The sequence below is a fragment of the Chlamydotis macqueenii genome, chromosome 2 (genome assembly GCF_036417535.1).
Source record: "Chlamydotis macqueenii isolate bChlMac1 chromosome 2, bChlMac1.mat, whole genome shotgun sequence".
Taxonomy (NCBI): Eukaryota; Metazoa; Chordata; class Aves; order Otidiformes; family Otididae; genus Chlamydotis; species Chlamydotis macqueenii.
The window spans coordinates 133,166,791-133,304,538 of record NC_141557.1 but is presented as its reverse complement, the minus strand read 5'-3'; the positions used below and the strand labels follow the sequence as shown (position 1 = coordinate 133,304,538).

The following is a 137,748-nucleotide window of genomic DNA, read 5'->3' as shown; positions in this document are numbered from 1 at the left end:
AATTTTCATACTGCAGGCAGAAGACAGCTGCAGCACTGAAAGCCCGGAAAGTCAAATAGTGCCATTTGAAGTGCAGTTAATTAATTATGAAGTTAATTCACCTGTAAAGTACATTTTCAACAGAGGAAAAAGAATGAGAATACTATCACATCACAAGGGGTTCTTGCTACTGCTACACTTATTCTTCACAGCCAAAGAGGACTTTCAGTTAGGTGAAACTACAGGAATTCTCTTCAGACAGACTTTCCCTACATCTGCTTGGCTTTTATTTTATTTTTAAGTATTTATACAACATACATCCACTTGTAATAGCAGCTGCTAGTGAACAACTTCTAGCCTTGCCCATTTTATTGTGAGCATATTTGTGCTGCAAGGGATGTACCCCTTACTCCACTGAGCACAAAAGAAAACAAAAGTCCCAGAGACAATTCTGGGCCAGCATGGCCATCCAGGGAGATTGCCAAGTCTCCTGTTCCTAACAGGAACAAGATGGGTACTGCAGGGTACAAGAAACTCTATTGTTTGTGCCTGATGGGGTGGAAGAGCCGGGAGGGGAGGGCAAAGGACGGGAGACAGAACATGGTTAGCACTGATTTTCACTTCTAAGATTCCAAAGCTGAATCTACAATTAAAATTTCAGTCTTGGATTCTGGTTGATACGCAGGGCAGCAAGCACGCTCCATACAGATGTCTCAGAGTTTTGTGAGGTTTTAAGTTCAAAACACTGACTTCAGTATTCAATAGCCCTGGCAAGTGCTAAGAGGAAGCTTTGGCATGTGTTAAGGATCTCAAAAACAGGGGGGAGGGAGACTGCTGCCAAAACCTCTCCATTTCAAACTCAGTTTCTCTCAGAAACTCAGTTTCTACTGCTGTTCATTAAAGCTGCTATTCCTACACCTGAAGAGCAGAGAGACAAAGGGCAGGGTCTTTAATATGAACGACTGATCACTTCCAGCATTCCCACTCTTAGGTTTTTGGCTGTGCATTCACAAGTGAAATAATTATGGACTATGCTTCCCAACTTGAGTTTGGTTTAGGCAGCTACAAAGGCTTTTTTGGCAATTGGGCTTAATCTAGAAACTGAAAACAATGCTCAGTGTTTCTTAAAACCAAACAATGTTCTTACTGTTTGTTATGTTTTGGGTTGTTTGGGTTTTTTTTGTCCTCTGGTGCTATTTTGAGTTCTAGCACATCTATTGTACACAGGCTGGAGCGCTCACTCTGGTTGTTTACAACAATTTCCCTCATGTTGCCAGGCTTTTCTTCTATGAAGCATAATTTTGTAGGCAACGTACAAAACAAGCTGCAGTTTAAATAAACTGAATAAGTGTGAAAAGGGTTGGCTCAACACCCGTCAAAACTGTCTCTAGCCCTAAAACCGTCATAAGAGCAGGAAACACTCGTGACAAGTCAAAAGCACAGCAGGTACCTACTTGGATTCAATGTTAAAGGATTGTTTTATTTGTGTAAATCTGGAATTAAAAAAATTTCTCTAATTTCAGTGTCTTTAAGATAGACTCTGGTGGTTACCCAGATTTCACTCTGGCTCTGCTGAGCTCACTGTGGTCACAGCTGTTGTTGCCACTGACATGACTGAGACCACTGATTTCAGGGCTGGAAGAGACTTTTTTTGGCTGCAGTAGCTGGAAACCGGGTCTGTGAGTCAGCCATGCCTGGCGGGCCACATCTGGGAAGCTAACAGGGGACAGAAGTGCTTTGTGCCATTGTGCTTTCATGTTCTTCACAAAAGGCCTATCTAGGTTGCTTGATGTACACCTGGGAGTACCTTATGGTCATAGGACAAATCCAGTAGTTTGCTGACTTTTTTATTAAAATTTCCTGGGAGAGGGTTAAGCAATACACCATCTCACTGTGATGTGTGCTTTCTGGAGAAACAACCAAAGAGCAAACCAATGGGGAGTGCTCTTATCAGTTCCCTCACTCTCAAAGATGGCTTGATAGGTGCCAGCGTTGCTGTTTCCTCATTGGGTTTGCCCGTCATGTAACACGCATTGGCACACGCTGGAGGTCACAGATCATTCTCACCTCTTCACCACCCACTCGTGCCTATGGCTTGTAGCCTAATCCTCCAACCAGGTGAGCCACTCAGCCACTGCTGAGCAGACAAACAAATCCAAGGGGAAGCAAACCTAGCAGTTTACTACAAGTACCACTAGCACTGCTAGTGGAAAACTCCAGCTAGGATATTGCTGAGGGATGCACATGTACTAAGGGCATCACACTACCAGAAGAGCATTGTAGTGACTCTAAGCTGAACACTGGAAAGTCAGGAAAAGCCTGAGGTAAGGTCGCCTGTGCAACTTAATTTGGCCTCCTTGTGTGCCTATGTCACATAGAAGTCTTTAATTATAGTCACACGCTGGTTTTAACCATAGCCCTTTGTTTCACCCAGTGCAGAGAACGGACAATACTCACTTAATGAGCAGCTAGTCACTATTATATTTTTTGCTTGCTGCTTAGCATGTGGCCCATCCTTTGTTTACCACATGCTTCTCAAACCCTGCTAGGAAAACCTAATGATTAAATCCCTTGTTGGCTGCTTCTGTCCTGCCCATCACTAGAGCATTTGATTGTTTCATGAACATTCATGACATTTATTTTCCTAACTCTACTGCATACTTATTATTTGGTGAGAGTGTTTACGGTACAACAAAGCTGACTACAGTAATACTGAAAAAGATGAAAACAAGCATGCAAGGAAAAATTGTCCATGAGAAGACCACACATGAACTGCTGAATATCTTCAAGTTAGAAGAGTGTGGTCTAGAAGACATCTTCAACTAGTCCACACGAAAAGGGCTCCTACTTAACAGATGCATTATCCTTACCGGTTACAGCTCTTATTCTTCTTATCTAGTGGGTATCTCAACAAAAAATTTGGTGTGTGCAGGCAAGTGTATATGTATAACACAGGGGAGATTTCAGAAAAAAAATATATTGCACAAAATAACATTTTAAAAAATCCTTAGAGCATTGAAGCATACAGTTATACTGTAAATTCTCCATAGTAGCTTCATGACTAAAATCAGGGGCCAGCAGACAGGAGCTTGGGTCCTTCTCCTGTGTGCTCCTTTTCACAGTTGGAGTTGTCACATGCTCGTCCCTGCAAACTCGGGGACAGCCACTGAAATCCTCACTGATGGCTACTACGCAGACACATCTTCATTTGTTGTCATAACCACCCTGGTGTAAAAGTCACCCAAGAAACACAGCTTTTTTGAATGGGTGTCTCATCTTCTCCACATGCTAACACGTGCACCTTCTTCTCAGCATCAGAGAAAAATCCGACTCGGATATGCCACTACCAACAGACAGGCACACTGTCACATATTTAAGAGCTAGGAAACTTGTTACAAGTCACAGAATGGCACAGGAAGGCATTAACAAGCCTTGTTAATGTCTCATTGGGATGGATGCCACTATCCCCAAGGTAAAAGCTGCCCCAACTTGAACGCACACTCAGACTTCTTTAAGAGCAGTTTCTGAATGTCCAGAAGTAATCATTGCTGGAATTCCTTCCCCCTGAATCTGAAACAATTAGGCCAGCCCCCAAAATGCTTAAGTAACTCAGAAATGGTGGTTTGGTAGACTGTGTGGTCAAGCAAACTATCACAAAAAGGAAGATCCCTTTCTACTTACCAATTGCTTAAGAGATAGTTAATAACACTGTCCAGTTTTGTGATGAGCTGGTGAAAAAAATGTGTGCAGAACCTCTTAAGAACTGGCAGTTGCAGAGCATCTGAGATTACTGCAAGAAAGAGGTCAGCTGCACAGTGACACTGAACATTACAAAGAATTAGGGCTGCTGCCCCTAGGATTTCCCAAATAGAATATGTACATATGTTACGGGGAACATAGGCAAGATAAATTCAAAACTTCATGGACATCTCCAAATTTTCTGGAACGCTGCAGCAGATCCTGTGTTTCCTAGAGGTGTCAGAGGCATTACGTGTACTGCATTGCTGATCTGCCCGCGTGCAGGATATATCTGGCTTTGACCACAAGAAGAGATGTTTTGTTTAGCTCCAGTCAGTGCATGTTTGCTCACGGTAGTCCAGTTTCCTAACCATAATTCTACTCATTTCTCCAACTGCATGCTGTAATTTACTTTCAATATGCACTTTTCTGCTTCTGCGGAAAGCTAGGGAGGATGCCTTGCTTCTAGAGAGGAGGAAGCTTTCCAGGAAGGAATTGCAGTGAATTGCTCAAGGAAGCCACTGCCTTGCCAACTGGCTTGTCAACAAGAGGATTTCAAAAGGGAAAGAGAAATGGATTCCTCCTCCTTTTTCTTTACTACTACGTCTACTCCGTGAAACATTCGATTGTAAGCCTATCACTGAATCATTCCCCATTTTTTCAGTTGTAAGAGCTACCTAACTAGCAGTGACACAGTAAAAGAATTTTATTTCTCCAGGTAGGAGAACCACTTGGTGTGGTTGAAGAACACAGTAAAATTGAGACTAATTTGCTGTGAATGCTGGTGCACTAGACCATGAGGTTGTGTGTCAGTAGAAAGCTGCATGTGACACGCAGATTACAGGCTATTTGTTATTGTCAAACTCAATCCTTCATTCAAATGAATACATTGTCAGAACCCTAATTACTTCTGTTAGAAATGCTGCTGCTTGTTAAAAAGGGGGCATAAAGTCCTTCTCTGTAAATTCTTTATCATTGCATGACAATTCCAAGCCATTTGTGAAATATTCCATCATTGAATTTACAGCCTCTTTCTCTCTATGTGGGCTCTGATTACAGAATCATCAATCATTGCAAAGTATTAGCCCTGTGATGAACCATGCGCTGGCTTTTTAGCTCTGGCCCCAAAATAATGCCGTTAGTTTCTTCCTCATTATCTCCTGCTCCTCATAATTGCTGACAGGCAAACTGGAAAATCTTGCCTTTTATTCAATCATCTTGCTCTTTTTCAGCAGTGGGAATTTTTGGCAGATTCAGTAACAATCCTTCTGGCTTCATCTAGTGCTACCAAGTTTCACGGACAGGTTTGAAAATTCTTCATTACCAAGCAAATGTTCTGTGCATGCATTGGCAGCCGCTCCCCTGGTTGTAACTCTGAATGGAATTCAAGTTTGATCAACAGGGAAAATTTCAACAGGCCCAGCCCCAGTTGGTACATGTCTACGTGCAAAACTTGCAGCTTAATTACGCTTTGAGGGAACAAATGCACTAAAATAACATCTCTTGCCACTGCAGGTATCTTCAGTCCGGGTCAGTGTACCAGAATCAAGGTGGCTGGAGCCTAATCAGAGCTCAAGGACTAAAGGTGTGTATTTTTTTTACCTCAGATGGAATTGCTGACAGTTGAAAGATGTTTTAGCTACAACGTGACTTGTGCTGCACGCTACGTAAATCTGTGAAGGTGATGTGTTCCCAGGAGACTGCAGCCCAAAACAAGTATGTGGAAACGCTGGGTCTGGTAAGAAGATGTCTATTTGAGTCCAAAACCAAAAGCCATTTTTTTTTACCACTTTGTAATGATATAAATCCCACTGTGCAAGATTTACTACATCCCTGGGCAAGTAACGATGCAGGGGAGACCTCGCATTGCTGGGTGACAGTTCAGACACTGCCTTTAGTGAAACCTTGCCTTAGATTTAACAGCCCGAGGCTACGGCATCTTTCCCACCCAACATCATGAGCACCAGCTGGAAGTGATCACTGGCTCACAGCTCAGGCTCCTCTGGCACTTGGGGTGACACAGAAGTGACAGCAGTTCTCCTGGGCCGGCCGCTACTGGTGAACATGTTCTGTGTGGCTTATTGCTGTGAGCGTAGCACAGTGCTGATCCTGGCTGATCCACTTGGATTCATCCGTGGGAAACTACATCAGAGGACAGTACAGGCCTTTGAAATGCAGGTAAAAATACTGACTAGGACAGATCTTCAAAGATGGGCCTAGAAGAAGCCTCTGAAATACCATGAATGAATTACACCCTTTGCTGCGCATGGATAGGGAGTACAACAGCCAAATCTCGAAATGGGAGCAACCTCCCTGTAAAGTAACTACCATCAAGGTCTATTTGGGTTATTTTTCAGCATTACTTAGTACTTTCCACTTCTCTTACCTATTTTACGTCTGTGTTGGTGGATCTGGATTTTCTGTGAACCAAAAGCTTGGAACAGCTTTTTCTTTTGTTCTTTTGAGAAAGTCAGTTTAGTGAATTTCTTTAGTTTAATAAGGAATTCACTGTGCTCATCCATTTTCTGAAACGAAACTCTGCTTTTGAGAGTAATTGCTGTTCTCCTGGAGCAATTAAAAGGGAAGTCTACAGTTTGATCTGGCAGCAACACAAAGCTTTTGGGATCTGTTTGCTTCCAAAAATTTAACCTGGTATTTTTGAAGGGTTTGTAAGTTTCTGTCTAATACATCAAGATAAAATAATACTCCTTGTCTTAAGAAATTTTTGGGATGGAAAAGAGGCTGATTACCTCTCTTTGAGAAAATTTAGAATTTGTCGTTCTGGGATCCTACTTTATTATACAATGTTGTGTTCAATGCATTGACAGAAGTAATGTGGTAAACATCATTATAAGATACTGTTTAGCCACGTGGTGTTTCTTACTAACAAGAATGAAAATAAACCCCAAATTGCAAATAGTCATTCTTCAAAACTCCTGGTTTTACTTCTCTGTTACTGCCTAGTTCTAGTCATTGAAATAAATGAGCAACGCAAGGCCCTGTTTCCATGAGGGATTTCTCTAAATGAACACATTTTCATTATTTAGGTGATGATAATGGTGATGCCTTGCTCCAGCTGGATTAAGAGAAATACACAACTGGAAGATCTTCTCACACCTAGAGCACCATACCGTACCATCATTACCCATTAGAAAAATCTTACCTGTGTGACAGTTTTGCAATAAGTAGTATAAAACAGGGATGAGTTTGCTAATAATTGTTTTATTTTCAAATGTAAGCTATTCAGAACCACTGAGCTCTGACTACACAAAACCATTTTACCTGTGAAGTATCTTAATTTCAGAAAATAAATATGTCTTAAAACTTGGGGCAAGAAGAACTTCAAAATCCAAATGTTCTAGTGGTCAGGAGTCCCTAGAGAAGACTAGGGACTACAAGTTTAAAAGAAAGCCTCTGGAAGCGGCAACATACAATGTGGCTCATATGCATAGCCTCAATTGGAAAATCAGAAATTAGGATGATAGATGTCTCTAATGTGTCTAGATTGCACTGCATGTATTTTGTGATTACATAATAAAAAAAATAAATACCCATCTATTTCTAATATCTCTCTTTCTCAGTAACGCAGACAAAGTTGAGGCATGTGTCTGGTGCAGGAAGAAGATTATTTTGTTACATTGCAGTGGAATTAAGAGGAACCTTTACAAGAAAACAATACTGAACAGATGATTTGAAGATAAATGATCCAAGTTGAAAAAGCATGCTTGGCACAAATACTCCAGTCAGACTTAACAGCTATACGAGTTCTGTATGTGTTACCTGCTAACAGGTTAAGAGAGAGGTTAATGGAGACATTGACATGAAAAAAATAAAAGGGGCTGCTCATCTGATGTCACTTAAGGTTTTACTGTTGCCCATTCTCTAATTATTGGGGCCAAACAAGACACACGGCCACATCAGGGCACGTAACTGGGACCCTCCCACACTTTAAAACCACAAGCCTCTTCTTGCTTAATTGAAGAACAATTTCTGTTAATCCTGCCTTCAGAGAAAAAGTTTTATTTGTTTATATCATGAAGTGGGAATTAATACATAGATATTTGCAATGTATTCACCCAAAATAAAATCAAAGAGGGGGGGTTGCATTCAAGGATTAACAACACCAACAGATGTGTTTACGTATCTCAAAGCAGCAATGTAAGAAGAAAGAGAATTTTTTAATTTAAAGCCTTTTGAATGTGATGGAGAACCAAACAGCAATGGAAAGCAGAACTACTACGGTATTATCCATTCAAAGGCAAGAACACGCATGAAAATGACTACTAAATCCATTGTCACAAATGTCTTTGAGATCAGTGAAGCGGAGACATTTAGTGAGTTGGCATTGCTCAAAACCCACTAATCTCCATGAGTAGACTGAGATTCAAAGCAGACCGGAGAGCAACCCTTTGTTAATCATAATAAAGAATTTGCTGTATTCAAATGAAGTCACAGCAAAGTGGATGCGTGCCAGTGCAGCACCAGTGTTCCAAGAGAAAGGCAAGCTAGGAAATTATAGACCCTTCATCTCAATGTCTGCAATTTGCAAAATAAACAGTACAACTGAGGAGTAAGTTTGCAAAACGCATGTGCAAATGGAGTATCATTCTCCGTAATCTAGTTGTAGATAACTAGTAGGGATAGACGGTGTCAGTTAACTAATATCCTTTTTGAAAGGGCCACGCTACGCTTTAGTTATTAAACTTAAAATACTCAAAATAGTAATTCATGTGACAGGCTGCTCACCTAATGCTCTGTGGCAGAAGAGGTTAATTTTCCTCTAAAATCAGTGTCTGTTATGCTGTAAGAACTTCGTACTACCATAGGAAAGTGGTAATCTAGGTCCCAAGTCTCCTAAACCTGAGTTTTGCAGACAGTTGAACTTGTGAGCAGCATGAGAGGCAATGTGACCACAGACATAGAGACACTGAAAGAAAATTATCCACATTTTTCACAAGAGCTGTATCAGGTGTCTTCAGGACACTTACCTGTGTCATGCATAATTACCCCAAGCCTCTTTCACAAGGGTGTAAGGTCAGTTTGATTACCAACTTCCCTTCTGCCCAGTCCCAGTAAACTGCCTACGAAGAAGAGTTGTGTTCAAGGGAAAATTGTGAGGAAATAAATACCAGAAACAAAATTCTTGGTTTCTTTAACATCTCTGCTACCATTCACTGCCCCAGTCTCCTATTCCTACTGCTTGATCCCCCTGCCTCTCCACTCTTTTGCTGTCCTTCCCCTGTGACTATAGCCATCTTCTGCCGTTCCCGTTGCTCCTTCTCTGTTTCCCCCAGCTGCTTCGCTCTGCCAGTTTTCTGCTTTGAGACTGTGTTTATCTAAGCGACATGTTCCAAATGACTAACTCAGACAAGGCAGTAGATGCTTCATTAAGCTGCAGCTCAAGTGAAACTCATTATGTTGCCATCTACACCAAACTTCTGTATTGTGTTAGCACCTTTTGACCAAGAATCTTTAGCACCAAGAGGAGGGAAAGCCTGCAGGAGGACTCGAGTTGGCTTCTCCCCTGTGCTTCTCTCTTTCCTCCTGCTCCATTCCTCCCACAACAAAGCCTGGCTTAGCAGTTCATTCATATTAAAAAAAAAAAATGTTTACACACTACTAAGTTTGTGCTATAAACACTGGAAAAGAACCCTTTGTATTTTGTAACACTTTCAGTGCCCCCGAGGTTTTGTTTTTGCTTACACAAACCATAGACTAAAATATAACACACTGCTACCAAAGAAGCCAGCAAAACAGAAGAGCTCTAGCATTTCTAAACAAACCCAACCATTTAGAAACCAAAAATTAATTGGAAGAACTTAGAAATTCAAGCCAAAACACTGCATTTTTAAGAAATCACAAGAAAACACTCAAAACATTGCCACTTCAAAATTCAGTTTTACAGTTTTACCAAGTCTTCTGTCTCAAAACCAAACCAAAGCCCTAACGACCAGCCAGAGAAATTAATGAGATCTAGGACGTGAAATTCAAGAGCTTTTTCTAGTTGCTGGCGGGGGGGGGGTGCTGCAGTTGAAAAACTGCACTTGCCACAGCCATTAGTTGCAACCTTGACTGCCTTTTATGCTAAGGGTGTTCTACCCCCAACTCACAACGTGTTTAATATTACATGCTTACCTCTGTATTATGTCTGTAAAACCGGTAACGGCTGGGGTACAAATTGCCCCAACCTAATTCAAGCCATAGGCCCCCAGCTAATTTGAGCTCAATGATCCTGAAGCGCGATTGAGCAAAGTTGGGGTCATTTTGTGTGCTTGCTGATTTCTGGGCGGTTTACTTCTATCAAGTTTCCAAGCTTTTTTTTTTTTTTTTTTTTTTCCTTCCTTCACAGAGAAAGATTACAAAGGTTTTATTTGTGGGTTTGTTTTTTTTTTTTTTTAAGAAAGCTGAAAGTGTTGCACAATCCTCCGGTTTCAGGAATGGGGGCTCTAAGGTGTTTATTTGTAACCAACTGTAAAATCCATTTTTGCGGAGACCGTACCTCACAAGCCAAACGGAGCGCGGCTAACGGGAGGCGGTTTGCAGAGCAGGGCAGGGCCGGGCCACGGCCCGGGCCGGGACCAGAGCCCCGCCGCCTGCGAAGTACGCAGCTACCCACAACCCGCGGCCGCCAGCGCCTCCCCACCTCCCCTTCCCAAAGACGGGGCGGGCGCCGGGGGCCCCGCCACCGCCTGCGGCCGGGCGCTGCCCGCCGTCCCTTCCCCTCAGCGCCCCCCCCGCCGCGCTCCCCCGCTCCTTCCCGCCCCCGCGGTTGCTGCGCAACGAGCGCCCCGCGCCCCGCCGGCGGCAGGCGGGCCGGCATGGCGGAGCTCGCTGACAGGGCCGCACATGTTTACGGGCCGCGCTCTGCCGGCGGGAGGAGGAGGAGGAGGAGGAGGAGAGATCCGAGGCAAAAGCTGAACAGGATCGCGGGCGGGAGCACGGAGCCAGGGCTGCGGGAGCTCGGCGGGCCCTCACGCACCCGAGGGCCGGCGGTGCGAGCGGTTTGCGGGCGGTGCGGTGCGGAGCAGAAAGAGCGGCCTGTCGACCCGGGCTCCTCTTCAGTATCACAGCAAAGGGCTGGAGGGGGAACGTCCATTCTCCGAGAGAGTCCGCTTTGTCTCTGCCTTTCCGGCTCCGTGAGGGGCTTTTTTGTTTGTTTGTTTGTTTGGGGTTTTTAATGGAGGAGAGCAGGGTGGGAGAGGCAGGAAGAGAGCAACCGGATTTCCCCCTGGAGAACGGGACAGCTCGTTCCCGAAAGGGGTCGGAGGAGAAAAGCAGAACAAACGGTCTGGTGTTGTCTCTTTCAGCCTTTTTTATTAGGGAAAAACGGGCCGTCAAAACTTAGTTTCCCTGAAGGCTCCTAAGGAGAGCTTCCCTGGAAAAAAAAACAAACAAACAAACAAAAAAAACCACCCAAAAAAAAACCCACAAAAAATCAACAAACAAAAAAACCCCAAACCACAAAAATTAGCTTTAATAAACCCTCTGTGCTCAGTAGAAAATAGGAACATATACAACAGGGAAAATGCCTCCTGGATCTCGAGCTAGTGAGCTGGCTGGCTTTCAGCTGATTAATGAAAAAAAAGTGTGGGTGATACCTGGCGGTCCATTGTTTCCCGTAAATTTTAGTTACAGTGCTATTTATTAAAGAGCCTTTAGAGTTAATGTCAGTGTGGCATGCAAGCAAAAAAAAAAAAAAAAAAAAGTTGAGTGCCGTTTTCAAAGTAGAGCATTCATGTCCAGCATTAAGAATTTATGCAAATAAAACTATACTATCTTATTATAGATAGCAAGGTGATCAAAATAAAATTGTACCCATTGCTTAATTTATTAGAGTAAATATTTTTATTGCTGGTGTCAACTGACAGCTATATAGTTTTTTTTCTCAGTTCCACGAGATTTACAGTGAAGTTGCCATGTAAAAAGTGAGTCTGTAAGTACTGTTTTATGTGGTCTTGTAATATTTATGTTTTCCTGAGTGCCTGATTTAATTTGTTCATTTTGAAAGGAACAGCTAGTTATTTTCTTTGTAATTGCTACCTCTGCAGATTTAGCCTTGACTCTAAGTGTCAAGCTGAGTTCTTTGACATTTCACTGAGAAAGAGGAAGTTGACATGTCAATCTTACAGTTTTCTTAATATATGTTTAATCTAACTCACATGGGAAGTTCCACCTAAATTAAGACAATTAATGAATACACTTACTTAAAATAGTATTTCAATTATCATCTTTCCTTTTCTATATCCTTCCTTTAATTCCGGTGTCATTTTAGGGGTTGTTATTCACACACGTTGCTGTTACCATACATGAGTGAGCACAAACAACTTCAAAACTCCCCTCAAATAGTTTTTTGCATTAAAAAAAAACCCGTGTGTATATATATACAGTTATTTCTGTTATGTGCTCAAATGTTTGCATTACAGAGGCCTATGTTTTCTGTGTTCCTGCCCTCAGTGTAGACTGTTTTGTGTTTTTTTTTTCCCTGTGCTACATTTGTTAAGAAAAAGTGTTTCTCTCGCTCTCTTTTTTTTTCCTTGGTGGTGAGCCTAGGCTAATTAAGTAAAATAAAAAAGTTGCTCTTATTTTTTTTCAATTTCATCCCTTTGTCTTTCTCAGACTCTTGAATTTTTAAAAAAAGCAGAACTGTAATTATTGTATAAGTACTAGCATGAAACTGATGAGCTGGCCTGTTTTTCTGGGAAACAACACTTTTTAAGAGACATAAAGGTGCAAATTGTGTGAAATGCTCACCCACAATAGCAAAAACTTCAGAGAGGGGTTTTAAAAAAGCTGTACAGTTCTGGTTGATGCTCATTCTCTCACAGTCCAAGGATGGACTATCTGGAATTCCCTTCCAGATTATTCAGTAAGAATATTCAGAACTAGCAAATATTTCAGAGCAGTAACTGAACAGAGTGATGCATAATGGCTGATGAGTTTTGCCGCTTCATTCCGATACATGGCTGGCGCTGGAACCTCCATCGAGCAGAAGGCGTAGCCTTCTCAGCAGGGTGGCATTTCACTGCACAACAGCCAGACGCAGAAGTGACCTTGTGCTCCCCGCTCCGTTGATGAGTGGGGCAGGGGCATGTCACAGAAGCGACAATTTTGCTTACTGAGAAAGGGGTCAGAAGGTTGCCACCTCTCCTTTTGAGCAGCATCTGGTAGACAATTTTCTGCCTAATAATGTCAATCATTCCCTTGTTCTTGAAGGTGCCTGACTGTCCGCCCAGCTGGAGTGAGAACTTCAATGATCACTATAAAGCAAAACAAATGCAAAGTTTACAAAGGGGGTGTGGAGAAGGCAGGTCCCCAGATAAAGAAGTTGGCAGGGGCTCAGATGCCTGGGATTACGAGAGAAGTGGAACACACACATGGTTAGCACACATGCTGGTTTGAATACTAAAGCTCAAACAAATACATTTGTTGTGCACTAAAAAGTGAAAAGTGAATGATTACTTGAGCAGGTTATGTTTAAAAAAAAAAGTGGTGATTAAATATGTGGAAAATTGGGAGTTTCTTTGCTGCTAGACTTTTTTTAAAGGTAAGGAACTGAAGCATAGCATCAGTCTAGGAGCAAAGAGGATCTTGCCTCTAGTAATAAAAAGCTGGCATTTATGGACAAGGGGAAAAATATTCAGAGACTAAAGAAAATAAATCAAGAAATGTTTTCTTTCCTTGTAGGCACATCAGAAAAAAAAAAAAGAATTAAAAAAAAAAAAAAAGGTGGAGATAGCTGAGGCAGGATTCTGGGTGGTCCAGCAAAACGCTCGCTGCAATGTATCTGCCTGCTCCCACAAGGCAAGCTAAAGCACACTGGTACTAGCACTTGTAAGCCGTGGCTAGTGCTCGTTGCTGCTGGCAGCTGCATTTCTGACCAGTTGTCCCTGATGGAAGCAGTTCAGTAATTAATTATATTTAAAATGAGAGATGGACTCTCTCATGGGAAAAGTATGTGTCCTAAGAAAACCCATCAGACATAATCAGTATAGATTAGTTAAGGCAGTGCCAGGGAAAGCTAGATTTTTTTCTGTGGTTGGTGCAAAGAACTGCCCAGTGGATTTACTGAAAGAAGTTAGACAATAATTATTCAGGATGAACTGCAAAGCTGTCTCTGTAATTCATTTTCACAGACTGTTCTAGAACTTCTGGAGGGAGATATATAGGCTTATATATACTTATCATTGGAATTGTCTCATATGTCTTCAGAGAGAAAGAAACATTTATCTTTTGGAAATATGAACTGATTGCTAAGGTTAGAGGCGAAGAAGCATCTGAAACGCTTCTGCTGTGTTGGAAAGCTGTATACACAAAGGGAGTGTGAACGTGCACATTAACTTTTAATAAGCTTGGAAATCATTGACATGTAAGCAGTTATTGTTACAGCCAGAGCCCGTACTTTCATTAGCAGCATATTATGCTGTAATACAATCATGAGCTATCTCTGTTTAGCTAAGTGTTACCATATTACCCCGTGTATCGTGAGAATTAACTCGATGTCAGGACGTGGCTACGGGCCAGAATTGTTCAGCAGTTCACCCCAAGAGTGCTAAGACTGAGTCTCAGGGGAAAAAAAAATGTTGATGGGTGATAGTGGATTATGGCTTCTGTTTGACTCTTAACTATTTGTTAGGAGGAGGACTGTATCCAGGACTCCCTGACTGTCCTTAGAAAACTTTCTCCATAATTTAACTCCCCTGGGAAGCACTGAAAGGGCAATATGGGTTCAGCTTCAGCTCCATTCATACAGCAAGTCAGACAGACTGGAAGAAATGGAGCAAACAGTCATTTCTATCTTTTGTTTGTATCAAATATTGTGAGAGAAGTTATTCTTACTACAGCTCCAATCTGGCTCGCCTGGGAAGTGCTAGAAATCTTTAACCAATCTGTTGCAGAGTTGTCAACACTGGCTTCTCATTACATTTGATAACCCAGCAGGAGTAAAAAGCATTAGCAGCTCAGATTACTAATGAAAAGTCAGTATTCTCTAAACCCCTCCCCGGGATTGCCCTGCTCAGAGAACTCTGGACTGCCCTTCCTTTTGCCTCCTGACCCCAAAACTATTTTGCCTCCTCTCCCTCCACCAGAATTTGGTTACACTCTTCCTCGGTGACCCTGCCTAGCTTTTGCAGGGCTTTCCCACTCTGCTTGGAGAGCTGAGCGGCCATGGCCCACCTGAGTCCTGGGGGAGAAGAGGCAGTGTTCTGGAGGATGGACCAACCTCCCAGGCGGACCTGGGATCTTTTCTGCATCCCTAAGAACCTGTCTGAGCTTCCCTTTTCTCCCTCCTGCCACGGTGCTCCCAAACTGGAGAACCCAGCTAGTAATTTTGGAGACCATTGATGCTGAACGAACAACTAAAAGCCTGGCGATTGGTTAACAAGCTCTGCTTTTATGTTCACTCACCAAAACCTCAGGGCAGGAGGCATCAAGGCAGCTGTGTCTACAGGGGGTCAGGATTAACCTGGCAAAAGGGCCGAATACAGGGTTCAAAGGGATGGCTGAAGTGTGAGGTGCCATGGAAGTTAGCAGACATCTGAGCAAGCCCAACAATCCTTTATCATCACTATTTTCTACAAGACATTCTTTGGTCCCCACTCTGTTATTTGCCGTGTTCATGCTAGCACATATAATCTGATTCAGTGGTAACACATTCGGTGTATATCATTTCTAATTTTGACTCTGTTCTTGCTACAATTAAAACATACAGACCTTTGAAAAACTCAAGGAAGTCTCTCAACATCTATCCCAGTATGCAGCAGATAGGAATGGGACCTGCAGTGACGTCCTTATGGTTCAGATAACTGTGAACACAGGCCACTACGGAAGATCACTATTAGATTTAGGTGGTACTCAAATGATACAAAATATTTTAAATAATTTTAATACTAGGAGGTATTGGAATGATTCTATTTCCATGCCTCTGAGGTATGAATATCTTCAGTATATCCTTCAATATATCCTTCAGTATGAAGGAACTGAGAATACCATTCAAATTCATGTTTTTAGCAAAACTTAAGCGTAACTTTTTTTTTTTTGTCAAATCTAAACCTTAATTCTGAAAATACAATGTAGCAATAGAACTTGAAAGCATTTATCCTTGTTTTCTTCTTCCACAAATCTATCCTTCATGCAACATCAGCTTCAAAAACCCATAACTGATCCACTAACCAGGTATCAAGAAGCTACATGCTCATGCAATGGAAGGAAAAAAGACGGGACACCTCGTGGCAGCACGTACCAGGGGCTTTGGCTGCTGTTCCGCTGTGCGATGGGGCTGCGCCGACATTGCAGTGCAACTGATCAAAGCCGTGGTAAAACATCTGCAAACGTCACTTTGAGATGGGTGGGGAAATACTGCTGGAAGACCTGATATGCCAGAATTTGCTAGCAGTTCTGGTGCGGGTCTTGTCCAGAGGCACATTCTCTGGACACCTTGAAAGAATGAATGAAGACAACTGGGGCTGGGTTGAGAAAATTGAAACAACTTAAGTTTATTATTTCTTGAAGAATGGGTACTGTATTATCTATAATTTCTTGCATAGAAAGCACTGCATGCTATGTTCCAAAATGAATATTATTATTCAATTATTTTTTGACAGGAGCAAATTAACCTACCCTTAGAGGTGAAGCTTGGCCCCATGCTGACATGTTATGTGTCCGCTAGGCCTGTTGGCATGTCTCTAAACCAGAATGCATGGGGAGAAAGGTACTGAACACTAAAAAGGAAATTATGTAATTACCTTGCAAATGCAAAATAATATATATATAGCTCAAAAATAATATGTAAATGCAGGCTTAAAACTTACTTGGAGAGGAAGAGGTTAGGAAAAGCATGTGACAACCTTAATTGTAACTAAATAAATCTCAGGAGGCTTTAATAAATGGTATAGAAGCCTATAATAAATTTAAATAGTGACTGGAATAACGTCAAACTCTGTTTTGAAATAAAGTAAATTAATTAAAAAAAAACTTTTTAGAAAGGTATTTTAAAGCTTAAAGCACAGATGTACTACAAATTAAACTGGAAGTTATTTCCCTGTCCATCCTGGATGGTTTTCTCCTCAACAGGCTATAGATAGCTCTCCTTTGGTTTTTTGTCTCTAAAAACCCTGGTCTCTTCTCAGCTTCCCCCCCCCCCATTTCAGATGTTTTCGGGGAGAGGTAAATTAATTTTATTTCCCCAGGCCCAGGACATCTGGCAGCCGGTCCCGCCTGCGGAGGCTGCCGGGCACCCTGGCCCCACACACCAGCCTAAAGGCCGGCGGGGGGGTGCGGCGGCGAGGAGGGGTCGCACCCCGCTTCCCTGGCGCAGCGTGAGCGGAGCAGGTCGGCGGCGGGGGCCGCCACTGCCCCGCAGAGACACCGGCCGGCGGCTGCGGGGGGCAGGCAGCGCCTGGCGGAGCCGCGCTCGGCGGGAATCCAGTCCGGGTTTTGGTGCCGGGGACCGGCGGCGGCGAGGAAGGGCGAGCGGGAGCGGACCCCGCGCCGGGCCGGGCGGGCAGGGCAGGCCGGTAGCGGAGGAGGAGAGGCAGGGAAGAGGGCGGTGGGAGCAGGTGGGTGAGCGGCGGGGCGGCCGCGCCGGCACCGGGCCCGCGTCGCCGCGCCCGCGGGCCCCCATGGCCGCGGCGCGCCCGCCGCACACACCCACCGCCGCCCCCCGGTGAGCGCCGCCGCCGCCGCCCCTTGGGCTCGGCGCTGCCGCTGCCCGCAGCCGGGGCTGAGCGCGGGGGGAGGCGGGCCGGGCCGGGCCGGCGGGCGGAGGCACCATGCAGGCGCGGCGCCTGGCCAAGCGCTCCAGCATGGGCAGCCGGCGGCTGAGCGCGGGGTCGGCGGCCGCGCAGGCGGATGGGGTCCGGCCCCCCAAACCCGACAGCGCCTGGAGGCCGCCCCGGCGGGAGGGCTCCGCCGCGGCGCTGGAAGAGGAGGACGAGGACGAGGACGTAGTGGTGGAGGTGGAGGAGGAAGAGGAGGAGGAGGAGGGCGGCCTGGGGAGCCCCCCCCCGGCGCTGACCGGCCACGGCAAGGGCCCCCTCCGGGGCAGCCTGAAGGTGCGTCCCGCCGGGGTGAGGGCGGTGGCGGCGGCAGGCTGGGCCGGGCCGGCCGCTGCCCCGGGCCGGGTTGGGGGGAGCGGTGGTGGCGGCCACTGTGCCTCGCCCCGGGCGGGCGGCCTGCGGCTGGCGGCGGGGCTGGGGTTCCGCGGGGGGGGCCGGGGCCGGACGGGCCCGCACTCAACAAGTCCCAGAGGAGGCTGGTGCCCGCTGCGGCCCGCCGGTCCCGGGTAGGGGGGTGGCTGCGGGGCCCCGAGGGCGGCCGGTGCGGGTGGCTAAAAAGGGGGCGTGTGTGGGGAGCCTGCAGTAGTTTGAGTATGGGGAATAAAGACTTTCCTGGGCGAAGTGCGCGGCAGCAGGGCTGAGGGGGTGAAGGGTGTTCATCCCGACCGGTTGCAGAGTTGTTTTCCAGCGGGGACCGGCGCCTGACGGGGCTGTGGGGTGGCCGGGTGGCGGGCAGGGCGCTGGAGGGCTCCTGCGGGGGCGGGGGGCCGTGGCGAAGGGGACACGGGTGGGCGGCTCGTGGAAAGTTCCTGCGTGCGGCGGTACCGAGCGGAGGCCGGATTGACAGCCCGTGGAAGTGTGTGCTCGGGCAGTCCTGGCAGCTCGGAGGGGTTTGGAGCAACCCGCTGAAGGCGGGCAGGCTGAGGTCCCGCAGAGTTTGGCTTAATTATTTTATCGTGGGGGCGTTTCTGTAATTATTTTTCTCTTGGGATAATCCGGGTAGTAGGGTTAGTCTGCGTGTAGGTCTGCAGAGGATTAATGTGATAGGTGTGCACCGGTTATGGAAACTAAATGTGTGTGAAAGTTTAAAGCGTATCCATTTGCATTCTTTGTTTGTTTGTTTGTTTTAAATCTAGATAATGATTTTTACTTAACAAGAGATCAGAGTTGGCCTAGTAGTAGTGCCACATTACCACTGGGGTCTTCCTGTATCCATAGAAGGGGAAAAAAAGAAGAGAACAAAACCAAACCAAACAAGTTCCCCCAAAAAATCCCCAAAGGAGCGGCTGAAATACAAGTTATCCCTATATCGTATCAGAGCAAATTTGATATAGCAGTGACAGCGTAAATCTGGCCCAGTTGGGTCATTGGACCCTGTCTGTGTAGCTCTTCAGTGAGTCTGTTGAAGGCCAGGAGGTGTAGTTGTGATCTGACTGGGTCAGACCATCCATACTACTGAGGCCTGACAAGCTGGGACAACTTGGTTGCTTACAAAACCTTTTGACACGTGACTGATAGCCTGAGGATGAAGGGGACCATAAAGGACTTCTGGTCCCATCAGTCTCCCCATTGCACTGATACTTCAAGTGGTAGAGGAAGCTTAGAGAAACTTCCCCTGTGTACCAAAAAGGAAAAAAGCATGAAATTCTCAAATGAAACACAATAATCTGAAATACCAACTGTGTTACATAGGTATAATCTGCATGTAATGTGGGTTGTCGGAGTGTTCTGTTCTCTTTGTCAGCCCTCGACATGCTTTCAAATAGTAGGTGTGTTAATGTAAGTACAGGTTGCTGGTATTTCTGCCTTGCATTTAAGGCTGTATGTGCACATAAGAACATCGTACTTGCATGACTTTTACTTCCCTGGACAGTAAATCTGCCTCATAGATGAGATGAGTGCAGTAATGCATATTAGGCTACTTTTAGTGTGTGTAATAAACTCTCAAGTCATCTTTGGTAACCAGGTGCAGATATTTACCCACTTTGGAAGAACATTTTTGACTGTCATGACCTGCTTGGTTTTTGCTTTCACTGTTTACTTTTGAGTTCTATAAACTAAGAGAACTGTTATAATTGAACATTTTAAAGAAATTGTCTTTCATTTCTGTAGGGATTGTTACTGTAGGAGTACATAAAGCTTGATCTAAGGATTCTTCCAAGTAATTTTAAACCAACAGATTACACGTGAGAGAAGTGGGCATAAAATGAATGCAGAAGTCCAACTGCAAAACCACGGAAGGGTAGTAGGGCTGGCACGATCTGGCTGTGGTTTGTCAGATGGGATTCCTGCAAAACGGAGAACTGGCGTGGGGTCAGCAGCATTTGACTCCTGGACCTGGCCTTCCGAGTTGGGGTCTGGAAGCAAAGGTAATTGAAGAGGTGTCCGCTCCTGAGAGAGGACATAAATTGTTGCAGCATCCAATACCCTTCAGAACAAGAGACGTCCTGAAGAGCTTCAGAATTTAATCAGACTTGAAAGCAAAGTGGTCCGGGTGCTGGTTTTGCAGTGTATGCTATCCAGATAATGCAATTAAAAAGCAGCACACAATGTTTTTGTGTGTGGTATAGATACAGATGATGCAGACGTACACTAGATGTCTGTGCCCTTGGGTGGAATGGCGTTTTAAAGCTAGAGGTTTCATGGGCTCTTCACAAAGTCACTTCCATGGAGCACCTGTGGTATATGGATGATTGCATCATAGCATCTGCAATTGAATTAGAATTTTTAAAAGTACCTGAGAATTTGGTGAAGCTGAAAAAAGTACTGGCATCATACGGTCTTACAACCATGTTGTCTCCACCAGAAGGAAGTCCACTGTGTGGCTGCACCACTGGTGGTCTGTTCTTGACTCTCACTCTTTAGTGTGGGGGTAGACAGAGAGGAGGAAGTACTTTAGAAATTAGAGAAGTAAGATGTCTTTATAAAGTCTTGGAAGGAGAAGAGATTGACTAAAAAAAGAGAATGAGAGAGACATAGGGAAGATAAAAAAATTACTTGTTTATATTGCTGTAGCCATATAGATGTCCAGCTGGAGAACACTGAAGAACACTTTTGTTGCCCTGTTTTCCCCCCTGCTATTCTAACACGATGCTGGAAGAGGCATGAGCCTGCTGTGTGTAGCTGGTGGGTAGTGGCAGGATAGCCAGAGAGACTTTTAGAGCTTGTAAAGCTTTGTTGAGAAGCGCTGGGGTTCTTTGTCAGAACTAGTTCATTCATCTGTACAGGAAAACAAATAGCACCAAGGTGCTGATTATACAGACTCATTTTGCATGTGAAAGTCTTTCTGTGCAACCCATACTTGCTGCTTTGGCTGAATCTAGATTTCCAGCCATTTGAAATTAGACGAAAAAGAAGAAATAGTGTAATTACCGGTACTTTGTCTTGAAACGTGCTTTAATTTGCAGTCCTGTTTGTTTTGTCTTTTGTATGGAGGTTGGTTCAGATTCCACAAGTAGCCATGTTAGTACCACACTGGGCTTAATTTGGTCTGTGGAAACCGTTCTTTTTGGTTATATGAAGAGAAGATTATGAAGTAGGGTTCATGAGCCATCTGCGATGCTGAGTTCGTCTGGTATTTGGTAAGCAAGCCCCCCTGCAAGTCACAGAGGTATGCTAATTTGCCTGTACACCACTAAAGCACTGTGATTGAGGATTTGGGCTGGTGATGAACATGGGCTTGTGATAACTTGCCAGCATGTTGCAATATTTTCTCTGCTGTTATAATAGTAAAGGGATTAGTGGTTTCTTTTGTTTAGCCCAGTTGAACTGCCATTTCATCTCCAGCCTGACTTCCGTCTCCAGGCTCAGCCTATGGACACAGGACATTTCTAACCCAGCTAACTATGGGGGCTGCTCCTGTTCCTCAAGTGTTTTGTTGCCGTGATCTCTGCCCTTTACCTTGCCGTAAGCACCCATGAAATTATCCGTTCCAGACGCTAGTTTGTGTGTAAGCACTTCTTGCTAGTTCAGAAGGATGAGTTTCCCGCAAATGTGTTCTTGCAAATATACAGGTCCCAAAATCATGAGAAATGAGTAGATGAAGAGTCTGAAAACTAAACACCCAGAGAGCTGTGCTGTGACACTGGAGGAATATGAAGGCCCAAGCTGCGTAAGCAAGATTTCAATTTCATGCCCGTTGGGCTCTGTTTTGCCCACCTTGCAAAGTGGAAGTTGCAACAAGTACAAAGTCTGGAGCACGCGCGAGTCTGTGCTAAAGGTTTCGGAGCAGGGATGGCGGATATTGGTGGGAGTCTAGGTTAATCCAGTAAAAAGAATGCTTTTGCGGGGGGAGGGGGGGCGTGTTTGTTTTACTATAGAGACATCTGTGTGATATATAGGATGTAGAAGAATCTTCAGAATTTGTCTGGAAGAAATCAGTTGCCTGTTACATGCATTGTTTGGCTAGGCTGATTCTCTCTCTGTTCCTTTGCTCCTTTTCTCTGCCTTCTCTCAAAAGCCAGGTGTGAATTTATTGTCATCCTTTAAATCAATCAGCTTTACTGTCTGAGTGGATTATAGGCCCATCTTGAGGAAAACAAACTTATTTTTTGCTTCATTAGCAAAGTGCTATTTAATTTGGCTTTCATACGTGCATGCAAGTATATTTTAACAGGCAATTTGCAAAATGCAAACTTCAAATACCAGATTCGCTTAGCCGTGGAGAGATCTCAAAGACACATTAGGAACTTGCATGCTAACCGCAGAGTAAACTGAAATGTTCCCTCTCAGATTAATAATGATAAAGACATTTTTTTGAATACTAGTAGTTATTATAACACCAGAACTCATGTTGTGATCTTGGAGCCAGATCCTTTTAGTCTAGGCTGTGTGCAGACCCAGAACAAGCCTAACCCTGCTTCACCCTCTTCTGTGAAGTTGAAGAGCAACACAAGAGATAACAAATGGATGCTGATGGTTGTGGAGAACAACCAAAGGGTGAGACAAGAGAGGCAAATTAACACCAACAGCTTAGCTGTGTTTTTGTAAGTAGATAAAGTTTATTAGTTTTTAAATTTCAAACTTCATTCAGTGTCTCATAGTCCTTGAGTGAAAACCTGGCTAGTGAAGTTAGTGTGAAAACTGCACAACTAGACTTGGGATTTTTTTCATCATTATTAAAATTTTTTTTAAAGTTTAGACATAGTATGGATCAGTGGAGGCACAGCTAAGGGTGGTGAGATTGTAACACTCTCCCATAATACAGACTGAATGGGAGTAACTTGCTGAGGATTTTTGGTGTAATTTTGTTGTTGTTTGTTGAACGCAGACCAAGAATAACCACTTTACCCTTAAAAGGAATTGTATTAGAAAACTGTAACTATGTGAGAATAAAGAGGTGCGGTGGAGTTGCTAACAGTTTTGATCCTTATGTGCTAGAATGTTTTCAGTCTAGAATGAGTTAAACTGAGAATGATCAGTTGGCTTCCTTCAGGTATGCAAGTGTGCACCACTAATAGAGATGTGCTGCTTGCTCTTTATCACAGAACTACAGGATAGTTGAGGTTGGAAGGGACCTCTGGAGCTCATCTGGTCCAATTTCCCTGCTCAAGCAGGGCCACCTAGAGCCAGTTCCCTAGAGCCACATCCAGACAGCTTTATGAATATCTTGAAGGAGGGAGACTCCATAACCTTCCTGGGCAACCTGTGCCAGTGCTCTGTCACCCTCACAGTGAGAAAGTGGTTTCTGGATGTTCAGAGGGAGCCTCTTGTGTTTCAGTGTGTGCCCATTGCCCCTTGTCCACTGGGCACCACTGAGAAGAGCCTGGCTCTGTCCTCTTTGCACCCTCCCTTCAGGTATTTATAGACATTGATGAGATCCTCCCTGAGCCTTCTCTTCTCCAGGCTGACCAGCCCTAGCTCTCTCAGCTTTTCCTCATAGGAGAGATGCTCCAGTGCCTTAATCATCTTTGTGGCCCTTCGTTAGACTCTCCCCAGTATGTCCATGTCTCTCCTGTACTGGAGAGCCCAGAACTGGACCCAGCACTCCAGGTGTGGCCTCATCAGTGCTGAGCAGATGGACAGGATCACCTCCTTCCACGTTCTGGTAATACTTTGTCTCATGCAGCCCAGGACACCACTTGCCACCTTTGCTGTGCAAGGTCACATTGCCAGCTCATGTAGAACTTGGTGTCCACCGGGATGTCCAGGGCCTTTTCTGCAAAGCTGTTTTCCAGCTGGGTGGTGCCCAGCATGTACTGGTGCCTGGGGCTTTTGCACTTCCCCTTGGTGAACTTCATGAGGTTCCTGTTGGATCATTTCTCCAGTCTGTCGAGGTCCCTCTGAATGGCAGCATGACCCTCTGGCGTACCTGTCACTCCTCCTGGTTTTGTGTCATCTGCAAACTTGCTGGGGCTGCATTCTGCCCCATCATCCAGATCATTAATAAAGATGCTGAACAGGACTAGATCCGGTATTGACCCCTGGGGTACACCACCATTTACTGGCTTCCGACTAGGCTTTCCTGAAGTCTAGATAGAGCATATCCACTGCTCTCCCCTGATCTACCAGGCTAGTAATTTCATTCTCAAAGTTCATCAGGCTGGCCAAGCATGACTTCGCCTTGGTGAAGCCACGCTGACTACTCCTGATAATTTCTTTGTCCTTCATATGCCTGGAAATAGTTTCCAGGATTAGCTGCTCTGTCGCCTTCCTGGGGTTCAAGGTGAAACTGACCAGCCTGTAGTTCTCTGGGTCTTCCGTCTTGAAGATAGAATTGACTTTTTTTTTTTTTTTTATCTGAAAACTAAATATTGAGAAATTGTTTTTCATGGTCTGGTAACTAACATTTGTAATGCGTCCTGCAACAACTGCAGACACACAGACCATCTGTGCCTTTCCTGACCCTGTGCTCTTCCAGCCTTGCTTCTGGTCCAAGGCTACGGAGAAGCCTAACGGTCCTGTAGATCAGCTTGGAACCCTTGAGTCCTGCTCTGTGTTTTCCCAGCTGCTAGATTAGAAATTTCAGTGATACGAGAGCACCAGAGAGATCTTAGCAGATTGGGATAAATCTGTGCCTCAAAACTGTGCCACTTGTCCATCTCAAAGATGAGAGCTTTGCTGCTTGTAGGGAACATGCTGGTCCTGGCTGGTGTCTGCGTGGTAAATACTGCTGTGGATTGAGCAATGATGCTTCCCCCTCGCCACCCCTGATGAGAGTGCCCATGGGCTTTGTAATACATTCAAGTGATTTGTTGAATTGCTTGTTTCTAAAAATAGTGAGCAGCTTGACCATTCCTGCTGCTTGAGGCCAGCCAAAAGACTACAGGAGAACGGTAGGCGGGGAGAGAAACTCTTATTAGTGCTTTTGCTTATTTGCAGAAATTGAACAGGAACTATAAAGCGAATAAAAAGAGCGTGCGTTACCTCCTGTGGTGATCAACTTCGATTGCGCAGACTTGTGTTGATGTTTTTCGCTGTAGCATGTTGCCGAACAGAGCGCGTAGGAATTGAATGTTGTTGCTGCTGCAGAACAATCTGTGATGGGATCACTTTCACCACTCTGGCACCCTGCCAAACTTTCCAATCCCAAACGATGATTGCGGTGACATTTGTCTCATTGTATTAGAACATACATGTGTGGGTGGTGTTTGTTGTTTGACAACAGAACTAATGAAGACAGGAAACGGAACAACTTCTGTTGCTTGAACTTTGGATAAAAATACAGATCTTTTTGTTGGTGTTTTTGAAAAAAAATAATCAAATTTCCATAAAATCCTTACCCAGCTGAAGTTGGTGGAAAAGTCCTGCTAGTTTAAGCAGATTTGGGATTTCAGCCCAATTACATAACCACGAGGGTGAATCCATTAGTCTCCTAAAACCTTTCCACACTGGTCCTAATAATTTTTAAGTATTGCTTCAGACTGTAGTAGACCATTATGATCACTGGACACAGAATCAGAGGGAAAATAAAATGCCTCAATGATTAGATATTGAAGTGTGAAATTATATAGCTCATAATTTCACCATCTTTAATGTATTTTCTTAACGTAGTGGATAAAAGGTTACTTGAACTTTAGATAAGGCAGCACAATTATGTCAAGCAGTCATAAGACTGGATAGTTACTTAATTATTTTTTTTTCTCCTTCACCAGATAAAGTGGCTAATGCCTGCATCATCCTGACACAGAGAACAAATTGTACAATTACCTTCTATAAACTGGGCTTTGTAAAGCTGGCAAGCTAAACATTTGAACCAACCTGATCTTTTATGTATATATGCATGTCCCTTTGAAATGGGGGAAAGAACTCTCTCTGGATCAAAAATGCTTTTGACCTCATATTTCTCAACAAGTCTCTTTTTTTAAATATAATTATGACAAATTTAAGTACTGCCAAAGGGAAGAAATCTGATTTTTCTGCTTTAAAATACTTATAAAGAGAACACTGATGCAGTTCGTACTGCTCTTAGGTCTAAGTTAGTGGTGGTTCCTCTGTAGCTTGTGGTTCACTGATGCTTCATAAGGCCACGGAAAGTGGTCCTCATCTGGCTTACAGAGCTATATGGAAAAAGCAGGAAAGTAAATAAGGGTGAACTGGTGGTTGCGAAGGTTTTACGGTGATATTTTGCTTCAGCATACATGGCCACCACTGTTCTAGACAATTGTCTTTACTTTCTCAAGGCAGGAGAGAAGCGGTTGGTCTTGCAGGTGTTTCTCTTTCCGTGCTGGTAGGTCCCTCTGCTGGAGCAGCAGCCTCTGCAGCACAGCATGCTTTGTGTCAAGGCATTGGGAAAACCGAATGGTGTTTATGGAGCCGTGGTGAGATGATTTAATGTTTTATCAGTTTCAAAAGGGGTAGAGCATTCCCCTCTCCATCCTTCTGTCCTCCCTCCAGCTCCCTGCCATGCACTGGCTCCTTTGGGCTTGCGCAGAATTTGTTGTGTGCCTTTGTGGGCTGCTGAAACAGCAGGAAACACGTGCTGCGGAGAGTCTGTACACTCTGTAACTTCAGTAAATTAAGGTGACTCAGGGAAGGGCTTGTCAAGCGTCTTGATAGTGCAGAGGAAAAGATGGGATATCACAGGCTAGGGCATATGTAGGGAGGACAAGGAAGGCAAGAAAGGGAGCAAGCCTTCCTCCTTTAGAGAACAGCAGCCATTTGACTGGTTGGGCTTGATTGTTTTTCAGGTTTTTTGTGAAGCCTCTTCTCTCATGAGACATCATTGCATCCCTCTAGTTCACATGTGGTTTGATAGGGGGTTGGTTTCCAGAGTGGCTGAGAAAGAGGAGGTCACATTTGGCCTCCATAGGTTTCTACTAGTGTTATTCTATTGTTTCCAGGGATAATGAGATGAAACTCTGTGATACTACTTCTCTGCATAGTCAGACCCAGAAGTAACTCCTTTTTTGGCACCTCTCCTACTCTGAACAGGAAAACCGGTAAACGTTTTTGCCTGGAGCCAAACATAGCTTTGGGAGAATCTCTTAACTGGGGGCAACACATCTCACTTGTTCATCTCCTCTGAAGGATTATGCTTTCTACTTCCAGGCTTGAGATCAGTTATAGGAGATGAGGATGTGCACTTAATTCTGATCTTGAAATATCTCCTCCAGGCTCTCAGCTTCAAGGATCAACACTGGCCCTTGAAGCTTTCATTCACAGTGCCTGCTTCATTCAGAAGTTACAACAGTTGGATACATCTGTGAACTACCTGGTTTAATTTCACTGAAATCCCATCATTTAAACAACAAAAAAAAAAAAAAGAAAAAGAAAAAAAAACAAAAAGAGACAGCAAAGTCTCTTTATTCCCAAGATGTTAAGGCAAATGGATTACATTTCCATAGCCTTTTAAGTGATCCAGGATCTGCAACATCTCATCTCAGCTGGCTGCATCAGAAGTCAGACAGTTGCTTCTAACCTTAGAAATCTCACACCTCTCTGTACCTTGTTTGCAAGAAATCTTGACAATAAAGCTAATCTGTTTTTCTTTCCGGTAGACATTCTATTCTGTATTTCTGTCCAGACAGAGGAGAGCTTTCAAATGCCAATGAACCAAACATGGTTTCTTATTGAGGAGCAGTGAGGCAGCATTTCCAAAATCTTCTACAAAGTGTGGGGAGTCGCCTACTGCCTCTTGTATGTTCTCATTTTTTGGGAGCTCTGCTTGCTTGATCCTGAATGAGATGATAGAACTGATGATATTTCTCCCTTCTGCTTTGAACCGCAGCCATCCTTACTGATCCCAAACCACCAGCAAGTGAAAAGACAAACAAGTGGAGCTTCTCATAAATCTTCAGCAATGGTCTTTAAATAGTTGAAATTAAAAGTATTTTATTTGCACATGAAATTTGGGAAAAATACAGGCCAGATCGTTATTTCTGTCAGTCCATAAACAAGGCTGCATTAAATTACTTGAAACTTAAGCTGTTGTGTACAACTTCTTAATGTAGACAGAACCAAAATTGGGGGCAGCAAAAACTGCTCCACTTTGCCTCTCCTAGAGTAGCAAAAATTGCTATTTCAGAGAAAATAGATGTTCATAGGCGTATCATAGAAAGTACCTTGATGTGAGGTTTCAGGGCTTCAGCCAGTGCAGTAAGAACACCTGATTTGATGGTGTTCGCTAATTACAGCTTGTAATTACAACCAGTAACATCATAGAAATAAGAACAAAAAGTTTGAACTTCCCTGCTACCCCGAGTTAGCATGCTCATTTTTATCTCCAATTCCAGGTTTTTTTAACTTCCACGTAGGTGGCCAGCAAGACCCAGGTGTATCCTTCCCTTCTGTCCCTCAGTGCTCTTTGGCCAGCCCAGGGCACACGTTTCCAGTCCCTCTCCTGTCCTCTGCGTGGCCCCAGCTTGCCCCAGTGGCACTGGGCACTACTCACGCTGCTTTCGCCACCAGAGACGTGAGGGGAACGTGCTGCCTGGCAGGCACCCTTCCTGCGTGCATGGCCAGGCACGTACGTCGCTGCGAGAAAATGTGATAATTGGTTTAGCTCATCTTAAACTCACCATTTGTGAAACCAGTAATTGGGAGAGCAGTTATGTCTGCCCATTCTTGGCCAACCAAGCCCTTTTTAGCCTGGTGTAGTACCCAAGCGCTGAACGGTGAGCGTGTTTAGCAAAGCTTTACGTGCAGCAACGGGATTGCTAAATGGAAAATTAATCTGTTCTGTGCGAATATTCTACTTTCCTTCTGTTTAAGGCTTTCCAAGCTAGCTTCTTAGTTGTCAGATGTTCAGAGGCAATGTGTTCCTGAGGGCTAGCTGGGTTTGCAGAGCAGTGACTGCAAGTCATTCACTTGCGTGTGCAGCATCCAGAATACAGAGCATGGGTTATTCCTTTGAGACTTAAATGTTGCAAGCAAATTTTGAAGGTGTATGTGTTCAGCAGTTACTATTAATATTTGGTAACTGTTACTAATTGGTGTCTGATTATCTTAGAGATTATGTTGTTTGTGTTTTTGTAAGGAACTTACTGTGGCTGCATATGGGATGGGAAAGGAAGCTACCATACTTTTCACATCTTCATCTGTTTGCTCATGTGGTGGAGAGAAAAAGGCTCAAATATCTCTGAATCATTTTTGTTTAGACCTGATAATGGTGTATGGGGCTGTGGATTCCCAGTGTTCCTCGCTGTCTCCCCCTGCAATCTTAGTAACACCTCTCTGTCCAGTTTTAATAACATCTGTGCTTCTTGTGCCAGTTAGTGCAGAATTTTGGATGTCACAAATTGGTCGTTCTTCTGTTTGGGATGCAACAGATACCTGGATGGGTACTGAATTTCAAATGTCAAAGTGAAAGTTTCTGTTATTCTTCTGGACAGATATGTGATCCTGTATAGCTGTATAATTCAGAAACACTTTGGCTGGTGCTAGGGTACACGCTTTTTGTAGATGAGTAATAGTGAAAGGGTAGCAACTTCTTGCTGACTCCAGTTCTTGCTGCCTAACACCGTATTGTGAATCCAGGCAACATAAATTTTTAGGTTTGTATTTTAGCATCTGGAAAATAAATACTCTGGACGGTTTTGTATATTCAGTCAAATGGTGAAGACAGAGACTTTGTCCTTGCCTGGTTGAAAATGAGTACTGCATTACTAGACATTAATGCATACTATGTATTGTAAAGAACACTTACAGTGACCTTAAAATGCGTTATCTTCCATATTGTTAGAGCGTACCAGTTCACAAATGCTTAGATTGATTAGATTGACATGGTTTATGTGTAATGAGCAACCGCAGGTGAAGCAAGTAATTAAATGCAAAGTATACTCGAAAATGTGATAATATATTGAAATTCAGGGCAGATCATTTCCAAGCATCATTGCAAGAATCTGTCTTATCTCTTTGTATTCCAGTATGAATAGAGATTTCTGTTGAAATGGAAATTCAGTGTATTCTTTCCTTCCAGTGAGGATGCTGTTTTGGGATGGTAAAAATTAGAGCCTTTTTACATAAAAAACAACTCTGTTACAGGAACTTGAACTGGAAATACTTTACGAAGTAGTAAGAATGCAGCAAAATGTTTGTCCTTCCAGAGATTTAATTTAAATATTTTTTACTTACATGATGTTATCTTGGTAAGAAGTTTGGTGTTTCTCATTGCTGCTTGTTATATTTTGCTGTGAACTTTGCTCCTGATTCCTTTCTTGTTCAGAAAACTGGCTTATTTGTGTCCCTAGAGCATAGGCTAGCTGTTCAGGCTGGCCTGGGAAGAGTCTTGCAGTTACTGAGCTCTTATTTTGGCTGAAATTGTTAAATGTGTATAATGTTGAATATATACATTTAATTATTATTTTCCATTAATACGTTAGGCTGAAATACATTTATTCCTTCCTTTGCTTTCCCAAATATATTTGTTCTGTAGTGGATCAAAAACGTTCCTAAAGCCTTGTTTAAAAAAAAAAATATACCCTGTGACTTTTGTTTTCTTGCCAGATGGAAGTTTTATTGGCAGTCCCTAACACTTAGCGTGCTTGCATCTATTTCAGAAAACTGAAAGAGATGGTCACAAGTCAGAATGGAAAAATGGTGTATAAAAAATGACTGAGTTATATGGCAGGTTGGCTGTACATCTTGTAGCTATTTGTGTTTGTTTAATTGGTGTTTAATCAAAAGAGTTATTTGATGGAATTAGACCAACTGATTACATAGCAAATCAGATGGCAATTAAAAATCCTCATCCTGAACTGTGTCTTCTTTAACAGCTGTATAGTGTTGATGTAGTAGATAGGCGTAGGACTCACAATTAAGTTTGAACTATGTCTATTGACACTACATATTTATCCAGAATTGGAGCAGTGTGTTGGGTGACTGTTGTTGGGGTGAGGTTTTCTTGTATCCTTTTTTTTAATTAGCGTGTTGCGCCGCCTCCTGCCTCCCCGCGCCACCCGGTCTGGAAAGCAGCCAGCGTGGCTTGTGAGGGATCTTGTTAGTTTTGGAATGAAGGGGCGCTGGAATTGAGTCCAGTTATGCAGTTATGGTGGCCTGTAGCTGAAGTAAAGGAAGTATAACTTTAGGGATTGAGGGAGAAAAGGAAGTTTGTACAAGATGGAAACATGACAATGGCATCATGTTTAAGATAAGGTGTCGTTTTTTTAGCAGCTAATTTCCCAAAGCATATTCCCACTAGCCTGGGTTTTTTTTTTTTTAATGGGGAGTTTTGGATGCAATCAGCTTTTGTACAGACAGTTCCCTCTACCCTCGTAAAATATTTTTAATGGTTTTTAGAGGTACTTTTTTTTTGTTGTAAAATGAGCTCTTTTATTTGTATGAACAAAACATAGTGGCACAAAATAGGCCGTAGTTGCAGGATTATTTAATTTACCCAGGCCTCTAGGATTTAGACTGTGCACAGAGGGGACTTTCTGAGATGTCTTAGTCCTTCCAGAATCCCAGCAGACACATGAGGAGAAACAGGAGTTGGCTGGTGTCTCCCCAGAAGATCAGGGGAGCTGGCTGGTCTTTCGCTACTGTCCTGCTGCCTGACAGCGTGACATAAGCCTCACATCGCCCAGCCTCTGTTTGCTGGGCTGCTTCATGGCAGGCAGATGCAATCACATGTGTGGCCAGATCTTCCTCAGCAGGCGTAAAACGGCGTAGCTTCGTTGAAGATGCTGCATCGAGTCACAGGGTTGGAGGCAGTGCCGCTTGGGTGAGTGGTGCTCTGCATTGGACAGCTGCTTTCTACTTCTGCGCTTCCGTCACATCCAGTGCTCTCTCAGCGACTCCTCGTCAATAAATCAGCTGCTGAGTTGTTTATAAAACTGTCAGCAAAGCAGGCATGGTATGTGGCACAGCAGTTATTTCAATAGTTTTTTCTATTGCCATCTGTCTGTGTAGACCATTACAAAGCCTGTTGAAAATGAAGCCTGTGCTCCTGGTGTGCCCACCTGGATTCACAGGTACTGCACAAAAAAAATTAGGAAATTTGAAAGAACATAGGTGGAAGTAAATTTTTACATTTGAAGGGGTATTTCTGTATGTTTGGATCACATACAAGTAAATGATGCGAATATTCTTGGGAGTTTAATACTTCCCATTTTATAGGAAACACAGACATCTTAATGCCTGTTAAATGCTAGCGAACTATTTGAAAATAAATAACTTCAGTTTTTAAGCAGCAATGTGCCAGAGGCAAGGGAAGATGCTAAAGCCCAGTCAGGTTGTGCTCAAGAGATGACATATATAGTCTGTAAAATTAGGTCTCTGCATATAAATGTGATAGGTCTACTTATTCTAGTGTCCGCTGATGCTTTGACTAGGTGGTTCAATACTTGAGCTTTCTGATCAATAATTTTTTTACTATTCAGGGCAAAATCTAAGCTGAAATTTAACTGAAATTGGAGAAGACTGAAGTTTGACTGCAACATGAGCGTCTTACCAGGATGTGCTTTTGGGCATAACAAAAATTTAACTGCAGATAATTTAAGGCCTAAACTATTGAAAAGTTGCCTTCTGCACATCCTCTGTAAAGAATAAATAAAAATTTCTCTAGAAATTGTTCAAAATTTGTATCGATGTTAAGCTTTAATTTGGGCAAGACTTCTGTTGCAATGCATGGTCTTGATTGGGGCATGTGGAAGTCAGGACTACTAACTTGGTTATGACAAGATACCACCAAATACAAGTTTCTATAGGCAGGTTAAGGTGGCTTTTGCAATGAAAAATTATTAATATATTGCTGAAAATATTAACTATGGCAATAATTTAGCTGTCATGTGGGGTATTAAACTTTGCCACTTAAATAGTAATAATAATGAATCAAGCAAGGACTGTAACTTAAAACCCTCAGCCTAAATATATACCATCGTCTTGACAACTTCAAAACAGAAACTAAAACACCAAAGCAAGAAATGACTTTCAGTTCTGGCAGGAAGATTACCAAACTCTCTGGCTGAAGTGGCGCCCGTCTCCATCTGCCAGAGTGGGTCTGCTGCAGCACGGTGCTGCTGTGCTTGGTGACTGAGAGGATTTCAAAATGAGCAAGGGAGGACCGCTCTGTGACCCAGCTTGTGCCTTTGAAGAAGTTTGTGGACATGATTGTGCTATTAGGTGTTGAAAACACAGGGGAGAGTGAGTGGGAAGACCAGTGCTTGCTGAGAAGCAGTGGAAGGAGTGAGGCCAGATGAGACCTCAAGCATGGGGCAGTGTCAGAGCTGAGCTCCAGGGGAGAAGGTGCAGGTATACTGAGCTGTTGTTTCCAAGCAGCAGCGTGTCAAAAGTTTCCCTTGCCCAATGGTGATGGGAGGGAGGTTGTCAAAGGCAAGTGAGGGTAACTAGAGACAGAAACAAAGCGAGTTTTTAAAATTTGCAGATGGTCTGTAACTCCTGTTTCTGTGTCTGAACTTCCAGGCAATGTTGGTTGCCTGAGGCCAGGTTGCAAAGGACTCGGTTGAAAGTAAGCTGAAGGTTGCTAATGGCTTCAGGGTGAAAATGTACAATGAATTGCATAGAAAAATGGTTAGCCTATTATAAAATGGCTTGTATGAGAGAGGATTAATCAAGTATGGAAAAAACTGTGTAAGTTTTTATCAGCAGTTGATACTGGAGGCAATAAGGTGGCAAATACAGAGGTATGACAAGACAAGCGAAACCATTAGGGAAAAATGTATCCCTGGAGTTTGAGAACAACAAAGGAGAGAGAAATGCAAAGCATTGGAAGCAAGCTGAAATAAATTGATGTTACAGTGCTAACATCTGGCTGTCTGCAAGACAGGCTGTGTCTACTTGGGCTAGACCTTCCACAAAATTTTTGCTAAAACATGTTATGGACTTAGAGGACCACTGCAAGCCTCAAAGTGGTTAAAAGAATATGAAAGATCTGTGGAAAAAAAAAAAGTTCCTGATAAGATATGACAGAACAGTTAACTTATCTGGAAAGATATACTGGAAATTTTCCATGTGAAAATTTGTAGTTGAACTGTGGGTGATGCTAAAGCAGACCTTGAAAGCAGAGGGGTCCTGGTGTTAATCAGTGTGTTTGCCACACAGCGAGGAACCTGATCAGTCACGTAACAGTGGCCTCGGGTGCTCCTCACATCCACAGCTGCTTCTGTAGGTGGTTAGATTTCCAGCAAAAGACCCCATACCCTTCCAGTCACAGCAGGTATCTCAAGTGGAAATGGCTCCTGTAGACATGGATGAATTAAAGTAGAAAAACTGCGTATGGAGCAGGGGAAAGCTACCGGAGAGCGGCCACTGAGGGAAACTCTTGGCTTTCTCTCATGATCATCTGCTTTTAAAGCAGAAAAGATTCTTTATCTGCAGTCACTGTCAAGGCAAAGTTTAGAAAGAGGTTAGTCTTTCCAAACATCTGTTGAAAACTGAAGGAGAGGAAAGAGAGGTAGTATAAGCATTGGATTTGGTCTTCTGCTGTTTCTGAACATTCAGACAAAGAACCTGAACTGCTTGGCAGTAGCTCTGCAACCTGAGCTCTTGCTTCTGTGGTTTTTGTCGTTTCTCACTTCCATATGCTTGCATGTGGCCGGCTGTAAATGATGTTGTGTTGACATGAAAACCAAGCTGTTATTTGAATATATTTGAACTGGATGTAAATAAATTTGATATATATCAGTAGATTATCTGGTATCAAAATACAAGTATTTTGCTCTTTATGTTTGGGGATTTATTTGTACAGCTGTAGTCTGAGTCTGCAACCTCTTGTCGTCACTATTTAGGTCTGTAAAGAAAAATTAATAATGTAAGGCACAATATGTTTGCTGAAACTGAGTAAAATATTACAGTTTCATAAATTAGGGAAAACTTTGTTTTTGTAAAATAATGGATTTCTTGGATTAGGAAAATCGAAATCATCCTGGTGAATACCATGTTCAGTCTGGCATTGGAGAGTAGGGAAGGAGGGAGGTTGCCCCTCTCCCGTGCTCTCGGTGCTTTTTCTGCTAAGGGCTGTGCAGAGCAAGGAGGAAACTGCTGGGTTCTGCCTCGTACGTGTGCACACCAGCACCCTGCCATGCACAGCCGGTGCAGCTGCTCTCGCCCTGTGCAGCACTGTCCTTTGCACTGGATAACATGGAAATCCTGGGGAGGGAGGAAAAGATAAGTGGTTGTGCAATGGAAGACCATATGGTAATGGAGGGAGCGGAATTAGTCTTACACGTACCTTTGTTTGGCATTATATAATTTTTAGGGGCTGGATACTGGATCTTGGCTGTTTTCAGGCTTTTTTATTTTTTTTTTTGCTTTAGTGCATCACTTCTAAATCAATTTTGATGAAAATCGAAGGCAACTTAATGTCTGTTAAGATCCTCAGACCCTCAGAAAAGGGCTTACTGTAAATGTATGGGGTTTTTTTTAAAAAAAATAATTAAATCAGAATAAAATTTACACTGTTTATATGTCTTCTCCTAATTCTATGTGATCACATGCTGACTATTTTGTCTTCCATGCAGATTTTGTTGGTAGTGCGTCATCTGTTTGTGTATGAAGAAGTGTAAAATGACTAATTCTTCCTACTATTTACATTCATAAAATAACAATTCCAGTTTTGTTCTTGAAGCAACTGCAGAAAGCCCTTCCCTGGAAACACTAGAATGAGACAATTAAATCATGGGTCCTAAGACATTATGCATTAACAATGACATGTACTTTACAGAACAAAACAAAATTACCTTGGCAAAATTGTCTTTCCTGTGAACTTAAAATAGATTGCAGCATTTTTATGCCTGCCAAGGTTTGCAAGCTAGAAACAGGGAGACTGGGGAGATGAATGTATTTTTATTTATTTTTATACATAAGTATATGCACATATAAATTTCTTAATATTTTTGGATAATGAGAAGGAGTAAGCTGGAAGAGGTCACATAGGAATTTCAGCTTATTAGTGCTGTTACTATCTGAGGGTGACACCTCCCTGATTTCTCCACTCTAAAGATCAGCAATAATTTACAGGTATCAAAAAATTCAGTTTGCAAGTCCTAGAAGGCTTCTGGATTTCTCCAAGGTGGTGCGTGTGGTGTGGAAGTACCTCTGCTCGAGGCAGGACAAGCAGCCATTTTGTTGGGATGTATTTTCTTGGCTGTTTGGGTTGGGTGGAGGGGTTGCTGCCCTACTGCATCTCTTGGACTTTTTCTCTTTCACACGTGTTCGCAGGGATGTGAGGAAGCTAGCGGGCTTCTGGAGGGTCTGGAGGAGCTCGGACGATGTACGGCAGGATGAGAGGCGTGTGACAGCCTGTGAGATAGGTCAGCCCTTGTGAAGCTGAGGAAGCCTAGCTGGCCAGGGAATGGTATTTCAGAGGAAAATCTAGATCCTGGGCTTTGTTTTGCTTCCTGGGAAGGCAGAGTGGCTTGGTTCTCTTGGCTTTCCATGCTCTTCACTGCAACCCTGCAATAGTTTGCTATACCAACACATTGTATTCCATAGGGGTAACATATTTGTTAAGGTGCTTATTTGCTTGGGAAGTCTTTGCTTATGGGAAGCAGCAGGCCTGAAGATCTGGGGAGCGCTGGCAGCCAAAGAGACAACCTTAAGCAGCTCCTGTGCAGGCTGTTCAGCCTGGAGAAGAGAAAGCTCCGGGGAGACCTGATAGCGGTCTTCCAGTACCTCAAGGGGGCCTGCAAGAAAGATGGGGAAAGGCTGTTTAGTAGGGCCTGTTGCAATAGGATGAGAGGTAATGGTTTTAAAATAGAGGGGGGTAGATTTAGATTAGAAATTAGGAAAAAAAATTTTACGATGCGAGTTATAGAACACTGGAACAGGTTGTCCAGAGAGGTGGTGGAGGCCCCATCCCTGGAAACGTTCAAGGCCAGGCTGGATGAGGCTCTGAGCAACCTGACCTAGTCAGGGATGTCCCTGCTCCTTACAGGGGGGTTGGACTAGATGACCTTTGGAGGTCCCTTCCAACCCTAACCATTCTATGATTCTATGATTCTATGTGTGTCCGTGCTCCTCATCGCTGGCCATCAGTGGTGGAGCTGGCTGGCTCCTCACGGAGATCCTGCCAGCGTCACTTGCTCCCCTTTGCCTTCTGGCAGCTGAGGTGGATCGGAGCAAAATATTTTTCTGTTCCTGGAGAAATCCTCATTTACAATTACAGCTATTAAAGAATCCAGTAAGTGGCTGTCAGAAGTGCTTTAATTTCTTGGTTGTCTTTTATCTGGATGAATTCTGCCTTTTTTTCCTGGAATTTTAGGAGAAGGGCATCCTCCATAGTTATGCAGCAGAGATGTATGTACATTAAATATATATTATATATACTGTGGTTTCTGATATTCCAATTCAAATAGCTTTTTGATTTAGCATTAAGAGATGACTGATTGCTTTATCAAATGAACAAGAATTGTTTTCTTTCCTGGATAGTCTTCAACTGTTGAGAAATTAATGGCAGTTTCGGAATTTATGAAGGGCAAAGAAATGATATTCTCTGAGTCAAAGAGCTAATTAGAAGTAAATGCCTGTGGGTATTGGATTGTGTGTCCCCCCTACATTTTAGGAGAATTAGAGGAAAATTTAATAGTTGCTTTCAATTTTACAGGCAGCCAGCATCAAGCGTGAAATGACCTTCCCTGCATTTCAGCAGGAGGATGTAAAAAGTGACATCAGTCAAAAACTGCCAGACCAACAGTTTCTCCTGTTCACCACAAAGGAGGAAGATTTAAAAACAGCAGAGACCAAAAAACCAAACAGAGCTCATGAGTATGAAAAGGAAAACACTCGTTCTGTTTGTCTTCTGGAACAGAAGCGCAAGGTTGTTTCTTCAAATATTGATGTGCCTCCAGCAAGGTAAGGAGAGTTGGGGTTTTTTGTGGTTTTGTTTTAAGCTCTTTTTTTTTTTTCCTTTTTTTTTTTTTTTTTTTTTTTTTAATGTGGGATATTAGAGGCAAGTTTGGTAAGCTGTGTGATGCACTGATAAGACTAATGTTCGTGTCCAGGCAGTCAAAAGTCAATCAAAGCTCCACTGCTTGAGAGATCTGATAGAAAATTGAAAACACTAGTAGCAGAAACTGAGACCGTCTGCTGTGTAGGACTGTGTATTGCTTTTGCAATGTTTTTGCTTTTATAACATGCTGCACCTGAGGTAGTCACAGAAGAGGATGTTTCTTAGCAGGAAGAGATTGTTAACCATGAGAAGTCATCATCTAAATGAGTCACAGAAGCACCTTACCTGCTAGCAATTTTTTTTTATTATTCTTTTTTTTACTGTCATACCTGCAGCCACTTTATATTCATGAGGATATGCAGTTGCTTATGCTGCATAGTGAGGATGTAGTATCTTATGTTCTGTTATATCCTTGTATAGGTATACAACTGGGTCATAGCCTGGTGTATTAAATGACTTAATAGAAAAAAGTGGTGAAATGCAAGGAAAGGGCAATGCAAGGAAATAACATTTGTATAAAATGGGGATTTGGTGATTTTGGTATTGCTCTTTAATTTGTTATTCCTTGAGGATCTGTTGTAAATATACAAATAAATGTTTGTGTCTTTAGCATTCACATCTGGGCAGTTACACTTTTTTAATTATAAACTATTTATAGGGATTTTTTTGAGAAAAATAATTGTTCTTTAATCTGAGACTTGGCGTATATCACAGCAACAAATTCAAGGTTTATTTGTCTGGTTTTTTTTTTCCTTCCTGATATTTAAATGGAATAATAGTAAAGGAAGGAGAAGCTGAGAATTTCAGTGAATTAAAAAGAAGAGGCTCAAAAATACAGAGTCTAGAACCTTGAGCTTTGAGGAAGCACTTGACTGCTTTGAGAGAGAGAGAATTACTCCTCTAGGAAATGCTGAACATTAGTATAAAAGAAACATATCCAGTAATGCTAAGCAGACTCACTTATCTCAATGGTGAAAAACTGACAACAAATTGGGTATTCTGTGTTGCAAGGTGACAAGCGCTTTTTCTTCTTGTTTTTGTTTTTTGTGATTTTGTGTTGGCATCAGCATATCTGCAAAGATTTTTTTTTTTTTTCTCTTATCCTGCCTGGTAAATTTATTTGCTCATAATATTCAGTGAAATACTTTCAGAGTTTACAGTGCCACTAAAAAATATGTAGTCAAACCAGATGTTTTGTTGTTTTTTGGTTTGTTTGCTTTCTAAAAATGAACGTAAATGAGCAGGTTCTGCCACATCTTCGAGAACAGGATGACCGTCATTTTCCTCGTAGACGATACATCTGAAAACCAGAAAGTTCATGAGCATTTTGATAAGATTTCTTTTCCCCCCCTATACCTAGTAAAAAGCTATTCATTAAAAGCTTGAAAATGTTAGAATACTTATTTGAGATTTTCACCAATAATCAACCACATGTTGGCTGAGTACCCTTCTCATTCATACTTGTATGTATGCAAATAGGATCATCAGAAAATTCAGGTCAGCAGGGACCTCAGGAAGTCACCTAGTCCAGGCTCCTGCTCAAACCCTATGTTAGCATTTCCATTTTACAATTCATGCAGCCAAGGTACAGGCACAAAAAGTACCTTTTTTTGTGGCTTCATGCGGATAACTCACCTGAAGGAGGAGTCGAGGTCTCTTTTTCTGTAACTGTAAGATCATCCTTCCTTGGAGGGATGGATATTTTTTCCCCAATGAGGTGGAAAAGAGAATGAATAAACATCTTTAATACCTTCCTAAGACTAATTGTGGCACCAGTTGTGAGCACAGGATACTTAAGAGGATAGGAAATAAGTTCATTTGCAAAGATGTCTTCTAAAATTCTTCTTTGTTTCTGCATTTTGTTGAGAACAAATAAATAGTCATATTATGTTGTTGCATGTTTTCAGAATGCAGGTTGAGCTGCTGCATTAGCAGAATTAGAGAATGAAGCAGAAAACAAACCTGGAGTCTAAATTCGTTAGCATGATAAACATCACGGTCACTCTTGCTATGGTTTTGCAGACAAGCTTAAATTTCACTTTTAATCTGAGATGATTCTTGGGCCATTTGTCCACAACGGACAGGAAAAATGTGAAAACCTTTGCTTGGAGATCTTGCTATAAATATTGTTGTTGTTATGAGGGGAATGTCCGATTTCTCTTCCTCTTCAGCACAGTTTAATCTCTTAAGTCATATTCTCTGAGAAGTGAGAGTCCAGGCATTTGACGTTCTCCTGCCTCTTTATGAGCCCCTTCCAATCTTCTGTCTAGGACTGCACTGATGGAGTTGTGTGTTCCCAGCGGTGAATTCCTCCTGTGTTCTCCTGGCAGGACTTGTTGGGTTGACTGTCCTCTCCTCTGATGAGAACATCCATCTGCCTTCACAGATTATTTGTTGCATCCAATTGTGAAAGGTCGTCTTGAAGAATCAGATGATGTTTACAAAAGCGTGGGAGAAATAAGGAGCTTAATGTGATCTTCAGTTTCTTATTGCTCCATACACCCTTTTTACAAAAAAACTTTCAGCTGTTGAAGTAGAAAAACGCTGGCCATTTGTTTTGTTTTAAAACCGTAGTGGAGTTGAGAAGGTTACCCATTTCATTTCGGATGCCAAAGTAAAGAGTAACATTACATTTTGCAGCATCCCACTAAACCCTAGACAATATGTAAGTGATTTTGAGACAGAAGTTCATCATTCTGCAGAATCCTTGTTAACAGGGGCATAGGAGTATCTGTCTTCATAAGAGCTATGAAAAAGTGTCTGCGAAAGAGCTGGTAACATGGGTACGTGTACTTCACCTTGTCCACAAAATGAAACAAAGCCCATTCTATCTTATCTGGTTTTAAGGATCTCAATGAATAAGAATTAAAGTCTTTGTGAGACATTGTATCGAGAGTAACTAACAGTTGAGAAAACACTGGCGTAATAAATGTTGCTTCCGAGGCATTCAGCCACAGGGCTTTTGTTGTTGCTTACAGACTCTGAAATTTTAGAAATGTGAAAATACCTTAACGAAGTGCCTGGTGTTCAGGCTGATTGGTAGTCAGGTTCACTGAAGTTACAGTAGCTGGAACTGTAGAACAGGGACAGGCTGGTGGCTAACGCACGTGCACGTGCAGGAAAAGGGGGAAACTGGTGGAAAACATGGACACTTCAGAGTTTTATTTTTCAATGATACCTAGAGAGAAGGGGTAAAACCATACTAATTAATAGCCCAACAGTTACACACTTGCCTGGAGTGTGGAAGGTGTGGATTCAGCTGCTTCTGTTGTTGCATTTGGAGCAAGAACCTGACCTGGCCTCTCTGGTGTACAAAGAAGGTGTCCTAACCATCAAAGTCCTGACATGTTCAAGGTACTTCATAGGGCAGCTCTTTAAAGTAACAGTATTATGCTAAATGTAACAGACCTGATTTAAGTATTTTATTACATGCAGGATAATTTTAATAATGAAATTAAATTAAATTTTAAAGTTGATTGTTTACATTTTTTATTTTGTCTTGCATAAATACTGCGGACCTTTCTCTGTTATGTGCTGTATTGAAAGTGTCTTTTGGATTAAAATAGGAGAAGATCATGACTATTTTTTACTGATTTTTATGTTTTGAAATGCAAAAATGAAATGGGAGGTTAACAGCGTTAAGTCTTTCCCTTTTGAGATTTTTTCATTTGGTCATTTTGAGCAAAACTTACATGAATTAAATAACTTTCCTACTTCTGAAGCTCAGATGAGCATTGTTCTGGCTGAACTACGACAAGCATAAATGAAACTGTTCAGCTTGAGTAGATGAATTATATAATATAATAAGAACATTCTAATTCCTTCATTTCGAAAGGTCATTTTCTGAAAAGAACGTGGTGTCACTGAGGTTCTTATTGCCTTGCCTTGTGGGCAGAAGCAAGCACAGGTCTACCAGTGTTTCGGTTAGCTACATCTGCAGAGGTCAGATGCAATCAAAGATGATGTTCCCAGTAGGCAGCGATGTGGAAGTTGGCAAAACCTTTTTGCCCATTTGTACTTTCATGAGTTACTTATTGGAATCCGCACTTCCTCGTGAAGCAAGTCGACAAGAAAGACGAGAAAAAGCCTGGGCTGCTGGTAGGGTGGGTTTGAGGGTGTGAGTTGTAGTCTAGAGACCCAATGCAGATCAGGCACGCAGGGAACGGCTTCTGCCTCTCGGAGGATGAGGATGGAAGGGTGGGCGATGGACAGCAAGGGATGAAATTTCCTTTTTTTTTGTGTAAAATATGAGAATCAATGTCTGAAAATGGTGATGGGGTTAAAGGTCTTTTCAGACAGAAGTGTTTTGAGCAGCTATATCTGGAAACCCTTAAAACTTGCATGTATTAGTGGCAGAACTAATGTGGCAGACACCTTTCTGGTGTCCCAGAAAGGAGCAACTGGAAACATCTGAAAGGTTAAGAGAATTAAAGAAGGAATAGGCAAGCATCGCTTGTACCCCTCTAATAGCTGAGAGTGTTTGAATAGTTTTGTCTTTGTTAACCTTTTGCTGGATGACCTCAAAATATTGTGAAATTTGTATTATCCCCTTGCTGTATCATCCCCCTTTTCTCCAGTCTTCCTGTACCCTATCTTCTCTGAAAAAAAAAGAAAGAAATACAAACTTTTTAACTGCCTGATTTTTTCTACGTTAAGTTTGTGCTCTTAAAGGACAAGCCAAAGCTAAACCTCAGCTGGTTAAGCACTTCTTATAGTGTGAAAATAGCTGTTGTGCAATAAAACCTAGGTCCTGTGCTCTTCTGGTTCATTGCTATTGATCAGTGACGTTTGACACGACAATAATGTAATGGATTTTGCTATCCTCGGTTTCCTTTATATAAAAAAGTTGCTCAATTACTGCAAAACTAGTTTTTATTCCTGTACCTATACTTTGTCTACTAATTAGTTTATAATTTAATGACAGAATATGTGAAATAATTGAAATGAAGTAAATGAAATGTCTCTAGGAGTTCTCTCCCCTGTTGCCTATTTAGGTCCTTCTAGAATAGCTACAGACAACTGGGGCAAAATGAATTGCAGCTGTGTTTTCTGACCATCATTTTAAAGAAACAATTTAGGCAGGGCTGCATTTTCATCCCGAAATTATTTTCTTGCCTGGTCTCTCCAGCAACGTAGCTCTGCGCAGCCTTCTGATCAGAGTGTGGTGTTGATCTGTAAGGCCTACTGGGTGTGATTGATTATGCACCATGAATTTCAATGGAAGTATTTGCATATTTTCATAGCCAAAACTCTCCAGGAGCCTGACTCCAGGATCAAAAGCAGTATCTGCTTAACTTTGATATCCTCACTAGGAGGACTTCCCAGTCTACTCACAGAGGGAAGAACCTGATGGTCAAGTTGTGCTTTTCTGTTTATCCAGAGATGTTGTTTATTCATAGGTTGTCTTTTGTGATTATTCTCCATCTGTTTTAGATAGCTCCTCTGTTCTCCTTGGGGGAGCTCCTTTCCTGTGTCCCTCATGATTTCAGCAGAGTGGATCGATGGGGCAACCTCAGAGGGTATCAACTGTTTGTTCGCTTTTCAGTCAAATGGGTGAAAACAAAAGGCCAAGAAACCAGGCTGTGCTTCAGATTCACTGACTGTAGCTCTGCAAGCTTCTGAGCTCTCTAGCTTTCCTTCTAGCCCAAAAGCACTTCCTTGGGGTGTGAGTTTCTCTCCAAGTTTTTTCATCACCCTATAGGTTGAGTGCTCCTGTTTCTTGAGTTTTATTTTCTGTACATCCATGATAGTTAGAAACTTCAAAACTGGTTATTTTTCATGTAATGAGAATTACTCCCAGAGTCATTTCCATATTTCAGGGCTTCTGTAAAAATGTTGGTAGTTGGCAATACCATGTGTTTAAAAGCAGCTTCTCCAGATATCTGCACTGGCTAATCACTGAAGTAGTAAGTCATTGCTTTGTTTTGCTAGTCTTCTGTAGTTAAATTTGTGTGCAGCTTGATTGGATTTAACCCAAGCAGTCATTAGAGCTTGATTATGTTTAATATTGATGGTAAGCTGCCCGTCATGGTCTGCTGCAAAAAGATGTGGGGCCTTCTAGGATCTGTTGATGGGAAAGGGAGGATTATCCAAAGAGCAATCAGAGAATCGATCTGTTAGCACATTTTGAAGTTAAAAAATATATATATTTATTGATGCTGTTTTCTAATACTAAATTTTCTGTGCGTTCTAGAAGGACTGCATCTGTGCCTTAAGCTGTGGATGCCTTTGATCTGCCTGCAGCATGCTAAAGTAGTGTAGCAGAATCTTCTTTGAAAAATGTAGATTAAATTGCAAATAAAAACTCCACAGCTAGCTACCACAGAGCCAAACTAGAACTCTCAAAGTCACCTTGGTCATGTAACTAGAATGTCGTCTCCCAGATTGCTTGCCCTGATAGCTGAACCAGCTTCTCAAATTGCTGATCATAGAATCATGGAATGGTTAGGGTTGGAAGGGACCTTTAAAGGTCATCTGGTCCAATCCCCCTGCAAGGAGCAGGGACATCTCCAACCAGATCAGGTTTCTCAGAGCCAGGTCCAGCCTGGCCTTGAATGTTTCTAGGGATTGGGGCATCCACCACCTCTCTGGGCAACCTGTTCCAGTGTTCCACCACCCTCATTGTAAAAAATTTTTTCCTAATATCTAATCTGAATCTATCTCCCTCTCTTTTAAAACCATTACCCCTTGTCCTATCAATGACAAGCATTTGTGACAGCTTGCTAACTGTTGGAAACTCACCTTTCAAGTAGTGAGATGGAGTGCTGGGGAACAGAGGACACACTCAGGAGGACTGTCCCATTCAAAGAGTGGCTGAACATAGGGATGGTTGAGCTTGTTATAAATAGGATTGGATTTCATAGCCAGGTGGTGCAGACTCAGACATTAGCATTCAGAAGTCCCTGCTGCCGGAGAGCCACAGCGACATGTTGGATAGGATCCTTTGTTGAAAAAGGTGTAACGTCCCCTGCCCTAGAAAAATTTACTCTGAAAGGGTGCGTAAGGTATCTTTATTTTTCAGTGGACTTTTGTCAGTCCCCCCATTTCTCTCCTTTGTGTTATACTGTGTGCATATCTGAGAGTTTCGAGATGACTTGTACTTGACTGTGTTACTGGCATCCCTATGATCATCATGTTCAATCAGTTGCAGCTTGTAGAGGAGCCAGTTATGTGACTTAGCACAGTTTATTCTTTCATCATTAGTCTTAGATACACTGGCTTGACCTGTCCAGCAGGATTTTGCCAACATAATATTCTTGATAAAGGGTGAATTTTGGGTGAGTTAACATTACTTTTGAGATTTTTTTTTCCCCAGTAATGTTCAAAGCATAGGGAATATTAATCTCATGAATAAAGCAAAGTGCTTTTTCTGTTCTTTACTCTGAATGTTTTGCTTTGATAGTGATTTTCACACCATTTGGTATAATGGCAACTAGTGGTTGTGGTCTTTGAGCCTGGTTTACTATACTTGATCCTGTGAGAGCAGGATGTGATTTAAGAGTGATGAAGTTAGCAAGAATATAGAAGAAGTTTAATTCTCATGAATAAGTGACTTTCTGTTTGGTGAGGCTTTTTGTAGCAACTGATCGTCACACAGACCTCTTAGTTCGTTGTTCCTGTGTTTCCGTAATTTTCAGCTTTCGCTCTGTCTTCTGATGTGTGCAGTAGCATTAATATTAGAAGAGGGCACTTCTAAAATCACCTGGTGACTTTAGCCATCTGGATTTTTGGGCAATGTTATTGTCCTTTTTTTTTAACAGTGGACTTGCAATGGTGTTCCCAGGAAATTAAATTCAAGTGAAAAGTAAAAGTGTGAGAATTTGATTGTGCAATTAATTGCGGTGATGCTAAGTTGTCCTACTGCCTGACATTGGAGTCTGTATTATTTTGGGTAATTATTTTATTTAAAAGAAGATGTTGCTTGTGCATGTGGGTATATATGTACACACAAACATAGATATGTATATATACACATATAAATACGTTTCCCATTTCTCTAGAAGATCCCTTATTCAAAGCACTGCTGAGAAAGATTTGTCTTCATCTCTAGAAGTATAACTACTTCTCTTTAAAACCACCCTCTGCTGGTAGCAAGACAAATGGCTGCATAATTTTATCTGTGTGATGGAAGCTGCCAATGGACAGTGGTCTCATTACCAAGCAAATTTCAATGAATTCCTCTAATGTGGCGCAGAGGAAAAATGTGTCCTTAATCTGCAGCGACCATTAGGCGCTGGTTCTTGAAGAGCTGCATTCAGTCAGCGTCGCTGCTTTGTCCGTTAGCCATTGCTGTGAATGCTCGGCTTGTTCTCAGCTCTTCAGTTCCCTTAAAAAATGGAGTGTAATTTCAAAACACTCTTCAACAGCAGGCAATATTCAGTAAGAGTAATTTCTTTGTGGTTTGTGCTAGCTGTGGCACAAAAAAAAAAATCCTCTTGAAATGCCATCTGTGCTGAGAAAAAGAAGAAAGTCAATGGATACATGATTTGTAACTTGTGTATCTGTGAAATAAGCAAGAATGGGCTACCATGTATATGGTTACGTAGATTCGTACATCATGGCTATGTTCACAGCTACAATTTTATTTAAATGCTGTAAAATTAAAATACTCTAGTTAGTGCGGTGGTATTTGACATGTATCTTTGAGGTCAGGAAAGACTAGAGCTTGCCTTTCTGAGATAAGTTGTATCACTGTTGTTTATAAAATGTTTTTAGACATTTCTGTCTTAACTTCTTTAGCATCACCTCCATGAAAACATTAATTTTATACATTTTTAGAAAAGGACATAGAAAGTGTGACTTTTCTCCATTTATAGTAATATGCCTGCAATATTTGTACAAGTGTTTTCCAGTGTTTTGTTTGTATCCCCAAGACAACTACACTACAGTGAAACTCATCTAACCCTACTGATTTCATGAAGTGCGCAAAGTGTATAATTGGTTTGTACAGATTAAAGGTTGTTTTTAAGGTGCCTTTTATTAATTTCTATAAGTATTATTTTCTAATATGTGTTATATGATGGTTTATATGCATCAGATACCTGCTTTGCCCATTATTAGTTCAGGTTTTGGGACAACGGGAGTGTTGTTGAAGGATGGAGCACTTAATCACTTTGAAATATCAAGATCTAGGTTAGGATATGTACATATGTACTCTTCTAAAGAGTTATTTTTATCTCAAGCCTAATCACATCTTCTTGTGGTTTTAGCAATCTACATGGTTTAATATAAGCTCCAGCTCTTCCCTTTTTACTCCCTGATGGTTCTGGGAAAATGGTGGAACAGAAGGGTTGCTACATACACAAGGTCTGCATGAAGCAGCTACAATTTTTTATAAGTTGCTAATCTTTCCAAATAAAATATTGTTTGACTTTGTTACCGAAGCAGCACTCAGACATTGTGTTGCACCGAACATGTACTGCACGTGACTTGCAGTGAGGCTTTTGATCCCTATGGAAAGCATAGTTCCGTACCCCGGTGAATGGCTACTTTTTGGAAGCTTGCAAGTGTTAACCTGTTGTGTTCCATGATTTTTTTTGATAAATACTGAATGACTAGTTTGCAATTTTCTTGAGTCCACAATAAAAAATAGTTTTTGTTCTTCAAGTATGCTAGTCAAGTTCGCTATGCAATGAGTTTTGTGATTTTGCGTGGGTCTATATTTTTAATTCTGCCACAGGAATTCCCGCAAGTGATCTGATACCCTGTCTGCTAAGTAACCTCAGGCCATCTGTACTTAGAATCATAGAATCATAGAATCATAGAATGGTTAGGGTTGGAAGGCACCTTCAAAGGTCATCTAGTCCAACCCCCCTGCAAGGAGCAGGGACATCCCTGACTAGATCAGGTTGCTCAGAGCCTCATCCAGCTTGGCCTTGAACGTTTCCAGGGATGGGGCCTCCACCACCTTTCTGGGCAACCTGTTCCAGTGTTCTATAACTCGCATCGTAAAAAATTTTTTCCTAATTTCTAATCTAAATCTACCCCCCTCTATTTTAAAACCATTACCTCTCGTCCTGTCACAACAGACCCTACTAAACAGCCTTTCCCCATCTTTCTTGTAGGCCCCCTTGAGGTACTGGAAGACCGCTATCAGGTCTCCCCGGAGCCTCCTCTTCTCCAGGCTGAACAGCCCCAACTCTCTCAGCCTGTCCTCATAAGAGAGGTGCTCCAGCCCTTTTATCATCTTTGTGGCCCTCCTCTGGACCTTCTCCAACTGGTCCATGTCCTTCTTGTGTTGGGGGCTCCAGAACTGGACACAGTACTCCAGGTGGGGTCTCACCAGGGCAGAGTAGAGGGGGAGAATCACCTCCCTCGACCTGCTGGCCATGCTTCTCTTGATGCAGCCCAGGATGCGGTTGGCCTTCTGGGCCGCAAGGGCGCATTGCCTGCTCGTGTTAAGCTTCTCATCCACCAGCACTCCCAAGTCCTTCTCCTCAGGGCTGCTCTCAATCCATTCCCCGCCCAGCCTGTATTTGTGCCTGGGATTGCCATGACCCAGGTGCAGGACCTTGCACTTGGCCTGGTTGAACTTCATGAGGTCTGCACGGGCCCACCTCTCCAGCCTGTCCAGGTCCCTCTGGATGGCATCCCTCCCTTCCGGCGTGTCGACGGCACCACACAACTTGGTGTCATTGGCAAACTTGCTGAGGGTGCACTCTATCCCACTGTCCATGTCGCCGACAAAGATGTTGAGCAGGGCCGGGCCCAACACGGACCCCTGAGGGATACCACTCGTGACCGGTCTCCACATGGACATTGAGCTGTTGACCACCACTCTCTGAGTGCGGCCATCCAGCCAACTCCTTATCCACCGAGTGGTCTGTCCATCAAACCCATGTCTCTCTAGTTTAGAGAGAAGGATGTCGTGCGGGACAGTGTCAAAAGCTTTGTACAAGTCCAGGTAGATGACGTCAGTTGCTCGTCCCTTGTCCACCGATGCCGTCACTCCGTCATAGAAGGCCACCAAATTGGTCAGGCACGATCTGCCCTTGGTGAAGCCATGTTGGCTGTCACCAACCACCTCCTTGCTCTCCATGTGCCTTAGCATGGTTTCCAGGAGAATCTGCTCCATGACCTTGCCAGGCACAGAGGTGAGGCTGACTGGCCTGTAGTTACCTGGGTCTTCCTTATTCCCCTTTTTAAAAATGGGGGTTATGTTCCCTCTCTTCCAGTCATCGGGGACCTCACCAGACCGCCACGACTTCTCAAATACGATAGCCAGTGGCTTGGCAACTTCATCCGCCAGTTCCCTCAGAACCCGTGGATGGTTCTCATCAGGTCCCATGGACTTGTGCACCTTCAGGTTCCTTAGATGATCCCAAACCTGCTCTTCGAGTACAATGGGCAGTTCTTCGTTCTCGCAGTCCCTGCTTGCACCTTCTACAGCTTGGGCGGTGGGACAGGAACTCTTGTCGGTGAAGACTGAGGCAAAAAAGTCATTGAGAACCTCAGCCTTCTCCATGTCCTGGGTAACCAGGACACCAGTTCCCTTCCGGAGGGGGCCTACATTTACCCTGGACTTTCTTTTGTCCCCTACGTACCTATAAAAGCTCTTCTTGTTGCATTTTATATCCCTGGCCAGATTCAGTTCTGCCAGGGCTTTGGCCTTCCTTACGTCATCCCTGGCCACTCGCACAGCCTCTTTGTAGTCTTCCCAGGCTACCTGTCCCCCCTTCCACCCTCTATAGGCTTCCTTTTTTACTTTCAGTTGGTCCAGGAGCTCCTTGCTCATCCACGCCGGCCTCCTGGCCTTTTTGCCCGACTTGTTTTTCATCGGGATGCACCTCTGCTGAGCTTGGAGGAGGTGCTCCTTGAATATGGACCAACTTTCGTGGGCCCCTCTTCCCTCCAGGGCCGCCTCCCATGGCACTTGGCCCATCAGGTCCCTGAAGAGGCCGAAGTCCGCCTTCCTGAAGTCTAGGGCAGAGAGCTTGCCAAGTATTTTCCTTGCTGCCCCGTGGATCTTGAACTCCACCTTGTCATGGTCGCTGCAGCCAAGGCTGTCCTTTAGTTTCACATCCCCGACCAGTCCCTCCCTGTTGGTGAGCACAAGGTCGAGCATGGCACCCCTCCTCGTCGGCTCCTCTATCGCCTGCAGGAGGAAGTTGTCATCCACGCATTCCAGGAACCTCCTGGACTGCCTGTGCCCTGCTGTGTTGTCTCTCCAACAGATGTCAGGGTGGTTGAAGTCCCCCATGAGGACCAGGGCCTGTGACCGTGAGGCTGCTCCTATCTGCCTGTAGAGCACTTTGTCTGCTCTATCCTCCTGGCCAGGCGGCCTGTAACAGACCCCCACCGTGACACCTCCTGTCTGTCCCCATCCTCTAATCTTGACCCATAAGCTCTCTGTCAGCTCCTCCTCCATCCCCAGGCGGAGCTCCACACACTCCAGCTGGTTGCTGACGTAGAGAGCGACACCCCCTCCTCGTCTCCCCTTCCTGTCTTTTCTAAAAAGCCTATACCCCTCCATGTTGACGCTCCAGTCGTATGTGTCATACTTGGTACCCAGTGAACGGAACACAGGTGCGTCTTCAGTGGACCAGGAGAAAGCTGTGCACGAAACGTTAACTTTTGCTATTAGTGGTCCCAGCAGAGCAAGTACATCCCAAAGTACCTTACTCTTCCATTCATAGAGTAAAAGATGAAATGAGATGAGACTTTTATTTAACATTCCAAGCAAATGTGTATTTACACTTCGTGTAGAACCAACATTTAGAAACACAACTTCATTTTCATTTTGGAATAAAACATTCACTGTTAGTGGCTGTGTATGTGAAGTGGTTTGTTTGATAACCACATCTTCAAAATAGCCTCCCTGGGAGGAACTGTGGGAAAAGTCTAGAATAACATTGCCAGAATATAGTACCAGAGTGTTTTTTTTTTCTTCTTTAATTATACATTATACTAAACTCTGTCTGACAAACTTCGGTATCTCCGTCCTTTCTTCTCTTCAAGAGCGTACCAGAAGCCTACGAGTGGCTGGACACCTGAGCTGTGTCGTCCTATGGCAATAGTTGTCCTCTGCAGCATCAACACTGGCATACTGCATTGAGGCTGCTACTGCCATTTAGTAATAGCAGTATTCCAGATGGTAAATGGATTAGCCAACTAATGCTTTTAATAAATTACTCTTATATTGGAATACTGTTGCTCCTCGTTTGATTTGGTTTGTTACCCAAACATTAAAATGTCTTGGCTGTTTCTTTGAGGAGAGGCAAAGGGTGACATTTCCACCAGCAGCAAATGTACGGTTGTTATGGTCAACTTTATAATGAGGTAAAGCCTGTGTTCAGGTAATACTTTCCCTAGGAAAAACCCCATTAGGATATTTTGTAGTCTTTTATTTAATTTTGTAAATGAAGGACATTCTTCATTCCATACTGTGCTTCCAGACTTAAGCTCCCTGCTGCGTCTGTCTGCTTTTCCCCTTTATCTTAATTCGGATCATCTCTTATTTTCATTGTGAGCGTCTGATTCGTTCCTCCCTTGAAGCTGAGGCAGTGAAGTAAGGTTTACGATAAGGCATTTAGGACTTTCCCATGCACACACACAGAGACAGTGCCACTGACTGCGTGGAGCGGGAAGCACTGTGTGCCTGACAGCTTGGTGCGAGACGATTCCTCACCTGGGAGGAGGGAAAAGACGACAAAGAGGATGTGCTCGGCCTCTTTCAATACTACTTTCTAGTGAAAAGTGTTTGTGGAAAAAAAAAAGATTTGATGCCAGTCTGTGCAGATGATTTAGAAAAAACATTTTGACTGCTTTTTCCTAGCTTGTTAACTCCTGAGAACTGCATACTGTAGTCACGGACCCTTGTTTTATTAGTGTCGTCTTGGATTGAATGATTTGGCCTTCTCTTTTCTGTCTCCTCTTTAAACCGGTGATAGCAAGGCTATTAATATGGGGCAGGCTCATGCTATCTCTTGCTTCTCAGTGTTGCTTAGTTTATTTTACATAATGGTGGTTGCTTTTATAGGGTTCACCGGGCCCTTGACTTCAAGCTTACAAATGTCTCATTCTCATAGTAAGTGCAGAGTAGCTATTAAATATTATTTTTGTGTATACATATACATACATAAATATAATCAGAGGGTAAGCATGTGTTTGTGTGACATACTTGTGCACTCATCTCTGATATCCTGAGAAATATCTTGCTGATATTTAACCTTTCTAAAGTAGTGTTTCTACTTCTGATACCTAGCTGTAGTACTTTTAGATCACAGGAATAATAACAGCAGTAGTAAAAATCTAGCCCTTGAAAACATGTCACGTAAAAAGGCTTGTGGTTACATTTCTTAATATTTTGTGGTATATATTTTATGATGATGTTGACAGAAATTCAAGGTATTACAAAGAAAAATACATTACTATCTCTTGCTAATTTCTGATGCAAATATATGCAGGGGAATGCAGCAATTTTTTCATTTTATTATGTTTTGAGCTGAGTAAGAGGCTTGTAGAGAAAACATACATGGAATGTATAATACGAGTCTTAGCAAAATAAACTAGATATGTACTACACTTATAAGAAATAATTGACATTAAAGCTGTACAAAACCAAGCTTTCGCATCCTAAATTAGGACATAATTTGTAACATTAATAAACATGACTTGTATTGGTCCTACAGATAGAAGCTTTGAATTACATTACACAGCAAATGTTCTTAGTTATCTTTGTTGGTTTTTTTTTTTCCTTTTTTCTTGGGATTTTTTGGCAACCTGTTGTGCAGACACCCAAACTGTTCACAGTATTAATTGAGTTTGCCTGTCATTATTACAGCAAAGGAACTGGAGAGGCAGCATATCTTTGGTGGGGAGTTGGATTTATGTGCCAGGGAAAAATTTAGTTGCTGTGAAAGAAACTGTGAGTCAGTAGATGTCCCATGGACCAGTGTGGCTTCGTTCTGCGGGACAAGGATTGAGGTCTCGGCAGCTGCCGCCCTTCCGCATTGTGGTTGCAGCTGAGCTTCCACAGTGGTAGATGCTGTCTTCATTTCACCTCTGAAATCCCCCCACACCTGAGATAGAAAAGACTGCCTAGGTACAGCTGAGGAGACCTTGGCTCTCAGCTAGTTTTTATTATATGTGCCTGGTAAAATACAGCCCTCATAAAGGAGCTGCGATTCATCACAGTCCTTCGGTGCTGTCTGTGCCTTTTTAAGTACTGTTGGTTCTATTGTTATTTGCCTCTCTGTGGTCCTAGAAGTATGGCTTAGTTACCTGCTATCAAATATGTAAAAAACCAAGAAATACAGAAGATAAAATCTTTAATCAGACTTCAAAACTGAAAGCAACCTGTCCTGTCCATCTCTACGTTGAGGGGCAAATATTAAGCCATAATACGTGTTTCTGCATTTTTTACCTACTTTTTAAGTTAAAGCTTATTTAATTAAATTAATCTGAGTTGAATGTATCCCTTGGTATCATGGGAACTTACAAAGCATGTGGCCTAGATTGCCCTCCTTCTTTGTAAAATCTCCTGTTGACTCACTGTGCTATACAGCCTCCCACCTACTGATCTATTGCTGCATATTCTCTTCCTCCCACTTGTTTTCCCCATGCTGTTCCTTCTGTGGATATGCCTTTGCTCCAGACATCCCTTAAAAACACCAGTAACTCTTCAAACCTCACCTTGTTTCAAATACTTTACATTTTTCACAGTTGGACTTATAAAGCCTTCCCTTCAGTTCCAATGAGGAATACAGTTTTCTTCCTCTTGGAAAGGTATACTTCCATTTACTCTGAAATGACTCTCCTCATGCTTCTATAATGTAAACAATCTTTGGGATAAATTGTATTGTGCTGAATTAAGGAATTGCATGGTTAAAAGCTCCTATTCTCATATTATGCACTGGGTGTATTTGTGTGCCTGGAAAGTATCCAGGTAACCTTTGCCTGCCCTACCACATTGGGAAGGAAGGCTCCTGAGAGCACTGCAAGCTCATGGAGGGAAGGAAGTGACTGGAAGAAAGCAAATTTTCCTAACTAAATGCGTGAACCCAGTTTTCATTTTTTCACTACTATTTTTGTGAAGTTATCAACATTTGTTGTGTAAGCTGATTATATCCAGTTTTTGTTTGGAGGGGGAACAGTGAATAACAGACTGAAGTTCAAAATATGCTTTACTTGGTGGTGTCTTCATTTCTGTGATCTAGCCAAAAGTAACAATTGTTGATAAGCAAGGGCAGATGTGTATACGTGCTAGGATATGTTTCTGTACAACACTAAATCATCAACAGGATAATTAAAATGCCTGTGGTGAGGCCACGAATAACATGCACATTATTTTCTTTATATAAGTACTGACAGACAAGTTGTTACCAATCTCTGTAAACAGTACCATTTAAAACACTAGACTTTGAAGAAGCTTATATTTCTAGTTTAAGAAAAAAAAACAAACAGACAGGACAAAAAAAAAAATCTAAAAAAACACAAACAAAACCAACCAAACAAAAAACTCCAAACCAAAAACTCACAAGTCAAGTGAAAGGTGGACAACAAAAGCCCAGAAAACAACCATTATGAACAGATAGCTAATTTCTTCTGGTCCTAAACCAGTTTTGTCAATATATATTACTAAGTCTAATGAGCTGTTTTCTGTTTATGTGATACTTGAGCCCAAAAAGTGCATAGTTCTCTTTCGACCATTACAGGAGCCCATTCATGGGAGTATGGGAACACCATTGTGACAGTTCTGCACAACCGTGAGTGGGTATGTGTTATGGAAATTACATTTTACGGGGCTGAGGGCATCTTGGTTCCTCCCTGCATATAAAACCAGGCCCTTCTTAGGCTATGAGAAAGCTTTGTTTGTTATTCATTAGGGCAGCCACCTCTAGGGGACAAGAACTGCAGATGGAGTGAGCAATGCCAAGCTGCACACGTAACAGGCTGCTCTTGCAACTAGTGTAGCTGTGCTGAAACAAATTTTCCCTGCTATCATACATCTTCCCTAATTGATCTCAATGAAAACAGGGTCTTGACTGTCATCTGCAGTACCCAAAATTAGGAGATTTATAAAAGGCATTACGGAAAGCTACACTGTGATTGGTAAAGATTTATTTATTTCCTTGAAACATGTGTATGTATGTACATAGAGTAAATTCTTATTTTATGTTAGAGTTTTTCTTGATGGGAAAACTGGATATGCTCTCATTGCCTCAGAGCCTCTTGTTGATAGAGAGAATTGCTGTTGTTTTAAAAGAAAATGCTTGAACAGATTTTAACAACCTTAAACTCGTACCATATTCTGTTTAAAAAATATGCTGAATACTTTCCCAAACTCTATCTTAGGAGACACATGACTGCATGTTTTATTTCTGGTGTATTGCCAGATTTCCTGTATCATCATCTATGCCAAATAATTGCTCACTTATTATACTGGTAGCTTAAATACTATTGCCTCAGAGATGTGTTTAGAAGATGTGATATATTGGCATATTTTGATTTATAGTATTGGAACAGCAAAAATACAGGTGGAAGGTCCTCCATGGATCATACAGGTCTTCACTTGCCCCCGAGCAAGATCAGTTGTCTTTATCCCTTTTGATAATTGTTTGTCTAATCTGTTTTTAAAAGTTGATACCTATTGACAGGTCATCCTTCAGAAGGGCAGTCAGTTCCAGGGTTTAAATATTTTTACTGCTAGAATTTTTTCAGATTACAGCAAAAACCTCCCCCATTGCTTTTTACATCCATTGCTTCTTCCTCGTACCCCAATGAGCATAGAGGACAATATACCCCCTTCCATTTTTATTATTTTGCTCTCCATCATTTTACACAGTAGATGACAGTCTGGTTTTGGTGAGTGGACACCTTTTATCCAAATGCTATTTAGTACAGGTTGCATGAGTAAAGTTGAAAATGAACATGCCATGGGTGAAGATCCCGTGTCATGGTGGCACAGATGTTCAGGCTCTGGCCTTTTGCAAAGGGCAGGGGACTGAGGCACTCTCCAAGGAACTGGAGGGTCAGGTTGGGGATGAGATGGGATGGGAAGGGGACTGACACCATTCAGCAGAGATGCAGGGTGGCAGAAAGCCTTGAGCGCATTGCAAGCAGGAACTGAAGATGCCTGTGGCTTCTGAGTTGCTCATGAGGAATTTGTGGATTATGCCCTTTAAGCATCAGTATTTTCTGTAGCTTTATTATTTCCACCACCCCCCCCGGCCCCGCCTCTATACTCTGTTTTTAACATAGAAGGTAAAATAGTGGTGAAGAAGCTTAGAGGGGTTCCACAGCTGGTCAAGCTGAGTACTTCTGTGAGGTTAATGAGAATAACTGGGTGAGACTGCTGGTGTTTTCATGTGATAATAGAAGTAACAGGTTCTGCAAACCGAATCCAGCATTTGTTTTCTGGGAAAGGGAGTGTAATATTTTCCACATTAATACATTGTATGGGCTCAGCGTTGGACTCGACCCAATCTGTTGTAGTTCATGCATGGCTGGAAGCCCAGAAATGCCACTTTTGTCCACTGAAGGATGGCACTGAAACTAGTTTAGAGAAGGCATATCTGTTGTTCACTTGTAAAAGCAATAGTCTTACTGCTGCTACTAGCTCTGCAATTTAAACTTGAGTCATCTCTTTTTTAAAACGCTGAATATAGTTCAGCTGCTCCTTCTGCCCGTGTCTTCTTCCCTCTGTGCTCCCCAAAATGTATGTAGGCTCCCGACAGCAGCGTGCCGCTGGAGGTAGGGAGGCTTGGTTTGAGGTTTCAGTGTTTTGAGTGTGGTTTGTTTACAGCAGGTATAAAGCAGATGCATTGTTTTTCGCTGTGAAGGAAGGAGGAGGGTTGGCAGCTGTCCATCTGTGCGGCTTTGAAACTTGATTACTGTTTGTTTGAACAGTGGTGCACTAGATAGGTTTTGACAAACTCCAGGTTGCAAAACAGTGGTGATGAAGCATTCATTTTGTCTAAGTATATATATAATATATATAAAATATATATGCATATCTGTAGAGCCTTGCGAGCATGAATTTAGAAAGTCTGTGGTTTAGATGAATCTCAGAGGTCATTTATATTTTCCCTTCCCCTCCCAAGGATACTGTAATTGTTTTCTGTGGGAATTGGGTTGAAGTTAGACCTGGGGATGGTTGAACAGATGACCTTCTGTTAAAAATGAAGGACTATTTCAGGTGCATCATCTAGTTGAAATGCATTGCATGCAAAATTTAATCACTCTGAGAGTGGTGGCTTATGCTAACTACGTTTGGTATGAATGGTTTCCCATGTTCTTTCCCTGTCCATGTGCGCACGTACTTGGGTAGTGCAGTGCATCTTAGTAGTGTTCTGTATAATTTGGAAGAGATGGTGCTTTCTGCTTTGTAACTGAACCTCATGTGTGCACAGGGAGATGGCAATTTATTTTTTTGGGAAAAAAAAAAAGAATTACTCAAATGGTGATACCTTCAAAATTTATCAAGTCTACTTCAATGTGTGCAGCACAGCAACTGCTGCCAATAAAAATAATAATGCTTACTACAGCATTTTTATGATTCAGTGCTGTACAGACATGAAAATGTTCTAAAATAACAGAGAACAGTAAGCAAAACAGCTTTAAAGGTGTTCAAGAAGTGACAGAGCAGGAGGAAGTGGCTGCCCAGCAAGGCAGAGGCTGTACCAGTATTCGAAGGGGAGACTTCCTGACTGACAGCCCTACCCTCCTTCTTCTTCTGACTCCGAACAGCCACCTTCTAACTTTTATGTCCCATTTATACTTCCCATCTGAGGTCCCTCGTTCAAAATCCTTCCTCAAAGTTGAGTTGAAAAATAGGGAAAAACCTCTGAGGTAAACCAAAACAAAATATCACCTACTCCATATAAAAGCTTACGCTCCATCTTGTGAAAAAACCTGTATATTTCCTGTCTTATATACTTAATGACATTAAAAAAAAAAAAAACATGATTTTTCTTAGATGTTAAAATGCTTTTTCTATTCTCATATTTGGATTCAAGGATAGTCAAAGGCATGCATTCTTAAAATGTCATTTATTTATTTAAAACCTTTTATCTTTGGGTGATTAACTCAAGTTATGTGACTAAAGATGCTGAGCACCCAGACTTGCAGTTGTCCGGGGTGTTTTGGGGTGGGACCTGTGCATGAGTTTGTCAAACTGAGAGTCATCCACTTCTGGAAAACGTTGAGGTTAGTGAATTGTCTAGATGGACACAACAGAGTTGTTAGCCTTGGTAGTGGATTCCAACTATCTGTCCTGCTGTATATGGCAATTTTAGGTTATTGCCAGTCTCTGATCAGTCCAGATAAGGTGTTAAACAGCAAATTTTAATAGTGATCCAGGATGAAGAACTGAGATTTTTATCTTTTCATCTGGTTTAAAGCCAATTTTGCAGTCAGGTTGGTTCAAACAGAAGAGTATGTTTAACAGCAGTAGAGATTTAAAAGAAGAATAAAAGCATCAGCCATTCTTTTTTTTTTTTTTTGTAGCTTACTTTATGAAGAGCTTAGGATCTGTGATACCAACCCTTATACCTCACTTAATCCAAATATAAAAGTGAATAGCAGAAGGAGGATACATTTTTTGGGTAAGAAAACACATATTCCTGAGTTTGACGTTCTGTAGAGCTCAGGCCACAGAAATGGGCTGGGTGACTCCTCTGCTGCTAGGAGGTGGCGGGCTTCAAAGCACCCATACTGTGTTTTCAGCAGGTACATGCTCATCAACCTAAGCCTTCTGAAGAGTTACTAAAAGTGGGACATAGGCTCCCTAGTCACTCTGGCTTCTGAGGAAAATCTCAAAGGAAGCAGACTCCACATAATCTCTTAGCTCCAGTGATTAATTGCATCTAGTTTGTTTGCTTTCATTTAAATAAAAAATAACAAAGGAAACACCTGTGGACATTGATAATCTTTGGAGTCTGATGATACTCGTAGCAGAGATTACAGCTGCCAGAGACTATTTCAGCTAAATTAGCACTGCATGTTGTAACTGGAATGCATTACAGAAATGAGGTGCAAGCAGCCCTGCTGGAGGAAGATGCAGCCGGCTGCCTCTGAGGGGCGCGAGGCTGGCCACTTTCTACAGCTGACACTCTGCAACCTGTGAAAATCCTTCTTACATGCTCGTAGGAGGAAGGTGGGAACTCATATTTCACTAGTTTCTTTCAAACACATTTATTTTCAATGAGGTCTTTAAGATAGAGTAAGTCACATTTACTCATTGCAGATTTTAGATGCACATAATTTGTTTCAGTATAATATATGGCAAAAAGTGGTTTGTTTTTATAGATGTAGAGCTCAAACTGCCAAACAGATCTAGCTAAAATACTCCAAATAAACAACCTACCTGTCCTTCTGGGTCAGCCCTGAAGTCACAAATGTTTGGGCCGAAGTGAATTTGTTTGAGAGAGTTTTTAGAGGGGCTTAAAAAGACGGGATACTTTTTAAACTTTGAGATTAGTTTATGATTCACAAATAATTGTTACCAATGGCCTGTTAAGTAAATTGTGGTTCTAGGAGTGTTGTTGCTGAGGGGTGGGTGATACCTGAGGAGGAGGCAGTGCCTGCAGTGAGCAGTCTGGCTTAGCCATTAGTCATGCAGCCAGTATGCCCAGCTGGACAAAAGCCTGAAAGCTGCGGAGGTACTAACTCGCCACTCACAGATCTTCTTTAAAAATCAGCGTAACTAATTTGGAAGCAGGAATTGATTTGGAAGCATTTTTGGAAGGTGATTGCAAGAGCTTGCTGTGCGGCCCCACGCAGGCCGCTCTGCCCTGCCAGCTGTAGCCTGAGGTGTACGAGTGCGCTGGAGGTCTGAGGTGGCTGGGTAGTTCAAGCTAAATGAAAGGCTAGGTAATTGAGATCCACTGCATTACATCATGTATATTTTTTCTCTTACTGTGCGCCGTTATCTCAAAGCTAGAGAAGTAAGAGAGAAGGTGAAGAAGAATTTCTTCTCAAAGCTATATAGGCAATGCAACTTTTTGTGCATCAGGCCATTTCTCAACTGTGTAATAATTTCAAAACCCATGTTCTAATTTTCCCATCTTTCCCATCCCATAAGATCTGGCTTATTGAGATCTTCCTTTGTTTGCTGCTTTTCCAGTTGTGCTGCAAATCTGGTTGTGCTTTTAATGCTCATCAAAGAAGCATCTAAGAGAATGCTTTGTTGATAGTGTTTTTTTAGGTTAATCTGCTGAAAAATAGCTTCTGGGAGACTTAAAATGGACTATACAGCATATGTGCATATTCTATAAGTATATATAAATAAATGAAACAGTACTACAGAAAATACATATCAGTCACAGTGGTAAAAGTGGCTCAGTACAGCATCAGCAGTTCCTGTGCCTTACGTTGACAGTCTCTCACAGTGCTACGCTTCTGTTCCGCAAGACTCTCCAAAGCATATCCCATCACAAGGATTGAATAGCGTGGAATACTTAAAAGACTCTAATCTCAGCCTGATAAACTCCTCTTTCTTGTTCCACATAGTGGAAACCTCTAAGTCCAAAGAAAACAAAATTGTACATGAAATGTAATGGTCTGCTGTTAGTAAAAGGAAGCAGAGCTCAATAAATGATTACTTAAGTGCATGGTTCAGCAGAAGAAAATGTCATGTTTAATGACCGATGTGATGATCTGAAGTAGTGCATTGGTGTCCTGCTGTTCTTGGCTATTGTTTATCTAGCAGCAAATAGCAGATGAAGTTTAGAGTAATGGAGCTCCCCAAAATACAGTATTGCTTTATCTTATTGAAACTGGAAAAGCTTTATTTGAGTAAAGTAAACCTCTGTTTTTACAGCAGATGTTAGGGACACGACGAGCTTAGAAGTGCAGAGTTAGCATTCTGATTTTGCTGCTGCTATTTATCTTTAACTGGAGAATAAGCATTTTTAGAACAGACAGTAACTTGGCTCTATTTTAAAATCCCTTTTTAAAAAATATTGACTAGAACTGTGCTTTGGTGAATTGGCGATTTTTCGTTGTTGAACTAGGCCTGCATAAGACCTGGGCTGATTTTCTTTGTCCTCTTTTATTAGTAATATTTTATAATGCTTCACTAGCACATTGAAGAGAAACTGTACAGAGCAGAGAAATGAAATAGCTGATGAGAAAACCCAATTTTGTCTTCTCTATTGGTTTCTGGAATCCTGCCCTAGCCAGGGAGCCCTTCCACTCTGCCCACTGGCATTTCAGTACATCTGCTGGTGCCTCCGCGAGTCTCCCAGCTTTGTCCTACAGATTGCCCGTTTTGATCCTTGGGGATCTGTTCCCTCCTGTTTCCACCTGTGGATATGTTTTCTGGTCCGCTGGGACCTACAGCAGTGGTGAGGGCTCTGTTCTCTGCTGTGATTTTACTTTCACATCTCACCTGGCATGTAGTCCTCTCTTTGCCAGTTATCCATCTGTGTTGTCCGACTCTGATTCCTTCTGACCATCTTAGCTCTTGAAATCTTTCTGTTTATTTCATGCAGAAGTCCCTTTATTGCTTATTCTCCTTATACTTTCCTTGTGCTGAGCTGCACGTTTCCCATGGCTTGCACAACCTGATTTGTTCCACAGGTCTTTAGATCTTCCTTAAAGTGCCACTTCTGCCCGATGAGACACAACATACTGACCACCTCTGTCCATTTTTGGGTGTGCATCTTCTTTTGCAGCTGGTGATGGTGCACCTGCCCATCTTGCATCTTACAATTTAGATCCCTGCCTGTGAGAAACTGACAGTGGTCCTTGGCTCTGATCTCCTGTTATGCAGATCGAAGAAATGTAAATTAATACATACAGTTATGAAAAAGCCACATAGGCAAGTCTTACATGCAATTATGGCACTTCTATGACATTTTTTAAACCATCCTTTAAAAAGTTGTAAAGAAGTTAAGCTTGCTGTCTATGTATATATATTGTAGTATATATATGCAGTACAATATAAATATAATAGTATAGGTATGATACAATATCATATGTGTGTATATATACACAATATTGTATCATTGAAACAATCTCCAGAAAGGATGTGTTTTATATTCCATAGATTTTCAGAATAACCTTAATAGAATTAGATTATTTTAAAAAAACATGAATAATAAGTAGTCAAAGTGCACCTATCGCTTTGGCTATCCAAGTGGGAATCATTCTGTGCATCTTTTGAAAGCAGCAGAAATAGAAATCCTCTATGTCAATAGAGTTCTTCCATATTGTAACTCTTCATTTACGTATTTTCCGCTCGGAGAGACTTATCAAACATTAAAGACCAAAATTGTGTGCTATTAGTCACTAAATTGCATTAAATCTTTCTGTTGCTGTGTGCAGATGGAAAAAAGATGGGGAAGAGCTTAGGTAAAAAGCTTTTTTTTTTTTCATAAATTACAAATCTAAAACTACTGTTTTAAAGCAGAAGCATTACTGACACATTTGTTAACATCTTCTGGGGCAAAGTGATAGTGTAGAGAGATGAAACAATCTGTTGTTTCATCTAAACTTTCTCTTTCTGCTTAGCCTTTGTCCAAAGCATCCCATTTTGGGGGAGGGTGGGAAGAGACAGGGTCAAGCGAGTTGACATTATAAGAAGAATAAATATTGAAAGAAAAGTATGTGTCTTCAAACTGTGGCAGAATGAAGTCACAGAATTTGGATCTGAGGGCTAATTGCCAAAGTCTTTGGTGCTAAGATGGGAGATTTCCAAACAGTTCTTCATAGTACAAAGTCTGTTTACAACATTCAAAATCTGCAGTTGGATTAGAAGGGGTGTTTTGGCTTGTTTTCGTCTTATTTTCTGAAATCCAGAGCATATCACCATGCAAATGTTTACGTGAGAAGGCTAGGCAGGATTCCTCAGAGTAAAGGATTTTTGCAGGCATTGCTTTACTGCATCCTGTATTTGTACAAGTCCCACAGAAATTTCCCCTCTGAGGGGGTCATGCCTTGCCTAACTATGCTCTCCTAGGGTATGAACCTCTACTGGTTCACTTGCCACAGAGACTTTGAACTGCTCGACTGGATACCCCAGGGGGAGACGCCTGCAGTCCTTTGCTTTTGACTTTGTGTTTTGTAGTAGTGTTTGCCTGTGCAATCCTATTGCTAAAGTATGGTTTTGTTAGTGTATTTATTCTTCTCTGGGCATGTGTGTTTTAGTTTTCTTGATCTCATATCTGAAAATGTATTTGGGACTTGTATTAGTTTTGAAATAATGAGGCTTCCTACTGGTTCATGGAAAAATTACTCTGCAGTTCAGTGAGCAATTAAACTCTTCTGTTTTGTTTTTATGTTAGTATCTGAAAAAGGTTCTAGTCCAGGAATGACACCACTGTACTAAACACTAAAAACGCTATGCAAAGTCATGGTCCTAAAGTCCTCTACCCTAAGAGATGGGCTTTTCCTCTTCTGCTTCTGCACCAGGCAGTTCGTGTCAGGCTGTAATGGTCCTTCCCCCCTCTGCACCCGCTTTCCTTGTGTCCTCTGACCCATTCCTTTCTTCTGTTTTTTTTCAAATGCTTCTCAGACATTTCTAACACAGTTATGTTCCCCTTCGAGGTGAGCAGCCATGCCTCCTTGATGGCTGGAAGACCCCTCATGCTGTGGGGCACCTTTTATCTTGGCTTAGGCCATGTGGTACTGACTTCTGAATGCATCCTTCTGCCCCACATCCTTCATCACTGTCAAATGGACTGCTTCTGTATCTTGTCTGTGTTGGTTTCTTCTCATGTTCTATTTTTCCTGTGCATCTAAAGTGCTATAATCTTTTTTTTTTTTCAAAGATCTGTTTTAATTCTCTTATATGTTGCTGTCTTCAGACGTTACAGAGAATCCACTCTGTGCCTTTTTTTCCTCCAAACTGTGGATTTTTAGGTAGCATAGTTCAACAGGCAACAAGAAGTGTAGAAAATTGAGCAATTTGGAATTACCACTGGCAAGCCTGTAAACCTCCTGCAGCCATATTCTGTAACTCTCACACAGAGCAGAAACCTGGTTCTTTGGTTTTGAGCTGGACTACAAGGGAAGAGGTGATACTGCAGATTAAAACTACATTATTTGGCTTTGGGTATGTTAACTTAGGTTGTTTTTTATAAATAATTTTACAAGTGAACAGAAAAAAATTATCTAAAATTTCAGAATTGCAGAAAATATTTTTTTTGTGTTTATGGGGAATACATAGTGATAAGTTTAAAAACTTCTCTTAGATTATATTTCTTCTCCATTAGATTCTGCTGTGGGAGTTTATATAGTATGCCCTCATTCAATATGAAGAAAGAAACCTGATCTTTGTGTGGGCTGTTTACCGGACCAGTAGATGCTATGAGACTGAGAGGTGTTTCCAATTTTGTTTTACTGAGCGGTATGCTGACTGCATTGGACAACTGAGCTATGCTTTCTACTGCCATCAGTAATTTTATAAACTTCTCCAGTAAAATAATAACTTTAATTGTTGAAGACTATGAAACAGACCTAAATGGGCTTGTTAATATTAATGCTTACTGTACTTGCTGAAGTTACTAAGCTTGTTATGGACCTGGGATAGCATATTCTTAAGAGTAAACAAATGCAACTGCCCTTTCTGTTCATGGACAATTAGGAAAACACCTTGGATTTCTGCAGGTTAGTATCAAAATTATTCTCTGAGCATTTCATTCCCATATATTATTTCTGTCTGTAGGCTTTTTATTAACTGTTAAGTTTGTCTGTTAAGTTAGCCATTATTAATAGGTTCTGACTATTCACTTATGTTGCATATTTTTGTATCTGCACCTTGAATGTCTGATGGCTGACTGAAACAGGGTTAGAGAAGTGAGGTGTTCCAACAGCATGGCTATCTGAACATTTTCTTTTCCAAGCACATCTGTTTGAGACCTGGTTTTGAGAGTGTTTTTACGAGCTGAAGGTCATTATGTTGCATGCAAGTAGAGGCATTGAGCAGTAGTCCTTTGAAAAGTACTTGTGGATCTTATTCAAAGGCATGTCTCTAATAATTTTTTTAAGTATTTTTTTTGGTTGATAAATATGCAGTTTTACTCTTCCCCAGATATAAAGATGTATCTTTTGTGTCTGTGCTGGACCTGTGACAGGTTTAACAGGACAAAACCCATGTTTAGTGGCAGGTCCTGCAGCTTCTGTTCCTTCTACCTAGGTCTGTCTGTATATCATGATCTTTTCTGGAAAAAAGCTATGTGAAAAAGTAGCAGAAATCCTGTATGGGGAGGAGGAGACAGAGCGAGTGTGAGCGCGTGCCTGCAGCTTTGCAAACATGATGTCATTCTAATTTGTACTGCTAGGGGATGAGCTCATCGGGGAGGGGCCTTGCAGATCTACAGCTGTGCCAGATCATCTCTGGTTTGATTAACATTCTCCAAGCTCTCTCCTTGAACTAAACAACAGGCACTGTGTTATGAATTATTTAAAGACCTAGAAGAGCTTCTACTAAATAAAATCAAGCATCAGCCCCAAACAAAAAAGAGTGAATTCTCTCTTTTTCTTGTTGTTAGAATGTGGCATGTCTACCATTCACAAAAGGATAAGCAGGTTTTTTTTTTCTCCCTCCATTCCTACTCTTTAACGTTTTTGACAACTGAGTTGCCTTTTTGTGGAAGGTGGGTATGTAGACCTAATATGTCTAAGTATGTATGTTTCTTGTATAGATACAGTGTAGCATTGACTACTCTATAACTTGGTTTTCATTTCTAATAGGAATTTAAATATTAAAACTTGGAGCATTAGAAAAAAGCAAGCATATTCTAATATTTCTAGAGGCCACATTTAGACTCATTATATATTATTTTTTGAAGAATAATCCATGAGAAAATATCTGAGAACTAAATAGGTTTGCCCTTCACTGTTTTCAGGAATTTGACTGCATTTAGCATAACATAGTTAGAATTTTCCTCACACAAATTGAAAAAAAAAGAATTCAAAAATTCTGCTTCCACTGTGAAAGAAGTTGACCTCCTAAAACTTCTGAAGATCCAGTCTAGGTTTTGTTCACAGAAATCAAGCCATTTTGCAAATGGGTCAGAGCAGCCGTTTGAAAGTCAGATAAATACCTGGGAACTGCTGCTGCTGTATTCTGCTTCCTGTGTAGCTGTGGGCTACAGGTGTTGGTGGATTTCTATACATACATTCAGTGAAATTCTCCTCAGAAACATGTTTAACAGATTTTTCCAAAGATTACAATACTAGATTGAGATATTGGGTGCAAATGGTGAGAGCAGAATTGTGCCTAGCATCTGGAAAATACTTTGGGACCTCTCTAAGGAGCATAATGCAAGATAAATGGTCAGCGGTGGTCATCTAGCTGGACTTGTGCAAAGCATTTGACACTGTCCCGCACGACGTCCTTGTCTGTAAACTGGAGAGACAAAAGATTTGATGGATGGACCACTCAGTGGAAAAGGAATTGGCTGGATGACTACACTCAAAAGCGTTGTGATCAATAGTTCGATGTCCAAGTGGAGACTGGTGATGAGTAATGCTACTCCCTTAGGGGTCCATGTTGGGCCCGGCCCTGTTCAACATTTTTGTCAGCGACATGGACAGTGGGACAGAGTGCAACCTCAGCAAGTTCGCCGATGACACGACAGTACCAAGCTGTGTGGTGCTGTCGACACACTGGAGGGAAGGGATGCCATCCAGAGGGACCTGGACAGGCTGGAGAGGTGGGCCCGTGCAGACCTCATGAAGTTCAGCAAGGCCAAGTGCAAGGTCTTGTACATGAATTGTGGCAATCCCAAGCACAAATACAGGCCAGGTGGAGAATGGATTGAGAGCAGCCCTGAGGAGAAGGACTTGGGAGTGCTGGTGGATGAGAAGCTCAGCATGTGCCGGCAATTCACCCTTGCAGCCTGAAAGCCAACCGCATTCTGAGCTGCATCAAGAGGAGCGTGGCCAGCAGGTCGAGGGAGGTGATTCTCCCCCTCTACTCTGCCCTGGTGAGACCCCACCTGGAGTACTGTGTCCAGTTCTGGAGTCCCCAACATAAGAAGGACATGAACCTGTTGGAGAAGGTCCAGAGGAGGGCCACGAAGTTGATAAAAGGGCTGGAGCAGCTCTCCTAACAGTACAGGCTGAGTTGGGGCTGTTCAGCCTGGAGAAGAGAAGGCTCTGGGGAGACCTTATATCGACCTCCCAGTACCTCAAGGGAGCCTACAGGAAAGACAGGGAGAAACTCATTAGGAGGGCTTGTTGTGATAGGACGAGGGGTAATGGTTTTAAAATAGAGGGACGTAGATTCAGACTAGATAGAAGGAAGGCATTTTTTACAATGAGAGTGGTGGAACACTGGAACAGGTTGCCCAGAAAGGTGGTGGATGCCCCATCCCTCAAAACATTCAAGGCCAGGTTGGACAGGGCTCTGAACAGCCTGATCTGGTTGGAGATGTCCCTGCTCCTTGCAGGGGGGTTGGACTAGATGATCTTTAAAGGTCCCTTCCAACCCAAACTCTTCTATGGTTCTATGAACATTATTTTGGTTTCTCATAGGTACCTGGTACCTTCAGTGCAACACCCACCTTCTGAGATGAGGATTGGACAAACTTCTGTGTTTCTAAAGCCCTAATTATTGCTACTTTCTGTAACAGCTTTATAGCATTATTCACTCCTCACGTAAGGTACTTTAACCACTTTAGATGCATCTGTCTTAATAACCATACTACAGCAAGTGATACAAATACACCCTTATAACCACAGGCAAATCTGAAATTAGGTAGAGACTGGGTTTGAAGTATGACATCCAGTTACTCTGATATCACTGTGACCCCCTTTCAGATTTGGTTTTGGGGTCTGGGGAGAGTCTGACTGAATACCCCAAAAGTGAACAAACAGCTGAATATTTTGCTGGGGAATAATACTAAAAAAGCTTTTGGCTAGAGGAAGTAACAGAATCCAAAGGCCAAGCTGGTTTTATCAGAAAGTTCACCAAAAAGTAACCCAGTTAGAAAATAATAATTTTCTAAAAATCACTGCAGCCAGAGTATGGTGATGCTGAACTTCTCTTCTCTGAAGGCAAAAGAATGTTATTCTGTGTATACAGCACTACAAGTAGGTTTTTAATAAAAAAAAACCTGCTGCTGCTACTGAAGGTGTGGAAGGACTTAGTATAGTTCTTACAGTGTCTGTGACTCAAACAGATGAAGAAGCAGGTTTTTTTTATCTTCATGAAAATATTCTGGAATCGTGGGCAGCAGGTAGCAGCTCTTCAGTGCCTATGAAATGCTTCAGCTGAAAGCCTGCTAGTGCTCCCTGTCCTTCTCCCACTCCTGGAGCATTAGGAAAATCTGGAGAAAAGCAAATAGACTTGCAGTTTAAACACCCCCTTCCTTATAATCAGCTTTGTCTGCAACAGGCAAATTGTGTACCATGCTAGCTTGTATACTTTCAAAATAGTAACCTTTTAATTTCACACTGTGAATGGCAGCAGTGCCAAAATACGCTTATTCAGAGGTGATCTCAAAATACCTTCAGCGTTAACAACTCAGCATGCCCCTCTGAACAAAACCCATGGTGTTGAATAAACACTGTTTAGTTTCCAGTATTTTACAGCTCTTTATGTACAGCTGTGCTCAAGAATAAACTTAATCTTCCGGATGGCAAGCAGTTCTCATTCAGAGACAAAAGCAAAAATAAGCCTGCTACCCAAATTTGGAAGTGTTGAGACAAACCCACACCTTGATTTTGTTGAGGTAAAGGTTAATTCATTGTTTTGGCAAGTTGCTTTGAAATGCTGTTGGGGATGCTGCTGGTTCCAGGAGTAATGATGGAGGGGGATCTGCTCTGGGTTTCACGGCTGAATTGGTAACACCAGCTGATAGTGATGGTGTAGCTCATGCTGGGCAAACTCCTTCCCTCTTATGCTGATGTCTTTCCATATGTAAAATTAGGACTATTTTACTGTAATTCTGAGTGGTGTACTGGAAAGAACTAAATATTACAGGATAGTAGAAGAGAGTATCTTAATTTTAGGAATGTAGTTATGATTAAGCTTGTCAGTCAACAGCAAGTACCTTGATGAAAGTTGTGAACTAAATGCAGGACGTTTCTTATTCTGAAAAACGTAGTAAGAATGGGATTTTCCTTTCAGATGGTGGAACTTAAGTATCTCATGTATGGTATCATTGTGATCAGGAGATTTCCTCAATATAGAGGCCATTTGACCTAGAGGTCCGTTCAGCTTGCCCCGAAGGAAGCACCGAGTAGGAGATGGAGTTGGCCAGACATAAGAATCCAGTGCTGTGCTACATGCCATCTGGTATTTAAGATGCCTGCACGAAGCTCTGGATATGACCAGGGAACTGTCTGAGACCTTGGTCTGGGAGCAGCAGCTGACAGCCAGGGGGGATAGACTAGGGCATCTCGAAGATGCTGGGTACCTAAATTTAGGTGAGCCCAGTCTTAACCCTGCCGGTCATGGCTGGTGTCTGTGCTCTGCTAAGCATTGAGACCAGGTTTCTGTTGACAGTGGTGGGACTGCAGGCACATAGTCTACTTGTGTACGTATGTGTAGATATCCTAAACTGGGGCTGGATCCCACCCTGTGTCAGCCAGCTTTGCATGTATTTCTGACCATTCTCTTAACTGAAGCTCAGAGTCATATATCCCAAATTTTTTGTTTAAAAATCCTTGAAAGGAGCATTTAAAAAATGTGTTTATTGCTTATGACAGTAGTTTGTAAAAGTTACTGATGCTTTAAAGACAATTTTTTTTAAAATGAAAAAAGGGCTTCTGTGAGAGTAATGCATCTTGACAGAAACCAGTACTTCCCCTTGCAGATCCTACAGAAGGAGCAGCACTGGGGGTTGCACTGAAATGCACAGTTTTGGGCATTGAGGTTAAAATGGAGGTATTTGAGCACAGGGACTTGGAGGGAGATGTAGTGCTGCTTTCCTGCTAGTCCTGAAAAGGATACAAAATTGGTTTCAGAGCTGCAACCAAAAAGTACCCCTCAATTATGGCAGTTAAGGAAGTGTCTGGAAACTACACATCCAATATGATTGCAAATGGCTTGTGGGAGAGTGAGAATAATCAGTGCTCTCAGCTATACCCTTTTTGTTCCCAGGAAACTGAATTAATCTAGCTGGAGGCAATATTTTACTACATTTGAAAACTTAAATACAGGCATGGGTGTCCTAGATTTCTTACCAAAGCCTTCTGAATATTTTTTGTTTTCTTTTGTTTCTTTTTTTTTTTTTTTTTTTTTTTTAGGATGCTGCTGACTATAGGTATGGTGGGAAGAGATAGGTCTGAGGGTGCAAGGAGGAAAACTACCACTTGGTTTTATATATTATCAAACTCAACAGGTGCTATTTTAAAATTCTGAGCTGAGTTTTGATTTCCCGAGGTACAGCTGAGATTTTCAGGTTTCTGTGGATGTAAGAGCTTACCTGGGAGACAGGCAATGCAGGTTTGAACTTCCTCTGCTGGCATCACGCCGGATAATCCGTTGCCTGAGCCTAAGCCTGAGCCGTCGCACAAACGGTGAGCAGCAGCACTGTTCTGCTGCCTTCTACCTAGCACTGACCATCCTACCTGTTGGGACCTGTGCTAGCTGATTTGGAGCTAATTTGGTACTATGTATGTATGTATACACATATACATATTTATAATATATGTATGTATATTGTATGTAATATAACTCTGTTGTGTTGTGCTGTACAGATATTTTTTAACATGTGCTCCTATTTAGTTATTGAGTACTTCAGGAGCTCTTATTTTGAAAACTATAATTTAGAAGTGACCCAACACCTACATTTTCATGTGATAGTTTCTAGCACACAGTTTCCAGAACTGAGTTTTAAATAAATGGGAGCATTTCTTTGGAAATGTAAGACAACTTATCCACTTAACTTTTGCTTACTCTCGCATTTCATTCTAAAATAGGATTAATTTGTCACACTTCCTTTTACAGGGCTAAAGTCATAATACAGATACATTTTAATCCTGTGATACATGCCAAAAAGGCATTTTCTGAGTAGATGGAGGTTCTGTTCCTGAGGAAAAAAACAAGATATTTTGGTAAGATTCTTGGCACGAACTGAATTTTACAGGATTAGACCCTTGATATTTGTGGCAAGTGTGATAAAAAGTAAAATATTTGGAAAAAATACATAGCTTTCCTTAGTTGACCATTTGATTTTTCTAATCTGAGACTTAAAGCATTTCATGCAGTGCACTGGTGGTCCCCCTGCTTTTGGGTTGTTTCCACAAGGCTTGGAATAGCCAGTCATGCACAAACCCATTGATTTTAACAGATGTGGCTTAAAAAGCGCAGGGAAAAGAATCACTTGGCTAAAGGAGCCAAGTATTTGCAGAAACCTCTTGTTGAGTCTTTTGTATTCCCTGCTGGCAATTTCTCCAGTGGAAAATTAATGGAAATTAAATCAAGTAGCAGCTCACCAGGGCTGTCAGCTGATTTCTGGGTAGAGCAGGTATTTATTTTCTCTTTCCACCAATAACTATATTCTTGTCACCATTGTAAATGAATTTTAAGAAGTGTTACATAATCAATTGCTATTGCACATGAGCAAGCTGTGGTTCAACTTGTTAAACTTCCCTTGTCAAGTTATATCTTAACTAAGAGAAGAAAAAGGCAGCATATACGTTCATAAAATATTTCTGAAGTGCAAATACAGGGAGGGAAAAGGGTACCCCTTTTATCATGTCTGCTTTTTGTTTACTACAGAGAACTGTGGGCTACTGAAACAAAATTTTGGTTAACAAACTCTCCCAGCAGTCTAACATGGAAAAATGCAATCTATAAGCATCCCGATATTCTCCGGTCTATACATACAGCTTTGCTATGTCTTGTTCTAAGCTTGAAGATGCATAATTTTCATCTGATAAAGAAGTTGTAAAAATCACAACTTTCATAGGAAAAAAAAGTGAAAAATGGAGACTCACTTTAAAGCTTGATTTAATAATACAGTTAAAATTCTGACTGCAAAAAAGCTTCTTGAAATGTTTGGTTTTTATAAACTTCTGTTCATGGAAGTTGGAGCTGAAGTGAGACTCGAGTTAACCAAGACAGATATTGACTCCACAGATTTTGTCCCTGTGATTTAGTTTTGGGAACAGACCTTACTCAGATCACTGCCAGAAATCATTAGAGAAAGTCTCTCTCTTTAATAGCTGTCTCTCTTCCGCCAGTTTTTGAAGTAAATACCCTTTTTCAAAACTGACATTGTAATAAGCCCCAACCCACTCATAATGACTCAGAAATATTGGCTATTGCTACTGCAAACATTTTGCAGTGTTAGAGAACGTATTACATATGTTATAGAAATATTGTTCCATGTTGTATTTGGTAAGAACAGAGCCCTTGCTTGCTGGATTATACTCAAAACTGTAAGTTACTTGTGAAGATTTTTGTGAAGGCAACTTTTAAAACAAAACGTGTTTCTCTGACTCTAGTGAGTCTTCTGTGATTTTTTCAGTAATGGTAGTTTAAAAAAAAAGCAACTGAGAAAGAAACTGTTCTTGAATAAAAAATGAGACCATTAATCAAAAAACAAAGACTATACTTACTGTTTTTGTGATCTCATTTGGATTGTCCAAAGTCTTGACTGTTCACCATCGCAATAATACCACAGCAAAGTTGTGCTAGACATTTAAGCGTCCTCTTATAACTCAGATGCCCTCTAGGCTGAAATGTGAAATCATTTTTACCTCTGTGCATCTCTGATTCAAGAGTGATGTGTCAGGCTGTGTTGATCATGTTGTCTGATTGCAACAACTGATTCCAACGACTTTTTTTGGAAAGTTGCCACTTCAACATTTTCTGAAAAACTGGTCTTTCCAAGTTGCTAGGTCATGTGCCCAAACTTGCTGGTGGTTCCAGAAAAAGTGTGACTGAACACATGCAACAGCATGGTTTTATTGTGCTTTAGATTTTCATGAGATGTTTTGTAAAGATTGTATTTTTGACTCATCTTCCACCATCAAGTGATTTGGGTGGTTCAGATATGCTCCTCTGAGTCTGGATACCAAAATAACTTCTGTCTACTGGAGCTGACAGCACATGAATATGTTTAAGCAGGGCTAACAAATGTTGTGGTATAGCTAAGTGCTACAATTGTCTTTTCTCATATCAGCAGACAAACATTTAAATTTGTCTGAAATTCATTCCTTGGGAGTGAGGTATGCTGGAGCAGGATGTGAGTTACAGAAATTAGACATCTTTTTTCTTTTCTTCTTTTTTTATTTTTTTTAAATACATTTTACTGTGTGTTTGTACCTAGCACTACACCAGTTGAAAATGTGTGTTTTCTAATTATTCTTCTTTGGCTAAGGCATAGGTGTTTCTGAGATGTGTTTATCTAAATGCCATTAAATTGGGGACAAACCCTCCTGATTGCCAACAGTTCCATTATCCAGGCATGTAACCTGTTTGTAGGATTCCTATGCACAAAGATCACTCAGCATATGATATTTAAAAGCACAACAGTATTTATTACTCTATTATAGCCTTGCACAAGCAGTTACCAGCATAAGCAGTTACAGTTCCTAGCATGAGCAGTTACCAGCGTATTGTTTTCCCTTTGTGAGAGTCTTGCCAACCCCACTAAGCCAGAGACACCGCCGAGCAGGAGGATGGTGATCAGCGGGGTCAGAGCAGAGAAGGGAGGTAGGCGCAGCACCCTCAGGGCGTCCCCTGTTGTTCATAGAGTGAGCTCTGGGTCCTTTCTCTCTCCTCCGCTCCCAGCCGCCTCTGTTTATACCCTCAGCAGATTCAGTGGAAGAGGACTGACCAGGTGTTGACGTACGCGTGGCCAGCGCATGCAGCAAGGCCTGCCAAGTACGTGCCCTGCTGGCTAACAGCGGTTCCCGGATAGCAGCAACATCCTGCTCAATAACAACCTTCCTAGCTCCCCTCTCTGAGATAACAACCCTCCTAGCTCCCCTCTCCAAGGTCGCGTTCTTGCAGCTGTGTGCAGCTTGTAATCTCCCACAGTGGCCCTACACGGACCATCACTGAAATCCCTCACACATGCCACCGCGTGGTCCGTAGTTGGGACACTGTGGTACTCCACAGCCTGCACTCTTAAGCTTGTAATTTCCCACAGTGGCCCTACATGGACTGTCACTGAAATCCCTCACACAAGGCAGAAGCACAGAAACCAGACCAGTTCAATCCAGTGAGTGTCTGATGCATCCCAGTGCTGGAGTGCTTGGGCCACTGATGAACGTGTGGGAGCAGAAGGGAGCAGCTTTCTCCTTCTCTTCCTGGGCTGGAGTCTCTGCTCTGTAGCTCAACCACAAACATGTTTGGTCATCAGATGTCAGCCTGGATGGAGAGTCAGGTAAAATAAAATGAAGGATTTAAAAAATGAAGCCTTTGCTTTTTCACCTTTCTGTTGTTTTGTTGTTTTGGTTTTTTTTTTTTCTGGGTTTCTGCTTTGGGAAGGTAGGATTTTGCTAGTTCCCTGTGCTGCAGTCCCAGAGGCAACGCAATCGGTGTTGTACAGCCAGGACTCCATGTGCTGCTCTTCCTGAGCCAGGTACAGCAGTGAGGAGTCACACAAACGTCATCCTTGGAGTTATTTAAAGAACAAGGAGAGCCTTTTAAATAGAAAGTGAGGATGCTGACACGCTTGGCTTTCATAAGGCGAGCAGCCAAAGCCAGCAGAGGAACCACAGATGGATGTGTTGCGTTAACAGCCTTGCTGGTCGGCCGGTTGATGTATCCCTTGTGACAGGGCATCCCTTCAGCATGGCAGTGAGCAGGGAGGACAGGGAGGAGAGCATGCCAATGGAAACCATCACAGTCTGAATCTGCCCTTGAGTTTATTTTCAGTTCTACAAAAAGTGGCCCTGGTTGCAAAGCAAGACCAAAATTAGTCCTAAAGCATGTGTTACTGTTCTAATAACATTTTTGCTTGTGAAATGTTTTTTGGAGGCTATGGCATTTTGGGTGCTTGCTTCAAAGTGATTTATCATGCTCTGCATGTTGCTGTTCATAGCTGAATACCTTTTGTGAGCAAATCCTGTTTGTGGATCATGTACAGACACAAACGTGTGACTGAATTTTTCTGGTGTTAAAAGTAAATGATTCTCTTTTTAAGATAGTAGTTTAAAATGTAGAACAAATATGCATTTAATGCACAATTCTTGTTTTTATTTATATTCTCTCACATCAAGTTGTTCAAGATCCATTTTTTCCTTCCTTTCCTGTGGAGTAGTGCCTGAAGCACACTGATTTTTTAAGAGAGTCTCTTCTGTGTGCCCCCTCTGATCAATACTTCTCTGATAATGCAAACCAGGGAGTAGGTTGAACCTACTACTGGAGCTGCAGCCACAACCATAAGAGTTATGAGAGTTAGCATCTTCTTTTCCTGAAAAAAGGGAAGAGTTTTGGATAATTCCCAGAACATCTGACATAATCGACAACAGGATGGTAGACTGCAGTGGTCTGGGATCATACCTTTCATCAGCAAGCTATCGTTATGCTACTGCTGTAATGGGCTTCAACTCACATGGTTCTCCACCAGAGCTTGTTCCTGCCAGGGTGAGAATTTGACTCTTGAGTGTTTGAGCCAAGTGTTTTGGCATCAGCGAAAGGAAAAACTTCACAAATTGAAGATGGCACAGTTTGCGAAGATAAACTTGTACTTCCATATTCACAGCATGCTGTAAAGAAAGATGCTGGCCTAGATCTGCTCATCTGCTAAGATCCGCTGTGCAAATGGCAAAACCTTGGCACGTAGTGGATGTGGAGCAATTCTTACTGCTGGGGCGGGGCTCTTCACTGGGCAAGTTGTCAGATGCGCCTCCATAGTAATTCATGTCAGCTAAACCATGGCAATGGGACTGGGGATTGGGAAGGAGAAGGTGGACTTTCAGAGGTAGGAGGAGGTGGGATGGGTACCACATCCAGGAAAACTTTCCAACCTGCATCTTTTCCTTAATGTCAAGTTGTAGAAGGTCTTTGTGCTGGAGGTGAAATAAGGCAAAGGTTACCCTAAGCAAGCTGGAGGGAATCTGCCAAGTTGTGCTTAGGAGGGGAAGAGAATTGAGTCTATGTGTGTTTAAGAAGAGGTTGTTAAAGGCAAGTAAGAGAGAAGTAATATGATTCATGTATTTTGAAAAGCCAAAAGGTGATGTAGAGCAGAGGCTGTGGTTAGGCTGTACTGTCAGCTCCACTGAGGACTTGCAGCTGCCTTACAGTTTTTATGTCTGTATTGAGATGTGCAAAGGAGAAAATAAATTCAGTTGCTTTAATTTTTCCAGAGGAAAAAAATAATCAGAAATTATGGATATTCTAAAGACAACTTATTCCTTAAATGGCAAATTTTCAGAACACAGTAATGTTCTGCAAAGGTAGTGTTTAGCTGCAGTGCTCCAGGTTGCATAAAATGTGTTGTATCTACAGGATATCAATGTAATCTGCCTCTGGAAGTGGTCATGTTTGTATCGTATAAAAAACTGCTGTCAGGTGCATGCTGCTTTTAGATAATGACTCGTAGAGAAGTAACTCATTCTCCATGGAGGCCACATCTCTTGTCCAAAGTAGCAAACATCCTAACTGGGGGCTCCCAGGAGAGCAACAAGGAGGTGGCTGTGGTTGTCCAGCATTGCAGAGAGGACCCTATCAAAGTGGGTGTTAAATAGGCGCCAGACCTTGGCTGCCAACTTCTCACAGATGGAAGCTACTCCTTTTCACTTATTTTGTTAAAATATTTATTTATTTGTTAATGGCTTCATTTTTACCTTTGCATTTTTATTGAATTGTAGTAGGAATTTTTTTCTCCCAGAAATTTTCTGGTGGCTGTAGAAAAAGGCAGGCATGCTAGGGAAAACCCAGCATCAAGAAAAAAGGGGAGTATAGGAAAACTGGAGCAGAACATCACAAGACTGAGGGTCTAAGATGACAGGGGAGAAGTTGAGGAGGAAAGAGTATTTGAATTTATGGAAATTATGGACTGTATGCCTGACGGTATGCGAAACAAGATATTTCATATTTGCAGTTCCCTTCGGCTCTCCAAGCCTACGCTTCTAGTGGGTAAGATTTTAAGACTAAACTAGTAAGAGTATTCCTCTGAGACTTATCTTCATTCTGAAGGAGGTGCCATTTGCTCCATTGTGTGTGAAAAGAATTATTTAAACAATTTTAGCAAAAACTTTAAATATCAATGCCTCTGTGATTATAAATAGTTATCACAGAGCATTGCACATGCTCAGCCTCTTCTAGGTTTGTTTATGAAGACAGAGAAACTAGACCACTAAGCCAGTGCTAATAGTGTGGAAATAGAAAAAAAAGATGGAAAATGTTGTGCATTGTTGGCTAACAGTGGAAAAGAATCCACTACTCTATACAGAAATAGGAAGAGGGTTTAATTCTGTGATGGAAAATGATGCCATCTTGTCTGTGTTACTTTTGGTAGATAGAAGTAGAAATAAGGTTAATAGTATCAACTGTGACATGGACGTTTTATAACTATTTCATAAGACCTTGGTAAATTTTTACAATGTACATCTGTGGTTTAATACAGAATACAGCTTCCAGGGACAGTATGGAAGGTGGTGAAGATGGTACCTTCAAGATGAATCATAGAATCATAGAATGGTTAGGGTTGGAAGGGACCTTCAAAGGTCATCTAGTCCAACCCCCCTGCAAGGAGCAGGGACATCCCCAATCAGATAAGGTTGCTCAGAGCCTCATCCAGCCTGGCCTTGAACGTTTCCAGGGATGGGGCCTCCACCACCTTTCTGGGCAACCTGTTCCAGTGTTCTATAACTTGCATCGTAAAAAATTTTTTCCTAATTTCTAATCTAAATCTACCCCCCTCTATTTTAAAACCATTACCTCTCATCCTATTGCAACAGGCCCTACTAAACAGCCTTTCCCCATCTTTCTTGTAGGCCCCCTTGAGGTACTGGAAGACCGCTATCAGGTCTCCACGAAGCCTTCTCTTCTCCAGGCTGAACAGCCCCAACTCTCTCAGCCTGTCCTCATAGGAAAGGTGCTCCAGCCCTTTTATCATCTTCGTGGCCCTCCTCTGGACCATCTCCAACTGGTCCATGTCCTTCTTGTGTTGGGGGCTCCAGAACTGGACACAGTACTCCAGGTGGGGTCTCACCAGGGCAGAGTAGAGGGGGAGAATCACCTCCCTCGACCTGCTGGCCACGCTTCTCTTGATGCAGCCCAGGATGCGGTTGGCCTTCTGGGCCGCAAGGGCGCATTGCCTGCTCATGTTAAGCTTCTCATCCACCAGCACTCCCAAGTCCTTCTCCTCAGGGCTGCTCTCAATCCATTCCCCGCCCAGCCTGTATTTGTGCCTGGGATTGCCATGACCCAGGTGCAGGACCTTGCACTTGGCCTGGTTGAACTTCATGAGGTCTGCACGGGCCCACCTCTCCAGCCTGTCCAGGTCCCTCTGGATGGCATCCCTCCCTTCCAGCGTGTCGACGGCACCACACAACTTGGTGTCGTCGGCGAACTTGCTGAGGGTGCACTCTATCCCACTGTCCATGTCGCCGACAAAGATGTTGAGCAGGGCTGGGCCCAGCACAGACCCCTGAGGGACGCCACTCGTGACCGGTCTCCACGTGGACATTGAGCCGTTGACCACCACTCTCTGAGTGCGGCGATCCAGCCAACTCCTTATCCACCGAGTGGTCTGTCCATCAAACCCATGTCTCTCCAGTTTAGAGAGAAGGATGTTGTGTGGGACATTGTCAAAAGCTTTGCACAAGTCCAGGTAGATGATGTCAGTTGCTCGTCCCTTGTCCACCGATGCCGTCACCCCGTCATAGAAGGCCACCAAATTGGTCAGGCACGATCTGCCCTTGGTGAAGCCATGTTGGCTGTCACCAACCACCTCCTTGCTCTCCATGTGCCTTAGCATGGTTTCCAGGAGAATCTGCTCCATGACCTTGCCAGGCACAGAGGTGAGGCTGACCGGCCTGTAGTTACCTGGGTCTTCCTTATTCCCCTTTTTAAAAATGGGGGTTATGTTTCCTCTCTTCCAGTCATCGGGGACCTCACCAGACCACCACGACTTCTCAAATACGATGGCCAGTGGCTTGGCAACTTCATCCGCCAGTTCCCTCAGGACCCGTGGATGGATCTCATCAGGTCCCATGGACTTGTGCACCTTCAGGTTCCTTAGATGATCCCGAACCTGCTCTTCGAGTACAATGGGCAGTTCTTCATTCTCGCAGTCCCTGCTTGCACCTTCTACAGCTTGGGCGGTGGGACAGGAACTCTTGTCGGTGAAGACTGAGGCAAAAAAGTCATTGAGAACCTCAGCCTTCTCCATGTCCTGGGTAACCAGGACACCAGTTCCCTTCCGGAGGGGGCCTACATTTTCCCTGGACTTTCTTTTGTCCCCTACGTACCTATAAAAGCTCTTCTTGTTGCATTTTATATCCCTGGCCAGATTCAGTTCTGCCAGGGCTTTGGCCTTCCTTACCTTATCCCTGGCCACTCGCACAGCCTGTTTGTAGTCTTCCCAGGCTACCTGTCCCCCCTTCCACCCTCTATAGGCTTCCTTTTTCACTTTCAGTTGGTCCAGGAGCTCCTTGCTCATCCACGCCGGCCTCCTGGCCTTTTTGCCCGACTTGTTTTTCTTCGGGATGCACCTCTGCTGAGCTTGGAGGAGGTGCTCCTTGAATATGGACCAACTTTCGTGGGCCCCTCTTCCCTCCAGGGCCGCCTCCCATGGCACTTGGCCCATCAGGTCCCTGAAGAGGCCGAAGTCCGCCTTCCTGAAGTCTAGGGCAGAGAGCTTGCCATGTAGTTTCCTTGCTGCCCCGTGGATCTTGAACTCCACCTTGTCATGGTCGCTGCAGCCAAGGCTGTCCTTTAGTTTCACATCCCCGACCAGTCCCTCCCTGTTGGTGAGCACAAGGTTGAGCCTGAAGAAGGTATCTTCATCACAGTTAAATTCTTGCTGTGATTTCTTCAACTGTCACTGTTGTTCGTGTACCTCTCAGCTTTATGGAAGTGTGAGATTGGATAACATGAGTACAATAGCAGACCCAAAATAAATGACTAGCTGTTTTGTGTCGTGGTAATTGTTACTTATAATATTTGTTGCAGCAGCATTTTCCTAGACAATGAAAAAGAAAAAGCATGCTCTGCTATGTTATTTAAAAATTTACAACAGTGTTATGGATTCATGAACAGTTACTAACACAAACACATGTATTAGCGAGAAGAGTGTTTCCATTCAACAGGACAAACTAGAGAACAAGCTAGACCTAGCAGTAGCCAGAGGCTGGGCAATGTCCTCTCAATTCCCCTTTGATACCTGCAGGACACAGCTCAGTTAGTTTCTTCTAATGAAAAAAAAGGTTGAATTTCGGACAAGAACAGTGATGATGACAGTAGAGTTAAGCCAGATGCATTCTGCTGCTGCCAACTATTATATCAGTGATATAATTCTTTTAAATGCAAAGCATTCAAGTAATTAAAAATAAATTAACAAAAACCAACAAAACCCCACACCCTGGACTCATAGAGCAAACCTGCTATAGCACAATGAATGTTTAATGTTAAAAGCATCTTGGAAAAATATTGAGATCAAGAGTACTTATAAATGTTCCCGATACCTCCCTTCAGATCTAATCCATCTAAATTGACCATCTTGTATGCTCACAGTGATTTATAAAAAAAACCAAGTTTCATAAGAGTTCCTAAACCATTTTTATTTTCATAATATCTCCATGCTTTTATAAAGTTGTGTCTTTATTTCATTAAAAATATAAGTATCTATTTTGGTTACCTTTTCCTATAATGATGTTACGGATCATAGGTAACCTGCTTGGTAACAAATGACAAAGCAGTAACTTGCAGATTGGTTACTGGGTAACTGCTGTCCCCAGCTTTCTCTGGGTCCTCTACTACTTGGAAGGTATTTTATCTATTGCCACTTGCAGATTGTTATATATAAGTCTTCTCTTGCTTTCAATTGGTATGTTATGCCCGCGCTTACTTGACTGCGCAGCCTGTAATTTTTGATGATTTGGTATTGTCATGTCGCAGTCATCTCAGTTACAGGGTCAGATTTCAGCTTCAGGTCAATTTGTTCCACTAGGATTGTTGCATGTATTTAAAAAATACAATCAATGTATAAAAACTGTATTTTTTTTGTCATTGCCATCTCTCTATGAAAGGGCAGTGCTTTCCCTTCCCTCAAAGAAGGGGATCAGTTTCTTGAGGGCTTGCATGACTTCCTAGTGGCTTTAAAGAGGATCCATTGTGTATCCATAGTTGTCGCAAATCACCACTTCTTTGCTGCTGGTTTTTAAATGCTAGGATTGTTTATAAATGAATAAATCTACATTATTTGGTGACGAAGGGTTCCAAGATGAAATGCTTATTTAGTTTAAGGTAGATCTGAAGGTGTGATATAGATACAGTGATGTTGCATAGTGTAAGTGAACAGTTTGCGTGATGGTTTTTAATGCAGTGTTATGCAAAGCAGCGGTGCATAGCACTGTTCTCCCTACCATGACCAGTCTTTTCCCTTCATGCTGTTCCAGCAAGCATGATCATTCACAACTGCAATGTCGCCAGATTTGTGCTTGAAACATCACTTTTTACATGGTAACATGTGCCCATGATATGTTTTGAAAGCACAACTCTAGGTCTGGTTTTGTGGTTTTTAATTCTCACAATTTGGGATGCAGGATGCTTAACAAATAATCCTTACACGAATGAAAGAAAACAATGACTCATCCGCCACCACTGCTCATTGCAAACATTTATTGGTTAGAAAGTCGTACCCTAAGAGAACATCCTGGGTTGGGAAATATGGAAAAAATATTAATTGCTTACAGACTAAAGTGAGGCCTTCCATAGGAGGTTATTTTAAAGTCATCAGCAGTGGGATGGTTAAGGAGGAGCATCTTCAGTACAGTAGTTATTGTCAAGTAATGAAGAAATATGTATAGTAATGGAGTCTAGTGTCTGACATCAGTGGATGCTGGCTGCTGTCTGGAATAGATACTCTTGATGGTCCACACTTTCTCATTTTCTTATCAAAATCATTCTGCTTTACATAAATATTCTTCTGGAGGGGGTGGTTATTCCTACCTGGGATCTCTGGGACAGTCACATGCACACACTATACAGCATACACGCAGAGGTCGATGCTCTTAGGAAGCCGTGACCTTTCCACACGCTGACTGTGCAGATGACTTGTTCAGCCACAGGAAGCCGGCAGCCTCGGGGACGCTTTGGCATAGCTGTGCATGACGCCTTTGGCTCATGCCCAGTAGGTCCTACTCTGCCCAGAGGCTTCAGAGGCATTTCCTTACTGCACATGCATCTCCTCGAATGGTCTGGCAGATTTTAGTTGTTTTGTAGTGTCTGGTTTTATATTCACCATTTAAAAAATATCTTTGGTTCGTATCCATGCAGCAAATGTTTAAATCGTGGGATGAAATGGTGGCCATCCATGAGGCCGTTTAGTTCCTTTGGAAGAAACTAGGTTGTTAAGGATCTTTGAAAGGGCTGAACAATTGTTTTAAATGCAAGAAAAAAGATTGATGTTTAGCTTAAATAGATTTCATCTTTATAAGAGATGGTTTAGAGAAGAGATCGCTTTGTGCCATATTTGTTTCAAGACCAGGTGCCCTTGTTGAGACACTTTGGTTGGTCAGGCCTGGAGTTCTTCTAGTGGTGGTACTTCACAGTTCATAATGTCAAATTTGAATTTCAGGTGCTAACCAAACAACGGAAACCTCTTGTCTGTAATTGTGAGACTTTTCAACCTGCCTGAAAAATCTCAAAGACCTGATGGTAAACTACATGTCACCTGAAATGAGATTATACAGTACAAAGGGATTATAAAGTGTGAAGTGTGTGCAATATGGTTTTACCTACTGCAGAATGTGTTTTTAATGTTGTAATATCTATTTCAGTCTGTAATCTAGCATGCTTTTTCCTAAAACAGAAGGACCCAGTCCTTCTTTATCTCATCAACACAGTGCCAGTCAGTCAGAGCATCAGCTTGTCTTCCGAATTGTTGTGACGTAGAATTGGTAAAGGGAGTTTTCTTGCCGCTGGAATAGCCTTGGGGGCTTTGCTGTGTATTTTTCACGTTTAATTTGGAGCAATCATGTGTTGTAATAAATTATATCAAAGAGTGGCCGGGTCTCTCACTGACTGAGATATTACCTTTCAGAAACTCCTATTACCTTTTCTTCCTCGGCAATGGGATATATCCTGAGCTGTGGCTTGATAAACGTAGGAAGAGCTTCATGTAAAGAAATAGTGAAGTTACTGTGTATGTTCACATGGAAAAGGAAATTTATAGGAGGAAATGTCTTAGCAAACAAAGCAATGATGAACTTAGAGCTTCTACTCTTCATGTCTAGTACTGTGAAACAGTGGAACAATCAGAAAAGTAATTAATTCAAACCTGATAAAAGGTAATATTTGTCTCCTGAATAATGTAACTAGATTGCAGGACTCCCTGCTATAGAACATGACTGAAACCCAGACATGAGGACAATATACAGAGGAGGGTCAAAAAGAATAGTACCCAGAGCTGTAGCTGATAGAGGATGTATTGAAAGATCTAGAGCCTTTTGTTTGTGGGGTTTTTTTTATCTGGTCAGAGAGTGTAAGGAAAGTCATAATTCCTGGGAGTGGGTTGATATATTGATGGTGGGAATGTCCCTATTGCATCTTCCTTTGAAACAGTCAGCGCTGGCCACAGAGCACCGGACCAAATGGCCACAAAGCCCCACATAAAAAGTGTGAGAGTTTATGCTTTTCCAGTATTTGCACTATATACCCTATTGCCCTACCTGAAAAGTAGCTGGAAGTGCTGTTGTCTCAATAACGATCTTTCCTGAGAAAATGCAAACCAAGAAAGGAAAATAATGAAAATCTGGCCTGTAATCAGATTGGGTCTAAAGATAAACGTCAGTCGCATTTGTTTCCTTTATTTTGAAGGAAGCATTTTAGTCACCCTTTCAAAATTAATTCCCACTTAATTAGCTGTAAACATATGATGAAGAGAACAGCAGTGGAGTTGTACTGTTCATTGATTGAGCTGTCGTTGCAAGTCAGATCATAGAGATTTCAGCAGAGATAGGGAAATAATACTGTCCTTCTAGAAGATGTGGACAAGACAATATAAATAAGACTTGGAGCAGCTCTGTTCACAATGGATGTAGCAACAAGAGATGAAGACAGATTTGGAGGATGATCAGGGGAATGGAAAGATAACCTACCTGAAGAGGTGTACCTGGATGCTCTCCTTGGAACATGTCCATGCATAGACAAAATAGCTGTGAACTAGCTGTAACAGGTATTGTTGTCAACATCGCCCTACAGAAATGGTCCAAGGACATGGAGATGAAGGGAAGGCAGGAGTGGAGAGGACAAGATGATGGACCTCTGTGCCTTCCCGGTTCTTAAGCAGGTTTCTAATAGATTGAAAAGGACGAAAACCCAGCCAGTTGTGAGGTGAACTACAGTGTGTATCTCCTGGATCACTGCAATAGCAAGGATGACCCTGGAAGATAGCACCACCACACCACCAGAAAGGTGGTGGATGCCCCATCCCTGGAAACATTCACGGCCAGGTTGGATGGGGCTCTGAGCAACCTGATCTGGTTGCAGCTGTCCCTGCTCTTTGCAGGGGGAGTTGGACTAGATGACCTTTAAAGGTCCCTTCCAACCCAAACTCTTCTATGATTCTATGATTTACAGTGCTATGACCTATTGGCTCATACGTGTCATAGAAACAATGATTTAATTTTTGGAAATTCCACTCTTTGGGGTATAGTATCTCACCTTGGCAGGAAGCAGATGGTCATCTCAGAGGTGTTAACTGCCTCTAGTCTCTCGTCCTTTTTCAACAGTACTGGAGGCTGTGGACAGCCTTGTCCAGAATCAGTGGCTTTTTCTTTACAATTCTGTTTTCTTCTAGCTTGGAAAAAAAGTAAGGATCTGGAAAGCTCAAAAAGACTGACATACAAATATTAACAGTAAAGAGAAACTGACTGCGTGGGTCATTTTTTAGACTGACTCAATTTCAGCAAAGTGCTCGCCATCTTGTTCACATTGGTATTTGTGTGTAGCAACAGGACAGCATGCTTGTCACTCTTTGATTTGGTGAGAGGAAAATTTGCAGGCTTTTTCAAGTGTTTCATTAATGTTTATTTTATTAGGAAAAAAATGTGTGTATTTTAATGTGTGGAGGGAAAAAAGCAGTTAAGTATTATTTTAAAATTGACTTACGGCAGCTTTTTAGAGAGAAATTGTGCTAAACAAATTATCCACGTAGATGTGTTATGACTGTATGTAGACATTGATATTATAAAACTTATTTTGGAAATAACATTCCAAATATTTGGAAATACAAAGTGGGAATCGCACTATTTGCGATAGATAAAGGGGAATTAAGAAGGAAGAGCAAAACATTTCTGGCCTTGTATTTTGTGTTTTACTTTGGGAAAGACAAAGTTTCCGTAGCATCTGCCATGAGGATATCTTAGCTAATTACTGCCAAAGTTAAGGAAGATTTACAGAAAACACAGTTTTGTGAAAGGCTCAACGAGAGCATTGTGATAAAGAGACATCAGACATAGTAGTGTTTGGGTGGCTCTGACTGTGGGGCCGGGTGAGGGTCGCAAACGGCGCTGCTCTTCAGCAGCAGGCTTTGCAGTGGGAACGCCAGCTGCCTGGAGAGCCAAGGTGTCTTATCCCCTCTCCTTGTTATCAGTTGGCATCAGCTGTCCCCCTAGTACATCGCAGTGCCTCTTGGCACAGTTCTTGTTACATTTGATGAGCTGGGACCTTCAGATTTTGGTTTTTTTTTTTTTTTTTACTTTTCCATCTTTTTACATTTTCAGCATGATCATTTGTATTGCACTGAGCAGCACCTCTTGGACATTGTAGCAAGTGGCCAGCCCCCTTTCCCTGAGGAAAACATCATAACCTGGGGAGGAAGTGTGTAACTTCAAAGTCATAAATTATTTATAAATAATACAGCCTTCTCATGAAATATCCAAATGGCCAAGCACTCATTTTTCCCATTATTTTTCTCCACTTTTACAAACTAGAGGGAAGCTGAAGTGTGAAATTCTCTTTCTGTAAACAGTAACCCATCAAAGCAATGCTGTTTATGAGAGGGCATGTGCCTGTGAACAATCTAGAACAGTAGCATAAGACAAAGGCAGGAAAGGGATGAACATGAGTAGTTTGGATAATACATGGTCTGTTGCTTCGAGGTACTGTTGAGACTTGATTTGAGAGACTGGGCTATTTATTGCATCAGCAAGTGGCCTTTAAGGTAGAGGAGATCGAACAGAAAGTCTTCTTAGAAAATCTTCAAGTTTTGTGGGTGACCATAAGGTCACCCTGTTCTCTGCAGGGTTCTGTTATTCCTTTCTAAATTCAGTTTTTGCTTTGCACTCATAATCTATCAAGTGATTACCATTTATTTGATTGCTCTGTTTTGCAGCAGGCGATTTCTGTGTCATATTCCTACTTCAGCTTCTGTTGTTACCCGCAGGGCTCTTCTCCAGTTAGGTTTTCCTGATGTGATGCAGCTGTTTGAAAAATAAAAATCATTCACTGGATCAGCTTTTTTAATATATAGAATAAATTATTCCTATAAACTGCAGTTCATCTGGCATTGTTCAAGCTGGCTTGCTTAACTCCACTTACGCAGAGCATTTAAAAACTGTAGATCTTATCACCGCCCAATAAGGAGAGCGGTGGTTTGCTACCCATCCTCTCCCTCCCCACCCCGGCACACTGTATCCTGTATTTTGTAAATCAGAGAGCGAGACCGAGAGTTCAGTCCTGTTCCCATTTGGATAGGTTTGAAATTTCAATTGCCTTTAAGGAAGTCAGACGAGTTGCTTAAGAAGCGATGATAAAAAGGCTTACATGAAGAAGACATTTTCCATCTGTTTTGCAGACTTTGCCTTAAGCAAACTTTTCTGGGGAGTCTTAGAGGGCAAAGCAGCTATTCCTACGACTGGGCTGCAGAGGGGACGGCGGTGGCAGAGCGTGTCCGTGGAATGTGTTCACACCAGACAACAGAAATCACAGTAATTTGGCATCTTCTTTTTGTTGCTGGTGCAGCTCTGCCAGCACTCCCCAAAGAGGGCTTGTGCAGTGGTAGCCTACAGAGCAGCCAGGGTAGCACTGGCTGTGTTCTACGCCCCTAGGGAGGAGAGGGGCACTGGGAAAAGGGTGCTCCAGGGGACACGCCTGGCTTGGGAAGCCATCCAGGGGCTTGAAGAGAAGGCAGGGATGGCGGAGGGAGAGACAGGCAAGCCCCGTGTGTATGAGTAGGTCAGCCAGCCTTTGGAACCAAATACTGCATTTTCTTGGTTATCTAAATCTGTAAAATGGTTATAAAAACAAATGGATTATTTTATTTCAAGTTTCAGTGCTTTTAGTGATAATGGCTAGAGAAATATCTGTTTTTACAGAGTCCTTTTTTTTTTTTTTTGGAGCAGCAGAAAGTGATGCACAATCTGGTGCGAGTTAAAATAAAAGACTTTGGGAAACATGCCTGCATTACACACCGCTTTCTCTTCACTTCTTCTGTTAAACCTGTTTTCTTCTGCAGGATGGTGAGGACCACTCTGTGAATGTCTCCCATCTGATATGACTGATTTGCAGAGACTTTTTATTGCCTTCAAACCATTACGGTTCAGATAGAAAGTCAGTATCTGTGTTACTGATGACTCTATCAGCTCTCCTGAGGGTGTAACACCAGCCAGACTTCCAAAGGTCCTTTGAATAATTCAATTGTAAAGTCTATCAGCTTGGCCAGGAGGAGATGGAGGGCTTTGAGGTGGCTTTTGATGCATTTTTCTTTTTTCCTTGAGAAGTTTAGATACATGTATTTTTTGGAAGAAAAGTTCCTATATTTGTATAGTAAAGATTTTGATCGTAATTAATTTCTAGTAGCTGTCAGTATCCAGAAAAATTGCTCGTGTATAACAAGGACAGCAGAGACAAAGAAAGGACAGTTATTCTGTGTATGAAGTAGTCTGCAAATATCACAAAGTTAGTGTGGAAAAGGTTGATTTTATGTTTGGCAATGATGAGCAAAGGCAGAAATCCCTAGCTTCTAATTAGTGCATTGTATTATTGTATCTCTGCTTCAGGTATCAAACACCAGTTCTCTTTTCAGATGTGTAAATAGTAATGGTCTCATGTTCTCAGATGTACCACATCATATTACTGTACTGATTTAATACAATCTTTGAAAATATTTCCCTTTGGTTTTTTGCTTTATTGTGAAAAGTTACAGCTTTTACCGAGGAGTGCTGAGAATCTCAGACTGTTTATATGCATCATTCTCTCTATAATTTCTGCTTTTATCTTTGGCAAGTGGGATAATTTTTATTCTTCATGATCAACAACCAAACATAGCAGCAACAAGCAAGGTCATTTATTTATCTCTTCCGTCAGTATTTTGAGTCGTTAGATGGTAACCAAGTATTATTGTAAATGTAAGATATTTTATGTATTAAGACTATTTTGCAGAATGATGTTGCAGATCTTTGCTCAAGACACGAGCGTGCTTGTAATTACTTTAGCTGTACGGAGTCACAGCCGTTTGCATGGCTTTTCTTGCTGGTTCCTTGTTAGGATGTTGCTTTTGCCATTAAAAGCTAATTGAAGAAATCTAAAATCTTTTTATTTTACCCGTAAAATGTAGTTTAGTATTTTTATTTCTTTCAGAAGTACATCTGTTGGTGTACGAAAGCCTGTAACAGCGTGTTCACCTATGAGTATTGATACAGTGCTCGGTAGGACGGCATCAGTGCGATGTGGCTGTAATCAGGTGGTCAGACGAAGGCTTCAGAGGTCTCTGAGCATTTAGAAGTCTAAGTATGGGAGGGAGAGAGCAATTTAAATATCCTGTTATTTTGTCCTAGTTGTAGCATATTAATGCATGCGTATTTATGTGGTACTGCCTTAACAAAGGGTCAAGATTTTTTGTGAACCACTGTCACAGGCTGGTTTTGGGTGAAGGACAGTAGCCAGCTAACATAGCAGATTTTCATTTTTGTGCTTGATTGCTGCTGTTCTTGATCAATTCTAGTTGAAGTTTTTAATTTTATTTATTTATTGGTGTCCCTCTTGTTAGGATAGCAGTAAGAAATAGGTAAGCAGATGCCTCTGCCAAAACGGAAAAAAAAATTTAAGCCTTTTAATAAATCTGAATGTTTAGGCCATATGGGCTGCAAGTGGTTATTTACAATGAGGGTGAGAGATTGCCCGGAGAGATGGTAGATGCCTCATCCCTGGAAGCATTCAAGGCCAGGTTGTATGAGGCTCTGAGCAACCTGATCTGGTTGCAGATGTCCCTGCTCCTTGCAGGGGTGTTGGACTAGATGGCCTTTAAAGGTCCCTTCCAACCCAAACTATTCTGTGATTGTTTGGAAAGTAGGATAAGGCAAGCTCAACAGTCCTGGAACAGCAGGGAAATGTGGTTCTAGAGAAGAAGGCTGGGTCTGTGAACACCAACTTCTGCAGCCAGTGTCCACTTGAAGTAGTTGGAAATATCCTTCCCCTCCCCTTCTCCGTGGGCTTGTCTCCAGGTGCTGGACTTTCTATCCCCTTGCGGTCCTGCCCCTGCTCCACCCCTCACCTTCCCAGCAGGAGTAGAGCTCTGGTGAAGAAACGCTATCAAGTCCGCACTCAGATGTGTCAAAGCAACTCTGGAGCATAGGAGGGCACTTTCCGTATGGTGAACCTGTGCCTCATTTGCTTTGAGCATCGCTGCACTGCAGTTAGAAAGCTTTGTAGTTGTGGGCAGGGAAAATAAATTTGTCTGGTTTTTATTTTTCTTTCTTCATTTCTTAAAATGAACTTAATTGTCCTTTTGAAGGTCAGTTTTATCAAAACCACATGCTACTACTGCCAGTTTCTCTGCTCTAAGAATATTCTCTAGGATGCTTAAAATATGCTTAGGTAAAGTACTGACCTAAGATGCAGTCTTTCAAAGAGGAGGAACTGACAGCTTATTGATCTAAGCCAGGCAAATAATAAAGAATAGACTAAAGACTTCAAAACTAAAATAAAATACATATTTCTAAGGATTTTTTGAGAGAAAGTTTAAAAAAAAAAGTTCCAACTGAGGAAGATGTGATAGTTTCTTAACACTGTTAAGTGATTATCAAAAAAGCAGTAAATTCATCAGCAAAACCAAGGAAAGGATTGAGCAAGAGTGAGGGTAGTAACTAAGTCTAACTTGAACTTGGCTGTTAAAGAAAAGGACAATTTTAAATACTAGGCTGTTGCGGGGATCAAGTGAAACGGAGCAAGCGGGGAGACATGAAGCTGAGAGACATGAGGTGGTGGTAAAAGATCTGTCCCCAAGGTCCTCTAACTTCTGCTGCTTATGGCTCAGCTGGTTCATTACAATTCAGCTATTGACATGTGCATGGATTTACAAAGTCTTGGAAATAAAGGATCCAAAACTGCTTGATCTCAGTGCAAAACTAGGCTGACACAAATGTATCTGTCCAGAAGTTGGGGGACTGAGATGGGGGATTAGCGGAAAGAAGAAATCTTCATAGCTGATGTAGCAGATGATCTTACAACTAATTTAGATCTCATTACACCTAATAACAATATAAGCAACATCAGAGGTTATAACTTCACTCTGCAGAAAATCACCTTAGCAATGGTGGAACGAATGGCTTGTGAGCAATCGATGCGTAACAAACAAGCTGTTCTCCCCTCTGAGTGCAAATGCTGTTGAACAGCTGTGTGCAGGTTCGACTTGCCAGCGCAGAGAGCTGGGAAAGACTGGGGCAGTCTTAAGGCATCGACTCACATGTGATGCTGACTAAGTGCAGATGGCTTAAGTGGTTCCTGTCTTCAGTTCTATGCTTTGCCTCTCTCTCGAAGGCTGCTGTTGCTGCAGTGGCGCTGGCTGAGTGATACATGAAATATGTGTGTTTACATTTGTGAGCCAAACTGTAAAAATGTGTTTGGGAGCAGAATCACATAAGCCAGCATTTGTAGCTGCTAAAATTCTTGTGGCTGGGAAGTACAAGCGGAGCATTTCTTGTTTGCTGGATGCAGCTGAGGAGCGGTAAGTGGTGAAAATGACTGAGATTCAAAATGGGCAGAGAAAAAGTCCAAAGTTTTAATTATTTGAGCTTTCCATATTGAAAACCTGGATCAGGTAGAAAAAAAGCATTCCAATAGTTGCAAGAGTGTGGTGCAGCATGGCTAGAAATGGCAGGGATTCCCGTGACTGTTCCTATCCGTTGCCTACCTGTGAAAACTTCCATCTCAGGCATGGATGCCAGTGCTGACAATTTTGAGGCATTATTGACAAAATTATTTGGAGCAAAGGTTAGTTTTTCAGAGCAGCAGTCTGAATCATTGTAGAGGGGAAAAAATCATCTATATAAAAGAGCTGGAAGAAGTTACAATTACAGACTATTAGGAGGAACTTTGGGATTTGCTCTGGGTTTAGACTCTTTAGACATCTTGAAACCAACTTGGCAAACGCTCGCACCGACTGCTGTAGTGTGATTTTGCAATTCTGCAGACACCTGGATGGGAGCACATTAGTCCTGTTGCCAGACACACAGATGAGCCTTATTGGAAGGCTGACTGCAAACACTGGGGATCAGCTTCTCCAGCGTATCAAGATCCTGTGGTCGTTTTGTCCTCAGAAGCTGCAGCAGTGCAAATATTAGTGGTTCATCCACAGCTGGGTAAAGGAGTAGGGACAGTTGGTGTAGTCTTGCAGGAGTGGACTGAAGAGCAGCTGAATCCTTCTCAGAGAGTGGATTTTCATACTGGGATATTAGGTAATTGGAAAATCATCTGGCAGGGTTGGTCTCCAGAAAATGTAGTATCTCCATGTGATGCCTGAGCCCAGAGGAATTTGGCATTCTGAGTGAAATACTCCTCTGCACGCAAGACAACTTGATGGGTGATGGATTCAGATATTAGCTGATTATAGCAGCTATCCAAGGCCTTTCCAGTGCTCGATGATGACCATATGGTGGCTGTGCTCTTTGCAAAAGCCTTGGCTGAAGGAAAGGAGGGTTTCTATGGATATAATCAGAGTGCAGCAGGAACCATCGTCAGTGTTTCAGTTCCAGGCACTGATGTGTTCCAAAAGACAGTCGTGAGAGCTAAGCTGTTGTGCGGCATGGCGGAGTGTTCATCAGCATCTGCATGGGTCCTTGCATCAGCCAGAAAGCAGCTGTGAACTGTTTCATGGACAAGTTCGAGGTTTGCTCACTGAAATACAGGCTTTGACTGTAGCGTAGTTTCCAGTTAATTGAGCCTTCAACCTTATGGGTGAAACGAGATTTTAGAAAGATGACTGCAGCCAACATGTCCTGCTCCTCTTGGTGACTAACCAGTCAACAGTTGATGGAAAATATCAGGTAGCTGAACACTTCTCATATTGGGCTTTAGAATCATAGAATCATAGAATCACATGGTTGGATGGGACCTATAAGATCATCTAGTCCAACCGTCTTCCCACTACCATTGCTGCCACAGCTACTAAACCATATCCTGTAGCTTCTCATCAAGCCGCCTCTTGAACACTGCCAGGGACGGAGACTCTACCACCTCCCTGGGCAGGCCGTTCCAGTGCCTTACCACTCTTTGGGAGAAAAAGTTTTTCCTCGAGTCCAATCTAAACCTCCTCTGGTACAACTTGTGGCCATTTCCTCGGGTCCTGCTTGTTGCCTGGAAGAAGAGGCCAAACCCCTGTTCATCACAACCTGCCTTCAGGAAGCTATAGAGTGCAATGAGGTCTCCCCTGAGCCTCCTCTTCTTCAGACTAAACAATCTCAACTCTCTCAGCCGCTCCTCATAAGACTTGTGCTCCAGACCCCTCACCAGCTTTGTTGCCCTTCTCTGGACATGTTCCAGGGCTTCAATGTCTTTCTTGTAGTGAGGGGCCCAAAACTGAACACAATACTCAAGGTGCGGCCTCACCAGTGCCGACTACAGGGGGATGATTACCTCCCTGCTCCTGCTGGCCACACTATTTCTAATGCAGGCCAGGATGCCGTTGGCCCTCTTGGCCACCTGGGCACACTGTCGGCTCCTGTTCAGCTGAGCATCAACCAACACCCCCAGGTCCCTTTCCTCTTCACAGTCGTCCAGCCACTCAGCTCCGAGCCTATAGCGCTGCATGGGGTTATTGTGGCCAAAGTGCAGGACCCGACACTTGGCCTTGTTGAACCTCATGCCATTCAGCTCAGCCCAGCGATCCAGCCTATCCAGATCCCTCTGAAGGGCCTCCCTACCCTCAGGCAGATCAACACCACCACCCAACTTGGTGTCATCTGCAAACTTACTGAGGGTACACTCAATCCCCTCGTCTAGGTCATCAATAAAGATATTGAACAAGATGGGCCCAAGTACCGACCCCTGGGGGACACCACTTGTAACAGGCTGCCAGCTGGACTTGACTCCATTAACCACCACCCGCTGGGCACGGCTCCCTAGCCAGTTCTTTATCCAAAGAAGGCTATACCTACCCAGTCCAAGGGTAGCCAGTTTCCCTAGGAGAATACTGTGAGAGACCGTGTCAAAGGCCTTGCTGAAGTCCAGGTAGACCACATCAGCAGCCTTTCCTTCATCCACCAGTCTGATCACCCAGTCGTAAATAAAGACTCAACCTGATCGGTTAAGTAGAGCTCCTGGGAAGGCACAGAGGAAGTTCTGTAAACCCCACAATGCAGAATAGAGGGGGGGAAAAGTGCCCTTTTGTGAGAACAAATTTAACTTTATCTCTGGTAAATGAAAAGATGGTCTCGGATGATCAGTTATATGTTTGAAAGCAAGCATTTACAAGAAGCTGTTTGTTTTGATTCCACTGTCCCACAAGGATGGAAAGCAAAAGTCTGCTAAACCTAGTGGGTTTAGTAGTTTTATTTTGGTACATTCACTTTTCAGAAATTGTGCATTGTCAGGAAGGTAATAACTTTTGGAGGAAAAACAGTGATAATATATACATTTTTACAGACAAATAAATTCCTACATTGTCTAAAAAAACCCCATGACTCTTTGAGCAATGGGTCACTGAAGCCTGGTTTGTGGCAGCATTCATTGTTCTCCAGATCCTCTCCTCCCTCCCCTGGAAAGCTGGCTGCCCTCCTCTCCCTTATTACGCCTTCCCCATCCCCTTGGGAAGTCTCCTCTGACTTAGGGCTGGTTTCCAGCAAGACCAAGCTAAGGCAGTGGCGAGTCTCTCTCCTCCCACTGCACCATCCTGCTGGCTTTGGGGCCCATCACACCTGCAAAAAAATCTCTTCCAGCCCCTCCCACACACTGATTTTCTACCAGTTTTCTAATTATTTTAAATAGTTCATTTATAATCTGACCAAGAAGAATTTCAGATCAGTCTTTCGGAGTGAGAACGGGAAGGTTAACAGTGTTAAGCAGAAGCAACAAAGAAAAAATTGCACCCCTTAGCTCCAGTTCATAGTTCTTCCTCACCCTACAAAGAGCAGTATACGTTACTAATGTTACTGGTAATCTTACCTGGTTTTGCATCTCTGTGTCTTCCTCCAAGAAAAAAAAAACCTTGGGTATACACTTAGCTGTAAGGATATGAATAGCTGAAATTCTGAAAGGCAGAAAAAAGGAACAGTCAAACTTATGGAGGGTCACAGTAATCCTGACAATGTTATACCAAGATGTATTCTCTTTTCCCACTGCTTTTCCTGTTTACACTGAGCTTGTTTGCTTGAAGTAACCGCTTGATATGCTCAGGTTGCCAGAAGACAAAAGCTTTGAGAACTCTGCTCGGCAGCTTGCTTTCGTTACTGTGCTGTGCTGGCTTAGGATTTGGGCTGGTATTAAAAAAAAAACCCAGCGCTAAAAAAAAAAGTTAAATATTTGCTGATGTATTTCCTGCCTCCCATTCACTGTGTTTCAGAAAATCTTCAGAAGAACTGGACATGGATAAAGTAACAGCAGCCATGGTACTCACCAGTTTATCCACCAGCCCTTTGGTCCGCAGCCCTCCTGTCCGACCCAATGGTAAGCCTTCAGAGCAGCACCTGGGCAGGGGTTCCAGGGAGGGCTACCAGGGCCGTATACACGGGGGCTCGTTTCCAGGAGCTGTGGCCGTGGTGGAGGACAAAAAGTGAGTGACTGCCTCCCGCAGTGACTCATGCATGCTGGGGATCATACTGAGCTTTGCTCCAGCGTAGTCAAGGTCTTCAGTGCAGCATTGGCAGAAATGAGAAGAAACCTTTTCCGTAACCGTAGAGTGGCTCCATTTTATGAAACTGTAAGTTTTATCTGTTTAGCTGGATTTCTAGCCATGACCACCCATGGCTCCTGTCTGTGTGCTTTCCAGTGTTGAAAACCAGAAGTATTTATGGAATACCACTGCTCTGAGAAGCCCTGGGAAACCTCTAGCAGTGACATCCCCGGTGACTGTCCTGCCTCAGGGCTGAAGGTTGCCAGCCCCCAGAGGAGGCCAATGGAAGGGTGAAAACATACCTGCTCCGCAGCTGCTCAGCTCACAGCTGAAACCACAGATGAAGATGGATTTGTGCTGATGTGCCAGGCAGAGATTTGGAGTGGCCGAGGCACGCACATGCCCCACATTGCATCCCCGGTCATGGGGAGCTGCTCTGGTGTGAGGCAAGGCAGTAGCTGCCACCTTAGACAGTTTGAGCAGACAACAGTTGTCAGGAGCGGCAGGGCACATGAGCTAGCAGCTGTCGATTGGAAAGATCTTCCAAACAAGCCCTTTTGAATTGCTAATAGGTAAATGGTAGCTGTTAACTGCCTTTGATATTTCTTCATGCAGTCTGAGTGCTCTTTGATATTTCTTCACATAGCTTGTCTACTTGTTTCCCGAAATCTGGGAAGACTAGCCTGAAAAAGTAATTCACGTGTTTTTGGTAGGCACAGACAAGATTTTGAAGCTGTTGTTGGGGACCTTCTCCCTGAATATCTTAGTTTTGCCTGAGTGAAGACTTACTAAAGACTTGAATAAAAGTGTAAAGACTTGATAATTTAAAGCTCATTTGGTGTTGCAAGGCTAGGCTCTGATCTTAGTAATACAAGCTACAAATGTGCTAATAATTAATTCTTTCTACATCCTTTTCCAAAAAAGGGCAGTAAGTAGCAGCGTAATTAAAGGAATATTTGTTTAAACAAATGGGATTTTGCCTAGAAGTAAAAAACATAACATGAGCATTAATACTAAAGTCTGATCTGTGCTAGAAATACTGGGGATGATCACCCATGTAAACTGGATCAGAGTCTGGCCCTTGTTTCCCTGCAGCTGAGTAATATTTGGTCTGGTTCTCTTTCACGCAACTCCAGCAATGTGAAAAGAGCCCCAAAATAAGAGTAAGTTGCATTTATTTATATTTTAAACTTCTTTACATTGACAGATTTGTTAGTATTAATGAGGACTAGTGTTTGTTTTTTCCTGTTGTCAACCTCATTCAACCTTTTCCATACTATTTTCAAAATGTTCTTGATTTACATCTCTTTCTCAGCAAGGTGAGGAGAAGCTGTAAACCCTGAGAATACAAAGTACCACCATAAATGTATCGGAAAGTAGTAGTTGAAAGAGTGCTGTTTCCTTTGTTTTTCTGAAGAAATGGAAATTTTAAGTTATGCTAAGGTCCCAAGTTGATACCAGATGTACTTCTTGGCTTTGGCACAAGGTTGAAGTACAAGTACTTAAAAGAAACAAAACCCACCTCCATTACAGTCACATGAAGGCTGTAATCATGAACCAAAACATGACATTTTCGTATGTTAACTTATTAGCTACCAGAAATGTGTATGTCCTTTTCCAAAGAGGAATTTGGCAGGGGGAAGGAAGAGTTGATCCCATTTATGCTCTGTGGCCCTGATCAGTAAGCGCAGGGACTTGGCTGCTGCCTGTGCAAGGGGATATTTTTATGCATGTGCTTACATGATGGAGCACTGCATTCTGTTTTGTGAGCAGCTGATGTTAATGATTAAGAGTTTGGTACAAAACCAACTGAATTAGGAGAAAAAAAAAGTAAAATTCATTGGGTTTTGGTTAAGCTTTTGGTAGCAGGTGGTAGACATTATTTTCTTGCTGATGTCGTTAGTTAAATTTATCTGTAAGAAATGGAGAAGGAATGAAGGAGTGACTTCTGCAGAACTCTTACAGCAAGCGTTGGCTTGAAAAGACTCCTGTCTCACACTTAAGTAATGTTTCACGAACAGATAAGATGTTATTTGCCTGCCAGCTCCAAAGTTGGTTATTGCACAATACTCGGGCACCTACAGTGTCATTGGGAAAAGCTTCCAATGCCTGAGTTAGGGAGAAACTGCACCGAAACCGTCCCTGCACGCATGCCCGAGCCCTGTGAGAAACAGAAACTTCCTTCAGGCAGAGCTGCCCGTGGTTGCACCACTGGATGCACTCGGGCCGTACCTTTGCTGAGCTGATGACCTACGTACCCCTCTCCTGCGAAAAGCCCTTTAGGGCTTGGGAAGAGTGACACGCCAGTGTCTAATGCATGAGGACCTCAGCACATGAAGCATGGCTGAAGCCCTTCCTCACACTGCAAAAGCAGTGCTGTTACTCCCACCCACTGTGTTGTAGTAACCTGTTAGTCTGAGTGTCTCTCACCACCTAATATCAGGGGAACTGCTGCAGTGAGGGGGTCCCTCCAGCAAGTAGGTGTGGAAGTTATCCAGGGTCTATGCGTCCCACTTCTGAAACCAGATGCCTAGTGATACACCTAAGTGAAGAAAATAAAAAGAATATCCTTCCAAGGATACGTCCCACCTCGAGTAGAGACTCAAATTAGGCAGAGGTGTGTACACTGGAAGATTATGAGAAGACAGTTAGAGTGTAATTATGATTTTCTTTGGTGTTTCAGTACTGGGATGACGCTAACGTTTTTGCAGATCTACTTAGTGTCCTGGGCTCAGAGCATATGTCCCCTTCCAGGGGGATCTCCTGTTGGCCTTGCAGTGGGTGGAGCATGCTCTGATGCACCACCACAGACATACGTTCCTATTGAAAGTTGAGGATGTGTTTGAATGCTTTCCCTTAATCATGCATGCAGTATCTGACAGCTTATTGCAGTTTATGCTCCAGAACAGGTTATTTTTCCAAACCCAGCATTTCTTTTTAGAAAAATACCTTAAAAAAAAAAAACACCTAAAAAAACGAGTGTGGAATGTGTAATTTGTGTGCAGTGGGATAGATGTGGTTGTCCTCTCTATATTCAGCACTTTTGCTTTCCTTTATTGAATGCACAGTTAATTACCAACATGGCATCTAAGCCTTAGATAGAAGAGCTGCTCAGCTGTAACACATGATACTATTGTAATGATGTCTTTTGTTGTTCTTGACAGAATCCCTAAATGGATCTTGGAAAGAAGGAGGATTTGTGCCTTCTAGTACCAGCAGCAGTGGATACTGGAGCTGGAACGCTCCCAGTGACCAGTCCAACCCATCCACACCATCTCCACCTCTGTCAGCTGATAGCTTCAAAGCTTTTCGGACACCTTCCCAGCCAGATGATGGTATTGATGAAGCTGAAACAAGCAACCTTCTCTTTGATGAACCCATTCCTAGAAAGAGAAAGGTTAGCCTCATGTTAAACTCCATACCCATGGGAAGATAGGGTGTTGGTAGACTTATTTTGCTTTGAGAAAGGAACAGGTCACCCAAACAGCTCTGTGTGTGTATCGCTCCTTGGCATCCAGTTAACATAGGTACTTGTCCTAGTCACTGTGTCTCGTTCGACCCAGTCACCTACTGCACACACATGCTGCCGTCAGCACCACATATTTGCTGCCAGATGGTGAGATTCTACAGAGCCTCCCCCTCAGAAAACACTAGAGTGATTTCCAGAAGGTGTTGCCTCTGGCCATTCAAGGGATTTCTATCCTACTCTGGCAAATTCTTTGTATGCAGGATGCAACAGGCAGCTTTTACATGTCTTCACAAAAACTGGATATGGCCTTAATACTTCTTGTTCCCTGAAAGTGCTGTTTGTCTGACAGCATGTCAGATACTTTAATACTGTTAAACTTTCTCTGTGCAAACATATGGAGTGAAAAGATGAGAGAGAGATCAAACCTGGTGGCTTTTGATACAGTGTTAGCAGTGGCCAAATTTATCCTCAGGAGGAGTGCAAAAGCAGACTAAATAAAACACAGTGGGGAAAAAAAAAAAAGTCCAAAACTAACCCCAAAAAAGCATCGTTATGCTAGCAAGCAAGCTTGTCTCGAAGAAAAAGAAAACAAAGAGATGGCACTAATCCAAGTATCCTTCCCTCCCAACACAACAGGATAGATTTTACATAGCAAGATGAAAAAAGGCTTTTTGTAAGAAAGAGAAAAAACAGGGAATTTATTCTCCTTAGTGATTTTGTTTCTGGCTCAGTCTGAGATGGTTAATTGCTTCATCACCAGCAGGAAGAAGTTTTAATGATTGTTTAAACCTGTTCAGATTTATCCTTTTGCTCCAGAAGTTGCTTATTTGCTGACCTACACTGTGCTGCTCTTGTTTGTGGGAGAGGGCTGTAACATGTTTGTGCTTCTTGCTAAAAAGGAAGAAAAATATTTTGGAGGACACCTTTGTTAAAGTAAATTAGAAGTTATAGCTGACTGATTATTTTGGAGTGTGTGGGACGGGAAGAGCCTGAATGCAGGAGTGTGCTGGTTTGCCTTTTACTTCTCAGTTAAAGTTCAGCTTCTTAGCATCACTCTTATGGTTCAGCTGTGATGAGAGAGATGGGTTTGTCTTTATCTTTATCTAATTTGTCTTTAAATATTTCAATTTATGTAACCACCACAGATCTATTACACTGTCTGTTCTGGTTCACGGGGATTTTGCTCTGTATGGTAAATGTTTAATGTAGCTAAATAATAACATTACCTGCCAAACTTTGTTTTATAAATGAACAGTGTTTCCTGCATTTTTTTTTTTATTCTGGTCCCAGCGTGGTACTTTATCTGAGTACAGCTTCACACGTTTAGAACCTGAAATAAACATGTTCAGGTTATGTCTTCTTCAGGGCTGCAAAAATCAGAAGGAAATCTGGAAACAGGGTGATGGGTAGCCCTACTTTTACTCATTAAAGTTTCTTCCATTTCAGGTTTGGAAAATGTCATGTTGGCAGCCACTGCCCATTAAGAAAGTTGCTTGCTTAAAAGTTTGCACTAATGCAGTTATTCTTCACCAAACCATTTATATGCCATTATTTTCTTAAAAAAAAAAAATTAAGCCTGATTAGGTAATTTTTTGACCAGTCAGAAACAGAACCATGCTTTATGTTCTGTATTTCTACTGAGTGAGATTTCATTAGGGTATGTTAAAATGCGTGGGTTTTTGCAGAGTCCTAGCACTGACAATAAAGCTAAAAACACAGTGGAGCTAGGAGATTCCTTTTACCATCAAACTGGAGATTGATGTTAAACCATTCTGTGTTCATAAAAATGCATATGCTGTTCATGATGTCGTATTTGAATTCCTAAGATGTAAATGATGCCGTGGTTAGTGGTTGGTTGAACTAATGATAGTATTTAGTGTTATTATAAAAGTAAGAAATTTATCTATCAGAATTGCTAGATAGATTACATTTAATTTAAGGAAAAAAGGACTTCTTTATCTATTTGAATGGTAGTTGTGTTATCAGATAAAAAAATTATAGTGGGAATTCCTATGCAATTATTCCAAAGTAGGTTTTCATACAAACAGTATGATAGAGTACCTCAAATCTTAAAGCCGTTAGCACCCATACTTTCAAACAAGAGATGCTAGGCTGCCAAGTAGCTATGAGAACAGGCTGCTATTATCAACTTATATTTTACAAAGCCCGTCAGTTGAGTTCTTAAAAAATTATATTCTACTCATGGCCTTTCTAGCAAATGCTGAAACTCACCACCTACTGACATGCACTTCCAAAGGGTCCAAACTGAAGAAAGCACCAAGCCAGCTTTTGTTCAAGACACAGCAAAGCACGTACTTAACTCTAAAGATATACTTGTTCCCTGTTTTTTTTTAATCAAGCTTTATTAATATATTAATTTAATCTTAGATGTAACTAAAATTATAGGATAATACTACAGTATTTTGAAGCTCTTCCTCATGTTTTCTTTACTAAGGTGTTCTGTAATAATAGAGAAAATCATTTTTGAGAAGTACAGATTATTTAGATTTTCTTTAAATTGAAAATTTATGAAGTAGGATTCATTTTGGGGTAAAATTAACTTTAAAAAAAATCTGTATGGTTCCACAACATCTGTGTTGTTTGTTACCACATACGATGCTCTAAATTAAGGCTAGTTTTCTCCAGGGTCTTCAAAATACTGAAGATTGGGCTGGTTGTAGCCTTATTGGCTGTGCTCTAAGTCAATGATAATTCAGTTTAGGCCAATGAAGTTATATTAAAGAATATAACAAGAATATTAAAATGAAATTACATGCATATTCTTTCAAAAATGTTGAATACAGCCACATGGCTTCTCATTCTCTCATCCAACTAAGGGTCACAGCAGCTTCTGGATGAAATAAAAGCTGGGTTTTCCAGCTCATGGGTGAATATTTTCATTGCAGAAGCTGTGATTTTCTGGCGCAATATTTTTTTCTGCGTTGCAAAATTCACAAGCAGAAATATTTGTAAGAGCTTGCTTTAGGAATATCTTAATTTAAGAAGATGCCTTGCATTAGATGAGAAATCCTCATCAATTGTTCTTTGAAAGGCTCCAAAGAAGTGTAGGAAGTTTTTGTATCGTCTGCCCCCTTTTGTGAGGAGACTGAAACTGGAACTTGCAAATGAAAAAGCCATGCCAAAGAGCAGAGAGAGGTAAAGTTTTGGCACAAGCTACTCCTGTGGCTTTTCACTGGGATTCTGTTGAGTTCAGTAGGGTGACACTGTTGACAGAGACTATTACATCGTTACAAATTCAGAGTTAGAGGCTCTGAACCTTCACAGTGTTTTGTAACTGTATATCTGTTGTGAGTGGTTTGGTTTTTTCTCTATCTTCCATTCAACTAATGTTGCTTTACTCATAATTTCCAGAACTCCATGAAAGTGATGTTCAAATGCCTGTGGAAAAACTGTGGGAAGGTACTGAGCACAGCTGCAGGGATTCAGAAACACATACGGACCATTCACCTTGGGTAAGAGAGCAGGCTTTTTGGAAGTTGAAGGGATTTCATAGTTGAAATCATAGTTGAAGGGGAGCAGTTGCACTTGGCTAGGGAGATGAACTGACTTGTCCTTGGCTTTTCTGTCTCAGATCCCTAGGTTTCTAAGGAAATTGCAGAGTAGTGCATCAAGGTGAATGGGAGCTTACTCCAACAGCAAGGCATTTTGTTTCTTGAACTTTTGTGAACTTTACTAGAAGGTCAAATACAGCTCTAGGTCACACTGTATTTTCCACACGGCAGCGCAGCTCAGTGGCATTTACTTTGTGTGTGCTATCCACATGTCACGTCAGGCTGACGCTGTGCGAAAGACAGCAGGTTTCGGGGTCTTGCATGAATACGTTCCAGCTTTGTTTCACATCAGATCAGGTGCTTGTGCTAGTTCTGAGTCAAATTAACTTAACCCTCCCCCAAAAAAAACCTGAGAAACCTAAGAAAATGAAGCTGAGCTACAATTCCATTTGTATTTTACTTGAACTAGAAGCAAAAGTGAATGAATCTTGTATGACACAAGCTTGTGTCAGAGCTTTAGTTTGCAACTGAAATCTCCTGCGCAATTTGCAGAGTGACCTTACTGTCTCATATATAGTTGCAGTGGGGACTCATGGACTTCAGGTATGTGGAAATACATCTCTGTTGTGTAAGTCTGTGTTACCCAGTGCTTAAATATTAAAGTGGCCATGAGGAAGTAGTCTGGTGTAGAGCTCAGGAGATTCTTGCAAAGGTCATAGTAATTGCTGTTGGGCTTAGGCTCCGGACAGTAAGGCTGGCGGAAACAGAGGAAATCTCTGAAAATGCAGTTGCGAATGTTGCTCTGTCCTGTGTATTATGGGGACATCCTTTTCATGGCACAGGAGAGGGAGAAGTAAACAGCAGAACTTCCCTGGAGTTTGTAGTTTGTAACTTTGCCAGAGAGAGTTTTTGAGAGCGACTGGCTGTGATCTGACGGCTAGTATTTCGTGTAGACCCTTTCAAACCTGCTGAACCCATGCTCTCTCAGTGAGTTCTGTTGAACAGGGTGTTGAGAGGACCACAGACAGAGGTATATGGGCAAGTAGGCTGAAGAACTGGCTAGGGACTGGTTTTGGAGTGCATGCTTGGAAAAGGAGAGGCCCGGTGTTCAGCCCTGATATGGACATGCAGACAGGAGGATGTCTGGGGCTCTCAGATTTCCCATATGGAAGATGCAGGAGAAAATACACATGCAATAGCTGTCAGTTACATCTGGATAGCATGTGGATTCTGAATGTGCTGCAATAGTGGTTTGTTTTGGATGTCAAGATAATGCATAGCCTACTGGGAACTGCTGCTTTGACAGGGCTGCTTTGCTTCTGGCACTTGTGCTCAAACATGCAGCAGACAGTACCAGCGATGCAGGGGCAATGAAACCTTTTACATCTCCTCCGTCAGTAAGTCTGCTTCTCGTGAGTAGGACCAGAAAATCGTGCATGGCAAGGCAGCCTGTATATATCCTTTTTCTAACAGTGTTTGAGTGAGTTGCATGGTGAGACTGTTTTCTAGCAGCTTCTGTTATGCCAAAGAAAGTTACAGTGAACCACAGCCTTAACTATATTTGGTTTAATTAAGTAACCTATGATAAGATTACATATTGTTTGCTGTAACATTAGTGAAGTATATCTTGCCCATGTTTGTTACCTTTACTCGTGCTTCTGCAGCTGCTCTGTCATTTCTGAAGTCAAAGTGCATTTAGGTTCTTGTTAACTTCCATAGTTAGGAATGAGAAGCTGATATTTAAGCTGAAGCGCAGAAGTTAAACATTACTCCAGGGTCAAAGAGTTAGTCAAGAATAACACAGAGAGAAAAAAAAAATCTAATTCCTACTTCTTTTCCCTTCAGATTACATGATTTCCTCTCCCTCTTCCCTGCAGTCAGTATGCTGATAAAGTAGGTAGGGTTGAAACTGGGAATATTAATTTGTTGACAGTGTGAATGTATTTGCCATGTACTTAGAACTTAAAGTTTACCTTAGGGTTCTTGCTTTCGTTTAACCAGTCCTTCATTCTTTGTCTTGATACAGACGTGTAGGAGAGTCTGACTACAGTGATGGAGAGGAGGATTTTTACTATACAGAAATCAGGCTCAACACGGACTCAGTAGCTGATGGCTTAAGCAGTCTTTCCCCAGTCTCTCCATCTTTAGCATCTCCTCCTTCCTTTCCCACCCAAGACACAATCCGTCCTGAAACTTCCTGTGCCAAAACTGAGACTAAATTGATGACACCTCTGAGCCGCTCAGCTCCTACCAACCTCTACCTCGTACACACGGACCATGCTTACCAGGTAACATTAGTGAGAATGAATTCCATTGGTTACGTTAATGTCATTAAAGTATAAATAAATGTCAGATCACCGTGTCTGAGTTTTAAAAAGCCAAGTCTGGTTTTAATGGGTTGAAAAGTTTTCAGGGCAGTCCAAGGGATTCGTCTCATTTAAATTTAGATGTCCACTTCTGAGCTGGTTGATTGTTTGTTTGTGGTCCCACCATAGCCGGTGGATTTTGAGGTGCTATTTACCCAGCCACACATAGGTACGTACTTCAAGTTGAGAAGAGTTGCTTTGTGTATCCCACTGCCTGCATCAGTTAGTTCTCCACCTACCATAAGGAGAGCCCGCGGTGACATGCTCAGATGTGGTCTCCTGCATTGTAAAAATTCTCATTCAGTCAGCCAAATCCCTCCCAGAGTCTTAATTTCAGCTCTGGTTGTACTGGATGTGTCTGTAGACAAGTAGTCAAGGATGCCAGGAACAATTCATTTCCTTTATTTGTACAGTGTGAGATGTCGGTTTGCATATGTGAAGTAGAGCAGGAAGAATGAAAAGGCTTATATGGTATCCTCCTACTCTTAGAGGTAATGCTTTGCAAATGGCAAAAATCCAATCAGATCCAAAAACTGCTCTTCTAAAAACTGCCAACTAAGTTCAGACAGAAAGCATTAATGTTAAAAGTGCACTAAAATTTGACATATTTTGGTCTGGACACCATATGAGAAAAGAAGACTAGAGGCTTTGAAGTCGTGTGGTCTACGACCTGCGTATGCACCAGAGAACTAATTTATCAGATGCAATAACTTTCATATACAGCATTGTGCAGATGAAAGCTGTTTGTTGTGTGTCTGGAGCAGACCCATTAAAAGGGCAGAGGTAACCACACAGAATTCACAGACTTGTTTTAGACTCTTGTGCACAGTGGACGGCATGAGTAGGAGAAAGACTTTCTTCTTAGTCTAGCTTAAGCCTTGCCTCTCACAGAGTAAGGCACCAAGTCTAGGCTGCTGAGAAGTGTCTCGTTTCATTTGGGGTTTGCAGTTGTGACAGTGTTCTCTGCAATTTGGAGACTCACTTGATCCTTTTTTATAAGCAGCCTTTGAGTAAAGCACTTGCCTAAAGAAATCTAGTTCAAATGTGTAAGCCGCTTGAATTGGATTTGAATTGATGTATTCCATGACATGAGACTACAAGTGTCTGAGCCCTGTTTCCTTTTTAAGTTGCTCTGGTTTCAATATTTAATTTCGTCAGTGAGGAGTGACACAGTCCACACTGTTCAAGGCTTTTGAGTTGCAAGCAGGAAGCAAGGTCCCTGCTCAAGCATTCAGGTTGTTCTTGCAAAGGAGGCAGCAAGAGCACTCTCCAGGAGGCAAGGTGGAGATTCAACTCTCACCAGCAAGAGGAGGAATTGAGCCCAGCTTTCACACATAACATTTAATAATTCTTGTGACTAATCTGTTGTGTAAAAGGGAATAGAAGAGAAGGTGACGACAGCATCTTCAATACCACCATATTTCCTCAGTTTGCTTGCTGGAGTGAGCCATGTACAGAATTTCAAAACTTTTTTTTACTTCTGATACTATCTGTATCAAAACTGAAAGCATTGAACGAGAATGTAGTGATGAAGACCATTTCTCGTATGAATGAGAGATGGAAGTGGCAATTACTTCGTGGGGAGTGAAGAGGCAAAATTCCCAGCTCAAGGAACTCGGATAAGGGAGGCTGAATAACGTTCATCCCAGGATTCCTGTTAAAAAAGGGAAAAAAATATGGAACCCAAAGCTGGGTCCCAAGAATCCTAAACAGATCTGTTAATTGTCGTTTTCCATATGACTGGAAAATGGCAAGTATAATACCTGTAGTAAGAAAGGTGTAAAGGGGAAGTGAGCAGCCAAGTCCTGACTCTGTTCTCTGACCCAGTCCTATGGATGAGGAAAGATTTATAGGAATAATTGAAGAAATTGTGGAAAGTACAGCAAATGAGGTGAGCTGTAGTGGAGGAACCCCAAAGAAAGATTATGTTAGAACAGTCTTAACATCTTCCTTGGACAAGGTAGCTTTGTAACAACAAAGAAGCAGTACAGAAGAAAAATCCCTCTGGAGTCGCAGGGAGCATTTGATCTTATAATATATAGGTGGTATTTGTTAGGCTAGAGATTAAATTTAGTGTAGGAGAGAGAACTGGGGAGTCAGGGAGAACATCAGTGAGTTATTTTGAAAGGGCTATTGAATGTTATTAGTGGAGTTGAATGAAAAGCTGATTTCGGGCCTGATCTCATTTTTGTTAAATCATTTTGGTACTACACAAGTACTGTAATAAACTTTACTGATAGCAAACTCAGGAGATGTCAGCAGTACAGGGATTTATAGATCATGCTTACATGACTGGATGATCTTAAGAACAATAGGGTTTGAATGCAATTTAATGTCAGAACATGCAAAGTCCTGCACCTTAGGAACTAATGAGATTTTTCTGCTATAAACAGGGGTAATTAGAAAATTACATGAGGAGGAAACTTGTGTTCATTAATCAAGCGCAGAATGAGCGTGAGCCAACAACAATAGAGCTGTGAAGGGAAAATAAAGTTGTCGGCTTTCTTGGGTAAGAAATATCTAGGAGAGACAGGGATTTTTAATGCTGTTGTACAAGACCCTCAGATAACTTCAACTGAGATCCTGAGCAGAGTTCTGATCAACCAAGTTCAAGGATGATGGCTTCAATTAGAAGAGGCAGAAAGAAGGTGATCAGAGTAAAGAGAGAGGGCAGTGAGGACACAGAGGGCCTCTGCAGCCCAAGGGAAAGCAGGGGTGAGGAGAGGATGGGTTTGCTGCCAGGGAAGAAAGCAAGGGGACAAACGTGAGAGGGGAAGAGGACAAGCACGTGCTATTTCAGATATAAGGACAATGTTGACACAAATAAATAACTATAAATTATTCATTAATATATTTTGATTGGAAATTTGATGGAGTTCTGTAAGCAAAGTGAGGTTGGGACATAGAAACTCTCCAGTTCATTGTAATGTTATGGTTGCTTACCTTATGGAAGACATTGTCTGAAGTATTAGCCTGGAAAAGGTGACTGTGCTTGGTGAACAAAGATGCATTTCTGGGAAACAAATCAACAAGGTGATTGACTGTTTAAATCTGATCATGTCTGAGAGTAGATATTTAGGCACTGAGAAGAAAGAATTGAGCACCATGGTATTTTAGGCAATTGTAAATTACAGCAATTTTAAATTTCTTTTACTTCACATTTCATTACAAAACTAGTGCCTGTACCTGTTAAGTTAAGCTACAGAGGAACTACAGGCAGGCTCTTTCAGCATCTAGGATTTCCCTTGTGGGTGGTATTCGAATACCTGAGGAAGTCACGGTGCTGACCCCGGCTGTGAGCTGATATCCTGGTGGGATGCTGAGCAGAAGCGATGGTGCCTCGCTGCCTCCAGTTCTTTCTGGCAGGAGTGCCGTGGTCATTCCCTCCTTCCCATTTGAACAGGGTTGTGATGAAGCACTACTGGTACCATCTGGAGTTGCCAATTTTTTTTTTTAATGCCTTTCAGCAAGATTTTTATATTTTGTGGAGCTCAGTGGACGTTTGGTCTGCATGTCTGTGAGGATTCTCTCGGAGCTGTCAGCAGGCTCGGCAGCCTGCAGAGCATCGCTGCCATAGACAGGCATCCAGTGGTCTCGGTTTCTTTTCCTTGGAGGCACTCCAGGGGATTGCTTCAGCACTTGTTTACTCTGAAGATTATCTTTAATGGGGACTATCAGTTTGTAGTTTGTCATCACTTCTCTCTGCCTGGCGGCTCAGGGAAGCTCTTCCCTCAACTTGTGAGAACTTCAGCAGCCTCAAATGCAAACGCTGCTTGAATAAGTGTATTGCATTGTTGTCAGGCATGGGCAACTGAAAGGTAGAAGCTCATTTTTAATAGCAAGTTCTTTATGAGTTTAAACCAAGGAGCCTTTTTTTTTCTGGTGAAAGTTGAAATTCAAGAGTCAAAGGGAGCCTGTGTTCATGGTGGCTGCTCACGTTCCTGCTAGGCAGGGTAGCTGCAAAGGTGTGAATTTCTGTAAATTAAATGGGATTCAAAAAGAGGCAGGGGAAAATTCCTGAGGGCTCATAGCCCGGTGAGAAAACTGGAATGAAGGCACAAGATGAAAGATGCTCAACAGGCTGAGCTCAGATTATCAGGTGTTGCACCCCCCAGCAGCAGTGGCTATTACAGCCCAGATGGGAAAAATGTAAGAATTCAAGGAGCCCAGGAGCCCTCCAAGTATTTGCTTTAGCTTAGTCTTTTAAGAGCTGGTTTTTTGAATCCCAAAGATGATTTTCAACTCTTTGTTTTTAGTAGGAAAGACTGTTTTAGTTGGGATGATTCTTAACAGTATTTATCTGATAAATGAGAAATGGCCACCCCATCATTAACCCTGTGGTCCAAGAAGCCCCGCCAACCGGTCTTGAGTTGTTTAAACCAGCTGCCATCAGTTTAAATACTGTCTTGTTTACCACTGTGGAATAGGTGATGATTTGTAATATTTTCTGCTCCTAGCTGGCATTATTTAAAAAGTTATTTGTGTATGTTGTTTGATTTTGTGTGTTTTTAAATCTAGTTTTTAAGGGTTTTGTGTGGGTTCTTGTTGGAGCTATTGCTTTTCTTTAAACAAGGTTTTAAGAACAGTGATATATAAATATGTCCCTTCTTTACTGCCTTATCCATTATTATCCCTCTCATAAGGATAAAATGCGTGTCACTATGCAGTTTTTTTCCAGCTCGGAAAGTCTCTTGTAGATACATAGTTTCAAGGAGTGAAAGATCCCTTGAAACGCTTTGGAAGAGCAATGTTTCTTCTTACTGGAACAGTATTTTCTTTTCACACAGGCCACTCCTCCAGTGAACATTCCAGGGTCAGCAAAATTCACTCCCAATGGCAGTAGCTTTAGCATCTCTTGGCAGTCGCCTCCAGTTACCTTCACTGGCATTCCAGTAAGTGAACAACAAAAAAAAGAAAGAAAAAAAAAAGTTTTTAGAACTTTCTGTTTTGTTTCACAGTGTCTCACAGTAGAAGTAAATTTGACATAACAGGTGCTGAACAGAAACAAGTACATGTACAGTTAACTTTTTTTTTTAATCAATGTCTACAAACAGAGAATTAGATCTGTAGTGTATGTTTTTTTAAACTCTATGCTTACAAAAGAACATTCTGGTAGGTGCCGAGCTTGGCACTATCTGCTGCTTTTTATGCCACTAAGAGATTTCTTATAAAACTAGATGGAAGATCAGCGAGGTGGTGGTTATGCTAACAGGCTAATTGGGTTCAAGCAGTAGGGATGTTACCGAAATGAACTCTGAAGGTGAAGCATATTTGAAAGGCAACTGAAAGAAACAGTAAGAAGAAGTGCAAAGTTTGATTCTAGGAGGCTACGTATATGTAGTCCCTATTGAGATCAGAAAATTTTGTACTTCTATACAGAATATACGTTCAGTACTTATTGCATTTTGATATTAACGCATATTGCAGTTTGACACACTGTTAATGAAGATGTATTTGATGTATATATTGGATGTAAAGTCAACTCTGACCCTTTCTTCAAAAGAGCTAGTGCACAAGGCCTCATTTCGTGAACAGGACTGCAGAAATGGGATATTTGCTTAAACATAGACTTCCAGTAGTCCTAAATGTCACACAGTATAGGTGTTGCTAGTGTAGGGGGAGTTAAAAACCTTTATGAAAAGTTTAAAGGGATTAAACTTCTAGTGCCTAGCATGGTGAGTACTAAAAGTAAATGTAAATCACTATTTATGAGTAGTGAAAATCTTCTGTATAATAAATAGGAATAAATATTAATGTAATGTATCCTAATTTTTATTGGAAAACATTTTTCAGTATAAATTGATATTCTCTAATCATAAAGCTTTTTTATATCATAACATTTCATTTAATATTACACTTTATGAATTTTTTAAAGTGTGTTATATAGGGCACATTGCTCATCCAGAGAACCACATAGCTTTTTTTCTCCTGACAGTGAGTATTAGACATGGCGATAAGAGACACTATTTCTCTCCCTTTTCTTCATCAAGTAAATCTCCAAAGCTTCTTACTGTCAACCTTTGGCAAATCTTGGAGATTTTCTGCAGAGGCTGTGGCATCCTGCAGGGCTGATAAAAAATGAAAGTGGCTGAATCAATTACACTGCACTCTGCCAATGAATATTTATTAAATTCCATCAAGGAACAACTAACAGTGAAAGACATCATGCTGGCAGCAATTTGAACAAGAGTGCCTTGACAGAGCGTGCTATCCATAAAGTTCCCCCAGAATTTGATTTCCCAACAATGGGGTTGATATGAAGTAATTATGAAACTGACTCCTTTTGTGGAGTAGCAGAAATAGGTGCCAGGGGTGTTCGGAATCTAAAAATGCAATTAGCTACATTGTAAATCAGACACTTAAGCAGACAGGATCAGACACGTATGCGTTGAGTTTATTTGTTCGAGCAACAACGGTGATCTGTGTCTGTAGCGTTGAGAATTCTCAAAAGAATTTAAGAAATGCCAAATCACTTTCTGAGGGTTGTATGGAGAGGCCAAAGATTTAAGTCCAATTTAAAAATAATCCCAGTACAAAAACCTGGGGAAGCAGTGATGATGGCAGAATTATAAACCGCTCATAAACACACCAAAGCAACAATCACACATTTGACTGTTCTGTCATCAGTGAGATCATCTGTGAATGCAGGCTTGCCTGCGGTGGAAAATTGCGTGCAGTAAGTGAGGGTGCAAATGCAAAGTGATGTTAAATAGCTATATTATGTGAAAGTTTCTCCTGTTTCAAAGTAAATTAAATATTGCTTTATAAAAGCAGGGCCCTGTCAGTTCCCACCCTTACACTGAGTGTAACTACTTTAGAAAGATGTAGCATAGGGGACATACCGCTTCTCTTATGAGGTTTATTTAAGCCTCTCTGTCAGAGCCAGCATACTATAAACTCATGCAGTTATATGTACATGGTCCTGAGATTAGAGGCACGTCTGTGGCACCCAGGGGAACTTCAGAGAGCAAGTCCAAACCATTACTTTTCCCCTGACCCTTAATGTTTATTCAAGCAGTTTTCTAAAATGGATTGGGATGCTTTTTTAGCCTGGACAAACCACTGAGCAGTAAAGGATTAAGTACAGATTTGCAAAAGTGTGTAGGTCTACACATTTCTCGCATTACTGGTTATGCTGGAATGGGACCATTCTGTCCTCAACACATTAGAGGGCTGTTGAATCCTGGTTTTGAACAGCCTTCTTTCTAGACCTGTATGTCAGGCCTGTTAAGTCCATGAGAGAGATTAAATTTCAAAATAATCTTGTTATTTTTTTGACACTTAACTTAGGTGCTTCCCCATTAATTCCTGTGGACATTGAATTTTGATGACACTGAGCACTCCTTGCTTGGTGTCTGAGGAACTGGGGTATTCAGACAGACATCATGACTTGCATGAGGTCCTTGCTTTCGGGCAGTCTTTAGCAGAGCAGCACTGAAAGGCCTTTGTGAATGTGAGTGCGCTTATCAGCAAGTTCCTAAGCTCCTCAAAAGAAGCCGTCTGTACAACTGGGTCAGTGGGGGTTCAGTATGCGGCTGCTTTAGACTTAGGGGTATTCACAACATCTAACCACAGGCATTTATCTAACAGTCTTGTAGCTATAAACAAAGAGAATTAGGGGAACCTCCAGAGTCCTTACGCTTTGTGCTCTGATTCATGTGTAAGTTAGATCCCCAAGGCAGATGGGAATCTGGGAAGGTAGATGGGAATTTTTCTTACCATTTTCCCAAGGTAACTTTGCAGGTGCGAGAGAAGGTTGAGTGTTGGCACGGCTGTGAGTCATTGCTAGGTGGAATTCCCTGCAGAAGCAGACAAGGACAAGTTCATGTTTGCTGTACCACTTCAGGCTGAGCTAGGAGAAAAAAATAAGGCACAGTATGGGGATGTACGAGAAGGATGAATTAAATGATGCAAGTGGGATGAACAACGGTGCAGTCTGTATCTCCTGGTTCTGAAGGACTTAACATAATGACCATGTAGTTCCACTTTCAATAACGTAGGTTAAAAGCCTTCTTGAACACCAACATGATCTCTGCTGTGTGATACTGATTTTCACTTGCTTGCTGCTAAGACCCAAAAAGGTTGAACAGGAGAAAAGATCTTTAACTTTGATAATCTGGTGTTTACAGATCACAAATCTCTGTAACCACAGTTTCCCCCAGTAGATGTAACTTAAAACTCCATGTCCTCCCTTCTGACAAACACTCTAGTTTCCCATTAATTGTCTGCATAGACAACACTTAAAATGTAAAAAGCCTCTGAGGGCAAGGATTGCCTTCTCATGCCCTCCTCTTGATCTGCACTTACTGTCGCCCACAGAGGAGTGCAGGTAACTGGCGTTGTTTAGACCTGCTGCAAAGCCTATCAAAATACATTAGAGCTCAACGTTAGTGCAGTTTAGCCGCCTTGGTGTGCTAATCCATGGAAACCATCATGCAGAGGCCCTCTCTGGAGAACGTGAGGGGAGACTGTCTGCGTGCTGCAATTACTGCTCAAGCCTGTTCTGTGTTTGGAAGCAAGCAGGAGAATTGCTTATAACATGGGAGGCCATCAAAGTACTTTCCTGTTCAATGATAACCAAGCGGTAGATATCCAAATTTTCTGGGTTGTAAAATGTTTAAATACCCTCACAGAATTGACTGGAGATCTCTGGTTGCTGGTAGTAACTGGAAAATGGTGCAGTGTGTGATAAATACCAAAGAGTAGAGAAGCATTATTTCTTTGCATTTTATCTTCAGTAGTTCAGTCATTCTTAGGCAAAACATAAGAAGTGATTGATAAAAGATAGGAAAAAATGTCTATCAGCATTGATCTTAGGTCAAGCCGGATTTGCCAAACAAACCTCATACCAGTCTTTAAGGATATGACAGATTTGGTGGATAAAGGCAACGGCACCCACCGAACATACATTTTGAAAAGTAGCAGGTTTCTTAACTGAAAATATGTAGTGCCAACGCAGCACATATTAAGCAAATTAAGATTTGTCTGTTGACCTCAAGAAGCAGTAACTGGGAATCTTCTTCACTGAGCCAGCATCACCTTCATAGGAGGACTGGTGCTTTTCAGCATTTTTGTAATTGATTTGGAAATAAAAATATGAAGTTACTGCTGATGATTCATTTTTTGGATGGCTGGGAGACTGACAAAAAGACAGATTAATTATATGTCATTGTATACTCCATTTTTGAAGTGGGGCCCTTTTCAGACCCAGTGTCCTTTAATTGTGGAAAATGCAAGGTTGTATTTATGAAGAAAAGGGAATTTGGATAATCCCTAGCATCTTGAGAGAGCACTGACTGAAAGTAAAGACTGAAAAAGATCTAAGACATGTAGTAGACTGCAGGCTGCCCTCAGTATTGAGGAGCGATAGGACAGAAGAACCTAGTGTGGTCTCTGGTTGTATAAAACGTGAGTTATGGTAAGCAGGCACAGAGAGAGGAAATTTCCTTCATGTTTTGGATATATAAAATATTATATCAGTAATGGCCTAAACCCGTTCAGAATGTGAGCTGCACCTGCAGTTAAATCAGAAATTTTTGTATTTACCAGCCGAGAGTAAGTGTTGAAAGACTGTATTCTATCACAAGTCTTAATTTTTTGCTACTGTGGAGTAGCTATAAAATAGACTTAATATAAAAAATCAAAGCACATGCATCTCTTCAAAGTCAGGTCAGTTCCCATTCTTCCAGATATTATGAGACTTCAAAAGGGCAGGAGTGAAAAGTCACAGCAATGCAGGGAACTATGACAATATCTGCAGTTCCTGGCTGCAGGAGGCAGTGACCCCGTGCACCAGATGCCCAGATGAAGCTTACTACTTCTGTACATAACAAAAAATGAGTGTTCGGAATTTTTTGCTGGTGTTTTAGGTGTCAAGTGGTTGTGGCCTTTACCCAGGAGCAAAATCGCAGTAAATAATTTAGGAATTATTTAAGACCAATGTGGTTACTTAGATAATGTTGCCAACCCCAGGCTCCTCTAGAAGGGTTATTTGGAAAATCTCAGAAGACCAAACTACACCCTTCACTTGGGAACATTCACAAAGGAGAAAACCTGCTGACAAAGTTTACGGTGCAGAATAAAGGAAATAATCCAGTATATCTTGCTAGCAGCCGTAATCAAAATGGCCGCCTTGCACTGTCATTAAAACCTTGAGGGCCACATCATAAGTGCCCTGCAGCAAACCCCCTTCTCCAAGGCTGTCTGTCCACAAAGAGTCCCACGTCACAGACAAGAGCAACATGTGAAATCCCTTTATTTCATGGAGGGTTATTGGTATTGATCTCAGCACAGGCCAGAGTTTATTTTTCCAGTTATTTTCTCTGCTTAAATTGGAGAACATTTTCTCAAGAGCTATTCAGAGTTTTTAAATAAAAATTAATGCGTTTTCCCTATTTCCCAAAACCTGAAACAATGCTGACCTATATTCTGGTTTGCTCTGTTTGGATGACTGGAAGTACAGGGAAATAAAATGGAGCTAATGTAATGTACTTAACGTGAAATGAATTTATTTCTAAATAGACCTACAACTTACTTATGTTTGTATGTTATTGAATAACCTTTCCTGGGTATCCTTGCCACCATGCCTCATGAATTGCATTTTCTGGGAGAAGTGTTTATACTGCCTTCATATGTGTATGTTCTTTATAAGCAGCTTTTTTGTCTGTATTGACAGGTCTCACCAACTCATAATCGTCCTGCAGGGAGCGGAGAGCAGAAACAGTCCCACACAGTTCTTTCATCACCGCCTAGAGTAGCATTTGGCTTGAGGTATGGGACCATTAGCTCCTGCTGCCAGACCGGCAGCCTCAGAACCTGGAGGGCATTTAGTAAGTAAGATGTCAGTAGCCAAAGAAACAGAGAAACCACACCACCAACTGTGATTGCAGTTGTCAGGCAGTTTGTTACTAGGACACTTCAGAGTAAGTGTTCTGGATCTATTTTGCTTTCCATTACCATCAAAGGTAAAGTTTGGGGAAAAGGTGAGTTGTTGCAAAATGAAAAAGGCAGACTGTGAAGCAAAACTGCAGGCCTTATGCCACGCATGTCTGGAGTTCAGTTGCAGATCTAAATTGCCCTGTAAAGCAGTGCTGCCCAGATTAACTGCTCCAGCTGAAGCATCCTGAGCTTCATTACGTGGCTTTGCTTTTCTGCCTGAAAGGCTGGGCTGTCTTGTGTGTTCATCACCATTCAGTCAGTATGGTATTTGGCTTCCATTGAATTGCAAGAAACTATATCATACAATAAATTAGATCAAAGCAAAGCTTTTTATACCTTATCTTCCTAGACCTAAGCTACATTCGCTTCCATTAAAGCTAACTGATGTTTGACCAGGGTCTGCTTTAACAGCTTTCAAAAAGTTATGTTACAAAATCAAACTGCGATACTGGATTTCTTACAGTAAAGAAACTTGTAATTTCTCACAGTCCTAAAGGTGACTGTACCCTAAAATGAGACAAAGGAAGGTTCATGCTTTTAATTTTCTTCATGACTCTCAGATCATTGCATGTGCTACAAACTAAACTTAGATCTTCCCAATTCATAGATTGTGCCCATTAACAAGTGTTCAGGAATCAAAAAATGCATAGGTGTGCAAGAGAGGAATCACCAGGCAGTTCTGTTGTGTGCCATGCAGCATGCAGTACAGGTATTAAACAATTCTGTCTGTACAGTTATTTGATTTAATGACAGCAGGACAGATGGCGCTACTGTATCGAGCGTTGGGTTACTTCTTGTAGCATTGCTCCTCAGGTTTGGTGGCTTGCTATGTATTGAATAAAAAAAAGTTCCATTTTAGCAGTTACTTTAATCATTTTCTAAACTGGCGAACTTTTGAGTGTGGTGATAAGATGGAAAACACGACAATTGCTATAGCTTTAAAAGCAGATACTGTCCACCTTGCTGACTTTGGGGATGACAGCTCTAAAGCAAAGAGGACTTGTGCCTGATGTGACCTGGACCATATTGTGGAATAGCTATGACTGTCCATTACGGCTTGGCATTTAACGTCGCTGAAGTACCATTTCTCTAGACTGGGTTTAGTTGCTGGCTGAAGTCAGGGCTTTGTCTTCCTGGGATCAGCCCTGGAGCAGAGGAGCAGGCTCAGCAGCTGCTGCAGAGGCTGTAGAAGCCAGGTGAGAAGAAGGACTGGTCCCTCAGAGCTGTGGAGTCACAGCCGTATGCCTGTCTGCTTCGTCAGCTCCCAGTTGACTTGAGAACAACCCAAATTCCTTTGAAACGCTGGGGGTTCTCTGCCTGCTGCACTCCATTGAGGCTGTTGTCCTGATCTTAGGGTGATAAAGCAAAGCTACAAAAGCATCTCGTTAACTAGCTTCCCTTTCTCTCTGACAGGAAGCCTAGAGGGGAGGGGAAAAAGTGTCGGAAGGTCTATGGGATGGAGAACAGAGATATGTGGTGTACTGCCTGCCGATGGAAGAAGGCCTGCCAAAGGTTCATCGACTAAAGATTGAAATTATGCAGAGGATTTGGGGATAGGGGAGGACAACAGCAGAACCAGATTGCTGCAGTTGCACTGTACCACTTCCCATTTTTCCCCAGTGATGTTGTGTTGAGGGTTTTTTTTGTTTGTTTTTTTTTGGGTGTTGTTTTTTTTTTTTTCTTAAAAGAGCTTTGTATTTCAAAGTGAAGCACTTGTAGCCAAGGAGAAGCACTAATCAAAACCTGTGTGGAGCAATAGAGAAAAAAAAAAAAAAAGCAAAACCAAGAACATACAACAAAATTCTGTCTTACTAAGTATGGAAACCAGAGCAGCTATTAGTGTTTTTCTGTAAAAGAAAGGAAAAAGTTAATTTTTTTGCTAACTCTCTGAGCAACTTGCTCCTTAGGATCATTTTTAACCATTTCAGTCTCTGTGCTGTGAACGTCTGTATTTGCTAAACTGGACAACTTTTCTTTTCCTGAAATGAAGATCTCTTTTTGAAAACTTTCTAATAAACACTTCAGAGTCGTATAAGCTACAGTTTACTTAACAAAAGCTGTACGAAGACTGGAGACTGCTAAATAATTCTCTTGATATGAATGATCATGATCGTATTATATTTTTGGAAAGGGGACGTGGGGAGGAGTTGGGATTTTCTTTTGTTGGTTTATAGGAGAAGAGCAAAGTCTGAATTTGCAAGAAGGACAAGCAGTGGTCCTGGAAGATTTTTAAACCAGGCACAGACTGGTGGAGTAGGACAAAGTAATTTCAGTACCAAATTGGATTTTGATCCTCTAGAGGAAGAACAGCAGCAATGGAAAGTCACCAGCAGATACTGTCACAATGAGAAGTTGAGGGAAGAAGTCCGGTGATGCTTGATTGAAAACCGTAAGAATATCATGGGGGTCCAGTAGCTTTTCTTACCACTCTCCCATTTCCAAGGGAGGACGAACAGTTGGACCATCACATCTGTTGCTGCAGGAGGCTTACAAAGAACTGGTAAATTCAGCCACTAGGATTGTATGTAATACCTATTCAGGGACATGATCCAGCCCAGCAGTTCTGCTGTCGCTTCCTTTTCTCTTATTTGAGAGATTGTTGTTAAGATAATGGTTTGCTCAGCTTTCTCCCCCTGCTATTAAAGTTGCTAAGATTTGACGCAAAAAAAAATGGTAGAGAAAAGAAAATACCCCCTTTCCACAACGTCATCTCAGAGAAAGAAGTACAACAGCAAAGGAGCAATGTATTTATGGTAAAAATCTGTTTCTTAACTCATTTTGATATACAAATTAAGAAGTTTCTCTGTTTGCAGTACTTGGATAGATTTGGGTACTTTAGTTTCTCTGTCCATTAGAAAGTATACACTGGAGTGTGACAAGCTGGTGTTCTGTCTCAACTTGTATCAAATTACCATTAATTAACAATTATTTCAATGCAAAAATAAAGTAAGGATTTACCAGGTTATGAATGTATACAGTTAAACTATACTTGCCTGTTAAACAAAAAAAGACACCTTAACAAAATCCAGCAAAAACACAGAAGCAAAAATTTGCCTATTAATAGAGACATGGAGGCCCACAATTTTTTTTTTTCCATATAATTTGAAATTAGACCAGATTTTTTTTTTTAATTGTCTAAGCTGGCTTATCCTCACTGAAATAAGGGGATTCTAAGTATCTAAACAGCTTTCTAAAATCTGGTCCAAAGTTCATTTGATAGCTGTATTTAGTGTGCATGGCTGCTTATGCCTCTGTAAAAGCACAAAGGAACAGTGCAGTTGTTCAGCATATACCCTATTTATTCAGCAAAGTAGTACTGAGAAGCAGAATTTATCCTAGGAGCTCCTGAAGGTTATCATCTGATTTTCTTTGAATAAGTTAATTGGGCAATCAGATGCCTCATTTGAGTATGCTATTTCTGCACTTGTTTACAAATTGTGTAATTTACATGCACAAGTGGTGAGATATGCTTGCATGCATGCAATTACTTGATTTTTTTTTTGCCCAATTGTGTTCTCAAAGCCATTAAAAAAAAAAAAATACTTACTAGTAATCTAGTAAGACCGTGAAATATATACGCATATATATGTAGGAGTATTTTTTGTATTTTTTTTATACAGATATGTAAAATGTGGCATCAACAGGGAGGAGAAAGATTGTTTCTTTATTAATATAAAACAAGGCACTAAAAGTCAGTGGATACACATCGCCACTGTTTTATTGTCTTTCCTCTTAGTAAGATGTGGGTCATGGGTTTTCTTTGGATGTTGTATTTTTTTCAATTTCCTTAGTAAAATACCTCATAGTAATTCATAGTCATTTAATCTTAAAACACTGAGCGTGCTGTTGGTGTATTTACTTTGGTAGAACTTTAAAAATTTGAGTCTTTTCCACGATACTCCTGCCATTTGCCACCCCATTTTTACAAGCACTCTGAGACTGATTATAAAGCGTTCCATCGTTAATTTGACTGTTGTTAGACTGACAGTATTTGCCTATATATTTGTTGTTCCCCTCCTTTATATTTTCCTTTTTTGCTTTGGAGGATTTTAAAAAAATATATATATATCAGATTGTATATTGTTTCTATAATGTCATGGCATTGTGAGCACCTTTCCTGAGGGCACTTTATGAGCTGCTGTAATAAGATTATTCTTTATAAATGAATGCACGGAAGAATGGGTTTTGTGGCCAGACCAGATCACCCTCTGGTACAGATTTGATATGGATTACGTACAGGCACAAAAGCTACAAATTATCAAAACAGGATAGAAAGTTGGTGTTAACAAAACAGAGGACAGAAGATACTTGATAAATCCTGCCAGGACAAAGCTAAATTACCAGTATTTTTATGCAACCTTTAATCAGCATTTTTTATTAAATCAGTTTTGCATCTTATGACGGAGGCATTTTGATTCAAAAGTAGGCACTCCTTGAGTTACGGTGTCTCAGCTGTGGCCTGCCATAACAAGATGGCACGGCTGTCTGGACCCGCATGAAGCGTTCACCAGTCGCTTCATGCTTTGAACTGGGATTACTTCATGCCACATGAGCACTTTGGTGCCCGCTGAGATCCCCTTCACGCTCCTGACACACCCAGCAAGAACAGAAATGTCGGCAAAGCCTTTCCTGTGCCAGCAGTGCTGAGCATCACCTGGAATAACATCTTCCATTTCTCAGCCTGTTGCTTCAGTGTTGCTTTAAGCTGTATTGCTGTCCTCCTAACATCTGATTCATCTCACACTTCTGCACCAGCCTCTCTGAAAGAGTCAGATTTCGTTGTTTTCCCAAGGAAGAGCTAGCCTGAATGCTGTGGTCGTTTATCGCCATTGGTACACGACATTTCCCCGTTTTTGGTTTCTCAGTGGGAAGTATGTCATTGTCTCTGATCTCCCGGAGAAGACAGAAGGAACGGCCTGAATGTGTCACGCAGTCTCTGTGCTACAGGGATTTGGACATGGGTTCATTTATGTCAAGAGCCAGAACTTCCCCCTGAGATATAAAAATTGAATCATCTATTTTATTGGGTTTAACCACTTCTTAGTATTGATGCTGGTAACAGAAATGGCCAGCATCAGTATCAGAGTGGAGATCAACTGTATAGATCCCAAATATTTTTCTTCAGGAGTTTTCCTGCTATAGCAAAGCTATTTCTCTCTTCTCCATTTATCCCACCCCCTAAAAGATCTGGAAAATGAGATCATTTTAGAAGTGGGAAATTTTAATGGCAATTTTTGAGGTGTGGCTGTGCTCCAACTGCTCCTCTATGAAGCTGTTGGATGTTACAAACTCAGATTATCTTAGTCATAAAGTGATTTCCACCCAAAACAATGTGCCTGATTCTCTAGTGCCTTGCACAAATGTAACAGGATACACAAGATGCAAAGTCAGCAAAAACACTTCCATTCCAGTTTGCCGGTTTGCACTTGCTTTTAACCAGTACCAGTTGTCACCTAACAGATATCTGTTGTCATGTAAGCCGGACCTGTAAGCCCTGCTTCTCTGAGTAAGCTGAGCAGAATGCCTCTCTGTTGAATTACTTTTTACAAATCATTAGCCTGGTGTGAACGTTAGATGTCTAATGATCTACAGATTCCTTGCGCCTGTTTGCTATCACCAACATCACTTTCATAATTCTAATTCCATCTCCTCTTCATTTTTTTAGGATAATAACTAGGTAGGCAACACAACAGGAGGCAAAGCTTTAACCAAAAGTTCTTGTAGAACCTGCATGTAAGATTGGATTCCAGCTCCATGCAATACCCTAGATGTCCTTGTCACTGACTTTTTATTTTTTCATTCATTCTGATCCAGTGAGTCAGGATGGTTTGCTGTTTCTTACTGTGCTCTGGGAACAGCTAGAGTGGCCCTGCCAAGAATTCAGGACAGTCGCTGTAAGTGTGGCAGTACAAAGTGATTTCTTTCTTCCCCTGCTTGTAAATGTGTTGAAACTCCATCTCAGAAATAGGACATGAAATTAGAAGCTTGCTGGCCATGTGCAGAGACATAAGGGGTTACCAGTGAGGCTTGTTTCTGTTGGTTCAGATTTCAGTCATCTGTTGGAGAAAGTTGTGCTGCGCCTTTTCTTAGAAACATTTTGACAAGGAAACATTTATAACACCTCATCTTGGTCTTATATATACACTTGATTCAATCTTTCTGTAAGGTGGTAGCACTGGAACTGAGAACTGTGTGGAGTATGGGATTTAATCTGCATTTGTCAGGATTTTTCTGGTGGATGAATGTGTTGCAAAGCATCATAGCATAGGTTTTGTTCTAGTCTAAGTTTAGGAGAGCTTTATGGTACCTTTAGCAAAATAGCTAGAAAGTAACTCATAAGCAAAAATGAAGCTGAGGGTTTAGATACATTCTGTATCTGCTAGACATAAGCAGCCCTTGTCTGTGTCGATGCGGAGCCTGGAAAGCTTCAAGAGTGCAAAAAAGCCAGTGTACACCTGTAGTTGATAGTGCCCCCGTGAGCTGTTCTTTCTGTCTTAGACTACAGTGCTTTCAGGTTGACCATGCTCTCACTTCTATCCAAATGCAAGATTACAGATGATGTGTCTCTTCCACTTGCAAATTTTTGAGTTTATTCGTCAATAAGAAAAACACTAATTGTGTTCACTGTGCTTCACACAGACCATTTTTAATAGCAATCCAGAAAGACCCTGAAAGCAGAAATCAATCTATTTCTGATGGCACCAAGCAAAATAAAATAGTTTGTTCCTATGCTTGCTTGTAATTGCAGCAAGAATTCATTTGGCCAGTCAGCTGACAAAATGTAAAGGAATGGATAAATTTAGTAACAAGCCATTGTTCCGCTTTTTTGTAACACATCTTAACACAATTTTTTTTCCTTCTGTGTTTGAATCTGAATGTGAGATCTTTAATATACCCTTGAGGGAAATGAATTTAGCCACAGAAATGCTGTTTCAACTTTCCTATTACTTGGGCATATACACAATATTACACTAACGAGGTAGAATTTCAAGATTAAATCTGAATTTTTTATGTAAATCAGTGCTAAAGATGGACTCAAACATTGTGAAGTGTTTGAATGTTAGTGTTTACCATTTGCCAATCCTCGTAAAAATTCCAATTTGACTTTGGAGTCTTTATCTTAGTACGTTATACCCTGCAGCAATTAGTAATGGTCAGATAAACAAAAGTTACTACAATGTTTGTAAAAAACTGCCTTGGGAAGACAGGAAAAAAAAAGATAGTTAATACAAATTTCCTCAGGGAACATAAGAGGGCTGTAAAGGCAGGATGTAGATTTTTTTGAACAGAAGATGAGTAAGAAATTGACTTTTTTTTTCTATTCTAGGCAAAATTTAAAGAGCTACATGTCACTACTTGAATTATTAACATTAGAAGGAAGCACTAATTAGTGAACATGGTCTTACTTAATGCTATAGCTGATGAAGTTCCAAATAGGAAAAAAAACCATGTTAGCTGATGAAAAAATACAAAAAATGAGCTTGAACCATAACCTGATCATAATATAAATCTATACGTTTGTATAAATCTTTTTGGGATCTCCTGTAAATATAAAGGCTTCTTTTTTTATGTAGTTGCTTGCTCAAGGCATACTTTGTATATAATTTGAATACTTCTTAACAAATTACTTTAGCAAGCAGAAAAATATGTTAGCGTGATATCCTGGAGGTGTTGAGCACTCCACTTTGTAAAGCGCTAATTCTACATGAAATGAAAAGAAAACCACGGGAGTTTTTTTCATATCTGCAAAGGTATCAGCTTCAGTAAAGCCCAGGCTTTATTGAACCATGTTAACTAGTATTTAGAAGGAATACATATACAAATTCTCAGATTTTTCTTTATTTGTACACAAAGAAATTATTTTTGGTCCGCCATAATTTTTCCTATCAACTCTTTTTCCTGTGTCCGGGACTCCATTCTGCAAATTCCCAACTATTTATACTGAAGTGAATACAAATCAGAATTGTCAATATTAGGACCTAAACATGTAAATAGCACCTGGCATCAGAATTTTTAGTATCCATATTTAACTGTAGTAATTAATTCCTACAGTGATGCCAGCAAATCTTTCAGGGACTGGTACTGCAACAATAAAATGTAGGCTCAGATTCATCGGAGCACTCACGTATGTGTTTAACTTCACTCACAGAGTTTGTTGATGAGACTATTCGTGTTTCCAAAGTCAGGCACACATTTTAGGCTCTTCTGAAATCAGGAGTGGCAAGAGCAGATACTCTTGCAGCTTTGTTTGAAATATGCACTTTGTAAGACAATCTGTCTTTTTCTGATTTTATGCAATTTATCTTGTATTTAGAAGACCAGACAAATTTAGAGAATTCTTTTTTTAAATTATTTTTTGCGTTGCAAAGGGAAAATGAGAAAGAAGACAAGTTTAACTGTACATTTCAGCATGTGAAAGCATTGCTTAGTTTTGTAAAAGGTGTCTATTTGCCATCAAGCTCAAAGGAACTTAATTGAGCACATCAGAAAAAAAAAAAAAGCATGACAAGCGGGTTCACGTTGTATAAATTTGTATAGTTCCATCTGTGTTCCCTGTATGCTCAACACTCCTCCAGCTGCCAGAGGCATAGGAGCTCTGAGTGTGCAAGGAAATAAGTAAGTTTACCTAAAAACTTTAGGAATACTGTGCTTTTAAGCCACAAATGATGTTGTCTATTTGTAATTTTTAAGTGTTAAAAGAATATAGACAGTAGCCTTATTAACAGGGTGCAATACTTACAAAGGGCTAAATTATGGAAACAGGTGGTGTGTGTTTGACATCGCTGCGAAATGTGCACTCTTTTAAAACTGACTTTTTTAGCACTAGGATCTTATTACCTCTCTGAAATGATAATGTTGGTATAATTTTGTAACCATTTATTATGCATTATGAAACAGGATTTGGCATTTCCTAGGAACCAAAAGGAGGGGAGGGGGAATTGTAAATGGCACAGAATAGTGGTATGTTGTTTTACACGGCACAAGTAACCTAAAACACCTGTACAAAATCTGGATTTCTGTCCTGGTTTCAGCTAAACCATCACAATTACTGAAAGATGCAAAAATATTGCCCTTGGTTACAGAGATAGTTTAGTCTGAAATTTCTAGTGATGTCATGAAAATGTCGACTTCAGTATCCAGAGAAAATTTTGTCTCTTGCATCATATTACTGGGTTTTATCTGTTTCTACTCTGATGGTGAAGACATTTCTGAATTCCCAATGCTAGGCTTGAAATTATATTCTTTTTAAATTGAGAGATTTCTTTGTGTTACTGTAGTCTGAGGGAGATCATACAACATGATCTGCTCCAACTTAATGGAGAGTTCATGCAAGCAGAAGGTCGTATAGAAAAAGATGACATTGAGGGTTTGTTGTTGAGTAATGAAAAGGATTTGAACAATCAAACTAAAAGCTCTGCTCACATATTTACAAGATAATTTCTTCTCTCTCTCTCCACCATGGGGTCAACAGAATACAGGTTGCCAAGTATGGTGTATCTTGCTATCCTATACCTTTTTTTGCTGTTAAATAATGACATACATGTCATTTTCCCATCTCTCTTAGTGTTTTTGTCTTACGCTCAAAGTCCAGAATTAACTGAAAGACTGAAATAATCAGATCTCCTGAACAGCAGGCTGTTTGATCTTTTCCCTGTTTGACTGACTTCTAGTAAAGGACTAAAGGACAAGCTCAAATTTAGAGACATTACTTGAAACAGGCTTGAGCCAGTCAGGTAAAACCTGAAACAAAATTACTCAGAATTGAATCCCAGGAGGAGGAAACTCTCTGTCTTGGCCCTTTTTCACTTGTGACAAGTCCAGTGGCTTGAGAATAGCAAGTTAAACATAATAAACTTACAGTACTTTCTTTGTGTAGATGCTACCTTTCAGTGTACTGTTAGTCCTGTGGCCTCATCACAGTCAGTTTTGATACATCTGGCTAAACTCTGTGCTATTTTAAATACATAAGGAAAAGATTCTGCCATCCCATCCGTAACCACACTGATTTTATTTATTGTTCTCTAATAAGAGTACTTTATCCCGCTGAGTAGTCTTTCTTGCCCAAATGTATCATCTTCTGTCAGAAGTATCTTAAGCCAAATATGATCAGAGACTAAAATTACAGCCGTTACTTAAAATTAAATTGTGTAAATAAATTGTCCATAAAAGACTAACTCCAATGAATCAAACAACATGCAGTCTTTTGTGTTTTCCTCCCCAGTCATGCCAGCAGTTTAGTGGGAATTATTTCTGATTAATCTGAGGAGGAGAGGGAAAACTGAAAGTGGTGTTCTGAAATAAGCCACCCATATGAAGCTTGTGTGTATTTGTCCATAGCCCGGAGATCCGGTGCTGTGTGTTCTATCTTACATGTTTGCATTAGTGTAAAGCCATCAGTCTCTTTTTTTTTTTTTTTAAATTACAAGCCTGATAAAAAGTCTTGTTACACAGTAAAGAGCAAAATGCAGATAGCGTAGTAACTATCTGAGCCCTCAAAGCATTACAGGTTTTCTCAGGAGAGTTGCAATGATTCCCATGAATAACTGCATTAGCTAGGACGGCTCATGCAGGTAACGGCTATAGAACGAAGGCACGTGGGGTTTTTTTGCGTGACCATTTCCACTGTAATTGGGAGTGTGTAACTGTGACTCTCCCTTTCTGAATGCTTGAGAAGAGAACTTTGCTGTTAGGCTTTGTGAGAGGGATGGGTACATACCTAGGCACGTTTGCATGGCTGTTGGAAGATGCTGGCTCAGTTTCTAGTAATACTAAAGTGGCAGCACTTCGGATGTGTCACTTAGTGACAGATTTAAGAGCCGTTAAGCACATGGTATTTAGCCTGTAAACCATCCTACTGATACCAGGCCCAAGGAGAAGGAGGTTTCTCAGAACGGGATCCAGGATAGCGAACCTCTTGTGAAGGGAGTTACCACCATAGTCTGTGTGCTGTCAGCTGCAGCGAGTGCTCCGCTGTTGTGTCCAGCTTGAAGGGAGGTGGTTATCTGCATTCATTTGTGACCCACAGTACAGAATGCTCTCTTGAAGAATATTCTTTCTTTCAGAGTTTGAAATAAAACAGTTGGAGAACTTTCATGTTACAAAAGGTCAGTAATAAATTACAGTATTGTCAGAGTATTGTCTTCTGAAACCAGAAGTGGTGGTTTCCCTCCTTCCAGAGCCATGCAGAGCTCCCTGAATAGCTGGTGGCCGGTCTGGGCTCCCGCAGCGCCTTGTACCCTTAACTAAGTCCTCTTCCCAAGACTTGCTGGAACTCAGCAAAGAGCCCTAAAACCAGGCTAATGTGAGTTTGACTCCCAGGTAAAGGAGGTTCTTTCCAGCTCTTTCCCAACTCTTCCACTTCCTAAGTGAGTGTTTTATTAGTAGACTTCTATAAAGTGGACATCGCCCTATCACTTTCCAGTGACATGTTTAACAGAGCACCAACCACCACTGCATTTGCAAGGAACCAGACATTATCTTTGTTAGTGATGGGGTTTTGGAAATATTGTTTTAGATTTAGATCTCCATATTTTACCTAATACTGTAGTTCCACAGGAGGTTAATTTGATATAAGCTGACAGAGACATTTCTAGAGAGAAATACCCCAGGTTATGCTGGCTTGAACCACTCCTAGAAGTGCAGGTCTATATCACATGCCTGAAGGCTAGATCAGCGTATGACTTGCTCAGTTTACCTCTGCTCTTCACGTGGCAGACATGGTAATACTGCCTTTATCTCGCCGTGTCTTGGCTGGAGTCTCATGCAGGGCCTGGACTCGCACATACTTCTGCAGCAGCTAGCTCAGGAGAGCTCCACTGACAGATGGTTGCTTAGCATTACTAGCACTAGCCATTAAAACAGGATTGATTTTCATATGAAGTGGAGCCTATATGGGAAAAAAAGAGGAGATAGATAATCCCACATGCAATGAGTCTTAAGACTACATCTCAATTGTGCCATGGTTTTGCTAAGCAGATATTGGAGGAGTTAAGGGACATGAAGAGCAACATTACTGGTCCTTGATCCTCCCCTGACCCCAGGGGTGTGCTGGAGCCAGTCTGATGACATTCAGGGTAATCTCAGGCCAGACAAGGTTTGTCACGGGGTGGGAAGATGTGATTGTATGAGATCTCTGGGACACAGACAACTAGGATATACTACTTATCCAGACATGGTAGCAAATAGGAAGGATACTCAGCCGCTTTGCTAGTGCAGTTTTTCAGCCTTTAAAGTCATACCAGCAGTGTAACAGCGATGGGAATGGTGGGGAGAAGGTCTGCATTGCACTTTATATAGTTTTTCACTTGTTGGGCCATGTAATTTTGATATACAAAACAATAAAGGTTTTGTTAATCTAGTTTTAACTAGAAATTAACCATGAAACTAAGAAGTTTTTATAAAAATGCAAGTTCCTTAGAATACAGCAAATAAACTATTTAGATCAGAGATGTTTTTAATGATAGGCTGAGAAATAGTATAGTTCAGAAATGATTTACCATTTGGTAAATTCAATATGTTAATGGATAGGATGGTTTAAAATGGAATATGAACAAGCAGGAGACAAAGTTCTAGACATTGGATTTGCTTATATGCAAAACCTGCATTAGTTTAATTGATATGAGTCTCAAAAAATTTGCCTAATCTAGTTTAAAGAAGTATAAAACTGTGTAATAAGCCAGGTTAAAATGAAAAGAGCTCGCAGAAAAGTAAAAATCTTAAGTACCAAAGAGGTGTTTTTCACTGTGCTAATGCAGTGCTGTATACTGGGCAGTCTGAGAAGCCCCTTGTCTCTGGAGGGGCTGAACAAGTACCAGACACCACCAGAAGCCGTATGCAAGTATGGATTTTTCTGTTTAAACAGCAGCTCTCCAAACTCTTACACTTACAGTCCCACTTCCAGGTTGACACCGGTGTCTCCATTTGTTTATTTCTGCCTACAACCCCTACAGCATTGGGAACCAGTGTCCTAAAGACAACCACTTGTTCCTGAATGAGCTATTGAAGACCTTGTCTTTCCCCTGATTTTGGTGTCAAACTTACAGCCCTAGTACTACTGCATGTAGTTTAGGTTAAGAAGTTTTAGGTGTCAGTTTCAACACTTCAAACAAAGAACAGCTACTGTACCCCAGCACAGAATCCCTTCAAATCTTGTGGAGTATACTGAAAAACTTTTACTTTGTCAAAACTCCTTATTCCAAATCACACCTGGAAAAGTGGAAGTCAGCGGTGACTGAGAAACAAAGCACACAGCAGTAAAGAGGGGAGAGAGATGACAGTGCTCCCGTTTCCTTCCCAGGGTGAGTCCTTCCTGAGTTTCCCTCTCCCCGGCTGATGAGCTGTGCACAGACCATGCACAGCTCTGAAGTCCTTGACACCATGGTGTGAAATCCCTGCAAAAGTGCTTTGTCAGCCGCCTCCTAGAGTCCCCAGTTCCTTTTGAAAGACTTTCAGACATTCTGCTTTGTCATTTCTGCATCTGTAGGGTGAAAGTAAAAGCTAACGTGCTGTTCCAATAGCATGAGTACAGTCTCACCTTGAGTTGCAAATGTATCATCTTGCCATCTTTAATCAAGATTCAGATTTGCCTACAAAAGGCAGGAGCCAGGTATTTGTGCATGCTGTAAAGCTGTGGTGTCCTTTCAGGGACAAACAGGAGTCCCTGGAGCATGGCAGCGCTCCGCTGGTGGCAAGCAAGCTACGTGCTTAACATTGGTGAGCACCACGATACCTGTGCTGAAGAGAAAGCACAGAGGAATGATATTTATACATCCTACTATAGAGAGAAGTGCTGCACAGGTCTGGCAACTGTGGAAAAATGAAGCTTAAAACCTTTGCACTAAGCACAGGAAAGCTCAGGTTGTGTTCAGCTGAGGAGCAAAAGCAGGGACAGGCCTACTCCAAGGCAGCAGTCTGTCAGGCAGCACAAAGAACAGTCCTGTTGCCTGACTAGTTTCTGTATTTTTGTGTATGGTTGAAGGCAAGCTTAAAAGAGAAGACTTTTGCAAGTAGCCAATACTCACTTGCAGTATGATTTGATTCTGCCCTCTGCGGGCAGTCTGTGAGCCAGCACAGCAGATTTCGATCAGGTACTTCCACTGCCAGGGACTTGCACGTAGCAAAAAACTGTATCTTCTTAGAAGCAAGTGCTTATTCTTTTCTTGTTTTTAAGATAAAAACCCCACAGAACAAAATGCCACCATGCAAACCTTTCTTAAATTCTCACTGTCTCTGTAGTGCCAGCAGCTGGGGAGAGCTCCAGGATTCAGAGGACCTTGGCCATAACTCATCAAAACCCTCAGCAGCCTATTGCCACTGAAAATGGTTTAGTGTTACATCAAAAACATACAGTCTTGTGCCCTCCAGAATTCCCCTAGGTTGTTTACTGATACTTTATATGAAAAAGTGATTAAATCTTTGTGTCTACGTCTGAGTTTGTTCTGCCTCCTGAACCAGGAGCACTTCCAGTAGACTTCAGCTATGTAGGGAGTCATTGTATGTGATGACGCTCCAAACATTTCAGATATTTTTCTCAAATTTCAAACATTTGCAAAACTAGCCATGCATATATAAATGCCTAAAAGTCTATGAAAATAATTGAGTTAAAATACTAAAAAGTATATGCTTACACTTGAAACTTTTTAAAGAAAGACTACTGAATTAATTATTTTATTTGTTGAGCACTAGCTCCTGAGTTTGTTAATGCACTAAACCAGCTTTGGACACAGTAACTTTTCTTAAAAATTGAGAAAGAATATTTTTTTTTCTCAAATTATTCAAGCAATTCAGGTAATTAATAGTTTTGTTTCTGGTAACTGTGTTTTAGAATGAGCAAACTTCAGCCTCTTGCACTTCTAATATTCATTGTTTGTATGGAAAAAATCTTTTATGCTTTTTCATTTCCCAGTGAACGATCAGCTCACTAGCTACAGGCAATGTTTCTTCAAATATGCTTTGATAAATTTACTCTCCTCCGTGTGAATTCTGATTATCTGATTATTGTATTTTTTCTAGGTTCAAAAATGCTTTTGGGCAATTTTAATACATATGGTTGAATAAAAATTGCAAGGAGGAATCAAAGTCATCCAATAAGTGCATTCCCTTTTTTTTTCTAAGTAAAAATTAAGAACATGAAGAAACATGAAGTATAATGAACAAAGTCAATTAATTGCTGAACTAAATTTTATAGAACATTTATGAAAAAGCAGTAACCTTTGTTAAAGTTAAATTTAGTAGCAAGTGTTTTAGCAAGTATCACAAGTGAGAAAGCAATTTTTCTTCAGAAAAAGCACAAGTGGAAAACAAGATTAAAACAGATCATTTAAACCAAGGTTTTCTCCTTGTCTGGAGGCCCATCCTGCCTGATACTTTGCTGTTGTACGTTCAGGGATGCTCAGGACAATAGACATTCCTCATGGGAAGCAGCTAGGTTCCAAAGGGTTAACTGAAATAAAAGCAGAAGTCAGCAAGCTTATAGAATTTTCTAAATACTAGCTCAGCTATTGCCAAAAAAAGCAAAAAAGCACTACTCGCTACTGAACTAGAACTTCAGCATTTTAAAAGAATCACGTTTTTAATCTAGCTCGCACACCATAGTTAAAACCAGATTTCTGTTGGTTTGCTTGTTTGTCTTACAGGGCTTGTACTTGTAAATAAACCTCAGAGCAGGGTACGCCGATAGTCGGATGATCACGGTTGAAATGAAATTAAATGAAATCTCAAAATCCCCAAATCTGTTATAGGTTATAACAGAAACAACAGACTTCAAATTAAAAACTACTTAAAATTATCTCCAAAAAGCAACAGGAAAAGCTTATTCTTTATTTGGGAAATTACATTCAGTTGCTGTTAACTCACAAGCTGTGAGCTTAACTGGTCTCCTGTAGCTTTGTCAGGTCGCAGTTTTGTTGAAAGCAGATGGTGATTACATAGCAAAAAACTTTCCTGTGATCTTTGTAAATGAATGTATATGTATGAACTATGCATTTTCATACAGCTGCATACTATATCTTGAATCAAATAAACTCCAACCTTTTCCCCTAGGTTAGCAACTCCCAAACTTCAGGGGCTGAAGGTGCTCCCATCTCCTTTAGCATCTGTCTGTCTCTTGTCTTGTTCTCCAAAAACCTGAGATGCAGGACAGAGGAGTGAGCTGCAGGGCTCCAGGAGCAGAGTGACCAGGGGCCTGTAGCCAGGGCAGGGACCTGACGTGCTCCAGGGGACCAGTTTGGACTCCTGGGCCCAGTGTGGCCAAGGAAAGGGATGTGGTACCTGAGCTCGCTCAGCCAGAGCTGCTCTGGCCCCGGCACCTCTTGCACTTTTGCTCAGCTTCTTGCACACTCGCGCAAGCAGAGCAGGACCAGCAGCTGCTCTCTCACATGGGGTCAGTAGGAGTTTGCGGCAACACTAGGACAAGTTGTGCCAAGGAGGAGACCACTGCAAACTGGGCTTGCAGCCATGATCCTGCGTCTTGTGAGAGCCTTTTAAGCCACCCTACCAGCCCAGTTTTGTTCTTGCCACCACTTCTCCACGGTGCTCTGCAGCACACTGCTTAGGTGGCGTGGATGGCTCCGTAGAGGATGTGGTCCCATGGCTGAGACCTGCTGCCCCAGGTGATACCTTGCTCAAAACACTCAGTCCTTCATCCTAAACACTGACTGGATTTCAGGGCCAGGGTGTGCAAGAGATGAGGGATCAGACCTTGTTTTTAATGTACCACCTGCTGGAAAGGAGTAGGAAAGATGAAAAATGGATGTCCTTGTAGCTGGTGTAATTAAATGAAGGAAAAAGGTATTGTGTGCAACATTCTTACTTAAATTTTGGATTGTTGCTGTAATATACATCAGCCCAGTCTGGTCAATTAAGTATGTTTCTTACAGTTCATTCTACAGGAAGAAAGAAAATAAAATATAGATGTGTTAAGAATATCCTTGCTTTAGAGTAAAGCAAGCCTGGACTCAACAACAGAGAAAGATTTTGTTTATATGCAAACTGTTCAAATATTTCATACAGTATGAAGGCAGTGGTATTCTTATCTATCCAGAGATGTGCACTCATCTAGGTTATGTTTAACTGAAAAATATTTTTACAGTTTGTATTTGATGGGCTAAGGCCTTTAATTTTATATTCTTTACAAGAATTAGTGTGGAAATTATGTTTTCCCATTTATTGAGCTACCTGCCCATGCTAGTTGTCCATTTGCATAAAGAATATTTCCGCTACTTCAGAGGTTTTGAGGTTGTGTTTGGTTTGTTTTTTTTTTTTAAACACTGTGCTTTTTAAAAAATGCAGTGCTTTTTGTATGTTGCTTAAGAGAAAAACATTCCTTACCAGGGCCCCTACAACGTGATCCGCAGAACCCAAGGACTTGGGGAAAAAAAATGCTTGAGGGCAGGTCTTCAGCGGTTACCAGCTGCCACATCTCCCATTGCTGTGAGCATTTGTACCAGCAGAGGACCTGCCCCCAGGAGGGTTGCGCAGAGGTAGGGATGCTCAGTGTGGTACGGGAGGCTCTCTGGAGCCGGCAGATCTCTGCTACCAGGATGTGGCCTGTAACAGCAACAGAAAGACACTACTGCATTTCTCTGCAACCTGCAGCTGTCCCGTGGGCCTGGTGCAGCTCCAGCTGCTGTCCCTCAAATCAGATCTCTGACCGCAACCGTCAGGCCTTTGCTGTCACTTACTATTACAAAGTTAACTTTTTAAAACGAGAAAGAGCTTCCAACTCTGGCACTAATGGAAATACTGAATACTTTTAATATACATATATATATTTGGAAAGTATTTGAAAAAAGTGTTTTGTCTTTTTTTATACAACTTTTAGCCAAATAGAAGTATTCTGATTATTACTTCTGTGGATACCTGTCCACCTGTAAATAAATTCATATATTCAGGTACATGAACCTGAAGAAAAAAAAAATAATAAAGACTGTTCACCGGCTATGCGCTTTGCTAGCTTTTGGTTCCTTTGTACATAAGAGGTAACTGTTTAAATGTTGGGTTGGGGTTTTTTTATTTAATTGTTGTTCCTCTAAAGAAAGAAGAAGAAAAAAAAAACTTTTGACCTTGTTTTTTCTGAGTTAATACAAAGATTTTCTAACTTTTTACTGCAGAAACGGATAAATACCTGGTGCTATGTGAATTTGAGTCAAACTGGCCATAGCAGACACACCAGTTAGAATGCACTTTTCCTGTGGCACACAATGTATTTTCTCAGAAGGGACTTTCAAAGGACCATCAGATGTTTACATTTCTTCTTGTTGCCCCAAATAGTTTTGAATATTGATATAACTCCCCAAAATAGAGAAGGTCATGATCCATTACTGATGCAGCGAATCCTTACATTTAGGTATCCACAACAGGTTTGTACAAATACCATTTTAGGAGCTAGTTGAAATATTGGGCTTTCATACCTTGTAATGCTTTGATGTGACAATAAATATGCTGTTGCTCTCTAGTCTAACCTCATTGTAGACCTGTAACTTCCTGTTTATGATTATGTCATGAATTGCACTGTCTTGAATCCAGCCAAATACTGACTGTTCAGCTGAAATATTCCGACTGTTATGATGTCCACAAAACATTAATTAAATGCACTTGTATCTGACTGCCGCAGAGTATGTCAAATTATTCATGTAATAAAACCCTTGTGTATAACTTTTGCTACTTGTTTATGTGCACTTTAGTTCTTTTACAGCCGTGAATGTCAGTGTATCAACCAAAGACCGACACGAGTCAATGATCGCCTTTGCATTGGTTTCACTACAAACAGGACTGAATTCCTCCAGATATCCAGAAGGCAGATATTTAGACACAATAACATAAGCTAAGACACATAGGACAGGAATGTGGCCCTTGAATTTTAAGTTTTGGCCCTGTGAATTTTAACTGCGGTCTTTAGGTAGTGATTATGGTTTCCCAGTTCCAGGCTCATGCTATAAAACTGGTCTTCCTGATGCCTTAAGCTGACAACACTTTTCCTGTCCTGCCCTTGCCTGGCAGCAGTGGAATAATATCTCCCTGTGCACACCAAGAAACACTCCTGCTAGGCAAAGCTTCGTTTGAGCCTTTCTCATGGTAAAGCTGATTAATTTACTGCTTTAAATTTGCAAGTTGGAGAGACATTCTGAAACAAGGAGTAGTTTGTTAAGAAAAGTATAAACTAGTACCATTTCTGTCAGTTCTCAACTCCCCTTCTAGCTTTGTGAGGTCATATTTAGATTTTCTTATGGCTAATGCATTCCTACCCACTGCTGCAAAGCCAACTCCAATATAAATAGCAAGACTATTAAATTTAATGAGCGGTTTAATCACTTTTCTTCTGTTCGCATTTTCCTCCCTTCAAGCAACACCTCCTCACCACACACGTGCATACTCAGTCATCCATCTCCAGTAAAGAGCAGCTCCAAACTAATCTGTTCTCTAAGCCAGAGGCAAAACAGGGCGGGCAAAGAGACCCTGCCCCGCTGCCTAACAACGTGTATCATGTATCAGCACTAACAGTCAGGCTTGTCCCAGCAGACCCTTCCTGACTGTGCACGTAATCCCACGGATACTGGGCACTGCTGGAGTGAGCAACGCTCCGTGTAGCTTCTCTTGGAGGAGTCTGTTGACCTCACAGCCCCACTCCTGCCAGGCAAAGCTGCCTGACTTGTATCATTAGAGTAGGTAATCCTACAGCCAGTTGCTCTAGATGTAAAAAGAAAGGATTTGAAGTCATATAATTAGCAAGGAAGTGTTTTAGTGGCATTTCAGATTAAATTCCACTAATTAAATGCCACTTTAAGAGATAATAATCTCTGCTGTAATTGATGTTTCTGAAGAGAGGCACACAAACCATTACAGTTCTCTTTATGCGAACAAAATATTTTCTACTTTTGTATATGAAAGAAAAGGGATTTCATTTTAGCCCAATATTCCAGACCTACAATCCCTTCACTCTGCTCCCACACAGGCTTTGTCTCTTTTGGAGGCGTTCTGAACTGTTTCAAGAAGTGACTGACTACCTTAAGTACATTTTGGTTTAGAAATACTTCACACTCTCATGTACTTCCTCTAGAAAATTTTGAGACAGAATTCCTGTTCTGCCTGCATCAATAACTTCATCTAAACTAACTTCTTTTAGCTAAAATAATTCACTAAATTCAAATTTGGGCTTCTAATACTCTTGGCTGCAAGAAAACAATTTTTGTTGAAATATGCTGTGCATTTTATACTTCAAATGTTGCCATCATCTTTTTTTTTTTTTTAATGCCAGTACCTTTGAGACCTGTTCTCCAAATGTGGCATTACAGAATCATTATAATCTTACTTCTTCTGTGAGGTCCTAGTGGAAACCTGCTGCACCAAAAGCAACTTTTTAGCAATGACACTACTACTTAGAGAACAGCAATATTATTTTGGTGCCTCTTAATTGAACACATTATATTCTAGTTTATTTGCTTAGACTGCCAACTTTTTTCTCCCTCTCCCACCTACTCTTTTTTATGATGCCAAGAAAAATATTTAGGTTATAAAAATTGCCATATTGGTTTGACGACTAAGCTACATTACTCTTCTTGGCTAACAAAATAAAAAGTAAACATTATGCTAAGGTTTATGTTCTAAATTTAGCTTTGGAGAAGAGAAAGAAAATGAATTTGCACCTTCCTGAATTATATTTTCCTGCTTTATCCCCAAATGATACCACTATGAACAGATGTCGTTTTGGTGGTTTTTTTTTTCTTTTACAATTTTTGGGAAGGAGCAGAGTTTTCAAACATGTTTGTTTAAATGCAAGGCAAAGAACAAGCAAATTTCTCATTAATCTTTGTCTCAGCTTTCCTTGAAGTCATTATAGTACAGTGTCTGAAAAAAAACTTTGTTGATTTGTTTTGCCAGGTTGTAAAAACAAAACAAAACAAAACTTATGAACAGGGAGGAACCCCTACCAAGGACTGGGTTAAACGACCAAGCTTGTTTCTAACCAACCTCATGGCATAGCTCCAAGTGTCTCGATCTGACTCTGCCAGATCGCCAGTCCACCAAACTTTAACTTCAGTATTTTTCAGTAATATGTGCACATTCCCTTTTGGCTAGAATCAGACTTACCCTTCCTTCCCAGACTTTTTACACTGTTACCTTGCAGGCTTTTTAACTTTCCTTCATAATACTGTAAGCAGCATTTTTATAAATATATAATTATAGATATAAAATATGTATAATGTATAACTGTGTGTATAGAGAGAGTGTGTATCTATCTATACATAAAAGGTTTAGAGATGCCTTTCACAAAATTAGTTTTCAAAATGAGAACATGCAGAAAAAAAAAGGAAAATAACTAGAAAACAATCCTTTTTAGAAGATATGAGATTAAAAATATGTGCAGGCTAAAATTATATCACATACAACTGTTACTGAAAGCCACTCAGTGCTCACCAGTTTTATTGAAACAGGTGGGAACTGCACGTTCTCCACAGCTGAAAAAATTTTAAGACCGTTCACTGGAGGTGCAAACTTATCCAGTGCTGACCTCTTGTGGTAAGCAGTGAATCTGCAGTCGCCAAAAATAGTGGCAAATGTCAACACTTTGGCTGGAGAAATACCGGTAGATTGGCTCTCCAGAGCCAGGCTGGGAACTCAGAGAGCAGAAAGAGCACATCCCAGAGGGAAACCCTCACCCCATTTAAATTTTCATTTTTAACTCTTGAACACACAAAACCCTACATCTTACACAAAACTGAAACATGGTGAATCTATCAGGTAAAAACAGTTCTTAAATTTGAGGATTTATCTAAATTCTTCGCAAAGATTTGGGAACAGCTTTGGGAACAGCTTTAGCTGGGAACTGCTAAAGTAACAGAAATCTCATTGATCCCTGCAGATCAGAGCTGTATTTGTATCATTTTTATCACCAATACTGAACTATCTCATCGTGTACCAGGCACAGAGCATCTCTTTCATTACTTGTGCTTGAGTGCATTTGTCTATGTCTCCTGTCTCACTTCCAGTATCTTTCTTTTTGCTCTGTTTCCCACCAACTTGGTATAACACAACAATTGTCACAGTGAGGCATATACGTTCTACATCTCCGTTATTCACTCCTCTTAGCACTTGTCCATATCACTCAAATCACTTCATCCATTCTATTTAGGCACCAGAGGGTCAGAAAATTAATCAACAAGTGGAAACTCAAGTATTTGTAATAACGTCCCTCAATGGTGAGCCCATGTAAGGTCACAGGAAGCAGACACTACTAGCTCTGCCAGGAGTGAACTGTCAAAGCCTGAGGGCTGTGACAAGGAGGACAGGATTAATCACATTCTTACGCCACTCTGAAGTCCAGCTGCCCCAGGCAGCCTGTCGTTTTGTTGCAGCTATACCCGTCCCACTAGACCCGCTTCCCACTCCCCAGGACACACCTCACCCACTCTCCAGCTGATGCAGAGCATCCCCTACCCTCAAAGCAGCAAGGCTCTAACAGCACCTGTACAAGCATTCAGTAAAAAGCTGCGCTGAGTCCTGCCTCAGCAGAGGGAAACATTCATTCTTGCAGCCATGCTCTTTTAGTGAAAAAGAAACTATGTGCAAAGAAAAAGCACTGTGTACCACGCAGGCCTACCCAGTGCACC

The 137,748-nt window shown here is 41.7% G+C and overlaps 1 protein-coding gene across 4 annotated transcripts; it reads left to right on the top strand.

Moving 5' to 3' along the window:
- Positions 1 to 17,300: 17,300 nt before the first annotated feature.
- Positions 17,301 to 118,106, top strand: ZNF704 (zinc finger protein 704). 4 transcript variants are annotated; one of them, XM_086740957.1, is made up of 10 exons: positions 17,665 to 17,768; positions 21,506 to 21,738; positions 37,435 to 37,682; positions 94,587 to 94,690; positions 98,021 to 98,253; positions 101,698 to 101,798; positions 103,864 to 104,125; positions 108,991 to 109,095; positions 114,879 to 114,973; positions 116,555 to 118,106. In XM_086740957.1, exons 2-10 carry the CDS (start codon positions 21,532 to 21,534, stop codon positions 116,664 to 116,666), a joined length of 1,467 nt encoding a protein of 488 aa, XP_086597083.1. In that variant the 5' UTR covers positions 17,665 to 17,768; positions 21,506 to 21,531; the 3' UTR covers positions 116,667 to 118,106. The 4 variants fall into 4 exon arrangements, 2 of the variants coding, with proteins under 2 accessions (XP_086597082.1, XP_086597083.1); XR_015257718.1 differs by lacking the exon at positions 21,506 to 21,738 and having other exon boundaries at positions 17,301 to 17,768; positions 114,879 to 116,337; XR_015257719.1 differs by lacking the exon at positions 21,506 to 21,738 and having other exon boundaries at positions 17,301 to 17,768; positions 114,879 to 115,125; positions 116,555 to 116,663.
- The last annotated feature ends 19,642 nt before the right edge of the window (positions 118,107 to 137,748 follow it).

Coding starts and splice junctions, on each gene's coding strand:
- ZNF704 (XM_086740956.1), top strand. CDS start 17,487: ATGCAGGCGCGGCGCCTGGCCAAGCGCTCCAGCATGGGCAGCCGGCGG. Junction 98,254..101,697: donor CCATTCCTAGAAAGAGAAAG/GTTAGCCTCATG, acceptor CATAATTTCCAG/AACTCCATGAAAGTGATGTT. Junction 104,126..108,990: donor ACACGGACCATGCTTACCAG/GTAACATTAGTG, acceptor CTTTTCACACAG/GCCACTCCTCCAGTGAACAT.